Source organism: Nelumbo lutea, chromosome 1, assembly GCF_056320005.1.
Source record: "Nelumbo lutea isolate HS-2025 chromosome 1, American lotus-T2T, whole genome shotgun sequence".
NCBI classification, from domain to species: Eukaryota; Viridiplantae; Streptophyta; class Magnoliopsida; order Proteales; family Nelumbonaceae; genus Nelumbo; species Nelumbo lutea.
In genome coordinates this window covers 3,521,043-3,665,221 of record NC_142684.1, presented here as the reverse complement: position 1 = coordinate 3,665,221, position 144,179 = coordinate 3,521,043, and the positions used below count along the sequence as shown (strand labels likewise).

At 37.0% G+C, this 144,179-nt stretch overlaps 2 protein-coding genes across 8 annotated transcripts; both read left to right on the top strand.

The window, feature by feature from the left end:
- Positions 1–3,433: 3,433 nt before the first annotated feature.
- On the top strand, positions 3,434–11,227 carry LOC148873236 (protein HEADING DATE 3A-like). The gene is made up of 4 exons (XM_088965789.1): positions 3,434–3,651; positions 5,237–5,298; positions 6,357–6,397; positions 10,650–11,227. Exons 1-4 carry the CDS (start codon positions 3,454–3,456, stop codon positions 10,871–10,873), a joined length of 525 nt encoding a protein of 174 aa, XP_088821915.1. The 5' UTR covers positions 3,434–3,453; the 3' UTR covers positions 10,874–11,227.
- A 24,406-nt stretch (positions 11,228–35,633) lies between these two features.
- LOC148873235 (uncharacterized) lies at positions 35,634–135,127 on the top strand. Of its 7 annotated transcripts, none has more exons than XM_088980846.1 (11): positions 35,771–36,045; positions 36,206–36,254; positions 44,438–44,953; positions 52,204–52,354; positions 56,358–56,468; positions 70,187–70,508; positions 102,171–102,422; positions 102,801–102,870; positions 117,713–117,897; positions 133,915–133,981; positions 134,593–135,127. In XM_088980846.1, exons 1-11 carry the CDS (start codon positions 35,908–35,910, stop codon positions 134,739–134,741), a joined length of 2,010 nt encoding a protein of 669 aa, XP_088836972.1. In that variant the 5' UTR covers positions 35,771–35,907; the 3' UTR covers positions 134,742–135,127. The 7 variants fall into 7 exon arrangements, with proteins under 7 accessions (XP_088836983.1, XP_088836996.1, XP_088836972.1 ...); XM_088980878.1 differs by lacking the exon at positions 36,206–36,254 and adding an exon at positions 44,281–44,358 and having other exon boundaries at positions 35,802–36,045; positions 44,452–44,953; XM_088980857.1 differs by lacking the exon at positions 36,206–36,254 and having other exon boundaries at positions 35,634–36,045; positions 44,452–44,953.
- Positions 135,128–144,179: the final 9,052 nt, after the last annotated feature.

The following is a 144,179-nucleotide window of genomic DNA, read 5'->3' as shown; positions in this document are numbered from 1 at the left end:
ATGTGGAAAGTCCATATGGCCCAACCCCTCATTTAATCTCATGTGCCATCTTATGAAATGTGTGGAGAGACCTTCTCCAACTGCTATTAAGAATCTAAAACAGTATCTTTATTGTGTATGACCCTAAATTTTCTACTAACTATAATAAGGGTAAATTCCACTTTATTATCCTAAACTTTGTGAGTAGTATCAATTGTCAAGTTAGTACCCGAACTTTCAAATGTGTCACTACAATATTTAAACTTTCAAACAGTGTCAAGTTGGTCCTTATCGTTAACCGACCATCCGTTATTTGTTGAAAATGTCAAAACTACCCTTCAAAAAAAGACATTGTTCATTGTCTTCTACCTTGAGATTGAATTGGTTATCTTCAAAGAAAAAAGAGAAAAAAAGCATGAAATATGATAGAGTGAAACAATAATTAAAAGCAAAGAAATAATTAGACAATAATGTGTTACAGATCTAAAGGTAGAAGACAATGACTTCATTAGTTTAAAAATCCAAACACCTCAATCGGTTCAGTCAAGGTAAAAGACAATGAACGGTGTCTTCTTTTGAAGGATAGTTTTGACATTTTCAATAGATAACTGGCGGTCAATTAACAATAGGGGCCAACTTGACACTTTTTGAAAGTTTAGGTAATGCAGTGACACATTTGAAAGTTTGCGTACTAACTTGACACTACCCCGAAAGTGAAATTTCCCTTTTAATAATTTATACTACTATTAGAGGCAAGGTTTTCAAAACGCCATTGACCCAGATCATCAAATTGTTTTGCTTGGGAACCATCTAGGCAAACGATTCCGTTTTACCCCAAACCCAGTCCCTAGCCAAAAACCGTTGAATTGGTCAATGACCCATTGACCCGAGTAGTCAAAATGTCGACACATTCAATCCATTCAATGGTTTTGGCCTTTTTTTAAATTTTAATGATTTTTCTATTTTTAAATTTTTTTTTTGTCAGAACGGGCTGTCTGTTCAAAGCAAATAGTCGAACCATTGACCAGAAAACTGGTGGCTAGAATGGTTCTGGTTTCAGATTGGTTTTTAAAACATTGATTAAAAGTGTGAATGAAAGTGTGGAATTTTTGTTTGACTAAAATACCCAAATTTTTTAATTTGGTCCCTTTCTCCTTGTAGGGACAAGAAAGTAATTTGAATAACCATTTTTCTCTCATTTAAATCCCTCTCACTAAGTCTTATATTTAAAGTATTAATTCCCATAGTCCCATTAATATTTTTTGAATCCTATTCTCGACTAAAATACCCTTATCTTTGAATTTGTTCCCTCTCTAAGTGTGAGGGCACAAAATGTAATTAGAACTACTACATTTATCCTCATTAAGTCTTGTATTTAGGGTATTAACTCCTAATCTTTCATTGAAATCTATATTAATTAATCATATTAAAGAAAAATAAGTGTGACAAATAAGAATAATTTTTATAGACATGAAATACAAAAATTATAGAAAAATTTGGAAACATATTATATACTATCATCACCATCATTAAAGATTTTCATAAAAATATAAAAAAATAAGAATTATTGTTGTATATTCATTATATTAAACAAAAATAAAGTGTGATAAGTAACAATTTTGATAGACATATAAATATAAAAAATTATAAAAAATTTGGAAATATATTATTTACTGTCATCATCATTATTATAAAAAATTGCCATGTGCTTTTGCATGTACATACTTACTAGTACCATTGAAAAGTAATCGCTGCCCTCCCAATCAATATCCTTCATGTCTTCAAGCATCCCATTCTTTCCCTTCAACACTTTAGCCAAGTTTTGTTGAACTAGGATGTCCTTCACCCTCCTTTGCCACCAAATGTATCGATCTAGAATTAAAAACTTGTACCTTTTGTTGCTATTATCTTTTAAGCAATTTCACAAATAACTTATAAACACCAACCTAGGAGCTCTAATAAAAAATTGTAATCCTAATGCAAGCCTAGGCCTGAACTAAGCTTGGAATTTTTTGTCTAGGTTGGACTAAAAATGATCACCCCTAGATTCGACTTCATGAAATTAATATGGTGTAAATTGGGACTAGAGAGAGTGTTGGGACCTCACAACAATCACCTGCATCATTTGAAATAGCAACCAATAAAAATCCAATAGTGACGAAAATAACAAAATTCAAGTAAAGACAAATAAAAATAAGTACCATCAGGATTACAAAGAATTTATGTGGTTCAGCCTTAACGTCTACATCTATCAAAGAAACGAAAATTGTTCTTCACTATGAAAAAAATGAGAAGCAATACAAATACCTTATAACTTGTAACCCAAATCAACCCTTAACCTTTGTACGCCTGTTCTCCCTTTCCTCTCTTAACCTGAAGAACAAAATGACAACAAAGACTCCACTCTTACTTCAAGAGCCCCCTCGTTTTCTCTACCTCTTTTTTTTCTCTCCAACAAGAAAAAAAAAATTTCTTTTTCACTTGTATGGGAAAAAAACCTCAACCCTACATACAAAAAAAAACTTTTTATATGTAAACATTTTTAAACTTAAAGAAAGGCCATACCAACCCTTAGATTAAACAAAAAAAGTTCTAGCAATTAAAAAATAAGACACATACCCTAATAGAAAAAAAAAAAACACAAAATTTTAAACTTATTCATATTGATGTTAGATCATAGTTCCTTGTCCTCCTATATGCAATGTGCACACTCGTATTTCCCTTTTCATAGCCCCTGTGAAGCAGCCCCCCACTAGTTATAATCAAAACACATTGGTTGTTAGTGATTGACCTTATGTTAAACTAGGTCAGAGTCTGCTCGACCCATTGACAACCTTATGTTAAACTAGAGGTCCTGACTCCAGAATTCTGGTATCATCCATTGAGGCTGTTGGTGACTGGAAGGAACAAATGACCTAACAGGACCACGCTGAATATCGCAATTAGAACCACCAAGAACTCTGTCGACGTCGTCTCAGGCAGAACCCCACCAAATTAAAGCTTGCTTTTCAAAATGCATGTGTGGATGGGAGACCCTTTCACGCACTGAGTGCAACTATCTCTTCTTTTTTTCCCTTTTTTAATTGTGATCCATTCAATGCATAAGACCTAATTAAACAAGGATTCCCATAACGGATTCTGCCATTGAACACTTGTATTAGAACTAGAACATGCATGCATCAGACTCGAGTTAAACGGATTTCCCTGCCGATATGAAGATGATCACATGACTCACATCATTCTCAATTCCGCATATCAGACTCAAAGAATATTAAAGGTTGCTTCCACTTGGCTTGAAAGTTGTAAAAAAAAGGAAATAATTGTAGCATATTGGTACCTTGGTGCTTAGAAAAGCAGATTCTTCTAATGAAAGATGAGTTAAAAGGAACGACCACCAAATTACTTGTATACATATATATATGCAGGCACCGTCCATGCATATTTCTGTGGGTTGCATTCTTTCTGTTTGTTACAATGTCTGGAAGAAGGGATGCATTGGTGGTTGGTCGTGTTGTAGGGGATGTTTTGGAGCCTTTTGAAAGAAGCGTTTCACTGAAAGTCTCCTACAACAGCAGGAATGTCAATAATAGCTACGAGTTTAAGCCATCAGCTGTGGTCAACCAACCTAGGGTCGAAGTTGGAGGCAATGACCTAACAACTTTTTATACACTGGTGAGTAATTAACTCATGTTTAATTGTTTAATCCCTGCCTCAATCATCAATACATTAATTTTGCTGTCTAAACTTGACGGGACTGGATCTATTAGGCACATCAAATTAAGCATATTAAATGACCACTTGATAACTATTTTGGCAACTGTCAAAAAGTGGGTATTAATCTTTTAAGGTATTTCGTGCTTACCTGGACCCAAATTGGACCACTGGGTTTTAAGACTCCCCACATGACACATTTAGTACTGTGCCCTAAAAATGAAAAAGTTGGTGATAAGCGTTTATTTAGTACTGTTTGACAGTTAGGCATCACATCATTTTTAATGGGTCTCTCCATGTGTTTAATATTTTAGTCCATGCACGGGAAATTATTCACCGTTTTTGCATGGGTATTTTGTATTTTGGACAATTTCATGCCTCCTATTAGAGGATTCTAGTAAAGGCAGTCTACTTGCAACTGTGTTAGAAAATTCAGAGGAAGTGATTGACATTTTGAAACTTCCAAACTTTAGAGGAAGTTATAGTAATGATCAGAATCTTCAGGGGAGGAATCATCATGAGCATAGGTTTAGTCAAAGTGGCAAACATGGATTTGAAGATTCATGGGGCACAACCAGGGTCGCTCATTCTTCTCCCTTAATCCCCTGAATCCAGATCTCCTCCTCGCCCAGTGTGCTTTACACCGACCTCACAGTATGTTCTGGCGACACATTGAGAACATCTCCCATACTTGTATTTATTATTCATGGAGAGATATTACCAATACAGGGTGGGATGTGGTTGTAAGGTTGGTGTGATGTGCTCTCTATAAGAAGCAGATCCCAATTCTAATCCCACAACCCTGGTGGCAGCAAGATTCGATCCTAGGTCTCTACTCCTGCAAGTCAAAGAACCTATCAACTAAATCACGTATTACCATCCACGCTTTTCTAATCGTAGCCCTTCTTCTCTTATTTGGTTCTATTTTATTTTATTTGGTTTCGTTTTCACGTTCCTATGAAATTATTGTGGGCATTGAAATATTGTTTTTTTATTCAAATTGTTTGGAGGTGATACAAGGTTTTTCATTTTAGTTTTATTTATGAAACTAGAGGATGTTGCAGAATATGAGAGGGATGAGTTGACAAGGTTTTGAATGGAGGAACTGATAGCAGGGGTTTTATGTTTGTCTATTCCATTGTTTTTTTCTTGTACATGCGACTTTAGATTATGTTTGGTTCGACGAAAAAAGTAAGAGAGATAGAGAGACAAACGGAAAATTGAGGAAAAGTTCTTTAGCCTTTCTCTTCCTCTGTCTCTTTTCGAAACTTCTAAAGTTGAGAGCATGGAGGGGAAAGAGTTCATTTGTTTTGGATATTATATTATTTTTCCAACTCCTGTATATCTGATTCAACCCCCTACAAACGGTTTAATTTTCTTATATATTTCAGTAATAAAATTTGGAAATTATTGCATGATTGTGTGGCATATATCATCATTTGATTTAGTTATCTTAAAGATAAGTGTGGATCCCGGTGATGATGTATTTGAATATATTCATATATGCCAAATGCATATATCATCAGTTGGTTTAGTTATCTTGCAGATAATGGTCGATCCTGATGCTCCAAATCCAAGTAATCCAAACCAGAAAGAGTATTTGCACTGGTAACGCCCTCTGCCTCTCTCTCTCTCTTATCCCAATCAGTAGTTCTATAATTGATTCCCTTTTGTGTATCATAACTTATTTTATGGATATTTTTTATTACATATTTTACCCACCCCAATAATGATAACACATGAAATCCTATTATAACGTTTTCTTGCCACTCATTTTTCATGTTTTCTTACTCTATACTCTGTTCCCCTTTCAACTAGTATAAACCTTAATTTTGACAATAGGGTCCATCAGGTTAGATTTGATTTTCCCGAGAACCGAGCAGTTTGGTTCTAGGTCTAAAAATTACAGACCCTATCGAGTTCAGTTCCATTCAGTTCCGAGTCCTCAAATACTTTCATGTTGGGTTGGCTCTAGTTTTAGTTGGTCCTGGCCCAAACCCGACCTGTTGACAGCTCTACCTCTAACATGCGGGGCTTAAATAATTTCTTATTATTATATATTGGACAAATTGCTCCTTCATACATAAAATTAGGGATGGTAATTTCCCATTTCCCTCATCCCCGTGGGGACCTGCCCAAATGGGGTAGAGATGGAAATGATTTTTCCATCTTAGGGATGAGGATGGGGAAAATTCCGTCCCATTGGCAGGAATAGGATGAGGATGGGAGAGCAGTGCCCACCTGTGGAGATCCCCCGCTTATATATATTTTTGTATGTTTGTATCGTTTTTGTTTGAATACATTTGAATACATTTGTATCGTTTTAATAAAATTGTAAATTTTAACTATTTTATTTTTAATTTTTTAAATAAAAAATAAAAACAGAACAATTGACATCATAAAAAAATCACGAAGAGTGAAATCTCTGGGGACAACTTGTCCCCGCTGGCAAGGATAGGGATGAGAACAGCGATAGGGATTTCCACAGAGACGGTCCAAACTTATCTTATAATCCGTATGTAATTATCTTATATATATATATATTGTTTTGTTTATGATTGAACCTCTGCTTCTATTTGTAATATGTAATTATGCATGTATGCATTTCAACAAATATGACTTAACTATCATAGTTAGACTAACTGTCTCCATATATGACACTGCAGGCTGGTATGCAATATCCCTGAAGGAACCACAGGAACTATGGGTAAGTAAAACAAAGTCCAACGTTCATATTATGATCGAGATACATACATTCTTTGTGCAATTAAGCTAGAGGTAAATGTGAGTGTTGAGCAAATAAAATATAGTACTACTATAAGAAGATCTTATGAAGATGGTTATTAAATTTAAAACCCAGAATTTTGACAAGCTGAATAGTGAATAGAATTATATTGTCATAAATATAACAATATATTAATCAACCTAAGGAAAACACCCATGTTTAGATAGCTAAGTTTGCATTTTCTTTAGCATGTGAATTATAATGATTGTTTAATGTTTATGCCACCAGCTCTCTCTCTCTCTCCCTTTCTCAGCTTAGAGCTATCAAATGGTTAGGTCAGCTAATAAGGAGAAAAGAATCCATGGTTCGTTTCAATATTTGACTATGAAAAAAAATAGAAACAAAAAAAAAAAGGAATAAAAAAACAGATCTGCATTTGCGGAGAGATGCAAAACGTAGAAAAAGCCATTCCTCTCTTCAGTTCCATGCTTGGCTAGCTTCAGTGTTTTACCATGTAAAACCCATTAATACAAAAAAAAAAAAAGAGTAACTGAAAAATAAAGCTTCATTTATGGAGAAATGCAAAAAAAAAAAAGGAGAGGAGAGAGACAGACAGCTAGGTTTTTAAAACCGATCCGGAGAATGAATCCGTCAGGGGTCCGGTTCCTAGGTCGAACAGTCCAATCGTTCGAACCAAACGGTCAGCCCATTCTGACAAAAAAATAAAAAATGGTCAAAACCGTTCAAACAATTAACCGCCCAGATTAGCAGTTTGCTGACCAAAATCAATGGTTTTTTTGAAAAAATCCAGTTTTGGGGAAAAATGGAACCGGTCACTAGACTGGTTCCCAATTTTCTGGTCTGATCGTCCGATCCGATATGGTTTTGAAAACTATGGATGATCTGCAATATTTGGACTAGCGAAAGACATTAGTCAAATAGCAAAAGAAAAAATCATAGTAGGAAGCAAGGTTTTTAAAAATGACCCAAAAACATAACCAATTAGGGGACCGTTTTCTGGTTTGGCAGTTCAACCGTCCGGGTCAAACAATTTGACCCATGATGACATAAATCAATTAAAAATAAAAAATAACATAAAATTAAATAAAATACAGAAAATAAAACTATCTAAATACAAAAATAATAAAGTACATAACACAGAAAATACAAAAAATACAGAAAAAACACAAAAAAAATATCAAAATACAAAAGTAATAAAATACATAACACGTAGAAAATACAAAAAACACAAATAAAAAATTCTAAAAAATACAGACAAAACACAAAAAAAAATAAAAAAAAAGTACAGAAAAAAATAAGCATAAATTAGGATGTGTTGAGTAATACTCATACATGGGCAGGAAATACAAAAAATCCAAAAAACTACAGAAAACACCAAACTTGTGAAAAAATAGAAAAAAACACAGAAAATTGCAAACAAATACAGAAAAATACAGAAAAAACAGAAAAAAAGAAAGTAGAATGTTTTAGTGATATGTGTCTAGTCATCATTTTCTTTGACATAGCAAATAAGCAAGAAATTAAAAAACAATAATTAAGCAAATGTGAGTATGTGAATCTCTGTAACTAATTAAATAAAGAATTCAGAAAAATTTAAGCAAGACTAATTAAACAAGAAATTAAGCAAAAAGTTCAAAGAATCAATTAAATTCACAAAAAATTCAAAGTAAGCATTTTATACCTTCAGGTCTTCCACGGTTTCACTACCGATAATGGTGGTGTGACGGTGCTAAAAGTACATAAACTGCAACTGAATCGCTTTATCTACGTATATCCAAGTGCACGGATCCTTGAATCCATAGAGCCATAACTCAAGAGCAATGATAATTCCATGATAGAATGACAACAACGCTTCCACTTGAATACAGAACCTTTAGCGAGACCCCTTTTTCCTCTCCCTCGATTCTTGGTGTTCCTACGCAATTGGAATGCAAATACCCTAATGAGGCAAATTTCATTAAGATCGATGAGCTCAAATCACAACCTTAACAGATACAATAAGGAGATAAAAACTGAGGGCAAGTGGCCCAGGTTTGTGGCTTATAAATTCTTAACCCAAATTTAGTAGCTTTATGGGGAGCTACATTAGTAGACTTGGGAACAAAGTGAAGTGAGCTATGAGGGATCCTCAAGAACAAATCTACAGTCCGCCAAGAAAGGATGAATACCCCACAAATAGACCTGTTCATGGGCCGGGTAGCCCGATGGCCCGGCTTGCATTCCGGTTGGACTTGGTCATGTAATTAGGCCTACGGGCTTGACCTCGGACCTAACATAGTAAGCCCGATTGTGTTTCGGGCCGGGCTCGGGATTTGTCAAAAAAGCCCAGCCCGAGCCTGGCCCGACCCGACTCAGCATTATATATTTTATAAATTATATAATATGTATTTTATATATTATATAAAATATATAAATAATATAATATTTATTAAAATATATATATATAATTTAATATATACATTTTTTATTATTTTCTTTATAATTCTCTCTCTCTCTCTCTCTCTCTCTCTCTCTCTCTCTCTCTCTCTCTCTCTATTCAGCCGCTTCAGCAATAGTAGCAATATGGGCTAAATTTCGGGCTCAAGCCCAGGCTTGGGCTTCTGGCTTTTTATGAGGGCCGGGCTTGGGCCCAAGTTGTAGGCCCAATGGTCAGGTTGGGCTCGGGCCCGGGCCTTAAAAAAATCTGTTAATACAGAGTGAAAGCCCGACCCATGAACAGGTCTACCCACAAAGGAGAGAGTCACATCCCTCCCATAGATTTTTAATTACAAACTCACAGTCTCCCTAAAAAATCACAAGATGAAGCTGGAATTCCAAAACAAAATTTGCAGGATTCCAATAAAGCTAGACTTTCTACCTCCACTGAGTCTTCATAGAATGATCATATAGAAGAAATCACCATCAGGGCCCCTAGAGTCACAATACCTACGGCAAAGAATAGCATAAAAGTTGCACCATCAATGAGAATGGAAATTAAAATCAGCAAAAACAAGATTTCATTTCCAAGGGAGAGGCAGGAAATGGTCATTCCCTTAAATGGGAGAATGCCATTCTAACAGGAATGGAAATATGATTCTAATTCCGCCCAACCAAACAGTTAGAATCAGAATAGCCCAGCCCATTCCGCTTCCAATTCCAAACCCCTACTCCTGCGAATCAAACGGAGCCTGAATTTGTGTAGTAGCATGCCATTGGATATGGTGTTGGCCGGAGCTCTACAATCCAAGCTTCTGCTCTGCGGATAGCAGCATAAGGATTGAAAGAAGTATTTTCTATAGCAGCTTTGCACCAAATCTGCCATAGCTCGCAGGAGGATAGAACATTTATCAAAAATGGACAAGATATTATCATAATACATATTTTCCATCTGGGCCCACTAAGTTAACCACGACAACAAATCTCTATCATAATAACCAATCACAACACCGTGAATTTTGATGAAAACCCATGTAATTGGTTATGATGCCAGTTGGTTGATTTTAAGTTTTTCCGGTGTCATTATCATGTCTTTCCAGCATCAAAGTTGGATCTATGGTTTACAAAACCGGATTAGACCGGACGGTCAGATTGGGAAAACTGATAATCAGTCATTTGATCAGTTCTGTTTTATTCTAAAACTGTTTTTTGGCCAAAAACTGTTGATTTGGTGAATAAACTGCTGACCTAAATAGTCGAACAGTCGATCTAGACAACGGTTTTTGGCTTTTTTTATTTTTTATTTTTTATTTTTTCTATCAGAATAGACCATTTATTCAGATCGAATGGTTGGACCGTTCAACTCAAGAACCGGACCTAGAATGTTCCCTATCTGGTACAATTTTAAAAACCTTGATTGAACGAATCCTTCTATGGACCGTCACAAACATGTTAGGATTTCTGAAAGATTTACTTAGGGGTCATTTCATAATAGCGCAGGTTACCGTGAGTGACTAAATGCATTGTGGGTTTAAAAGGTGTGCAAGCTACAATGAACTTATTTTAATATTCCAGTACAAATTGTCCAAACAGGCCCTTTTCAGCAGAAAGCATTGATTTTAATTAGATCCCAACAATCATATTTAGTGTGGGTTAGAAATAGAAAGAAAAGTTTCTGTTGTAACCGTAGTGGTTTGAAAGCCATGAAAATATCTGTGATGCTATGTTCAATATTCATAGGAGAAGGTTTTAGTAAGAATAACCCCCGTCTTTATTATTTCATGCATGTACATTTTAGGCCAGGAGATCGTCAGCTATGAGTGCCCACGTCCAACTCTTGGCATTCATCGAATCGTGTTTGTGTTATTCCGGCAACATGGCGTGCAGACTCTCAACCCTCCAGAGTGGCGTCCAAATTTCTCTACCACTGACTTCGCCAACCGCAACAATCTTGGCTCCCCTGTTGCTGCCGTGTATTTCAACTGCCAGAGAGAGCACGGTTGGGGTGGAAGAAGATTCTGAAATAATATCATATATATACCTATCTACATATATAAAGATTGATAGTGAGTGATTGATGTGTGTGTGGAGAGAGAGAGAGAGCCTCCCTTTGTTTTGGAGGTATGGAATACAAATAAGTATCGATGTATTTTGTGTACCAGAACCCTGATAAAAATGTGTATTATCTACATATATAAAGATTGATAGTGAGTGATTGATGTGTGTGTGTGGAGAGAGAGAGAGAGAGCCTCCCTTTGTTTTGGAGGTATGGAATACAAATAAGTATCCATGTATTTTGTGTACCAGAACCCTGATAAAAATGTGTATCTTGGAAAAGGCCAAATAATATAATGGTAAAATAATGTTGATCGAGAATCAGTAGTATCTTTGAGGTATTACTCTAATAGAAGTAAAAACGCTGTCTTACGGGTTAGAATTCTCTTCCGAACAACTCTACCATAGAAAGAGAAAGCATGAAAATAGTATTATTATATTAAGAGAGAACTAAGAAAACGAGAGAGAGAGAGAGAATAAGAGAATAAGAGAAAGAGCTTGCCAATATCCGTAAACAGCTTTAAGACTGTACAGGATAGAGAATAAGAGAGAAGTATAAAATTCAGGAAAATCTACTTAACAAATTTGACGACATTTCTACAAAACGTTCCCTCAAATTGAAGTTGATGAATGCAGCTTCTTTCTTTGGTGAACATGTATTTAGATAATCTTCAAACCCTTGAAAGAACCGGAATCTCCAGCAAGAAAAAATCCTGTTCACATGGCATCTATTGGAGGCATGGTCCAGCCTCATATTGGAAATATTTTCCATACATGTATGTTAAATTCATGGAGAGAAGTTTCCAATATTAAAATGGATTTCTATGCTCGAAGAGTGTGTAAAGATTTTATGTATAGGGAGTATAAGGCACTATGGAAAAGGTGTCCATAAGTATTTGGTGAAAATATACTTACTTTTCAAATAGGTGTAGTATAAGGCACAATAGCTTTGGAATTCTTCAAGATTTACAAAGCTGAAGTTGAGAATCAAAAACAAAAAAATTAAGACAATGAAATCTAATAGAAGAGAAGGGCACTATGGAAAATTTGATGGATTTTGGGTAATATCTAGGACCTTTTGCCAAACTTTTAAAAAGGTGTGGTATTGTTGCACAATATACCATGTGTGAGACTCCTAAATAAAATGGACTAGAAGAAACAAGGAACCACACCTTGAAGGACATGGTTAGAAGCATTATATGCAATTCTACATTATTGAAGTCCCTTTGGGGAGAAGTCTTAGAAACTGCAACATACATCTTGAATTATGTACCTAGTAAGGCAGTCTGCAAGACACCTCTTGAACTATTGAGTGGAAAAAAAAATAGTTTTAACCATTTGCATGTTTGGGAGTGTAAAGTAGAAACTATATTATATAAACCCTAAGAGAAGAAGTTAGACCCCAAAACAGTGAGTTGCCACTTTATAGGATACCGTGAGAGATCTAAATGGTACAAATTAGTTTTGTTGTCCATCATGCACAACCTACATTGTAGAAACTAGAAATTCAAAACTTATTGAGGAAGAGTTTATCGGTGATGATGTGCCTATTCAACACATTGAGCTTGAGGAAAGACTCACATCAGTTATTGTTCAAGAATTCCAATGTATGTTCTGCATATTCCATTGTAGAAAGAAATGGAAATCACCAAATAGTGATGATGATCAAATAGAAAGAGAAGGTCCACGCTCTCCTATAGAAGTGATAACCCACCAACAAAGAAGTATTGTTAAGGAGATCAGTCATCTCTAGAGATCTTATTTGTTATCTGCAACAGTGTGAATTTGATGTTGGCACTGAAAATTATCTAGCCACATATAAAAAAAGCAACAAATGCCAACAATTGTCCAAATGGATACATGCCATGATTGATGAAATGGAATCAATGAAGAAGAATGATGTTTTCAATCTCGTAGAATTGCCTAATAGAGCCACACCAATTGGTTGTAAATTAGTGTATAAAACAAAACAAGATTCAAATTAATGGCAATATAAAAAGGTATAAAGCTCTCACAGCTCATTTTGATATAAATTTACATCAAATGGATGTCAAAACAACATTTATGAGTGGTGTATTACATAAAGAGGAGTACATGGTTCAACCTAAGGGTTCAAAATGAAAAACAAGGAAGACCTTGTATGTAAATTGAAAAAAATCAATTTATGGCCTGAAGCAAGTATCAAGGAAATGATACATAACGTTTGATGAAGTAGTCACATCTTTTCGTTTCAAAGAAAATGTAATTGATGAATGCATCTATCTCAAGATTAGTTGGAATAGGTTTGTCATATTGGTTCTTTATGATGATGACATTATGGTTGCAAATAGTGACATGAGTCGGCTTTTACAAACTAAGCAGTTTTTAATTAATAATTTTGACATGAAAGACTTGGGAGAAGCATCTTTCGTCATTGAGGTATGACATTGGCCAATTTTTACTTAGAGATGTCTCAATCAATAAAGGCAAGAAACTTAGCAAAAACTAGTGGTCCAAAGACTGAATTAGAGGTTAAAGAGATGAAAAAAGTAATTGATAAATTCTCTTATGACTCAATTGTTAGGAGTCTCATTTACTCTCAAATTTGCACTGGACTAGACATTGCTTTTGTAGTTACTGTACTTAACAAATATCAAAGTGACATGGAAAGGCTCACTATAGAGCAATAAAGAAAATTGTGAGGTATGTTCAAGAACCAAGGATTTCATGCTCATATATGGTAGATTTGATACCCCTAATGGGTATATAGATTCAGACTTTAGTGGTTGTTCAGATGACAGAAGGTCAACACTTGGTTATATTTTCATGTTGGTTGGAGGTGTTATCTCCAAAAAGAGTGCTAAATAGTCACTTGCAACTTCGTTGACTATGAAGGAGGAATTTGTGATTTGCTAGGAGGCAACTAAGCAAGCAATCTGGCTATGAAACTTTATCTCAGCACTTTGGTTCATTGGTATTATTTCCAAGCCGCTGAGAATTTATTGTGGCAAATCTGAAGCTTTACACTCTAAGAACAAGAAAGTTTAGGTGCGCCCAAGCACAAAGACGTAAAGTTTCTTATTGTAACAAGTATGGTTCAGGAACAAGAGATCATTGTGGAGCATATCAGCACTATAGCTATGACCCTTGATCAAAGCTCTCAATATAAAATTGTTCATGGAACATGAATCCCGTATGGGTATTGTAGCATCTTTTGATTCTTTTGGCTAGCGGGAGTGTTTTTTGTTAGCATAATGTTGACACTATTATTGTTCCCATACAATATAGTTTTGATCCATTTATTATGCCTCATTTATCTACTTTTTCGCTATAAGGATTCTTGTAGGTTGTAAATATAAAGAGTATAAGAGACCATAAAGGTTGGAGAGATGAGACTGATCATAACATAATACGGATCTTTCCATATTAAGGTTATGGACCATGGAGATTGAGGATGCTAATACAATGACCATAGAATGGCATTATGTTGTTAGTGAAGATGTAACGACTTTCATGATCTTGTGTCGATAGTCTTATTTGTCTTGGTCTAATTTAATTTTGAAGACCCCATGAGAATGTAAATGGGGTGTGTTTTATTAAAGTATGTTCGCTTGTCAAAACTATATATTAATACTATGTATATTGTATATTTTCAAGATAATATATGGCTATCTAATTAAACAATTATCGTTGCGAGATCAAGTGGGAGATTGTAAGAACAAAACATTCAAATCATTAAGTTGGTTGATTAATGATCTTGCAATTGACCATTTAATCTTCTTGTAACACCCTACCAAACATTTCAAATGCTAGTGAATGCCTTTGTCGAACCATTCCTTGATATGTATGGAAACGTTTGGTGGTTTCCTCTATTTAAAGAGGTCCCCAACCCTGGACTTCATGTATTCTTTGCATAGAGAAAGGCTTCCCCATTGACCCAAGAGAGAGTAGGCATCAAGGCTGTGACTTTACTCATTTCAAGAGAGTTTTACAAGAATGTAATTACTATGGCTCCTTCCAATGCAATTTTAGGTAACAGTGGTGCTCTTTCTCACATATTAGTTGACAAGATCGTAGCTAAGTTTCTTATAATTGAATCACTAAGGTGGGGTTCAATAACACTTTTTACACGTCATATGTCTGAAAACTTTGTTTTAGAGATGCCAATGGCGTTTGAGTTTAGGTATGATTAGAGGATATGAAACACAAATTCATATATGAATTGGTAAGACCTAGTTTCATGTCTTACCAACATTAGACGCATTTCAGACGTGATAAAATTAAATTAAGACCCTCATTATTGTCATCTATTTAGTAACAACAACAACAACAACAATAATAATAATAGTAATAACAATAATGATTATGATGATGGTATGTTTATTTATAATGATAATAATTATTATAATATATTAATAATTCATATTATCATTATTTATTTAAATAATTCTATTAAATAATAATAACATGCTTATCAATAATGATAATAATAACAATAACTTATTTTATATTATTTATTAACAATCATAAATCAGTATAGTTATAAATATTTATTATTACATAATAAATATTATTTCTCTATTTAAATAAATAACAATGTTAGTAATAATAATTATTTCATAGTAGTAGTAGTAACAATATTATTATTATTATTACTAATAATAAATATATTACTATTAAATAATAATATCATTTTAATTTAAATAAATAATAATATTTAGTATTAATATTTATATAGTAATAAGAATATTTCATAATATATTTATTATTAATAATTAAAATACTTTTATTTATTACTACTTAATAATAATAAATAAATATTTTTTTAATTAAATAATTAATAATTATTTATTTCAAAAAATATAATATTTGTTTATTAATAGAATACTGTTTTTATTTAATACTCTCTTTATTATTTATAACATTATCAAACAATATATTTCTAAGAGTAAAATAGTAAACTTCACAATTTTAGATGTTGGAGAATTGCTCCATCTCAAATGATCTTATCTTTTAAGAACTTCTAAAAAACAAAAAATCATTTCTACTTCTTTTTAGATTTTAGAACAGAATAATATCTTTTTAACTTCTCAGATTTATCAAATGCCACCTAAATCTTAGAACTGAAGCCAAATATAAATATGCATCCTTGGAATAGATTCATTTGAGAAGAAACCACCATCATCATCAAACCCTAGATGCTGCCATCATCCCTTGTCCCACTTCATCACCCTCTTCAATACTTTTTTGCTGACATAATGTTAAACTTTAATTTAATTTATATGGTGATTGTTGTTTGCATGCAGCTAGCCGCAGGCCCACAAGACACAACTAGCTTAGGACATTTAATGATTGGATCGGGTCTTAATCGAGCCTGACTCAGACCAGACCCAACCCATTGACAGCAACACCACCCATTGGGTAACGATAAGATGTGATTCTCAGTTTCATTTCTTTGATTTTCTTTTATCTTTACTTTTATTTCACAACTTGGTTCAGATGCTTACCACGGCATCCAGGGTTTTTAAATGTCAATAGCTTTTCGTATTAAGCTTAAAGCGATGTACAAAAGGTCAATGTTCTAATTCACTTGATTATAATATTGTTGAAGGAATTTTTAAATTTTTATCATGGGCCGGTCCCTTGACGAAGACAGCATCAAGGCTCAAAATTTGAATGAAATTTTGTAAGAACTCGAACTTATTAACTCACTTTCCAATGCCATTCTTAGGATTTCTGCTTTTTGAGACCGATGGCAACTCTAGAATCTGATTCAATAATATATCTCTACAGATCCCAGATTCCCAGTACTACATTGTATTCATTTTACTAACAAAAAATAAAATAATAATCATAGTTTTTAAAATTAGATCGGACCGGACTAGATTGTCAGACCGGAAAAATCAGGAACCAGTCAGATGATCGGTTCAAGTTTTCTCCAACACCGGATTTTTGTCAAAAAAAAATGTTGGTTTGGTCAGCAAACTGTTGATCCAAGCAGTTGATTCATTCAAATTGTTCAATGGATTTGACTTTTTTTTTTAATTTAAATATTTTAATTGTTTTGTTAGAGTGGGTCATTCGTTCAATTCGAACAGTCGAACTGTTCAACCTAAAAACAGGACTCCTGACCGGTTTATTGTCTGAATCGATTTTAAAAACCTTGATGATGATCATAATAATAATAATAATAATAATAATAACAATAATAATAATAATAATAATAATAATAATAATAATAATAATGATAATAACTCCAAATTCTGTAATCTACATTTTCCAAAGGAGTTGAAATCACAAGCTAGGAAACAAAGCTTTCAGAGGGTGTTTCAGTGAAATAAGACAGACAAATAAAGTTGAGAGAAAGTTCCTTAAACCAAAAATAGCCTTAATAAATAGTACTGTGGATGGCAGTTTTAACGCTTTTCTTTGATGAGGTATATCAGTTTTTGACACTATAAGGCATAGGAAGATCTGGACCAATGAAAAAGTAATATGGTATAATCATGTAAATTGACGCATAGAAATGTCATAATATTGTTATTTGGTGATTCCAACTGAATTTAGGGCCTTTTTGGATTGATCTTTCACTGAAAGCTGCTTTGGAGAAGCCACTAAAAGAAATGATAAGCATAGGGACTGGTTGTGATAAAAAGAACGAATGTTTTGGGTTCCATTAAGATTGCTTACAGTCATGCTTAGCTTTAGATGGTTTTTGGTGATGGATGTTTTCATGTAGATAAGAATGACTGTGAATAGATTTAGGGGTTGTTTGGCAAGTATTTTTATGTAGATCTTTTAATAGTTTAATAGACTAGAAGACACATCAAGCTTTTGGGGTCTTTTCTTTGAAGACTATGATTATTTGGTTTGTGTCATGGTCTACCAGGCTATTAAAAACAGCTGGGAAGGCTATTTTTAGCACGGAAAAAATGAAATAGGGGTGCAAACTTTGCGGGCTGGGGTTGGGATTTTATCAAATTTTCAATAGGTCCAATCCAAAGCCCGAGCCTGGAACAGCATAAATTATTAGCTTAGGGATACCTGATTTACACCCTTAGATTAAGCTTCATTTGAAGCTTCCCAATTTTCAGCTTTTCAGTCTTTCCATGCACTCATTTTCGGGAGACTACCAGGCAGCACTTTAGGATCAGTTTGAAGAGAGTACAAATACAAATATATACAGTATAAATACATTCAAAATAATACAAAAATATAAAACTTTGCATTCTACATATTTGTATTTGTACTCCTTTCAAACTAAGTACAATTGCAGATGAATTGTTCACGTTATTTCTGCTCAGTTTGAAAGGAGTACAAATGCAAATATGTACAATGTAAATACAAATAAAATAATACAAAATAGAAGGTTTTGCACTCTACATATTTGTATTTGTATTCCTTCCAAACTGAGCCTTTACCTGTGTTTGATTGCAATGCAAATAAATTTGCACTGATACAAAACTATGGCATTGCAAATGGTTTGTTCGTAAATTCTGACCTATTTTTGTTTCAAAATTTAGCTTATTTTATTTTATTGCAGTAAAAATGAAGTAAAATAAGACATGAAGTAGCATAAGGTAAAATCCAAAACAAAATTAAACAGGAATTTGCATTTTCTTGATTTGCACTTCCATTCATTTGTGCTAGTACAGACAAAATTGCATTGCATTGCAACACAGCCTTTAGTACAATTTATAAGGGGCTAATGGTCATTCAAAAGTGCGAGTGTCATCTTTTTGAATCCAAAATATTCACATACTGAGAAAAGGTGTTGTCCTGTCTCCTGTGTAAGAATTTCAGTTTAACAAAAAGCCAGAAATGATAGCTTTCGAACCTCTTTTTTTTTTTCAAGGTGGCAACAAGATCTTATCCCCAGACCCTAGTAATCCGAAGTGCAGCTTGGAGACAATTAACACTTTTGTGTACATTGAATTGTTTCCTGTGTAAAGAATATTTTCTTTCGAATAAAGTTGCAGTTCTCAAGTAGGATACATGAACCTTTATATATACAACATGGCCTGATGAATATGATACTTTGGGTGAATGGCATTTTCATGGAAATGAATATCTTTTCTGTCTTTTTCTTTCTTATTCTTTTTCTTTTTCATCATTTATATTGGATATTGCATGAACCATGTAGAAGGATTATTTAAAAGAATATGAACCTTCCACTACTTGACCTTCACAAGGGCCCTCCCCAGGTGTAAAGGAAGCCTCTGACTTGTTCATTCGAGAGGGCCCAAAATTATTTTGTTGATATGATGAGAAGATTCGGTATGAGGGTTGTGAACAGTATCCGTTAATTCAAACTCGAATCCGGTTAAGAGTAAACCGAACTCTTTTGTAATTGGGTCGAATATGGATCTTGCTCTATCCAATTCAAGCTATGGGCAAAGAAGTGCTCTTAGAATGTCTACAGTCTATCATTGGTGAAAATCTGATCAAGTTGAGATCAAGTTTGTACCGAAAATTAAACCCTATTCTATGGACATCTCACAGCAAGGTTCAGAGTATCAATAAGCTCCTCTGTATCGGCAGGGACGTATCAGTACTAAAAGAGTTTTGCTTAATTTTTTTTTTTTCAAAAATTTATTTTTGAAGATATTCTGTAAGAGGTTTTTTATCGAAATAAATGGGGTGTTAAAACATCTATAAATAGATGTATCGAAATTAAATGATACCATACAATATGTTCAATACGAGGCATATCATATCAATACTTTGAACTTTATCCCACAGAATAAGTTATACCCCTAGCGGTGCACCCCACCTCAGACAATGGCACCTCTATGACTATGATAGCCAAAATGGCAACTCCAAGGAGCATATCACTGATGTTCCTGGTCATTTTGCCTTTGACATAGATATGAAAGTCCAAGGGTTATACGTAGTTCGTCAACTGATGTTAGGTAGTATCAGATCCCTGGGACCAGCTACTAGAATGATTCCTCAACAAGTGGTTCATTATGGAGATAAGAATGGCTATCGCTGATCTAAGAAATGGCAAGCATGAAGAATGGCCTCCATCAAATGGAGCCAGAAGGGAGAATCATGGTTTTGAAAACCGGATCGCACGGGATGATCGAACTGAAAAACCTAGAATCAATCAGTGTATCATCCTAAAACTATTTTTGGTCAAAAACCGTTGATTTGGTCAATGATTCTTTGACCTAGGCAGTTGAATTATCAATGCGGATAATGGTTTTTTTTGTCTTTTCTAATTTTATTTTTTATGTTAGAATGAATTGTTCATTCAAATTGGATGATTGGACTATTTGACACAGGAACCAGTTCCCTACAGTTTTTTATTAGGACAAATTTCTTAAACTACCCCTATTATTTAGCTAATTGATATTACCTTTACTATTTATATATTGTCTTAAATTACTCTACTGTTTATATTAGCTAAGCAGCAGGTGCAATTTAAGAAATTTGCCTTTTTTAAAAACCTTAGACAGAATTATGATTTAAAATTTTTGTAATATGTAAAACTAATTTTAGCATATTGATTTCTATATTTCAACCTGAAATTCACCCAAGATCAGGATCAATTTCGGAGATTTTTCATCACGAATTTCAGACCTAAGAGAGGAAAACCATCATTCTTATACTTAATGGAAGACAACCCACGTACACAAAAGTCCAAGTGGTAGTTAACGCTTTAACACCCAGTCAATTTCACTATATCGATGTTAAAGAAGAAGAAGCGCACCTCCAAGATCGCTCCTTCTTCTCTAATTTACTATCAGAACCTGAATTTCCTGCACTTGCATTGGTGTGGGACGTGGTGCACTTCTAATTAGATTCAACCACGTCACCTTGTACATGATCCTCTGTTTCGCATGTGTGAATTAAACTAAATTGAAAGTTTGGGACGTTTTGTCTATAAAATCCATTTTTTAAAACTTAAAATAATGGAAAAAAATGACCATCAAGTTCGATAGATGGAAGAGGTAAATGGAGGAGACATTTTTCTCAAAACCATTATAATAAAAAAAACTTCAGTCATGAAAATACATCGTTAAAAAACGGATTGTAGGAATAGATTGTTCTTCAATCAAGACCCCATCGCTATTAGAAAATTTTCAGTCACAAGCGTACGCCATTAAAAAATGATTGGTAGGAATAGACTTCTCTTCAGTCAAGGAGTAGAAATCCTTTGCAAATGCAAGGAAAGGGATTTTTTCTATATTGTTTTGTATTCTTCCCTGGGCACCATTAATAAGAGCTTTGCAGATTTCTTTCTTCAACAAATCATTTGATTTCATCAGCGTTTTTCTATTTATTCTTCTTCTTCTTCTCACTTGAGGATCTTGCTTTTTTACAAATGAAGCTATAACAAGAGTATTATGCAACATCAGGCTGCACTTTGCACCAAGTTAAGCAACAGACCAGAACATGTAATTGGAAATCACATCTAAACCATCCATGTGCTTATGTGAATTAGATTCAGTGAATCCTTCGAAGGAGTTAGATTTATAAATTACGGTTATTTTTTTCTAGTAATAATGATTCTGAGAAAAATGTCTTCTAAGTTCTATACTGTAAATGCATTTGAATGCAAAGAAATTTCATGACTAGAAGTTTAATTGAATTCTACGCCTTCACTAAAGAACAATCTACTCCTACAAATCGTTTTTTAATGGTGTATGCTTGTGACTGAAAATTTTTTCATAGCAATGGTTCCCTCTTGATTGAAGAACATCCATTCCTACAAATTGTTTTTTAACGTGTATTTTCATGACCGAAGTTTTTTTTTTATTATATTGGTTTTGAGAAAAATGTCTCATCTGTTTTGTTTATCTCTTCCATCTGTCAAACTTGATAGTCAATTTTTTCCATTATAGTAAGTTTTAAAAAATGAATTTTATAGACAAAACGTGTCAAACTTTTTGCTCAATTTAGTTCACACATTCGAAACAGAGGACCATGTAGAAGGTCACGTGGTTGAATCTAATTAGAAATGCACCACGTCCCACACCAAAGCAAGTGCAGGAAATCCGGGTTCACGCTTGAACACCCCGTCAATTTCGCTATATCGATGTTAAAGAAGAAGATGGCGCATCTCGAAGATCGCTCCTTCTTCTCTAATGTACTATCAATGATTTGCCTGTCTTTTATGGCCAAAACAACCCGTAATCTTCAATTTTTCCTCTCACCATGTCGAATTCTTTTCTCATAATTTTCTCTCAATAGGGTAGTATGCATGAGTAACAAGGTTTGATTGACCCAAGGGTTCTCATAACTATTAGAGTCCATCAAATCTTGCCTAAATCCTCCCCTAAATCAATTAGTAAATTCCCAATCAATTAGAATTTCTAATTCAGCTACGACTTTGACTACTCAAGCTGGTTAGTTATAATTCGAACACAAACTTTTTCTGATTAGAGTTTAACCAGCATTAGGGTACATCTAAATCTTGTCCAAGATGACTAGATTATTGGGGGTGCAAGTTGCATTGGCCTGAGTTAACAGTTTACACTGTTTTAGGCTTGGATTTCAGATTGGGCCTATTGAAAATTTGACAAAATCTCAATCCTAATCCGGAAAATTGCACCCCTACTAGATTAGGATTAATAAGAAAGAGTGTCCATGTTGCACGGTACCGACGATATCTTAGTCCAAATTAATTATAAATTGTGGCCCACACTGAACCTAAGTGTAACCTACACATGTATATGGGCTGAATTCAACTTGTCTATGCAAGTGAATTCACCAAAGTGCATTAAGTGCATCGGGCCCAATAATTAGCCTATTAAAGTTTTATGTTTCAACATGTATGAGCCCAAGACTATTAATGGGCTAAGTTAATGTCCACCAAGTATTAAGGCCTAAGAAGATACTTGCGCATAATCTTTAAATCAATAATATCATAACACAACCGGTAGGGAAGGACCGCTTCCCTAACTAACCAAATACATTGTCATTAGACATGTTTATGGGCCAGGTAGTCTAATGGCCCAGTCAGTTATTGTTTGGGTTTGGACGAAACTTTAGGACTGTGTGCTCGGGCTTGAGTTTTAAATATCAGGCTCGGTCATTTTTTGGGTCGGGTTCAAGCTTTCTCAAATAAGCCCGAATCGGGCCCAAGCCTGGCCCGATATTATTACATATAATAAAAAAACATTTATGTTATATATAATATATATGTTTCTTAAATTATTAATAAATATTAATTTACTATTTGGAAATACAAATTAGTTTATTCATTTATTAAATTTTACTAAATTAATATAATATTAGTTTATAAAAGTACATTGAAAATAAGACATTTTCTGTACAGGTTGGGCTTTGGGCTTTATACAAGGACTAGGCTTGGGCTCAAGATCTAGGACCAATGGTCAAGCCGGGCTTGAGCTCGGTCCTACACATTTTTTTGTTGATAAAAAGGCAAAGCCCAGCTCGAGTCCGACCTGGGTCGACCCATGAACAGGTCTAATTGTCATACCCTCTACTCATGATGGATCCCAAGATTAAAATCATTTTCAAATATTTCATCAAAATAAACTATTTATAATTATAAATACATTTTAAAACATATTTCAAAACAAGTTGAAATCCAATACCAATAGTTTTTTTGGTATCCATCATATAGGGATATTCTCTTTATCTAACAAAGTGGTTGATCCTATCACAATAATCACCCACTCAAGTGTTCTTCCAGTCTGCTCCAACATACCTAGTTATATGATCTCAGATGGATCTCACTAGTTGGCATATCAAAAAAAGACCGATCCAACACTTGGTGCAGTATCATTATCAATGGGAGTATAACTTTTCGATCTTACACCTCTATCTCTATGGTCTAGGGTTTAATTGGAAATGTTCACAATCAATGTTTCTCAAACACTCACTCACTATACCCTAGGTCTATCCTGAGCAATTGAGACAAACTACTCCACCAATTTTGTGGTACAAGACCATGAGCCTTTGCATGATAAACACTACAAGTTTATCAATCAATAGAGAACATTTTAAGCTAATAAATTTCTAGCTTAAGGGGTATTATAATAATGTATTGAACTTATTTAATAACAAATGGTAGTTTACATCACTCTTATTGGAGCTGAGGTCATACACTATTAAACAAGGCAGAAAAGTTTAGAAAGTCTTGTTGACTATGTTATGCATTTTAGGAACATAACTAATTAGGTATATGAAGAATATTTCAATGAAGACTTCTTTGAAGCAGGAAGATGCACCCCAACTATCATTTAGTCTTGGAAAAATAAACAAACTAGTCCAAAAGCCAAACATAAATAGATGGTGGAAGGGGACACCATCCCCACCCAAGCAAGAGTCATTTATTGTAGAAAATAAAGCTAGACACCCTAATGCTAAAAGCAAGAGGAGTACATCTCTTGTTGCTTATTACACACCCCTTATTTCCTCGCAATATGGAAAAAGTGCTTGTCATTATGAAGAAATTGTTAGAGGTTAGAAAGATAAAAAGCCTACTTTCGCCTTGGGGTTTATACCCCGAGCATAATAAAAACAATTCACACTAGTGTGATATTACACGAGTAACACTCATAATATCACACACAATACTCACCTCTAGCGGCAATTCATGAAACTCATGAAGGATGATGATTTTTTCAAGGATACAAGCAGTAGTGTTGACACCAACCCCCTCCCTATCCACTCCCCATAAGCCAATATTCACGTATTTGGGGTTCTTCTACATAGTCAAGCCAGCACAAATGGACTAACATCCATGTACTCCCAAAATGAGCACCTTATATAGTTCCTTAGAGTATGAGTTTATCAAGGATTTGACCTAGCACCTCATGCTAAGCCAAAGTGAGAAAAAAAGAATAGAGAATACATAGGTGTGTTTTCAATCTGGTCTAGAAGGTATGTTGACAAAGATTCAAGAGCATAATACCCCCCCCCCCAATATTAAGCCCAAGTTGAATTGTAACTTTACTCACTAAGCACTCATTGACCTCGACATTTTGAATGTCATTTCAATCTCTACCTTGAATGCCATGGATATTTCCTATAGTAAGGTTGGCAGCCTCCCAATGGAGGTCATAGAATTTAATGCCAATGTTTTTAAAACCAAAGGTTTTATCATGCTTTTCCCTTGAAGTTGAACCATATTGTTCCTAAAAAAAGGTTCAGGTTGTAAGAGCCAAGACAATATACAATTTTTTGCTATGTTGTCCATTTTTTCACCAATTTTAGAATGTACCTTCCCCTTACCATCAATGCCTTAAAGGCATTTACCATGGTAAACAGGTTAGGGTGCCATCTACAAGGGCACCCTCTAAGCACTTATAAGTCTACATGCATGATGTTGTTTACTGTATTGAGAGAGCATCGTATGGTGAAACCCTGTTAGGGATGCATGTATGAATAGATTGTGGTAGGACTTAACACTAATCGTTAAATGAGATTGATAACGTTTAGAGGATGAATAAAATATAGAAAAAGAGCAAAAGGGTTTGTTAAATACTAGATTTATTCATAACACTGGTGCAATACCTTAAACATAGATTCTAACAAAACTAGATACCATAGAAAATCAATCGGATATTGTAGAATAAGTGAGCGAGGCACACCCGACTGCTAAACAATTACAAGAAAAAATGAAGCAATGGAGGAGAAACTGGTAGAAATAGACATCTCAAAAACGATGAAAAAAATAACCTCTATTCATATACATAAACTTAAGCAATGATGAGTACTCAAAACTATTAATGATATGGAGAACTATGTGGACAATTTAGTTATTAAGGTGATGAAAAAATAATATCACACAAAATTACTAAGGAAAGTCCTCACAAGGTGAAGAGAGTACAATTTGAGAATGAATCCCACAAAATGTGATTTTGGAGTCCAAGCAAGAAAGTTTATAGGGTACGGAGTAGATGTTAAGAAGATCCACCAAAATGAGGAAAATGTTAAGTAGTTTGGAGAGGCCCATCCCAGTAAATGAAAAATAGTTGGAAATATTTTTAGGCAAAATGTCCTACTTACAAAGGTTCATACCTAACTTCGTAGTAGCCAAAATTTCCTTATTGAAGTTAATTAAGAAAAACACTTAATTCAAGTGGAATATATAACAAAACATGGCCTTTCAACAAATTAAAAATCTTTAGCTAGTGCAACTACAATGCACCACCAATAGAAGGCAAGGAGTTCAAGTTGTACATAACAATGTGCCCAAAAGTTCTAAGTTGTCTATTAGTCTACAAAAGTGAAGAGGGATAGGAAAGACCATTCTACTATACTAATAGCATATTGAAGTGGTAGAAAAAAATTATTTGCATATGGAGAAATAGTACCTCTCCTTAGTCTTTGTCACTCAAAAGTTCAAACATTACCTCATGGGGCATAATGTAGTGCTAGTAGTAAAGAGTGACTGCATAAAGTATTTATTGACAAACCACCAATTTTGGAAAATTGAGTAGATGGGAGATACAATTGAATGCTATATAATTTGTGTCCAACCAAAAGCAATGAAGAGAAAAACTTTAGCAATGCTCTATAACTTGCACCGCAATGTCAATAAAATCTGTCCCAAGAGACTCTAAATTTCTGACTAATTCACTTGTAGTTGAGCAATCAAGGTCCGTCATATCCTTATAAACTTTCCTCTTAATAGTAAGAGGCTCATTTGTACCAAAAAAATGTTTATCCAACCCATGACCCAGCTTGTAACTCTTTAACCGCATAAGACAAACAATTGTTGCCTTAGATAACCCAACTCTATCAGCAACCTCCTTATCTTCTTCCTCAACATCAACAACACCACCATGGACCAAACTTTTATAAACTCCTCAACATATCTCAATGCTGCATCGTAACAAGGAAAAAAACAACAACAACAAATGAATCTACACCAATTACTTTAAAAGTTTGAGCAACTTCAATAGGGACCTTCTTGATAACCTTGTCGCTATCATTAGGGATAGCCTTGTTAATAGGAGGTGGTAAAGTGTTAGCATTATTAACATTCAAAGCTTACTCTACGGCCTCATTGGCTTGCTTCATATTAACCAACACAACATTCAAAGTCTCATTAGAGACTAAGGATGCCACACTACATAATCATCTGCAACATCATCATTAATGTGCAATTCTATAGAGACCAAGGATGCCACACCATCAATAGAGACGAGGTTATTAAGTCGGTCACTAATATCCTTTATCTTTTCCTCACTCTAATAATAACAAAGACAAAAAAAAATAAAACAAAGTCAATACATCATTAAATTAGTATATAGAAATAAATTCAGTATCTACACTTCTTATATCGCCCTTTGTACAGCCTTTGTTGGGTTTTCAAGTAGGAAACCCATGAAAAAGGATAATTTATCCTCTAGGATTGCATACAAAGACTCTTCCTCCATCACCTACAATGCATAGAATGGAAATACATATCAGACATCTTTCAAAAGTACTAAAATAAACAACAAATGTATACAAGCACAAAGACATATATCTTAGGTCGAGATGAAGTCTCACTACTCTATCTCTTCGAGTTAGGCTCTGTTGCCCAATTTCTTAGATCTATGAGGGGGTGAATTGGGTATAGCCTAAATCTTTACCCAAATCTTAGAAATCTATAATCCTTATTGAGTGGTTGAGACTAAGTGAAGTAGAATCATGGCTTAATTTGTGCATGTGTATGCCTTAGCTGACATAGGTAGTTACCTATTCATTTTGGGGTAGTCGACTACATCTCAAAATTTGGCATTTATTGCCTCAATTGTCCTAAATAGTCAACTACGTCACTTAGTGTGGTATCTGTTACCTCAAATATAAGAATGCGCATTGAATGTACAAAAATTATAATAACTTCAATAGGTAGGTGCAAGTAACAATATATTGCAGCTAACAAAGGTAAATGAACAAGGTATCAAAGTAATAGTTGAAAACATATTCCATGTGCACGTATAATGCAGTTAGTGAAATTCAAGAAAAAATAATTGTAGGAACTTGAAAGCAAAAATAAAGTAGAGTACAAAGAAAGAAGAAAAGACAAGGCATACAGATTTTTCTAGAGGTTTAGGCAACCCTGCCTACATCCTCTACCTCAAACCCTCTCTAAAGATTCCACTAAATCAAGAAGATTGATTTCACACGCACCAACAAATCTCTACAAATAGCTGGATTTATAGTTGACTACAATACCTAAAAAGTTGGACTCATGAATGCCAGCAAGACCAAACTCGTAGAGATTATTGTTGTCTACCAAATGTTATTAGGACTTTTGGGTGCCAATCAAACCTTAAATATACATTATAATCTTAGATATTACATTGTACTCTTGGATAAATAGATATTGCTCTCAATAATCTAATAGAATAAATGCAATTCAAAACTAGCCCAAATGCAAGATGATACTTTAATGAAGTAATGCTCAAATAAGGCAAACCTTTCTCAAAGAATTTAGGGCTTCCACCGTCAATCCAAGGGAAATATAGAAGATCAATATTGTTGATGGCACACAAATCCCTTTTGTTTTATTACAAATAACCCCTTAATATTCACATGGTTGCAACAACGTTCATCTTCTTCTTACACATTTTTATAGGCTCAAGATTGTAGCCATTTTTTTATCATTATTTCAACATACAATCCATTAATCCTTTGTTGTACAATTTCAAAATATTTTGCAACTTGTTTAAACCACCATCCAAGGAGAACAGAGTCATTGGAATTCAAATATTTAGAAATCACATAAGAAGTTTTTCTTTATGTTACGAACAACTGATACGAATTGTCAATCGACTAAAACTCTCCCAAATAACTATTGTCAATGATAGTCAACTATAACATGATTAGTCAACTACACAGCGGTTTGATTCTCTATTATCAAGGGTAATTGACTAAAGATTTTGGGTAGTCAACTAATTTCTTAAAACAGTTCACAATTTTGATAGTTCCAACCTTAGAACAATTAAAGATTTTCATCCCAAAGGCTTGGAAATCAATTTCTTTTGCTTCCAAACATGATTATTTAATTCTTAATTCAATTTTACTATAGGGAAGCCTAATAACCAAATTCAACTTTAGACATTGGTTTATAATGGTAGTTAACCGAGTATTATTTCATTCAAGCCTATGTAATATATCATGCACCTAGTTACAACAACTCCTAAAAAGATGAAAATAAATAAAGTCTTTTATAGCTTGATGTCATTCTTTTTCCTTTTTTCTATTAGTAGCAAATCTTCATTTTTAGATATAGCTGAACGGTGGACTTATTTTTGAAACTAAACCACATCCGATTTTTGGAAAACTGGTAACCGAAACTAAACCGAAGTTGATTTGTTAACTAATTGACTAGTTCAGTTAACCATTGGTTCAGTTCATTGATTTTTTATATTTATACTATATATTATAATTAAATATATAAATATATAATAAAAACTAAATATATGTATATTATATTTTACATAATAGATAATAAATTATATGCTAATTTATAATATATGGATAATATAAAAATATATATATATAATATAATAGAAATATATGTATCCCGGTCGGTTCAATTAACTATCAATTTTTTTTTATTTTGGATAACCGAAACCAAACTAGTACCTTTGGTTTTTAAAAAATATTGAACCGATTGGTTCGATTAACTGGAATTTTTAGTTCGGTTTCGTCAGTTCGATTTTTCTTGGTCACCCCTATTTGTAGATGGTGCTAGATTGCTTACTCTTGTAAGGCAAAACTGTTATGACCTTGTGATGTGACTCGTGAGGTTCTAGTGCGATAGTTTCTCAATGTGCATTAATCGAGTGAGGCAACTCACGAGGTTTAGCTCTTGTGACTTCACAAAGCAACCCACGACGTAACATTGTGACCTTGCCCATGGCTATATAAGCTAAGTCAACTCAGAATGCTTTTATGCTACACTTTTATGCTATTAGGCCTTTATTTTGTTATTTTCTTTGGTTGTTGCAATGTATATTAGTGAGTTTTACTCCTTTATCCATGGATATATATTCACTTTCTTACATTAGCCCCTTATGTTGAATACTAACACATTGAATTAGGGAAGATTTTTGTTGGGTGTGGGGCTTTTCCGGTGCCGTCATATAAGGTGAATTGAGGGGTGATACAGTTGTGGGTGGGGGTGGGGGGGGGGGGAAGGGGAACAGAAGTGATGGATTCGGGGAAGGGTAAAGAGCAGAATTCGTGTAACGAGAGCGTTTGGGAACTAGCTTTATGGTCGTCTAATTGTTTGGCAACGAATTTAGTAACTATGTGCTCAAGGTTATCTTGGGGTATTTGTGCGGTGGTAAAGGTTTGATCGGGGATGGGTCAAGCAATTTAATCCTTGTTACTTGTCATTAGCCCCCAATTTTGGGGGTCCAATTCAATGGGTTGCAACTCCCAAAATTAATGTGCTTGTTAAAGATTTTTTTTTTTAAGATTAGCCCCCATAATTTTGAAAGAACTTGTTTTTGTACGACAATCTATTTGATAGGTTAGCTCCCAGACATTTGAGGAAAATGGTGAAAGGAAGAGATTTGCAAAATATTAGCCCCCAAAATTCTAGCAAAATTTATTTAAAATATCAACCCACAAAATTTGTTACTATAAGGGAATTAATGGGAGCAAGTGTTATTTGTGAAGCGGTGTTATTACTTGTCATTATATTATTAATGAGAGCCTTTATGGGTGTGGAGCGAGGTTGTTTTTTGACTTTGTTCTTGATAAGGATTTTTAAATTCAAAACTCCTACTTACGTGGGATAATTAACATTGGTAACTCTCAAATTGTTTATGTAGAAGGAGAATTAAAATGGTACTCTCAAATGTCTGTCATCATCAAAAAATGGGGAGATTTTTGACCCCATGTCTTTTGATAATAACAAGTTCAATGAGAGTTTCAATGGTGTAACCAAGTATCCAACTATCTTTGCTAAACTTCTGTAAGGCTTAATTATGTAAAAGCAATACTACTATCAAATATGAACAAGTGGAAGTTCTTCCTAATCAAATGCCTAAGCTTCATGATATCATCACCATCATCAAATCTCTTGAGTAAATGTGCTCCAAGAAATATCAAACATGATAAGGCTCTACAACAACTGAATGATTTGGTGTTGCTCAAATGGTTATCTAGTACAAACAATTCATTATGAAGGAATATAACATTAGATTGTATTTAAAATGTGTCATTCTTTTGTGATATTAATGTAATCAATAGTTTAAGATGGACTCTCTATAATGATCAACAAGACTAAACTCGGTTTATGCAACCTTAGAGACCAATGGCTAAATAGGTTTGCTTCCTAATTTTTTTTTAAATTAAAGCAAGTGATTACAATCTTAAAAATCTATTTAGAAAGCAAAGTAAGAAGTTTCAAACCCTTTGATGAATATTTTAAAGGTTTCTAAGTGTTGGGTTATCTGAAAGACATATCTTTCCAATATTGCAAGACATAATTGGCTGCCCCAAAAGGCATAGTTGACTAGTTATGACAGTTGAGGCTTAGAAATGCTATGTATGTGAGAGATAAAAGGAATCGGTCAATTGGAAGAAAAAAAATCCCTTCATTCGTATTATAGCTGATTACAAAAAATCTGAAGTCTTAAACTACAATTGTTATCTTCATAAAGTCTTTTATCATGTTAGAGAAAATATAATTAACTTCTAAGAAAGGAAAATGTATCAAATGACTATAAAATGGTATTAGATAATATATGCCCTTAGCTCTAATTAGATTGATGTACATGAACATCTCGATATGATAAATATTAGTACGTTATCGTTTTATGTCTATATTTGTGTGTTTTTGTGAATTACTTTTTAAACTATAATTTATGAAACTTGTATTAATTTATAATGTTGTCATCCATTAGATAGACTTTGGGATTTATCCTACCAAGGTTGACACTAATGTGATGTCGAATTAGAAGAGTAACTTGTCTCAACTGTTAGGGTTAGGCCCTATGTATAGTCAATGGGTACTTAGAATAAGCATTGAACTGGACCAATTTCCAGTTATGCCCTACACATTGGAGATAGATGGTAAAATTGGAAAGTTGCACTCAACCCTATAATTGATTATGAAACTACAATAGGTCTTAGATTGAGTTGCTTTTAATATACCAATTAGTGAAATCCATGAATGGTCAAATATCCGAGCATATTGGAGTAGTTTAAAAAATTAATTGAGTGCATGATTATAGTGATAAGATCAGTCCATTTGCTAGAAAAAGTGAATATTAGGGTTTACACGTTCTCTAATGGAAACCTAAAACTACCAGTAGTAAATTTCAACTATATTTGAAATCTTATTTGTAAAAGTTTACAAAATGTTTTAATCTTGGGATCCATCTGAGTAGAGAGTGTGATACTACATTTTGTAGTTAAAGGAGATGTCCTTAATTTGTTGTAAGTAATGTTTTGGCAATTCAAAGTTGAGAGGTTAAGGGCAAGAGACCATTAGAGGGCTAATAACTTGATGGACTTTATTTTATATTAGTCCATTTTCCTTTAGTTTTCATACGGTCATTGAATCCAAGCATCTCTTATATTTAAGTGTTGGGCCTAGACTGAGCCCAACTTGTATGGCTTTGGGGTTTATTGACTTAGGTAGTGAATTCGTCCTACTCCTATTCAGGATAGGGCTGAACCTATGTGGACTTGTGTGAAACCTTTGTAGGTCCCACACCACACAATATTCAAGCCTAAGTGTCCATGCATTGTCTAGATAATGAGTTAGTAAAGAAAATGGCCCTTAAGACCATTACTAATAAGATTAGTTTAAGAAGTCATATGACAACTTAAATTGTTATATGACATGGATCAAATAAGGGTACGAAACACCTATTCTCTTACGAAAATAACGACTATCAATTAAAGATAAAGTTCAGATCCAAATCTGATTTGAATCCACTCTCTTGCTCTCTTTCTCTTTTCCCTTTTCACCCAAAAACCCTAGTTTGAACCAGCTATGGTGGGGTCAATATTCATTAGTCATCTATTGTGTTTTTTGAAAAAATGTTAGAGGATACAAAATTCTCATGCTACATTGATCCAAGCAAGTTGGACTCTGTGTCATGAATCCGCTTTGCACATTCAACTGTCATATTCAATTGGAGTTCAATTTAGGTCATAATATTGATAAAGAATCACCAGTCCATGAGTTGCACAATGTGGACTCTGTGTCATGTATGATGTGTTTTAATTTTGGGTTTCAAGTTTGGCTGAGTTTAGTGCAAAATCGATTTGCAAATTCATATTTCAAAATACCAATAAACTAATTATTGAGCTGGGTTAGTTGAAAATTTCTATAAAATTTGGCTAGCAATTGTAAGAACTTTGGTCATGTTTTATCAAACTTCTAGACCATCTAATAATGATACTGGAGCTATGTTCAATTCTTACATTGAACTTCATCAAATTTGAAGCAATGATCAAATCAGCCAAAACAAGTATAGCCAATTTGGTGATTGTGTAAACTGATAACTCGTTATCAATTTTGGACAATGATCTAAATATTCATATGTATATTTTTGATATTTTTTGAAATAATTCTATGTGAATCTTGAATTTTGTGGAATGGAGTGGGGTGGAGATCAAATTCTTTATTGGTTGCATGATTGATGCACACCATGCAATTTCAATATTCATACATAAGTTGCAATTACATTTTTTTTATTTTTCTTAGACAAAATGTAGTAGGACTTTTTTTCATGTACAAAATAGAGAATCAGGGCTTCTTAGTTGATTTTCATTGCACAAACAAGTTCAATGCAATTTGCAAATTATCTGGATTGGTTTTGAACCACTACACTCCCAGGCATATTAGTTTTATTTTGAAATTATTATTGGTGTTTGTTTCTTCTATATTGATTATGAATCATAGCTAAAAGTATTAAGATCTTAAACCTTGAATTTGGTGCGTGTCTTGGACACCAAACATAGGCTGATTTTACCTATTTTTGGTCCAACATTTATGGGCCAAACATAGGGTTCTTTGGAGACTAATAACAACCCTTTAGGTCATTGCTTAAGGGATCATTTATAGACATAAGCCAAGGGATTAATGGGTGATTATATGGATCAATTTGGCCCATGCTTGCAAAGTTATGTTCAAATTAAAGTAAGATAAGCCCATCCAATTTGGACAGCTATGTGAACCAAAACTGCTTTTTGAAGATGGTCTCATATACCAACACATATTTATTTGATAAGTGGGTGTAGTAATGGGTTGATAGTGTATTAATATAAATGGGTTTCGGTTTTACAAATTTTAAGTTGATTTTAATCGAGTACATGTGATGATTTGTGTTATGTGAATGTGATTCGCACATGGGCCATAAGTGCTTAGTCCATGTCAAGACTTTGTGGCTCCTTACACCCATCATGGATGGATGCACGTCATTGCCATATTGTTTTATAGATCATTGAATAATGTCCCACATTATGGGCCATTTTCTTGTTTCATCTCCCATGACGGGAATCCTACAATTAAAAGCCTTATCCCATTTGAGCCCATTTAAACTTGACTTGTGAAAGTCTATGGGTGACACTCTGGTATGACGTAAACCAACGTATGGATTGTTATTATTGTTTCCTCATAAACAACATAAGTGCATAATGATAGGGATTATCATAAAATGACATTTTTAAAGGCTTTTCATTGTTGGCATGAAAACAAGTTTAATTGGTGGGCAGGAATGCACCATTAATTGGGCCATATGCTTTGTTGATACAATCAACTAGATTGTCTCATGTGATAATATGGGTGCCATTTAGTAGTGGGTGGGCATTTCCTAAAATAGAAAACCTTCTCACAATACCTTGGGGCTCTCAATATGTGAGGTCAGTACCTACCAATTAGAAATGTTTAACTATAAAATGGTTATAAAACTTGTCTGAAGCCAAAGGGGAAACTCATGAGACATGAGTTGATTTATGATTTTTAATAAAAAGTGATATGATTATATAGTTGAAACAATTGACCCTATATATGCACTTATGTGATTCTTCATATCTATAGAAATATGAACAATCCCTGAAATTAAGGGAAGTCTTAAAAATGAACAAATAAAAATGCAACTTAAATAAAAGTCAATATGCGGTTAGTGACATAAAATAATAATTAGGTCATTAATCACTTATTCGTGTAGTTTATAAAAAATGACACACATACCATTTGCTAAACTAATAGATAATAACAAGTTCAAAGGACCTAACTATGTGGATTGAATATGCAGTCTTAATAATTTCGTACCCATTTTAAAAAAATTGGATAGAATTGCCAACTAGAAGGCACTAGAATGTCCTTGTGAAAAAAGTTTATATGGTAAGAAGAAAAAAACATTAGGAATGAGAAGATAAAAATTCTCTTGGTCATTGTTAATCATTGCTTTAGTAGACAATTTTATTGAAAGGCAATTTGATAATATAATATATTGTAAAGAAATTGGGTCAACCCTAATTGGAACGTTAATTATTTTATCAAAAGGTTAACATAACATATTGTAAAGAAATTACTTTGGGAAAGGCAATTTTATCAAAGACAATATGAAATTTTAAGGTTAATTATTTTAATATTGGTATTTTTTGTATAATTTTTTGTTATTTTTTTAAATTTCAGTTATTTTTTAAGTGACCCGAATTGGATCAACCCTAACCTGTACATTTAAAGTTAGGGTCTAGACTTTGATAACCCAACCCGAAATGTCTTGACCCAACCCGAACCCGACCCACCCAACCAAATTGCCAGGTCTAAATTTACCGTTTATTTTATTTTTGCTTCAGTAATCCACAGTTCCACGCGAAAATTCAACCAAGGTCAAGGCATGCAAATATTCCTCATGATCATTTGTCTTCTTGTGCTTAGTCACTCATTTCGCGCCTTTATCAGAAATGCAAACTTGAAAAGAGCGTTTTTATACGAACAATGAAGGTTCAACTTCCACTCCTCGCATTTCTTCCAATAATCGCTAAAACCCTAACTTCGATACTCTCTTTTCCTGCACCCGGAGGTGGAGGCCGTGATCAACTCGGGCCTCGAAAAGGCTTCGAATACCATGGATTCATACGAGTTGGTTCATACGGAGGACGCTGTGCAAGCGTTAATGGATTATCTGGTTGAACCTGTTTTACCAGTAAAGTCATCTGGTCGTCATCCTCCATCTATCGCTCTGCAAGAGCAAGTCGCAAAACAGGTATCTTTTCTCTCCCTTTTTCCATTTGTTTTTCGATTTTTTGTTAATTCATTTTTTTCTCATTTGTTTGTTCTTCCTTTTTTGCCCTTGTGTTGAATAAACTTAGAGTTTTTGTTGAACGTTAATGGTTGGGATGATTGATTTTCTATTTTATTTCCAGTTTCATCTTCAAATGCAGAAGAATGCTTTGACTGTAGTTCATGAATCATGTAGGCTCTCTCCTCTCTCTCTCTCTCTCTCTCTCCAATCTATCTCTATTTCTCTAATTCTCTTTGCTTGGAAGTACCCTTTAGTATTGACATTAGATACTATGTCTTCGTCTCTCTTTGTCTCAATTCCTGTTCCTACCACTCACACTCTATCTATCTCTATCTCTATCTCTCTCTGATTGTACATTGTAGGAATTCATTCGTGTTGACATTAGATTTTCTCTCCCTGTCTTCTTTTAGTTGGGACAAGGCTTAGGTGATGATGATAATGGGAGTTTATCTTCAGTAGTGCTTTTTCATGTTATTATCGGTTATGTATGGGCTTGTCATGATGTGTTTTTCTGCATGCTAAGGTGGCATTGTTCCTTATGCATCTTTAGCCTTGACACCTTCCCTCAAGCCTTGAGTAGGGCTGCAAGTAATTGGATCACTTATTAATCTCTTGCCATTTTTGCCAATTGTTTTTGGGAATGGATCTTTTCTTTGTTTGGGTGTAGGTGGACTCCCCTGCCAGATGTGCAAAGTCTGTTTGCCCCTACTTTTTTCAGTTGTCCAATGAAAAGAGCGAGAATTATGTATCATGTGAAGTGCAAGGTCTGTGGCTTATTGGACTATATGGGAAGAAAGGAATTTAAGAATCTTTGCAGATAAGGAAAGAGGGATACAATCTATCTTGGAGGCAATTTACATCGGAGTGGTGCACTGGCTCAAGTCTTTGGAATTGTTTAATGATTTCTCAACTGATAATCTGATAAGGAATTGGAAGGAAGTCACGGGGTCAGCTCCAACTATAGTGTCCTTTCTACATGCTTGGGCCCTTCCCCCAGTGGTTTTATTAAATTGAACTTTGATGGGAGTAGTACGGGGAACCTAGGGCCCTCAAGCATTGGGGGAGTACTAAGGAACGAGGAAGTAAATGTAATTGCTCTTTTTTCTGGTCCAATAGGAGAGGGTGATTCTCTTTGGGCTGAGATCATGGCGGCTTGGTGTACAAAGGGCTAAGGATTTGGACATCAACAAACTGAGTATAGAAGGAGATTCCAAGTTGGTGGTCTGGTTGAAGGAAGAGTTTACTAGATTCTGGAATTACAATAATGAAAAGAGGAAATTTAAGTGGTTGACAAAGGATATTGAAGCCAAGCTGAGTTGGGTAAATAGAAGTGCTAACCCATTTGCTAATGGGTTAGCTAAGCAAGGGGTAAATAGGGATACTTTGTTTTGGGTTTGTGTGTAACTTTTTTTTTTTTTATTGTCTTGGTGGGAGAGTTAAGAAAGTTTATCTCCCCCCATTTTCTTGTACTTAAATTCTTTCTTTTTTTAATGAAAGCTAATTGTTATTGATAAAAAAAGAATATGAGGTTTGTGGATTTAAAAGGCATGCCTCAAACGCGCCTAGGCGCCAAGGCGAGGCGCATTTTAGGTTTGGCGCCTTGCCCAGGTCCTAGGCGCAACCCATTCAAAAGGTGCACGCCAGGTGCTCCTTGCACCTTTTGAAAATTTGCTGCTTATTCCTTTTTTTTGAGTCTGGCCGTTGGGTCGGGGGCTTTGCCCCCGAACCTCCGTGCCACACTCCTTGAGGCCAGCCCAAACAAGTCCATGTTAGGGTCTTAAATTCTTAGTTTTCACACAAAAAATAATAATTTTATAGTTTTAATTACTTTTAAGAAGATATTTTATTAAGATGAATGGATGGGCAACATTACCAAATAGGGGATTCTCGAAGCTCCGGTGAGCGATGGAGGGGCGTGGCACAAAGGTAGATCGTAGAATTAGGAATGTAATATGTCACATTAGCTACTTGATGCAATTGAGAAAAAAAGAGATTGTGGGTTTTATATGCTTGAAAATGTTTTATATGTTTGGTTTCATTTTTAAATTCTCATTTGAATATGCTTTACATGTTATGTTTACGTATTTTAATTTTAGATAATAGGTTTTTTAAAACATTTATTTTAAAACTTGAGTTTATATTTTTATTAATATTATGTTTTATAATTTTTTGAATTTTTTGCAATTTTTTTGAATTTTTAGCTTTTTTTTTTAGTTGTGTGCCTTGCCTTGCGCCTTAGGTGCAAAGTGGCCCTCGCGCCTTGCGCTTTTAAAACATTGGGTGGCGGATTAAACCTTCGAGAAGAATGCAGTCTTAGAGTTAGAGAGGATCAATACTAGCTCTAAGGGGTTAAAGGTTCTTGAGAAGGTTCCTAACATAGTAAGATGTTTAGGGGTTAGAAACATTATTGCACTATTCAAGTTTCAAAAGTTTTAGCTAGATTGAAAGGGGGGTTATTTGGAGTCAGCAACCAATCAAGAAGGTGAAGAAGACAAAGAAAGGTAGTGAAAGAAGTAAGGAGATTCCTGATGAAGCCACTAGAGAAGTTGGGCAATTGAGCAAAGTTTTATGTGGTGTTAAGTTGAAGGCTAGGGACCCTCTTTTGTTAGGGTCCCCTCTCTTCTTCCTCTTCTCCTTAGCTCCTTTCCACCCTCTGATTGAAACCCCTCTCTTCTTAGGACCCTCTTTTGTCTTTCCTATACTACTTCTACTTGCCTCACAGAGACCCTTAATTTTTTCATCTCTTTCACCCGAAAGCGGTCCCCACTTGATTTCCTCTCTATTATCTGCTGATGTCTGTTCCCCTTTCTCAAATAAAGTCTAACCACTCCTTCATCTTCTTCCTTGTATTCTAGTTGTCAACCACATGTCCATCAACTTGGGTCCTCCCCTTTATTTCCCCTTCCACATTTCTTTTTTTGCCCTTTCCCCTTCCACCCCATCATCTTCAACCTCCGTCCACCTCTTCGATTCCCTTCAATTGCTACATTGTTCTGGTTCCCCTTACTATTTTCTTCTCCCTATTTCTCCACTCCAACCGTCTCACCCTTGGCTTCCTCTTCCATCCTCAAAAAGGTTGGATCCTCTCCCTCTAGAACTATTCTTGTAATTTTGCCCAGAAAATTAGCTCCATCGTATTTGGAATACTAGAAACCTCCTCCACTTCCACCAAGGTTCTGTGCCTTGCAATTATAACAAGCTCTATACTTAGTAATTACAACAAGCTCTGTGCCTTGCTACTATAAAGAGGCCTTGTGCCTTGCAAATGCAATGGGCCTGCGCCTTCTGACATAAAAAGGCTATGTGCCTCGTAGAATTAGTTTTTGTATTGCAAAGACACATTTTTACAGTTTGTCTCTTGCTACAGCAAGCATCATCATTAAAAGAGCCCAAAATTCCATGATCATCTTTTCACATATGTGACAAAGCAATGATTTTGCTTGCTCCAGAGCCAATGGTAGAAATTATTGTAGCAAAATGTTCACTACAAAGATCATGCTCACATACAGGGCCTTACTTACAAGTCTTCATTGATTACATATGAGATGAAATCTCATTGTATAATTTGCAAGAAAATGTGGCTTTATTGTTTTGCTTTGGGTATTGTTTGGGTGTTGGTTTGTGCTTGTTTGTTGTTACGTGTCGTTTCTTTCCGCATTGTATGGGATCTGATTTTGTGGGTCTGGTTTGGCATATCTGGGTGTCTTTTTAGTCAGAAGTCTTTTGGTGTTTTTACTTTTTCATTCGGGTGGTTGCTTATCACCTTTTCTTGTATCGTTTTTTCTGTTTTAGTTTAATTTTATTTATCTTTGAAAAAAAGTAAATGTGGCTTTATTATGAAATATTCTCACATCACTATTGTGACCTCATAGCAGGAACCTTGTCATAGAGGACCTACACAGATCTATGGAAATCTCATGAACTTTCTTTTTGGATTTAGCAGATCTATTACATGTTTTCTTTAACTACACTAACGATAAATGTTTTTCATATCGTATACTTAGTGTTTTAAAAGTGCAAGGTGTAGGGGTTAATTTGTGCCTGAGAGCGAAAAATTAAGAAAAAATGCAAAAAAAATAAAAAAATTATAAAACATAATATTAATAAAAATATAAACTTAAATTTTAAAATAAATGTTTTCAAAAACCTATTATCTAAAATTAAAATACATAAACATAACATGTAAAGCATATTCAAATGAGAATTTAAAAATGAAATCAAACATATAAAACATTTTCAAGCATATAAAACCCACAATCTCTTTTTTTCCTCAATTACATTACTTCAAGTAGCTCATGTGACATATTACATTCCTAATTCTACGAGCCGCCTTTGTGCCATGCCCCTCGAGGCAAACCCAAACAAGTCCATGTTAGGGTCTTAAATTCTTAGTTTTCACATAAAAATAATGATTTTATAGTTTTAATTGCTTTTAAGAAGATATTTTATTAGGATGAATGAACGGACAACATTACCAAATAGGGGATTCTTGAAGCGCCTACCCTAAACTGCACTTAGGACCTGGGCGGGGCACCTACCCTAAAATGCGCCTCGCTTGTGCGCCTAGCCGCACCTTTTTAAATCACTGTGTATACCATACCTTATTGAAACCTTGTAAATGCAAGATAGGGCTTACAATTATTAATTTCTACACGTATTGCAATTCATCAAAGAAAACTCTACACATATTGCATAGAAACTGTACTTGGAAATATTTTGATTGAAAGAGTTTATATAGACAAAACATAGAATACATGAAGAAGGAGAGATTATAGTACATTGTCTCAGAGAGAAAGAAGTACATTGAGAAGAAATACACCATCACGGCGAGAAGGGTTTCATTTTTCTCCTGATAACGGTTGATGCCTTTACAATTGTTTAACAGCATCTCGCTTTGAGAAAATCTTGTGTGCAGCCACAAGGATGTTGTTGACCTCTGTTGTCAACCTTGCTCTCTCCGAGGAGATCTCTGTTAGCTCTTTCTTCAACTTTTCTGCCTGCTTGTCTAAGGCTGCACAATGGCTCTGAATCTCACGGCTTGAATCAAACAAAGTGATACATTGCTTGTCAAACTCTGAAATAACCACCATGTAGCCAACTCTCTCGATCAGTCCATCACGCGCAAAGCTTTTGGGTCAAAAGAAGTGCTAACTCCTTTGCTGATGGGTTAGCTAAACAAGGGGTCAATAGGGCTCATTTGTAATTTTTTTCTGGTTTGCTTTTTTTTGGCCTTGTATTTGGGAGAGTTAATAAAATTTACCTCTCCCTTTGTATCTTTCTTCTCTATTAATGAAACTCACCTGTTATTGATCAAAAAAAAAGAAAAAAAAAAAAGAAAAACAGCCAGATGGTAGTGTGGAGAGAAATAATGCATGGTTGGTTGCTAAAGCATACACCACGAACTTATGGTATTGATTATTTTCATACCACACTAGTTGCCAATCTGGGTTCAATGCGGGGTAATTATTTCTTTGTCACACTTTAATTGGCCCTTTTCTAACTTGATGTTAAAAATTCCTTTCTCCATGGTGAGCTTCAATAAGAGGTCTATAGGGAGCAAACTCCTAGGTATGTTTTTTTGGAAGGAGGTTGGCAAGGTGTGTAGACTGAGAAAAGTGGTTTATAGTTTGCAGCAATTCCCACAAGCTTCATTTAGTTGGTTTAGTAGTGTGGTACAGGAGTTTGGCCTATATTAGTGTAGTGTTGATCATTCTGCATTTAGTAGAGATACTTCTTCAGAGAAGATTATTTTGCTAGTCTATGTTGATGTCATAGTTATTACAGGAAGTGATGTAGATGTACAATGAACTAGTGAAATGATGTAGTTTCTGCTGTAGAAATTCCTAACCAAGGACTTGGGATAACTAAAGTACTTCCTAAGAAATGAAGTAGCATGGTCAAAGTGCCCATTTTTTAAAACAGCTAGCAAGTAGGCTCTTGTTGAGCTTTCCACATCTTGTAGAGAAGAAGAATTTTAATAGCTTGATGTATCATAATACTATACTCTGGATGAACATTATCAATTTGCATTTCTTTATTTTTTCCATATTTACCTTTTAGTCCTTAAAGGGACCTCTTTGTTTGTAAATACTTAATCCAATATTAAATGATTACTTTGGTGGTTGGGGTCAATCCTTCTGAACACTCCATATACTGTTTCTCTCTTCTTTTCTCCTGCACACAGTTCATCTCTTTGGGTAAAACATATGCAGATCCTTTTGCCCAGGTTTACATGGTATAAGAGCCATGTTCCTGGATTACTCTGGATACCAGATTCAAGCTTTGTAAGTGAGCAAGCAAAAGGAAACCATATGCCATTCAGAACTTTGGGAAAATTGGGTTTCTCAAATAAGATCTCAAGAATGGGTCTAAACTCTAGTTCTTTTTTTTTTTTTTTTTGGACTGGAACATTATTCTCATGCTTTTCTGTAGTTGACAGAATCTGGAAATTATAGGTGATGGATTTTAATCCACAGCATTGATCATCCCTTTTAATAGACCTTTTGGAGTGATACCACAAGATACCTGGTCACCCAATATAGGTCTAATTGAAGGGAAGTTGCTCAGTGGAGATTGATTTGTTGGTAGGCTTACGGTGCCATCTTGATGGTTCTGTGACTAAACCTATTGAAGATTGGGCTAAGGAACTTTGATAATGGAGTATGTGGGAATTGTGTCTTGGATCTTGAGATTTGTGGAAACCAGTATAAGAATTGCTATGAAATGGCTGAAAACTGCAAGGGAGATGTTTATATCTGGAACTAGTTCACTAGGAAACGAACTTGGAATAAAGGTTTCAGATCGAGTTGAGTATTCTTTCATACACCCATGGAGTGAAATCAGCCTAAGAGTATATGCTGGTTTCATGATGGTCTGGACAGAAGGTGATGCTATTTCTCATTATTGCATCTGGACTATGACAAAACTACTAGATAAGTGCAACATTATGCAGTTTCTCATGAAGTTGTATCTGGACTTTGAAGTGCTTAGAGCTGGAGAGCTAGAATACTTAATGGAGGCTCCTTACGTGACATGGATGCAATTTTTTTTTATCAGTAACAAAATGCTTTATTAAATAATATGATTGGTGAAACTTTAATTTCAAGAAAGGGGAGGTAAACTATCTTAACTCCCCCACAACAAAGGAACAAAGCAAAACATAGATTCCTTAAGTGCCCCTTGCTTGACTAACCCATCAGCCATTGAGTTAGCGCTTCTCTTCACCCAGCTGTATGGGGGGACAAGAATTACCACCAAAGCATCATTGGAAGGGAAGAAAGAAGATGAGACTGTCTTCCTTGCAAGTAGGTTCAAAGGGAAAGCCTCTAAAAGTGTATTGTATTGTTTCTGGTGCAGTACTATGAGTATAAAGAGTTTGGGCATAAGATCTTAGATGACAAGAAGAAAAAAAACTTCTGAAATCACATGGCAGGGGCTTATTTTGTTTAGTCTTCTTATGAACTATACTCTGGTGAAAGACAAATAGTCATTGCCAATGGAGAGAAGTTGAGAGGAAAGAAGGAGTTGGCTAATTTTGCCTAACTTAGTTTTATTATATAAGTAGGTTACAAGATACAAGATAATAATACCCATACACCTTGTTTATACACAAATAACCATTAGTAAAACATCAAGAAAATTATACAAGGAAAATGAAGCTTGTTGGTTATTCCATATATAATATGTGGAAGTATGTATTTTATTATTTTATCTTTATGATTTTTTGGTTTTGTTTTGGTGAAAGAGTGTACTTTGGAAAGCTTAACTTGTTCTCCGTCCTGTTATTTTTGCTGAAAATTTCATCAGCTTCTCAAGTTGTTTCATTTCTTATTATGCTTCTTTGTACAAACATTTCTGATTTTTGACTTCATCTTTTATTCTCTCTCTCTAGAATCAATATGTAAGGGCCATTACCCATGTTGGTCCTACCTATCCAGGTCATGGGAGGGGTGGACTGGATACAAACCTAATTAATGCATTTCTTGCATTACTCCAACCCATTTTCTAACACTTGTTAGCACAGGATTTTACCAGTGAGACCTATCTGAGGAATCAATTACAGTACATACAATGAAAAGTATGATGTCCATATTTCACTGTGTTGATCAATCTGACCCCATTCTTGTACAGATGTTCTACTGACTTAATGATCTGAAACTTCATTTGCCGAGCATCTGTTTGTTTCTTTTCTTCCAGGATGGTGGGGTGCATTGTTCATAATCCATTAAAATCCTCGTATGTATATATGTGCATGTACACATGTGTGTAGCCCTGGTAGGTAGAAGTTTATTTTAATATATTTACATAAACACTATTTCTCTAGCACTTTTACTGCTATTTTGTTTTTAACCAGATGAGTTGCTTCAGATGCATGCAGTGGTATTGCTTTACAACTACTACCACAGGAAACAATTTCCACAGCTTGAGTTTCTAGATTTTGCATCTTTCTGCAAAGTGGCTGTAAATGCCAAACCAAATTTGTTGGCACATATGAAATTCATGCAAGGAGGCAATGCTGACACAGCTAACCTTGATGAACACCTTTCAATCACTGAGAAAGCGATTATGGATGCATGTAATATTTGTCTATGGTTAGATGCATCCAAAGATGTTCCAAGCATAGAGGGATGGCCAATCACTGAGGTCTCTGTTTTACTTATTGATTCTGCAAAGAAGAACTGTTCACTGATGTTTAGTTCCAAAACTCAGGGGACCTGGTCACTGATAGAGAAAGAATATGACAATACAAATCCTAAATCTGAAGGTATGCTTGGTGGAAAAAGTACAAACAAACATAAGACAGTCACTAAGGGCTTTGATGAAGCTAGCTTTCAGCAAATTGCATTCTTGGCGGTTAAGGAAATCACAGGTTTGCATTTTCTAATCCCCCTTCATTTTTGCTCAGTTTCTCTTTCTCTCTCCCCCCTCTTTTGATACAAATACGAAGATTTTTCTATCTTTATAGTAGTTGGCAAAAAATACTATGCCTATCACATGAGTGACAATTACCTGCTACAGCTTCTAGGATACCTTATAACAGTAACCTGTTTTTTTATGTTCTTAACCTTTTTTGCAGTCCTTGCTGATATCTTCTGTTTCTTTTTTTGTCTTTCGGGGCTATAAAAATTTTATATTTTGTTGGTGGCACCTGTGTATGGGCATTTTTTTTTTGTGTTTTTCATGTTTTTATAGTTTATACTAATAGGGGGTATTAATGCAATCTTGTACATAAGTATAAAACCTAATGAAATAAGAAGCCATGACAGTTTTAGAGTGGGCTTCTAACAAAACTATTCTTCTTTTTCTTCTTATTCTCTCTAAACATTGTTTATCATCATCTACACTCACAAGTTGGTCCCAGTGCAATATTTTGATCAAGAACTGGTTATTGCACATTTGTCTGACTGCCGACTGCTGACATTGGTAGCTATACGGTTGGTCATAACCCCAGAACATGGAAACCCTTGAATCTAATCAAGCTTGATTTTAGACACATTTTGGTAGAGGTTTGATCTTGTTTTAAAGCTGTTATGATATTTTAAGTTTTTCTCTTAAAAAAACTTTAAAAAAATATTTGGAAAACACTTTGGATGCATGGCTTTATTTTCTTTTTCCATCCATTTTGTGGGTGGTAAGCCTGTAATCTTTTCAATTATCTAATGGAAGTTACTATTTCCTATAAAAAAAACACTTTGGATGCATGGCTTGAAGTCGTTAAGGACTCTGGTGCAAAAAGTGACACTGAATGTTGTAACATGAAGATTACATAATTGAACTCTTCTCTGGTCCTTCAGGGGTTGGAGATTCACCAAGACTGAAGTGTGGGCAGCTATTATTTGTCTTAGAAGGGCAAAGGCACTTAAGAAACTTGGAAGTCGAAGGTGATTCACAAGTTGTGGTTAGTTGGTTGAGTGGTAATAACAAAGAGGCGCCATAGAAATACAAATATGTTTTGACAGAACTTTGACGACTAATGGAAGATATAAGGGTGCAAGTGAGCTCAGGTGTGACATCTTGGATACTTCTTTCCTCATTACTGTGTTTTTATGATTTGAATTCAGGGAGGATCTAATGTGACCTTTGAGAGCTCTGTTTGAACCCATTGATTCACAAACTGATTGACAAGGATGGAGATGGAGGAGAGAAGTGGACATCGAAGTGAAAAAAGTTCTGCTTTGAAGAAGGGAGAAACAATGGGAGGTGGATTTTAAAAATCAGAGAAGAAAAAAGAGCCACCGTTGTAGTAGTTGAGGAGGTGATTGGGTGACTGAAGGGCTTTTTGGATGGAATGATATTCTCCATTGAAAAACAAGGTTGGAAGAGTGTAGTGGAAGTAGCTGGAAAAGGTTCAAAGTTGAAATGGGGAGGAATGTTAAAGGATGGTTTGTGGTAATCTTGGAAATATTTGGTGATAGCAGAAGACAGATGCTGTGTGTGTCAAGAGGGGAGAAAGAGAACTAGGTGGAGAACGTTTTGCAGACTTATTACAGGAGTTTATGCTGAATGTGGAAGAAAGACAAGTTTCAAAAATTTGTTTTAGCCCAAAGATTTTGACGAGCTGAGTTTTAGGGAGAAACTGAAGGAGGAAAAGCCAAACTATGGAAACCCAAAAGCTATTGTCTGTAGTGTTTCTAGAAGCCAAAGGTTGTTCTTAGAAGAGGAGAAAGGAGCTTGGGAGAAGAATGCGATTCTTTCATCAGAAAAAAATACTGGCTGGGGAAGGATTTTGAAGGCAGTAGTGGAGAGATTTAAGTTAAAGGGTTTGGTGGATATTAAGCCCTTATATGGAGTTGACAAAGAGGTGGTGATTCCCATAGAAGAGGACTGACAAAGGACCGAAGGTCATTGGCCATTCGTTGAAGGATGCCGAAGAGGCCCCACACGGGTCAGAAGGAAAGGATAGGTCTAATAAAGTCTTCATTTCAAAATTTCTTGAAAAAGAAAAAACAGGGATAGGTGCAAAAAGTCATGTGGAGGCCATTATGAGCGGAGCCACGTCAGCCAAAGAAGTTGGATCACAAGATGTTTAAAGTCTAAACAGAGTTGGTCTGATCTGGTTCAAGTCCAAGAGATGGATCCGGTTTTAGGTATGGGTCAGGTTAGCAATAGTAGGACAAGTGATTTATTTTTGTCACATGACTCAAGTATAAAGGTCTTTTAGCGACTCGACTGGAGTTGATTTGCCTCTTCTATGCAATTCACGCCTATCATCACCTATCTCAGAATGGTGTACTCGCCTGAAGATTTCGTCTCATCCAAATGGAGTTTCAAATGAAGGTCAAGCTAGCAATGTTGATGTGTTCAAGGGCAGGAAGAAAAACCAGAGCAAGAAGGAAGGATAGAGTTGTCAAAAATAAGTTGGTAGGTCTTAACAGACCAAATTTTAAAAGGGAGGGGGGGACGTCAAGTAGAAGTGTCTCATCTGGAAGCAGAAAGAGAAAGGGGGAAAAGTGGTTGTGGGTGATCGCCAAGTATGATAAGAATGGTAACGAGGATTTTTGGTGGAACAGGTATGAATCTTGTTGAGTGCCCAATTTCTTTAGCGGTTGGTGATTCTTGACAAAGTTCTCAGGTTGGCAGAGGGTCTGAGGTGATTTGCGCCACCGCTGAACCTGGGGTTTCAGTTGATGTACCTCTTGAGATCAGGCATGATTCTTGGGGACTGGCTCTGTTGATCTCAGAAGCAGATTCCTCTGTTGGTTTAGAGATTCTGGAAAGAAGTGCCATTAATGGTGCTGATGCTGAGATTGATGGTGAGACTGGAGGAAAGGGGGTTACAGGTGATGACGGAGCCACTGGGGATTAGGTTGAGAGTTACGTCAAGGATTATTTTCAGTTCAAGGAGGTGAAGGCTAGAAGGGTGGGTGTTGATTTGGGCTGAAGGAGCAAGTCTGAAGAAGAGGAGGTGGAACAGATTAACGGGGTGATTAGTAAGAAATTGTGTAGTTCAAGAAGTCATAATGTAGTGCACATGACAAAGATCTTCTCCAGGTCAAAACTTGGTCTGGCAGGGCCAGGACCTATAAAAAACTACAAATGGGTTTACAGGAGGAAAGGAGCTAGAGACAATGGAGTGGTAGGTATTGATCATAGAGGGGCAATGACACAAGTTCAGTCATCGGTATTCCATTCGGGGAAGGAGCAACATGATAACAAAATTAGTGGCATTGACTCTGATTCTGGTGCAAGTTGGATGGTGCAAAATAATGATGGTAATGTTGGTAGCTCGGGGTATGCGATTGTCCAGAATGTAGTGGATAGAGTGGTCACAGTTGGTAAGAGCGTAGGCCTGTTTTTCTAGGGTGGTGAGGTGTTTGCTAGAAGGGCTTTTGAGGAGTTTGAAAGGAGGAGATGGCAAGAGAAAGAGAACAAAAAAGCTAATCGGGAGAAGGCAAGGTTTGGGATGAAGATGATTTAAGCCAGGTGGATGAGCTCATAGATGAAGTTTAAGGTCTTGGTCAATGTGGAAGGAGGGCTTGCGTTTCTGATCAGATGTCGGGTTGGCTGTCTTTGCTTCCTGGGGATTTCTCTTGGGTTTTTTCCTTGGTCTTTGCTTGGGGTTGTTTGGGTGATTCTTAAAGTTTTGTCAGCTGGGCAGTTATCTGATTCTATTATGGGGTTATTGAGGTCTATTTGATGGTTTTTCTGGGTGTGCTTTCCCTTTGGGTGATGTCTTATCACCTTTCGGTTGTATTCCTTTTTCCTTTTTAATGAAAATTTATTTTTATCCTTAAAAAAAAAGAGCTAAGGTTTGGCAAAGGAAGGGGCTCCATGGGAGCAAATGTATTGGGGACAGGTTACATAACAGGTGATTCTTTGAACTCTTGAGGAGGTTAGATTGGAAAACTGTCCTCTTTGGGTTATTTGATCATGTTGTAATATGCTTTTTTGATTATTAATAAAAGTTACTTGTTCCTCATAATAAAATATGGGGATTATATGATTCGTTTTACTTGTTTTTCTTCTTGATGATTATATAGTCCCATATTTCTCCATCATGAGCTTTTATAGGAATGAAGGTGATGTGTTAACAAACATAGGAATGTGCAAATGTCTAGTAGGAAAGGCTCTCTGTCTTGGCTTGTTTCGACCTAATATCTCCTATATTAAGTCAACCCAGGCATTAGCCATGACTGCCTCATTTAGTTGTAGTAGAGGGGATACTTTTGTTATTTGTAGGGCACACCTAGTTGGGGTTGTTGTACTCTCATTATGGTTACCTGAAGTTTGAAGCTTATATTGATGCTGATTGAGCTGGATCTATGGATTGTAGACTATCTAGTTCTAGGTATGGCACATTTATTGGTGGTAATATTATTTATTTGAGGAGCAATGGTCCATGGAGTTTTAGAATTATTATGGCTGAGAGTTCTCATGTTAGAGGTGGGAGTTGCTTTTGAAGGACCCATGAAGCTACTTTCTGACAATCGTGCGACCATTAATATTGATAACACAGAAGTTGATAGACAATTTATTTGAGGGTCAGTGGCTGATGGTGAAATATGTTTTCCTTTTGTGGTGGAATCTATCACTTGGCTGATTCTTTAACTAATGGTGCACTTAAGGCTAAAATGGGGGAGTAGAGGACAATTTATGCAAGCTTGGCATGCCTAATAGTTTTTGTGCCTAGTTAGAAGGGACTTAATTTAAGGAAACAAGTGATCATACAAGATATGACTAACATGACCTTGCTGGACCAAGTGAAATTTAGTGTTCTACCAAATGAAGTCTTGCTGCAGTCTTGTGGTAAAGGGTCTTGCGTGAGACCCACATTTAGTAATAAGCATCTGAGAGCGCACCTAAGGCAAGACACATGACCAATGCCAGGGGAATCATGCTCGAGTGTACTTGATGTCTTTATGAACACATGTGGCATCTTGAGTGGATCTCAAGAATGTGGACTAACAACCTCGTGGTCCTTGGGACACATGTTCACAAGAGAGGCAAAAGTGGGATTTTCTCCCTTGCATATTCATTAAAGGGAAGAAGTTTCTGGAATACTAGAAGCCATGTATTGCACGGCACCCTTGCTCTATAAATAGGATTAAGGTCCCTGATAAGGGGATCCATTCTCTTAGTCCTTTTCCCTTTCATTTCCCTTTGATCCTTGGCATTTTCCCCATTCTCACTTTTCTTTCTCTCTTCTATCCTTGGTGTTTTGATCCCAACCTCAGAGCTTCCAGATTATCCTTGTCCTACCAGCTTACAACTTCAGTTTTGTCCATTCACGAAGGGCAATACAGTCCATTCCCTTGTAATCTAAAACCTATAAATAGGTGGCAGCCAATTGGTGGAGAGATCATTCTATTCTTTCCCATCTATTTTCTCTAGTAAACAGCACATAATAACTATATTTACAAAGTTTTAATTATGACTCAGCAATCCAACCATGACCATTATGGCTTTTTCAGTATAGGTAAAGGTTTGAAGGTGTGGATGTTAATAACTGATTAAGGTCATTCCTTCAACTCAACCTCTTGAAACAATGCCAAAATTTCTGTTGTTGTCTCTCTCTCTCTCTCTCTCTCTCTCCCCCTATGTACCACATTCACTGGTTTTGGCAATGTTGGGATTTGGGAAGTTAGGCCTGGTTTTATGTATTATGTTGTACTATACAATATGGCAACAAAGTTTGGTTGGAGTTTTGATCTCACCACTTGATGTTTCTTGAGATGAACTTGATGTTATGAATTTATGGGGACTTGTGAAATTTAGTTCTATGTATTAAATGGTTGGAAGTGGATGGCCTTAATACTTGATTAAGGTCATTCCTTCATCTTGTAATTTTGAAAAAATGTTAAAACTTCTACTGTTCTCTTTCTACCTCTCCCCCCTTGCATCACATTTACCCATTTTGGCAGTATTTTGGTCTGGCACCATGTATTAGATTGTACTCTACATTATACATAATGGAAACAAGGTGTCATTACTTGGTTTAATGGTAAAATCTTGGGCTAACAAGCATGAGAACACGGGTTTGAGTTTGAGAACAACTACTTTCTTTAAAAAAATGCCCAAGGTTAGGACTTTATCCAGTCTACCCCTCCCAAGATCCAAATAGATGGGACCAACATTGGGTAATGATGGATAGGGATGACTGTGGGTGGGGTTGGGCTTGAGCCAGGGTTTGGCCTTTATGACTGCGTATGACCAACCAGGCCCAACCTACATATGGTATATATTGGTAATTGGTATGTATATTGGTATATACACATATATAGTCTATATATGTTTAAATGTACCATATATATGCTATAACTTCTGGGCCAGTCTGGGCTGAGCAGGTTTGGTATTTGCTGGGTTGGGCCGTGCCTGGAAGAAAATCTTCTAACCAGTTCTAGAAATTTTCAGGGCCAAGCTTAGCCAGGCAATTGAGGGCCCGTGCAGAAATGAGTAAATCTAGTAATGGCAACAATGGTTGGTTGAATTTTTGATCTCACTCCTTTGGTATTCCTTAATAAGAAACCTTGTTTAGGGAGACTAACTTGATTCAGTTCCCTTATTGGGTGCAACAAGCGGTAATAGTGGAGAGGATAGATGTCACATTTATATTATCTTTTTTGAAAAATTTAAAAAAATCATTGAATTTTTGAGCTAAGCCGGGAAACTTTGTTTATATGTTATCAGCAGAATTTGGAGAGTTGGGGATAAAGGACAACACCTGCCAGAGTAGATTTGGGGAAAGAGGTTCAATCTGCTGTGAGAAGTTGTGCTTGGTTCTTTCAGTTAATGTTTTTTTCTTTTTTTTTTTTGTTTTTCCTTTATTTGTGTGTGTATGTTTGTGATTTAGTCATTATTTTGACTGTAACAAAGGATGTTGAAGATTGCATTCAATGATGGTGGTGTTCTGTTCACACTCCTGTGTCTTTCTGTAACCTTTTTCATTTTTAACAAAATTTCATTTTATTCTAATGTCAGAAAAGGTACCTAGTGATGGTTGTGGAATTTATATCCCCACTTGTGTCCTAGAAGATAGAATCTTAACCCTGCTTGATATATGCCATATGCTTTGTGGATGGCAATTTTAGAATGGAGAGTTGGAAACCTGTATTATTTGTTCTGTTTTGTTGTTGGTGGAGATTACATTTTTCTGGGATCTGATTTGTGTATTTGGTACAGGAATTAACAGGGAAGATCTTGCAATTTTGGGAAGTTGTGATGTGTATTCCTTAAGCAAAAAGAAGACAGCTACTCGGTTTTATTTAATGCAGTGTACTAAGTTGGTTAATGAGGATGTCATTAAAGTTCCTATAAAAGATGCTATTGACAGGTTTGGCCCTAGTCTTGATAGATTAGTCTATAACTTGTAGATGGATGGAGACATAATTTGTTGTTTGGTGTACCTCTATGTTGTTGGGCTTGTTATCCCAACAATGGTGCTAGACTATCTTGACCTATGCTTAATATGGTAGGTTAATGTATTATATACACAAGTTCAAAGATGGTGCTGTATAAAGGAAAGATGCTTTACTAGATAGGATATGATGGAGTCAGTAGCATTAATGTTCATGTCCATCCAGTACCATCAATCTGCCCATTCAGTTCTCAGGTCACTGGCGTGGTGTGGCATAGCTTTATAGGCAAAAGATATATTGATTGTGTGATCTTGGAAAACTATTACTGATTTGGTCAGTCAACGGTGTGTGAAGGTTTTTTATTTTTTTGAAAATAAGGTTTGAGAACAGTTGACAACAGTAGAAGAGGAAGAACAATGGTTTCCGGGGCAAATAAGAGAGTCACTTTGTCTAACCAACCCCCAAAGTCAGATTATATTATATAGGGCCACATATTTAAAATTACAGCTGACCCTTCAAGGGGTAAAGAATAAAGAAATAGAATATAAAAGTGCTGTACAGAAACAAAGAAAGAAGGTGAAGAAAATAAAATAGTACATTATGCCTTCACGTTTTCTCCTCTCTTCACTCCCCCTCAAACTGAAGCTGTGAAACCAACATCAGTTTGCCTACTAGATGATCATAGTGTCTGCTTCATAGATTTAATTAAGAGATTTGCTAATTGATGTTGAGAAGCTATGTGAGGGAGTGTAAGTGTAATATGATTGGACAAGTACTGCCTTGAATAAAGTGACAATCAACCTTGATGTGCTTGGTCTGCTTATGAAAAATTGGATTAGATGCTATCCTTATAACACTAGTGCTGTACAGAAACAAAGAAAGAAGGTGAAGAAAATAAAATAGTACATTATGCCTTCACGTTTTCTCCTCTCTTCACTCCCCCTCAAACTGAAGCTGTGAAACCAACATCAGTTTGCCTACTAGATGATCATAGTGTCTGCTTCATAGATTTAATTAAGAGATTTGCTAATTGATGTTGAGAAGCTATGTGAGGGAGTGTAAGTGTAATATGATTGGACAAGTACTGCCTTGAATAAAGTGACAATCAACCTTGATGTGCTTGGTCTGCTTATGAAAAATTGGATTAGATGCTATCCTTATAACACTAGTGTTGTCAGCATGCAATAGTGTTGGAGTAACCAAGTCATTAGAGAAGTCCTAGAAGAAACCTCTTAGCAAGATAAGTTCACTGCATGTAGAGGACATAGCTTTATACTCAACTTAGTTGATGCCTTGGAATCAGTAGGTAGTTTGTTTCATGTCCAGGAAATGAGAGAATCACCGAAGATGCACAACCGCTTGTGGTTGATTTACAGTTTCTGAGAATCCTGCCCCATTATCATCTGCATAAGCAATAGCATGTAGCTCAATAGGGAAGGAAGATGAGAAGAACATTCCTTTAGACATGTTGTTTCTGAGATGCCATGTCTAGTCATAATAAGGTAAATAAAACTTACACTTTTTTTTTGGGTTAAGAATAAAACTTCCAACTTGTTGCAGGTAAAGCACGAGGTCTAGGATAAGCTCACTATCACCCTTACTATACTTCATATTAACTCCTTAGGAGTTCGTAGCTGATCTCTGAATACTCCCCCTCAAGCTGTGCATACAAGTTAATTATGCCTAGCTTGCCTTTCATAGGTCTAGCCCCATCTGCTTGACACCTTTAATGAATGTATTTTCTGTCTATCATATATACTCAAATAGGGAAAGGCATACAAACCTTGATGTCACCCACTCTCTAATATTGTTTGTTAAGCTCAATGTGTTTAGTTTTATCATGTTTAGCAGGGTTATGTGCAATGTTGATGGATGCTTAATTGTCAAAATATGAACGCACCAGTTCATCATAAGCAATTTCAATCTGATCCAGCATATATCTAACCTATAGCATCTTTGAAACACCATGTGCCAGCTTTGTACTCAGCTTCTGCACTGGAGAGTGCAACAAAAAACTGCTTCTCTTTTCTCCTAGAAATGAGATTGTCATACGAGAGTACAATGGCTTGAAGTTTACCTCTTGTCATCAAGGTATCCTGCACAGCCTGCATTAGTAAATCCCTTTATCTTTGTGTGTCCATGATTAGAGAAGAGGATTCCTCTACTTGGTTGTCCCTTCAAGTAGGCAAGGACTCTCTTTCAAGCACCAAGGTGAGCATCCTTAGGTGAGTGCTTATATTAAATTATGACACTCACTTCATAAGGAATATTTGGATGTGTCATGCATAATTACACCAATCTACCAACAAGATGTTGAAACCTTGCCTTGCCTTCAAGAAGCTGCCTATCAGTGGCTAACGTGGCTAACATGATTAGTGTCTATAGGAGTATTTACAGGCCTAACTATTAGCTTTTCTGTCTTCTTTAGTAGGTCTCTATTTTGTTTTTCCTTTGACAAATAATGGTATCATGCTTAGACCTTGCCACCTCTATGCCTAGGAAGTTTCTTAACTCCCTTATGACTTTAACTTAGAATTCCTTGCTATGAAATTGCTTCACTTGCTTGATCCCAACATCATTTTACTACATTGTTATCAACATTATACAATAAGGGTAGTAAGCAATAATCCATTTATTCTAATAAATAGAGTGTGTTCTGGCTTGGCTTGTAAGAATCCATCCCTGACCATTGCGCTGCAGAATCTGTTAAACTAACCTTTAGGAGATTGCCTAAGTCCATACAATGATTTTCTAAGTCTAATATTTAATAAATATTTTATTATTTTGTTATTATTTTATATAAAATTCATTATTTTTTATTAATATTTTATTATTGATAACGTTAATCATCATTAACATAAATATCCATTCTCATAATCTACTACAAGGGCAAAATGGTAAAGTTACTATTTTCAAGGTTCAACATTCAGATTTTAGAACAATATTCTATATATTCAGATTTTAGATAAAACAAACAAGCACCAATTTTCAAAGTACTTTCTTTTAGAGCTTTTTTGCTTTTCAGATATCAAACTTCAGACAAACAGAACAAGACCTTACTATATTTCTCAAGTTTGTTACTTTTCTCATTTATCTTCCAGTCTTCCTAGTGTATTTATTTTCTTTTTGCTGATTTGTTTTATATAGATCAAATCAACTTTTCTGTTTTTCTTTCTTCTAAATTGTTGGGTATCCAGAAACCGAATATCAATTATATGGATGATTCATTGAAACAATTTTTATGATGGAGATTTTTGATAATCTAAAACATCATCATCATGATCCATGACCATGAGATCTTGGTAAAAGTTTTGGTCTCAGCTGCTAACCTGATGCAAAGTTGCAAACCCTCTATTTGGGTTTGGATTGGCAGTGTAAATAAAACTCACATTGATGGAGTTTTAAACATTATGATTGGTAGTTTGAATATTTTGAGAACTTTGGATTTTGAAACCTGGAATGTAAAAGGTCTATGCTTGTTAGTTGATTAGTTTTTATTTTGTTGAATGCTAGAAACCTAGAACTTATTACTTATAAACTTATATTTTTTGGATACTTGTACCTTCTATCACTCTAACTTTTAGATCCTATGTTTTTTTTATCATTTATAAACTCTAATTAACTCTTTTCTTAATTTTTGAGGCTTATGCCTCACCTTTTGGGGGCATTGTGCCTCAACTATGTTTCAGCCTATTTAAAACCTTGGTGGTTCAGAAAATGTTAAGTGAATGGTCAGTAAGCATCCAGTTTGATCTGCTCTAGTGTGAGATTTTTTATTTTTTATTTTTTTATTTTTTGTGATAGGGACTCAAAGGTCCAGACCTTGGAAATGGAATTTCTGCTACATACATTCTGTTCAGATAACAATCTCATACTTTACCTACAGAACTAGATATTCTCTTTGTGTTAGCTTCAACAAATTTTAATGCAATGCGTAATATTAAGTGCTGACTGAGCATTTTCTTACTATTTTGGAAGCTTGCAAGGTCCCTTGGTAAAGTGGAGTTTTGGTAATTGTTCAATAACTCCATCTGTTGAATATTTCCATTTACTACCCTCTGCTGCATTTGTATCAGACTGGATTTCCAGGTAATAACTCATTGAAAATGTCAAGTATGATTCAGAGCCTATGCCTTTTTTTTTTTAATCTATGTATATACCTGCTCTTGGAGTCTGTGTTGGACGTTGGATATTGGTGCTTCAGGTTGTCTTATTTTCAAACCTACTTGTGAATAATTAATATTAGAATTATCATTCTGTTGTTTATATATTATTTTCTGGTTCAGTTTAGAATACTTTGTGCTATTTTAAGTACTCTAATATAAAATTTTCTCACTTTTTATTGGTAAGTAAACAAAAATATTAATATAAAAGAGTGAAGAAGTGCAAACTTCCTTCTACAGTGTAGCCAACCAATTTTTTGCAATAGCCTATCATCTACATTCAGAATAACAGATCACGTAAATAAAAATCTTTACCTTTAAAGAGAAAAAAAGTCAAGTGTTAAGGTCCAATCCATAGAGTACTGCCAATTGCCGAACAAAGTCTAAGGAGACTTCGTCTTTCCTGGCAAAAAGATAATTCCTTTCTTTTCACCAGTAAATGGACTTGGAACCATAGCCTGCAAGATGGTGCCTCTAGATCCAAAATCCATTGTAGGCTACAAGAAGAGAACTTCTCTAAGTGGGAGGAAGACCAGGAGAAACCCTATAGAAAGCAGAATTTCCAAAGCAGGGATGTCAGGGGATGTTGGAGAAACAAGTAATTCATCAGTTCCTCCTTCCTTTTGTACATTAAACACCAATTAAAATGGTAAATATTTAACAATAGCCAAATTATGTTACTAGGTGCGAACCAGCTGGTTGGTAAGGTTTGCTGCTGGTTGTAGCAGAGACTTGGAATAGAATCCCACCTGCACCTGGGTTGGGGGATGGGCTACCCCCCGTTGTGTAGCCCTTCAGAATATATCAAAAAAATAGCCAAATTGTATCTGGCAATTATCCCGTTTTCATGCATATTTGATATATATTGGAACTCTATAACTTGAAGAATATTTATAACATGCATATCTATTTTGTTCTTGTGAAAATGTTTCTTGTGTGTGAAAAGCAATCCTATTTGGTACATGTAAAGACTTCTAATTAATTTCTATCCTTCTGGTTAAGCAGAAACTTGATCATACAAGTAAGATTTCTATTAGACTATGTGGGAATGACTTGCGGCCTTTAGAATTTCTTGGTCCTATGAGGTGGTCCTTCATAAAAGTTAACAGAAGGCCATTTTAGGATGTAACATAGGTCGGCTTTCTTGGTGGCCTCACTTGTTTTCCTCGTTTCTGAGGGGGGACCTAATATCTCAAGGATGATGGGAACCATTGGTCTTGTGGATGGTTTGTCTCATGCTATAGGGGGTGTTGAGGAAAGGAAATCCGAGGACACTGGATCTTTAAGGGACTTATGTGAGGGTGCTCCCAGAATGGATGAGAAGGACTATGGGATTGATGTGTGGTGGTGTTCTTGCTTGCGCCATGAATAGGTTACTTGTAGATTATATAGTACTTGGCCAGTTCTGGAATAAAAAGATGGTAAGAGTTGGAAACAGCATCAGATGTGACTCACTGACTACCTAAGTGGATGAATTAAATATAAGGGTAAGGAAGAACTAAGAGTCGGTGAAAGTTGAAACTTAGAACTTTCTGTTTGAAGAACTAAGAGTCAATGGGTAATTGGTCTTGAAGGTCAGGGAAGCAAAGCTATTGATGGTGATGCTGGTTGGTACCAAATTTGGAAGTTTTGTAGAAGAAGTGGTTTCTTCAAGTGGGGAGAAAGATCTGAAAAGAATGCTGGTGGAAGGACAATGAAAGCATGTTGTGGAAACAAGGAGCAACGCAAAAGGAAGATTCATAACTTTACAAAGTATTGTTTACAAGTATTGAAAATATAAAATATAATATAATATAAATTAAAAGAACAATACAAAGTATTGTTTACAATACTAAAATAAAAGTATTGTTTACAAAGTATTTTATATTAAAAATAATTTTTAACTTTGAAACTTTATAAAAATAAAATATTAATAATAGAATAATTATTTTAGTGTTTAAAATTTATGAGTTTTCATTTGATATGCATTTTCAAAATTTTAATAGATTTGATATATTTTAAGTTAAGATTATATATTTTTATAAATTATTAATTAATATTTTAATTTAATTTTTATAATAACATGTTAATTGTTTACAAAAATATAAATACTATTTATCAAACATTTAAGAATTAGTTTTTTAATTGAATTTTTTGTTAATTTTAAAAAATAAAAATTGAAAAATAGGAAAAATAATATAATAGTTACATATGCTTTATGCCTTGCACTTTAATAGATAATAAAATAATATTGGCTTTTTGCGTATATTAATTTATAAAAATCTATATAATATTTGCCTTGGACTCTTGATTGATGCATTATTTATAAAATTTTATAATACCTACATGTCCTGCTATATTAATTATAATATATTTTCTTATTTGTATATATATTATTTATATATATATATATCATTTAAATATACAATTCCTTTGTATTTATATATTATTGATAGTTGTTTTGGCATTAAACTTAATGCCTTTGATATATGGATGGAATTTGTGTGCATTTTCTTAACGTATTCAAGTGTTTCCATATTTTTTCGTTTGTATCCATGCGTTTCCCAAGCGTATTCGTAGCCATATTCAAGTTGTCCGATACGATCCCCGATACTGATACTTTAATCCTTGGAAGTGATACAAATGAAGAAGAAAGAGAAAACGTGAGTAGTGAAAAGAAGAGTATTGATGTGCTTGGTCTGGAGGAAGACTTAGATACTGGGACGAAAGCTACCCTTTAAAAGGATTTGGTGGAGGGTATAGCTGATAGAATGGGACTGAAAGTGGTTCCACTAAAGGAATTGAAATCTTATGCTAAAAAAGGGAAGGTGGTAGGAGGAAAGAAGAAGAGAAGACTAAGTGAGGTTGAGGGGCTTCTAAATGATGTTAAAGGGAACGAAGAATTTAGTGCTAGTGGAGGTAGATGAAGAGGTTTGTAAGGAAGAGGGAAGTTTGGGTTGTAATTCAGTGATTGGCGTGAAATTTATGAGTTATAATGTATTGGGATTAGGTAGTGCAATAGAGAGGAGGGCAATAAAGGAAATACTTAGAAAGGAAACATGTGATATTTTGTTGATTCAGGAATCCAAAGTTTATGATATTGACATGAGATGGGTTAGAAGCTTCTCAAATGAGAGAGGCATTAATTGGAGTTTTCTCCTTCTTGGGGAGCTTTAGGGGGAGTGATAACATTGTGGAAGGATGATACAATACAATGCTTTGAAGAACTAGTAGGGTATTTTACAATGTGAAGTTGAAAGATGCTCATGATGGCTTTGAATGGGCTTTGACTAATATTTAATAGCATTAAACTTGGGAATATGGAAACGCTAAGAAAATGCACACAAATTCCATAAATATATTAATAGCATTAAGTTTAATGTCAAAACAACTATAAATAATATATAAATATATAGGAATTGTATATTTAAATTATATATATACATATGAAGAAATATATTATAATTAATATAGCAGGACATGTAGATATTAAACAATTTTATTAATAATACATCAATCAAGAGTCCAAGGCCAATATTATATTTATTTTTACAAATTAATACATGCAAGAAGACAATATTATTTTATTATCTATTAAAGTGTAAGACAATTTTTTTGACATTAACAAAAAGTTCAACTAAAAATTTAATTCTTAAATGTTTGATAAATAGTATTTATATTTTGTAAACAATAAATGTTTTATTATAAAATTTAAATTAAAATATCAATTAATAATTTATAAAAATATATAATCTTAACGTAAAAAGTATGAAATCTATTAAAATTTTGAAAATGCATATCATATGAAAATTCAGAAATTTGAATTACTAAAATAATTATTCCATTATTAATATTTTATTTTATAAAATTTCGATATTAAAAATTATTTTTATATAAAATGTAGATTAGCGGATTTGATGGATTCAATTTATATTATATTTTCAAATACTTTGTAAACAATACTTTTATTTTTGTAAAAAATAAATACATTGTTATTTAATGCAAATTAAAATATTAATTAATAGTTTATAAAAATTTGAGATATATACCATATGCAAATTTACAAAACTTAAGTATTAAAATATTTATTTTATTATGAATATTTTATTTGTATAAACTTTTGAAATTAAAATTCATTTTGGTATATATATATGCATATATATATGTGTGAATTTTATAAATTATTTATTCCATTGATTTATAAAATACTAATTTTGAATATTGTTCTTTGTAATTTATAATTGAAGTTTTTGAAAATAAAAGAATGTTGTGTTTTGTTTGCATGTAAACATTAAGTTTAATAAAAGTTATTTTATTACTCTTGTTAATATGAAATAACAAATGGCTTTGTGGTTAATGTACATGTGCGCTCGAGCATTGACCAACTTGGGTTCGAGTCACGCTCCTTCTGTTTTTTTATTGAGAAACGCTGCATCATTCGTCGAAACCATGGTCAATATTTTTCTGTATCAACGCGTATTGTCCGCTACTATGCGGTACGCGCCAATACGGTGGTGTATTGGACCGATATGCTTGACTGACAGGATGCACATGCATTTATAGCATATCCTGTATCGGTGTAGTTCAATATTTATATGGTACGCCTAATATAAAGTGTATCGTGTTGATGTTTTAATCCATGCTTATTGCATTGGTGCCAAAAAAGACTAATGCTACTCACTTGAAAGATTTCAAGCCAATTTGTCTGGTACTATCATTTATAAATTAATTGAACGGTGTTGTCCTTGAGGATAAAAAAAGTGCTCCCTTCAATCATTTCCCAATACTAAGGGGCGTTGATTGAGGATGGACAAATTGTGAAAAAAGGTGAAGGAAAAAGGAAGTGGCAGTTATGCTAGACTTGGAGGAAGCTGATGATCTTGTGGAATTGGAGTTCTTGATCAGAATTTTGAGAAGTTGTGGGTTTGGAGTCTTGTGGTGTAAATGGATGTAAGGATGCTTACAAACTTACCACTAAATTATTGCTAATGGATCTTGATCAACAGTTTGGGAAGTTGTGGGTTTGGAGTCTTGTGGTGTAAATGGATCAAAGGATATTTACCAACTTCCCTCAACCCAATTATTGCTAATGGATTTGGATTTTTTTTTTTTGAGCGGGTGGTGGTGGTGTTTGGGGCTATTAGAGGCCTTAGGCATGATGATCCTACCTCACCCTTTCTTTTCACTTTGGTTGCTGATGTGTAGAGTAGATTGATCTCTAGAGTTAATCGACTACAACTTTTCAAAGGTTTGGACTATGGGGAGAGAGAGGGTGATAATAACTCATCTTCAGTATGTAGAATACATCTTGATTTTTTTGGTAAGGAGAATAGACTTGGGTTTGAAAATCTGAATTTGGTGGTGTGCTATTTCAAAGATGTAAGGTCTATGGCAAAATCTATAGGGTATGAATGTGGGGGATGGCCTATGAGATACTTAGGGTTACCTGTAGGTGACAACCCTAGATCTGTTAGTTTTAGGGCTCCAATGATGGAAAGAATAGAGAGGAGACTTGTTGGTTGGGAAAGGAACTATATCTCCCTTGGTTGAAGGTTAACATTAATTAAAGCCACTTTTGCTAATCTTCCTGTCTATTACATGTTTGTGTTTAGGATTCATCAGATAACAATTGTGAGATGGGACAAGATGACTAAGAGGAAGGAGGGTGGGTTGGAAATTGGCAATGTCATCAAGAACATGTCTATCTTGGTTAAGTAGCATTGGCATTTCCCTTTGGAAATCAGAAGCTTGGAGATAGGTCCCAGTCAAAGCTAGAGTCGTAAATTGCTATTCTGCTTGAGGTGAGAATGAACCTTGTAACTTTTGTTGAATTTCCAACTGCCTACTTAAGCTGGCTGCTGGTGCTTAAATACAAGAAGAGCTTAACTAATTACCATAAAATAGCCCCTAATTATGGGATTATCCCCTCTAACTAACTGACCGATCCCTATGCCATAGTCTAACAAGATAACCCTTGGACTGACCTATTCTTATGCAACAGACTAACAAACTAACTCCGTTAACAGACTGATCGATTCTTTTGCAATAGCCTAACAAAAATAACTGACTAAACAACTTAACTGAATTACAAGATCATTCTCCTTTTGACCGAATCCTATGCAACCAACTAACTGCTAATGTAGATCTTCCAACCATACGTCGAAGGTTCAGGCTACGTGATACCTTGCATGTCTCATGCGAGGTGATTCACTACATGTACCTTGGATTTCTGATTGGCACCCGACCTGATCGTCTTGGCTTATCATTGCTCCCCTCGTTGAGTGGAACTTTGTCCCCAAGGTTCAAATTGATATACTTTTGTCGCAACTCTTGCGAATTCTCCCACGTAGCATCTTCTTTTGGAAGTTGCTTCCATTGGACAAGGCTTTCCTCAATAAAACTGGACCCTTTCTTAACCCATCGAGTATCCAAAATGGCGGCAGGTTCCATAATGAGTTTGCCATCATCAGTTATGGGTGGCAACTCAGTGCTAGTGGCCGTATTCTTCCCTACTTGCTTTTTAAGCAGAGAAACATGAAAAACAGGGTGAATTCGAGATCCTGTGGGCAATTTAAGTTTGTAAGCTACTTTTCCAACTCGATCTTCAATTTGGTATGGGCCATAGAAGTGACTGGCCAGCTTTTGGTACGCTCTCTTATGGACAGGTTGCTGTCGATAAGGGTGGAGTTTTAGGAAGACCAAATCGCCCACTTGGAATTCTACATCTCGTCTCTTGGAATTGGCCAATTGTGTCATGCGATTAACTGCCGCTTGTAAACTGATTTTGAGCTGCTGTAGAATGACGTTGCGAGATATCATGGTCTGGTCCACTTCCTCCATAGATGATGTTCTCATTTGATAATTCGGAATACTTGGTGGGGGTCTCCCATAGAGAGCTTGATAGGGTGTCAACCCGATGGAGGAATGTTATGTAGTGTTGTACGAAAATTCAGCCCATGGGAGAAAAGAATTCCATTTGCGAGGTTGTTGAGAAACAAAACATCGAAGATATTGCTCAACATCCCGATTAACCACTTCGGATTGGCCATCGGTTTGGGGGTGATAAGCGGAGCTCATGTGTAGCTTGGTACCTGACATTTTGAAGAATTCTCGCCAAAAGTGACTTATGAAAATGGGATCTTTGTCACTAACAATTGACTGTGGCATGCCATGAAGCTTGACAATTCCTTCCACAAACTTTTCAGCTACCAGTTTTGCCGTGTAAGGATGCGGCAAGGCCAAAAAATGGGCCGACTTACGTAGGCGATCTACCACCACAAAAATACTGGTTTTCCCGTTAGAGGGCGGTAACCCTTCTATAAAGTCCATGGTGATGTCATCCCATACGCGGCACGGGATGGGTAATGATTGGAGAAGACCCGCTGGGGACAAAGTCTCCGCCTTATTTTTTTGATAAACAGTGCAAGAGGCCACATATTGTTGGATGCCTTTATACATTGATGGCCAGTAGAATTGTTGTGCCAAGTGCTTGTATGTTCTCAATACTCTGGAATGTCCACCATACGGTGAGTCATGAAATTCCTACAATAGCTGATGGACGAGTGGGGATTTAGGGGGAATCACTACACGGTTTTTGTAACATACCAAACCATTCCGCCATGTGTAGGGAGCTCCCGGGTTCTCAGTTGCCAGCTTACTGATTCAGATCATGTAGGGATGTTCACTAGCTTCATTTTTGATTGCATTCCACAGAGATGTCTGAGGGACAAAAAGAGTGTTAAGGCTAGGGCTGCCTAATACTCGTGACAAAGCATCAATGGTAGAATTCTCCCGTCCCGGTTTTTAAGTGATCTCATAGTCGTATCCCAGCAATTTGGACACCCACTTCTGTTGTTCTAGCGTCACAATGCGCTGCTCCAATAGATATTTGAGACTGCGTTGGTCGGTTTGGACGTAGAATTTTCGGCCCAACAAGTAGGGGCGCCAGGTCAGAATAGCTTGAACAATGGCAAGCATTTCCTTGGCATAGGTAGACCACGATTGTTTATTGATTCCCAAGGCTCTGCTCATGAATGCTATGGGTCTCCCTTGTTGTGTCAATACTGCTCCAATGCCAGCACCCGAAGCATCGTATTCAATGACGAAGGGTTCATTGAAATTTGGCATAGCAAGTGTGGGAGTAGTAGTCATTGCGTGCTTTAAGGCTATAAATGCATCCTCCGCTTCTGCTGTCCATTGAAACTCCCCATTTTTTAAGAGATTGGTGAGTGGCCGAGCTATGATCCCATAATTGCGAACTTTCTGTATTAACTTGTAAGGCCTAAGAAGCCACACAATTCAGACACATTAGTGGGTCTAGACCAATTAAGCATAGCCGTAATCTTCCCTTGGTCCACCTTGACACCGTGGGGTGTTACAATGTGGCCCAAATATTCGACTTCTTGCTGGCCGAAGGTACACTTGCTAAGCTTGATGAAAAATTTGTGATGCCTTAATATTTCAAAAGTTGTTCGAACATGTTCAAGATGCATGTTCCAATTGGGGCTATAAATGAGAATATCATAAAAAAAGACTAACAAATTTTTGAAGATATGGACGAAATGTGGAATTCATGATGGCCTGAAAGGTTGACGGGACATTACACAAGCCAAAGGGCATAACCAAATATTCATAATGACCATTGCGTGTGCGAAAAGCAGTTTTGTGAATATCTAGTGGGTGTATCCGTACTTGATGATAACCTGATCGTAGATCAAGCTTAGTAAAGAAGGTTGCTCCGTATAGCTCATCTAGCATGTCATCAACGATAGGAATGGGAAACCTATCTTTAATGGTTTCAGCATTAAGAGCCCAGTAATCTGTACAAAAACGCCAAGTTCCATCTTTCTTTTTGACTAGCAAGACAGGAGAAGAGAAAGGACTTGTGCTAGACCTTATTAGCCCCAATCTTAGCATAATCTGAACTTGTTTTTCTATTTCAGCCTTTTGAAAGTAGGCATACCTATATGGACGAACATTAATTGGCTCGGTCCCTTCTTTGAGGTTGATGCGGTGATCGATCTCCCTCCTCGACGGCAATTGCGTTGGGTCCTGATAGATGTCATCGAACTCGGCTAACAATTGCTGCATGTTCGGATGAAGTCTGCGAGGCACTTCCTCCGTGGCTGCTTGGAGACAAACGACAAATATGGAATTCCCTTGCTTCATTTCTTTGGAAATTGCTTTGAATGCTGCAGGTTGAATCGGTTTGTTGTCGATCCCTTTTAACTACCGGTGCTGGTTCTTCCAAGAAAACTCCATTGTCATTTTTTTTCCAATCACAAGCCATCGTGCCCAATTGCTCAAGCCAATGAATTCCTAGCACCATATCCAACCCAATCAGCGGTAAAGAATAAAGTGTTAAGGTAAATGGTATACCTTGCAATAAGACTTGCACATTTTCAAATCCTCCTTGGCACTTAAGGGGATCACCATTGGCCACCTTCACATTAAAGGGTTCGGTTGGCACCACCGGTAATTGCAACAATTCAGCTATCTTGTCATTGATGAAATTATGGGTTGACCCACTGTCAATAAGAACTATCAGTTCGTGGGATCCCACCTTAGCCGAGACTCGCATGGTTTTAGCTGTTGACCACCTTGTGAGAGCGTGGAGTGATATTTCAGGTTCTCCGCGCTGGTTGGTGTGGTTTCCTTATTCGCCATCTTGTTCATCTTCATCACAATCCCCTGCGAGTAGCAGTAGCTGTGGTCTCTTGCATTTGTGCCCCGGTCCAAATTTTTTGTCGCAGTTAAAACAAAGACCTTGAACACGCCTCCTTTGCATCTCAGTGCAAGAGAGTCGCTTCAGTGGTGGAGCAAGATTTCATTTTCGTTGGGAAAAAGTTGCCCGCGGTCCTAGTGACTGGGCGCAAAGTCTTCTCATGGCGGCGCAACTATTCATCTTTCATCCTTGCCAGATTGATGGCTTCCTTCAAGGATTTCGGTTTAAACATCCGAATTCCATTTGCTATTTCAGTTTTGAGGCCTCCCATGAAGGTGCCCACCAATGCCTTCTGGGTCCATCTTCGCACTCTATGCCCCAATCTCTCAAACTCCTTCTGGTACTCACGCAAAGACCCCGTCTGTCGTATTTTTGATAACGACTCGTCAAAGTCTTCGCAATCGGTTGGACGGAAGCGAGACCATAGTTCTTCGACAAAACATCCATACGTATTTATAGACTCATAATAGCCTTAGGCGTCAAACCGTTAGACCCAATAATCCTGATAGGACTCAAACTAAGTGGTCATATCCTATTTCAATCAAAGAAGACTCAATGACTCTAATCCTACTTATGCAATGACTTTGAAATTTTAATCATAAACAAACTATGACTAGACAAATTTAACCCTATCAATGGACCTCACAGAAAATTGCAAAATGACAAAAATATCCCTACTGTCCAAAAATACAAAAATACATAAAATTTCATAAAATTCCAATTTTGACTCTTCAACTCCTGCATCATTCATAGAACTTGTATATGTCAGGGTGGCTCATTGGGTCAAGTGTTTGAAGCTTATTGAAGCCTATTCAGTAGGAGACATCATTAGAAACTAGGAAGAAGTGGCTCGGTCAGCTCTTATGTCTAGTGATATCAGACCTGTTTGGATTCCACCAGACTTGGGTTTCATCAAATTGAATTTTGATGGTAGTAGTGAAGGAAATCCAGGCCCTTCAGGCATAGGTGGTATTTTCAGGAACGAAGAAGGGCGAATTATTGCTATGTTCTCCGGACCTATTGGCTGGGGGGATTCTCTGAGAGCCGAAATCCTAGCAGTTGTAGAAGGAGTCAAAAGGGCTAAGCAGCTGAATATTAGCAAGTTGCTGGTGGAAGGTGACTCCCAATTGACTGTTAGATGGTTGCCGATGGAGGAGTCCAGCATGTGGAGGTTCTCAAATGAAAGAAAGAAAATCAAGCAACTAACTCAGAACATGACTATAAGGTTTCAATGGGCTAAGAGGAGTACCAACTCCATGGCTGACTCCTTAGCTAAACAAGGGGTGGGAAGATCTAGTTTGTTTTGGGCTATTCTGTAATATGTTTTTTTTCGGGTTTGAAAGGGAGGGTTAAGACATTTTACCCATCCTCTCTAGGGCATGGGAATCATTCACCATAATTAGCATAAGCTGAAGAAACTCAATATATTTTATTGCCTTTATGTAAAACGTCCATACATATTTCTTTTGATAAATAACTATGCCTATTTATAGACTCGAAACTCATAATAATCCTAGGAGCCAAACCGTTAGACTCGTAATAGTCTTAGGAGTCAAACTGTTAGAGTCAATAATCTTAGTAGGACTCAAACTAAGCTGTCATATTCTATTTCAATTCAAAGAAGACTCACTAAATCTAATCCTACTTATGCAATGACTGAAATTTTAAAAATAAACAAACTATAACTAGAAAAATTAAATCCTATTAATGGATCCCACAGAAAATTTCAACATGACAAAAATACCCGTACTGTCCAAAAATACAGGAATGCATAAAATTTCATAAAATTCCTATTTTGACTCTTCAGCTCCTGCATCTCCTTTGAAAGAAGTGTTGTGTTCCCCCATCCCCCCAAAAAGTTGGAGCTTTTTGTTGGGAAGTTTTCCACAGATGCATTAGTACTTATGACTTGTTGCAAAAGAAAAGAGCACATTGGGTCTTGTCCCCTAATCAATGTTTCTTGTGTAAGTTAATTGGTGAGACTGCTTAGCATCTTTTAATCTCTTGTCCTTTTGTTTGATGTATTTCGAAATGGTTTTCTTCTCTTTTTGGTTGTAGGTAGAACCCCCCTATCAGTTTGGATATTTTGTTTTCCTGTCTCTTTTGAGGAGCATGGAAAGAAGGGGTATAATTATGTGGAGGTGTGTACAAGGGCGGTGATGGTCTGGAAACAAAAAATATTACCCCAAGTGGTGGTTGCATGAAGTTGAACTTTGATGGTTGTAGTATGGGCAATCTTGGACCTTCAAGAATTGGGAGGGGGTGGAATTGTGTGTGCTTTGTTTTTGGATCCAATTGAAGAAAGTAATTCAATAAGGGCAAACTTCTGGTGGCATTTTTTGGGATACAAAAAGCTAAAGAAATGGGAATTGTAAGGTTCATCATTGAAGGGGAGTCTAATATAGTAGTAGGGTAGAATTCAGATGCTTCAAGTGGCTCCCAAAAGATATGAATATTCAAATAAGATGGGTAAGAAGATCAATTTGTCTGGTGGGTGGCCTAGCCAAACAAGGAGTTCACAAACAGCAAATGTATTGGGCACAATTGTAATAGGGTGGTGGGGTGCATGTGTAATGTAATATTTTCTTTTCATGCATAACCTCTTGTTGTAACATCTTTCTTTTTTAATCAATCAATGAATCTTCTATGTTGCTGATCAAAGAAAAAAATAAAGGATCTTAATGAGCTACTCTATTTTCAGGGTATTGAGGCAGCATGATCCATCTGAAGGTATCTCCATTTCCCAATGCAAGTATGTCTTGGATTTACTCAAGGAGATTGGGAAAGTTGGGGTGGAACCTGTTGATACCCCTTTTGACCATAATCATTGGCTCACTGTCTATCCAGTATTGATGATTAGTTACTTCCTGACATGGGAGTATTTAAAAATTACTGGGCAAATTATTATGTTTATGCTTGACACAATTGAACAATCCCAATGATATTAGTGTTATCAATCAGTTTATGTATGCTCCCAGGGATGTTTACCTAGCAGCTACAAAGTGGATGTTATTCTATTTGAAGGGTTGCCCTAGTTGAGGGATCCTGTTTACTAATTATGGGCACATGAGAGATTGAATCTTGTATAGATGCTGATTGCGTTGATATAGGAGGTCCACTTTTGGGTTTTGTATGCTTAGTGGGGGTACTCTAGTTTCTTAGAGGTGTAAGAAACAGTCGATGGTTGTTTATTCTTGTGCAGAAGCAGAATATAGAGTCATGGCTCATGGTGTGTCAATGATTCTATGGGTTAGATCTCTTCACAGTGAATTGGCAGTTGAGTATGATAAATCCATGATGCTGTATTGTGATAATGAGGCAGCTATTATTATTGCCCATGACTGAATCTAGCATGATATAATTGAACTTAAGAGAGAGTAGCCTTTGGAGAAGTTTGCATTCCATTTATTGCTTCATAAGAGCAGCTAGCAAACATATTCACAAAGGAGTCTCTAAATCCAGGTTGTAGCTCTATATGAGCAAGCTGGGCATAATTAACATCTATGCTCATCTTCAGGGGGTGTGTTGAGAAGTTTAATTTTTCTTCTTACTGTGTTGACATGCCATATTTTTATTTCTGGTTCTTGTATTGAAGTTTTATAGACATTAGTATGTGGCTGGGTATTCCTGTAATTTTACATATCACGAAAATAATAAAGAATAGGGCTGCTTGTACTGCCCTAGACGGATTCTCTTCCAAATCATTCTCTCCTCTCTTGTTCTTCCTCTGTTCTCTTCCTCTTGTACTACAGATTCTCTTCAGTTTCTTCTCTATTTTTTTCCTTGAAAATCTAATCTTATCGGACTTTCAAGTAATTTGAACTTATTGATGGACAAAGGCATACATTTTGCCATGTTTTTGATCCAGGGCTAATGTAAGACTTGATAGTTTCAATGTATATTTTCTCTTGTTTTAAGATATGCTGAATTTTTCTTTGCAGGGAAGTGTTCCCAGATGGCTCACAACCTTTGCAGTTGGGATCACAGAACCTAAATATGAACACAGATGCTCCAAGCAGAAAGGCAATCAAAATATTAACTAAAACTTTGAACCATAAAGAAAATGTTGAGTATTGCAGGAGTGGTTCATCAGATGCTTTCTGCAGGCCCAACAGTGTAGTTGAGGAAGATTCTTCTGCTGTTCATACTCCGAGTGTAGAGAAAAGCAAGAGTGCTGCAGAGGTCCCATTTGCCATAATGGAGAAGAAGTCATCCTCTACTGATAGTGATTTGAATGCCAATGGAAGTAGCTTTCTTAATAATGTTAGTTGACTTCTAAACTGCCTTTATGATAGTTTTGTTTTATTACAAATGTTATTTTTTTTATTGTAGTATACACTTGTGTGAACAAGGTCTCTCCTTTGAAGGAACATAACTAGCCCTCCCCTTTTATACATATAAATGTAATAAAATTACTGTTACTTGTTAGAAAAAAAGGATCTTTTGTTTCTATTAGATATAAGTTGTCATCAAACAAATCTAAATTATTATGGTTAAGAGACTTTAGAATTTGAATCTGCATTGATGGGTGGGGCTGAATCTAATAGATAAATCTATCTGAAATTATGGCAGTTACAAGTTCAAGGAAATGAGGTAATTTTTACAAATATAAGTGGTGAAGTTTTGTTCACATTAGAATTGGTTTACAGAATTGATGAAGAGCTGACACTGGAATTTTGATTGAGAAAACGGGTAAAGGAAAGGTCTTGATATCTTGCAAATAGGTCCTTATATCATGGCTCTACTGAAAACTTTTGAGAGGTTAGGGGTATTTTAGGGGCATTTGAGCTTATTTCAGATTATTGTAATTACATAGCAGTGATAGGGGTGTTTGTGTAATTGCAATCCATCATTATATAGGTCTGTTTTCTTCTCATCTCTCTAATCTCTTAATGTCAAACTTAATTTTTATTTTATTACTTTTAAGTCATAATTTGGTAACAGAGCAGATCAAGGAGGCTACTTGGATCACTGCAACCATGGCTGCCTGCTAATGTCATCTCTTTTGACTGGTTGTGTCAGCAGGCCTTACAGTTAGGACAGCAGATGAAGATGACCACAGACTCTGTTAGATCTTGATTTTAGAAGAATTTTAGTATGCTTGTTGTGAATTTTTAAAGTTGTATTTTTCTGGAATTTTTCAAAGGAATTTCTGTGAAATGACAAAAATACCAGACTCATGGATGGATTTTTGGTGTATTTGGAGTTTTTTCTCTCTACAATCTATAGATACTTGTCTTCCCTGTATTGGTTAAGGATGGGGAGTTAGGTATTAATTTTTCTATACCAACTCTTGGAGATTGTGAGTTGTGCGAGAACAGTGTTGATTCCTTGAATGATGTTGGAAATAGTGTGGAAGCCTGTTTGTGGTGGTATTCGATCTATCTATTGTTTATGTTAGATTGTTAGGGACTGGGTATTGGCTATCCTGGACTGCATGGACCGGATACCTTTGGAAGATGCCTATGTTGTGAGTTTTGTTATCTCACTTAAGGAGGCTTTCTCTATTGATTTATTGTTGATGATGACTACCTTGAAAGAATTGAAAACTGGGAATAATCATATGGAAACTGGTAAGAGTTCCACCACTCAGAGATCATTGTTGGAAGATAGAAGATGTAATGTGTGACTATTGCAAGAAGCCTAAGCATAGTTGAGATCATTGTTGGAACTTGGAAGCTCCATCCGCACTTGATGACTTGGAGCCATATCGTTTCAGGAGTGGGAGGTTGGTTCTGATGCTCAACCATTATCTCATAATTTCACCCATAGGCATCATGGGATCATTGTTGGAAGCTCCATCCACACTTGATGACTTGGAGCCATGTCGTTTCAAGAGAGTGAAGTTGGTTCTGATGCTCAACCATTATCTCCTGATTCCACCGTTAGGCATCATGGACCTGGTAATTTTCGCTTTTTGATAAAGCTTCAAGGACTCCTTGTTCAGCCTATAACTATTGGCGTTTCCACCTCTTCAGGCCCTAGTGCTCCTCTTACTACATTCACCAAGCTACCTAATATTTTTGGATGTCATGCCTCTGTTTATAGACCATGGGTAATTGATTCCGTTGCCTTATACCGAATGCCTAGTATGCCTTTCCATTTTTTTTCTCTTTCTTTTTTTGAAATTAAAATAAATAAAACTCGGTAAAATCAATGCCAATGTACAAGAAAAGGTGATGAGAAATGACCTAACATAAAGGAAAAGACAGAAGAAAAATGAAAAAAAAATGATACAATACGTAAATCACGCCAATCCAAATTCTATGGATGACCAAAAACTGATCCCATATGAATCTCTTCATGCACCCAAAATTACTGGAAGAATCATGACCCATTCCAAAATTCTTTTCCCAATGATTGAACATAGCACACACAATATGTTAGGGTCTTGAAGCTATTGCTAAAGTGGATGGGAGGCTTCGTGGAGAAAGTGGAGGGAGGTTTCGTGGAGAAAGTAAAATTGAGGTCTTTTCTGAGGATAGAGGCCAAAGAGTTTCTCTTCGAAGAGATACGGATCAAAGGAAGAATGGGTTTGAAAGTAAGAGAACAGAAGAGAGCCACGATCCTTTTGGAAGGCTCAGAAATGATTGATTGGGTGAAAGAGTTTGTCTCTGATGCAGCTGCTAAAGGGAAGCAGAGATATCGGAAAGAAAATTTCTCAGGATCGGGTAGGAGGTATGTGCTGGAGAACAAGAGGAATGCAAAAGGTGCATTTATTTCTTTAACTGAATATTTCTCTAAAGGAAGGAAACAAATTATTTGTCTTCCTCAAGGGAAGAATGATCAAGGGTGGAGAAGGATTGCTGGGACACTAACAAATTTTCTATATAGAAGGAGAATGGAGAATAAAGAGAATATGAAAGTTGATGAAAGGGGACAACGACCAGAAACCAGAAGCCAGTTTTTGTGTAAAAAAGAGGAAACAAACAAAAAGTTTGTGGCCATGGCAAATAGTAGGAGGGACCTTCATTGGTAGCATGGGGGACAAAAGGAAATTGGGATAGAATGCTAGTGGTTGAAGCTGGAGGGGTGGTGACAGACTGGTGGAAAGTTGCAGAAATGTTGAAGAGCAAGATGGAGCTAAGAAGCACCTTTATTGTTGTAGAAGATCAAGACTGTAATCAGTCTTGAATCCTAAAAGGTTTTAGGTTTGTAAAATAGAAGAGAAGATGAGAGAAAAGGAGAGAATAGAAGAGAAGCAAGGGAACACAAGTTGCTGAAAGGAGGGACAGATTCTAACACATCTGCCGCCACCACTCTCTTAATATTTATAGGTTTATGTTTAGTACATGATGAAAGGACACATCTGCCCTTGGTACTTACATAGTAAAGAAAGTAAATAAAACTGAAATAAATAACAGATGAATTAGCAAACTGACTCAAACTGACACAACTATAACTGAAACAAATACTGCTGTCCTACGAACACAGTGGGGACCACTGTAGTGGGGCCCACATCAGTGGGGACCTCTTGAGGACAAAGTTATGTTCCAACGGTTGGTTGGAAAACTTCTATATCTTTGTCTCACTCGGCCGGATATCAGCTATGCAGTTAGTGTTGTCAGCCAGTACATGCACTCCCCTAGAACTTCTCATCTTCTTGCGGCAGAACGAATATTAGCATACTTGGAGGAGTAAGAAGCAGAGTGTTGTTTCCCGCTCCAGTGCTGAAGCGGAATACATGTCAATGGCTAATGGAGTGGCTGAAATCTTATGGCTGAGGTCACTACTTGAAGAGTTGGGTATTGACTATGAAAAGCCCTTAATGTTGTATTGTGATAATCAGGCAGCTATTAATATAGCCCACAACCCAGTGTAGCATGACAGAACTAAACATATCGAAGTTGATTGACATTTTGTGCGAGAAAGAGTTATATCACAAGAAGTGTGTCTTCCGTACATCACATCCAATATGCAGCTCGCAGATATCCTCACCAAGGCTATACCGAGGAAGAAGTTAGAGACAGACTTATCCAAGTTGGGCATGATAGATATCTACTCCCAACTTGAGGGGGAGTGTAGAGAACACTGATATGGGCCCCACTGCAGTGGTCCCCACAGTGTTCGTAAGACAACAGTATTTGTTTCAGTTATATTAGTGTCAGTTTGAGTCAGTTTGCTAATTCAGCTATTATTTATTTCAGTTTTATTTACTTTCTTTATTATGTAAGTACCAAGGGCAGATGTGTCCTTTCATCATGTATTAAACATAAACCTATAAATATTAAGAGAGTGGCGGCGGCAGATCTGTTAGAATCTGTCCCTCCTTTCAGCAACTTGTGTTCTCTTGCTTCTCTTCTATTCTCTCCCTTTTCGCTCATCTTCTTTTCTGTTTTACAAACCTAAAACCTTTTAGGATTCAAGACTGATTACAGTCTTGATCTTCTACTATTACTCAATGAATAAGAGTTTCTACAATGTTTAGCAAACTCACAGCTTTCACATTGCAACTGGGACAACTCAACAGACTCAAGCAAAGTAGGAAACAAACTCTTTAAGGATCGAAAAGACAAATGACCCAATCGGTTATGCCAAAGCATAACCGACCTCTCACATTGGGAAATAAGTGACCTCTTACCCATTGACTCTTCCTGACGAGAATTCTCCCCGAGCAGATAGATCCCATTCGTCTCACGGCCAATCCCAATCACCTTTTTCATCTCCAGGTCCTGAAAAACACACCGGTCAGGGAAGAAAGTTACTGAGCAGTTCATGTGTTTGGTATTACTACTGACTGAAAGGAGGTTAGTATCAAGCTTAGGAACATGTAAGACAGAAGACAAGGAGATCGTATCTGACAACTTAATGTCCCCCTTCCCAGAAATAGGAACCAGGGAGCCATCAGCAATAGATACTCTATCCCACTAGATGACAAATGGTAAGAGGTAAACAATGAAGGCAAGCTAGTCATGTGGTCGGATGCACCTGAATCTATTACCCAACAAGGTTCAGTAGTACCTGGAGCTGAGGCATGGTAGGCTGAAGCTAGAGTACCTGAATTTACGGTTGTAAGCTGACAATCCATCTCAGAAACACTACCATAACTGATGCTCCCAAAGCTGCCTTCTGCCTGATTTTTAAACTCCATCTCGGTCAAGTCTTAAAACAGCACTTGGACTACCAATCACAACCAAAAAACAGTATAGGCCTGATTTGTATTCACAGTGTATGTGCACAACTGGGATTGAAACCAACAAACAAACACAACAGTGGCTGTCCGTAGAGCTCTAACCCCTTTAAGAGAGTTCAAAAACCACAAAAAACTCTGAAAAACAGCTTAGAAGGAGGTCTGATTTGCCTTTGCAGAATTAGGGTTTTAATCAGTCCTTAAAGTGATCAATTCAGTTGCATAATCTAATCAGTACTGTATAGATAGACTTGCAGTAGGGTTAATGTGAAACCCTAGAATCTGATCAATGCCAACAATAGACCTGAGGACAGCTCTAGGTAGATCACAAAGTTCAGTCCAGCACTAGGGCTTGCCGCAAGATCACTTCAACCTATCTTTTCTTAGAAAAGTAAATGACTTACAAGAAAAGAATTGATCTGAAAGCTGAATGCTGATCCGGAACTGATCTGATCTGAAAAGACAGTTACTTTTCAAACAGAGTCGAGGAAGTAAGTCTGAAAGCTGATTCAAAACTGATCTGATCTGAAACTGATATGATCCCATCAGAAATACCAACACAAAACCGATGTGATCTGAAACTGGTCTGATCCGATCAGGAATACCAACACAAAACTGATCTGAAATCAATCGCCTATCAATCTGAGATGCTGTTCTCTGAAATCACTACTGTGGGCCCCACTGCTGTGAGAGTAAAATAGGGTTTCAACTATAGGTTTGAGGTTCTGAAATCACTAAAGTGCTCAGCTGCACTCTCCAAGCAGTCCGCACAAGTGGGACTTGTCGTAGGGCACTGTGAAACCCTAAAACTAATCCCCTTTGAAGAGGAGGGTTCAGTCCAAAATCACACCCTAGACACAAACTTAATCACAGTTCGGCCCCTTTTTCTAGATAGGTCCAACCTATCTCGGCTGATTGCAATCTCTAAAAATCAGTAAAGAAATAAACTTACTTACTGATTACCTGCCTTCGGTGTATTGTCTTCTTGGGTTACCTGAACCCTAACCTTCGCTGCCTCTTCCTGATTACCAACTCTCTGCAGGCTGCGGCAAGTCTTCAACTGCTGCGAACCTCTCCTGGTAATCTCCAAGATTCAGCCGCCAAAAAACTTCTTCAAGACTTCCAGCCCTAGCTAGTTCTTATGTGGTCGGCTGGACTAGTTACACATGAGAAGCCCTAGATAGGCTCTGATACCATGTAGAAGATCAAGACTGTAATCAGTCTTGAATCCTAAAAGGTTTTAGGTTTGTAAAATAGAAGAGAAGATGAGAGAAAAGGAGAGAATAGAAGAGAAGCAAGAGAACACAAGTTGCTGAAAGGAGGGACAAATTCTAACACATCTGCCACCGCCACTCTCTTAATATTTATAGGTTTATGTTTAGTACATGATGAAAGGACACATCTGCCTTTGGTGCTTGCATAATAAAGAAAGTAAATAAAACTGAAATAAATAACAGATGAATTAGCAAACTGACTCAAACTGACACAACTATAACTGAAACAAATACTGCTGTCCTACGAACACAGTGGGGACCACTGCAGTGGGGCCCACATCAGTGTTCTCTACAATTGTGACCTCGTTCGACCCTGCTAAGGCAGTGTTGGACCCTCTTGAAAACCAGGTAAATGTTAGAGCCCTAAGTATCCAAGATGATTTGGGAACCTTCTCGGTTTTTAAATGGTCGTTTTCGTCAAATTCAAAAGTGTTCTTAGTGGAAGATAATATAATTGTTCGAGTGCTTGGGTTGCCATTCCATCTCTGGAATCAAAAAACAGCAAACTCCATTGCTTTGTTGTGTGGAGCTTGCCTTGATGGTGTTTTTTGGGGAGACCTGCAAAGTGCAGCCTTTGTACTTGGGAGTGTAAAACCAGAAGATATACCGAGAAAGGTGAATGTAGCTGTGGAGGGTTTGTTCTTCCTAGTGTGGTTACTGTCCTCCATTGATGCTACCTTGTGGAGAGAAGCAAGGCAGGAGGAAGACAAAGTGGTGGAGGAGCTGCAGCTACGTGGCAGTCTGAAAGTGGCTGTAAAAAAGAAACAAGGAGTTTTCACAAGAATGGAAGCACAACCTTTAGGCAGGCCAAAAGACTCAGATTAGGAAACCATTAGAAGTGTTAGACGTGTTACACAAGGCAACGGTGGGAAAGCCAAAGTTTCTTTTGCTCAGGTAGTTGCTTGTGGACGTAAGCAATTTACTCTAGTGGAGAGGAATGGTTCGAGTGCAATACGGGAGGGAGGTAATTCATCGGGTCAGGCAGAGGTATTGGTAACCTTAGGAATATGCACGGGGGTCCAACCAGCAGGCCCATCTCTAATTTGTAATTCTGGACCCATTAGGCCCGAAAAGTTAATTGGGCTATGCTTAAAAGACCCAAGAGTGAGGGGGGCGTCTGACAAATTAAAGGAGCACGTGACAAGGTTTGCTCCTCAGGTAGATAGTAAAATCCGTATACCATCGTCTTCCTCATGCCCTTTCTCTCGTTTGAACAGTTGATCGAAGGTCTCTAGCTTGTTACAGTGGAGGCCCTCGAAGAAGATGCCGCATAAGGAACAGGAATGCCATAACCCCAGGAGTGTGAAGAGCAGTGAGGTTTTCGACTCTGATTCGGAAAGATTGACAGACGATGAAGAACTTTCTGATTCCGATTCAGATTTGGAAGAAACCATTAGCTTGGGAAGTATCGACCTCCAAAAATCAAGAGATATACTGGAAGAGGGTAGCCTAAACACTGAACTGTTAGTCCTAGAGGAGGAGACGGATTCACAAGATTCTGGTAATATCAAAATGCAAAGAAGAGTGAGCCTTAGCAGCGGCATACAAATCTTTCCCAAATTGGGTATGCTATACAAAAGAAAGGTGGAGTTGGGAGGCAGAGTGCATCCTGGCCAATAAATGAGTCCATTCCATATGTGCAGCCTAGTCAGGACATCAGGCCAGAGAGACAGGAATCAGACTTGGAGCCTTACCTAACGATTCACGCAGAGGGAAAGAGAAGTGAAGTTTCTATGACTGTAGAGGGTGAGGAAGTATTGGTTGTACCTAGTCCGCTTCCACGACTGAGTCCGGAAAAGGGGAAGGGCTTAGTCCTTACTCCAAGAATTGATACCCAGCTACCGGTCCACATGCAACCATGTATGCTAATTCCAAGTAAGCCTGCCCATTTGGTTTTAGATACTAACTTGGGTTCTATACCTGTAACAGATGTCCTGGAATTCCAACCAGACTAACCAACTGGTAGCAGGGAAGTGGCGATTGATAATGATGGAGTCCGATCAGAGAAGGGAGTTGGGTTGTTAGAAAGGAAACAAGAGGAGTTAGAATGGATTTGGGAGCAGATTTGTTCCTTACTGGAGGAATGTAAACAGAAGGAGGAAATGATAGAGGTGGCTCCAAAAAACCTTGAATCAGAGGGGAAAGAAAGATGGGCATTGAAGGGGATATCGAGTTCAATGGCAGAGGGGAAAGAAAGAAGGGTTCTAAATGAATGAACACTATATTGGAGGGCTAAATTCTTGAAAGGTAATGAAGATAATAAGCTGGAATGTAAGGGGTTTGGGTAGTTCTAGAAAAAGGAGATCGATTAAGGAGCTACTTAGGAGAGAAAGACCTGATGTTGTGATGTTGCAGGAGACAAAATTCGCTGAACTAGATAGAAGGTAGGTTAGGGAGATTTGGAAAATAAGAGGGGTAAGATGGTGCTTAGCTCCGTCGTGGGGAGCCTCGAGGGGAATAGTAACTTTGTGGAGGGAGGACTTCGTAGAATCAGTAGAGGAGCTAATAGGAAACATCACTGTATCCCTAAAATTCAGAATGGTGGAAGATGGATTTATTTGGGTGCTAACAAATGTGTATGGTCCAAATTATCACAAAGAGAGGAATGAGTTATGGGAGGAGATTCATGGAATTCAAGGTTTGTGGGAAGGTCCTTGGTGTTTGGGGTGGGATTTTAATGCAATAAGATTCACAAATGAGTCAAATAATCCTAGGCAGGCCATTACAATTAGTATGAGGAAGTTCAATGACTTCATAAATTCCTGTGAGTTAAGGGAGCTTCCTTTTACTACAGGCTACCTACACTTGGTCCAACTTCCAAGAAAACCCAACCTGCTCAAAGCTTGATAGATTCCTATTTAATGAGGGTTGGGAGAGCCATTAGATAGGTTTGGTGGCTAAGGCCCTACCTAGGATAACCTCTGATCACTACCTTATAGAAGTAGGACAAGAACCTCTTGGTAATGGACCTAGACCATTCAGGTTTGAAAATATGTAGCTGACACACCCGAACTTTTTGCCTAAGGTTAAGGAATGGTGGAGTGAAGAGAGGAGAGAAGTGAAATGGGATAGGGTTAGATTCCACAAAAAATTAAAAAGGTTGAGAGGCAAAATAAAAGAATGGAATAAGGATCAATTTGGAAGAGTGGAGGAGGTAAACACTAGATTATTGGTTCAGATTGAGGAGTTAGATGCAAAAGAATCCCAAGGGATGATGGATTAGCAAGACAGAGAAATGGGGCGGAAACTGAAAAAGGAGTTAGAGGAGACTTTGTTGAGGGAGATCTCTTGGAGACAAAAATCCATACATAAGTGGATCAAGGAAGGGGATGGGAATACCAAATTCTTTCATGCTTTGGCTAATGGGAGAAGGAGGAAAAATTTGATACTAAAGCTTGAGGTTGATGGTGTGGAGATAACCTCTTAAGAGAAGATTGCCAGTACGATTGTGGATCACTTCAAATCCATCTTTCAAAAACCCTTAGAGAATGGATTAATTGTAGGGGAGGAGAATTGGTCAACTTTGAACCAAACAGATAAGGGATGCCTGGAAAGAATGATTGGGGAAGAGGGCAAGGCATCTGGTCCTGACGGATTTACAATGGCATCTTATCAGGACTGTTGGGACATAGTCAAAGAAGGCTTAGTTGGAGTATTTAGAGAATTTGTGGATAAACATTTTGTGTCCTGGAATCATTGCCACCTTTATAGCCTTAATTCCCAAAAAGAATGAGGCCAGAGACGCCAAAGATTTTCGGCCAATTAGCCTGGTGACAAGCATCTATAAAATTCTGGCAAAAGTGCTCTCTAGGAGGATCAAAGCAGTTCTCCCCTCTCTCGTTAGCCAAGCACAAGGAGCCTTTATACCAGATAGACAAATTACAGATAAGATCCTTATTGCTAACGAGAGTGTGGAAGAGATAAGGAGATCGAGCAGGAAAGGATTTGTTTGCAAACTGGACATGGAGAAAGCCTCTGACGTAGTGGATTGGAGTTTCTTGCTAGAGATGTCAAGAAGACATGGATTTGGGGATAAATGGTGTAATTGTATAAGAGGATGCTTGAACTTTTGTCGTTATTCAGTGTTGGTGAATGGGGTGGTTAAGGACTTTGTTCCAGCCAATAGAGGCTTAAGACAAGGGGATCCACTCTCCCCTTTCCTCTTTACACTTGTTGCTGATGTCTTTAGTAGGATGATCTCCAAAGCATATGAGGAGGGCCAAATAAAGGGATGGAGAATAGGGAGCAGAGGCATTCTAGTAACTCACCTTCAGTTTGCTGATGATATTGTTATTTTCTGTGAAGGGAATGGGTTGAGCAAAAAGAATACCATCCAGCACAACCAGCCAAGAAAATGCCTCAACCCTAGGAGGAATTGTATTCCCCAAACACCTATTTGTGTCCTTCCACCTTTTTTGTCAATATTTATAATAGGATTTTACCATAAATGTATTGGCTCACACTCATTCTCCCAGCTCTGTCCAGCTGTATTATCAACTATTTGTAACTTAGACAACAGCCTTAAGCCCTTCACCTCCCTGTCTAGCAGTGGTCGTCTGAAAATAGGACACCAAACAACAACTCCTTGATTAGCTAGTGATTAAAATATCAATCTTGCTCTGCCTATACATCCTTGGAAAAATATCAGATGACCTCCCATTCCTTGTCCAATCATCCTCCTCTCAAAATTTTATTTTTTCCCCATCCCTAACCCAATAAGAACACAATTTAAGAATGTTGAGTGAAAGCTTATAATCCCCCTTCAAAAGACAAACCCCAAAAGATGATTGCACCTCCTCCAAATCCCACCCAAAACTTATAATTTAAAGCACCATACATACAAGGGATAACTCTTCACAAATACCCCCTGACATAGGACCAGCTCAATTCTAGTCCTTAGAGAATGCTGAATTGTCTTCTTGATCAATGTTTTATGGCTGTTGATGGCTGTAATGGCTTCTTGAAGGAATAAAAGAAAAAATAGGGAAAGAAAGAAGAGAGAAAATACCCGGAATCACTCATAGGGTGCTTAGAATAACTCACCATAGCTAGCATAAGCCGAAGAAAACTCAATATATTTCATTGCCTTTGTGTAAAAGGTCCATACATATTTATAGACTCTAAATTCATAATAATCCTAGGAGTCAAACCGTTAGACTCATAATAGTCTTACGAGTAAAACCGTTAGATTCATAATAGTCTTAGGAGTAAAACTATTAGACTCAATAATCCTAGTTGGATTCAAACTAAGCTGTCATATCCTATTTCAATTCAAACAAGACTCAATAACTCTAATCCTACTTATGCAATGACTCTGAAATTTTAAACATAAACAAGCAATAACTAGACAATTTTAACCCTACCATTGGACCACACAGAAAATGACAAAAATACCCTTGGTATTCAATTCAGTCCAAATCCCAAGTACTATCACTATGCCATTTCCAGACCTGTTGTAAGGCCTTCTTTCTAGAATAAGTCTTCAAGGGTGCTGATCAATTCCTGTCACCCCCTCTTAAATCCAAGCCTCCATAATCACTTACCCAACAATGCTTTATTGAATAATGTCACCCTTTGAATCCTGTAGAGAACACTGATGTGGTCCCCGATGTGTTCGTGTGGCAGTAGTTGACGGTTAGTTATTTCAGTTTCTCAGTTGGTAGTTTTTTTCAGCTTTTTTGTTGTTAGTTTTCTTTTATTATTTTGCCATAAGGGTAATTCAGCCCTTTTACAGTCATTCGAATATTAATATAAATTATAAGAGTGGGGCGGCTATTGCAAGTCAAACACTCTCTCTTTTTTGAATTCTAACTTTGAGTTCTTCTCCTCTTCTCTTCTTTTCTTCTTTTCTTCTTCTTTTCAATCTTTGTTTGTCTTTTTCTCGTTAAAACTAGAACAAATTGTAGTCTTGTTCGAGTACTTGGTGTTAGAGCCAACCTAGGAGTTCTTATGCTAGTCTAATTAGGCCGACTACATGAGAACTTCCTAGGTTTGGAAGTTTTTCAGCAGAAAAGGTGAATCGACTGATTCTTGGAGGTTACTGTCTGTGTGTGGCTGCTACTAAAGAGATTGTAGAGCCTTGGAGAGTTCCAATGATCAAAAAGAATAAGAAGAATGTCCAAATCCTCAAGATTAGGGTTTTGCTGAAGGGATGGGAGATCCATCGTATGGACGCCCAAAACTTGTGGAATAAAGGGGCGAATTTCAAAAATTTTTCTCTCCCTTTCAATTGGGAATCGCATTCCCTATTTAGACAATCATATTTTCAAGGATCAATCTTGAACCATAAACTAAACCAGATCTGAACCAAAAGAAGTAAGAGAGGATTATACCTGATACGGAGAAAAAGTATCTCCCAACGAAGGTGTTCACGCCCAAGGAAGGATCCAAAGACTGCCCCCATCTAAGATGGCGCAGTGTAGGATGGAGCAGAATCAACAATATTCTTCTCCAAGAACTCTGTCCTTCGTAAGAAACAACAGGATGGCACATGAGCACAACTTCCTATCATTTCTTTCTCAAAGAACTGATGTCAATATCGAATCTTGACTTCTCCCACAACTGGAGATCGAACAGGATGTCTGGCGGCTGTAGGAAGGAGGCGGCAAGAAAGATCTTTTGTACGGATTGCAGAAATCTTTCTTCGCTGATTTCAGCTCTAAAGAGAATGCGATTATCTTCTTCCTGTAAAGGCTGCCGCCCCTCTCCTTATTTTGTAAACCCAAAGGATCAACTCCTAATCCAATTAGGAGCTGCTTATCCTAATCATATTTGGATCAGACCTCTCTTTAGGTGATAAGGATAAATCCTTATCTTATCTGTAGATTAGATCAGCATTCTCCTAATCTCATTAGGATGTTTCTAGATCTGAATCATATTCAGATCTGGACTCTTTGAGTGGATAGGGTTAAGACCCTATCCTTTCTGCTGATCCATCTCAAAATTCGCCCATATTTAACTTATTAAATAAGTCCAGTTCGAAATGGGCTTTAGGCCCATTGAGCTTATGTGCTCACTTAACCTTTCTAGCTGCTGCCCATTTGGGCTTCTTTGTATGGCGTGGGACCCAAGCATTGATCTACACATTAGCCACATGGGTTCGGCCCAGCCTTTGTTACAAGGCCTGACCGAATACACTGTTATGGACAGTGCACCCCCCGAAACCCATATAATGGGATCTATGGGCCCAACACTTACCCTAAGTGGTCCCTGGGCCAAGCCACCTTGTAACACCCAGGGACTGTGGGCAGATGCAAGATTAGCCCATCAGGTATTATCCTCAATGGTCTTACACTTAACCTCTCAGTCCATAATGATTATACACTACCCGACAAGAGATGACCTTTCTTTCGGATGCAAGGAACAGTGTTGCACTCTCTACTTATATGGATCACGGGAATTAAAACCTTTTGCAAACATTTTAGAAACCATATATATATATATATATATATATATATATATATACATACTTTTATATCTCATATAAAATATATTTTGCAAAACAAATCTCAACGATTGAAATCGGTTGCCGGCAGTCTTGGTTTCCATCAGCGAGAGTGCATCCCCGATTATTACCTTTGTCCGACAAAGGGGTTGATCCTGTCACTATGATCACCCAGTCAGATGAATTTTCAGACTGTCTCAAAATACCTAGGTTTTGACCCCCGCTAAGGATCTCACTGATTGGTACATCAAACTCATAAAGTACATCATTCTGATTGAAGCTAAGGGCATACAAAACTGTCCAACATTTGCATCAGTTAGAAGGTGGCGGCCAGAATTTTTTCATGAAGTTAGTTTTTTTTCCCTGAGATCGATATTAAAAAAGATTATCTTTGTTTATTCTAAAAGGTGCGGCTGGGAAATCTCCTCTCTTCACCCGAGTTTTTTAGGGTTTTAAGAGAACCCTAAAAATTCAAGACTGTTGTTGATTATGGGGCAATAGTTTGACCTGTTTCCATTCAATTTGCTTTTTTCTTTTGTTCTCTAGAAGATCTAGTAGTGCTGTTTAGTGTTTCTAGGTAGTTGTCGAATCTAATTCATCCTCCTAGGTTGGCCGTTATCATTTTCTGTGTGTAGTTTCTCTTATTACAGTGATTAAAAAGTTGTTTTTCTTTAATTAATTTCTAACCAAGAATAGGGTTGAAGAACCAAGGGGAAGGTGTTTTTGGGGCTGGTGGTTTTGGTAACATGTCTGAGAATACCTTTCAGATTTCAACTGTTAAGTTTGATGGATCAAAGTACTTAGAATGGGCCCAATCAGCCATGATGGCCAATGGGGGTAGAGGAAAACTGAACTATTTGTTGGGGGATGTGAAGGAACCAGCTAAGGATGACCAAACTTATGCCAAATGGGTTCAGCAGAACTATTTGGTTATGACATGGCTGTGGAACTCTCTATGCTGCCACATATCAACCAAAACTATTTGTGAGCAAAAACAACTAAGGAAATTTCGGATGTCATGAAAGAGACCTACTTCCAACCCCTTAATGTTGCTAGGGTTTGTGAGCTGAAATGTGAGGTTAATAATTTTAAGCAAGGAGAGAAACCAGTCTCAATTTACTTCTGAACCTTGAAGTCCTTAAGGCATCAAATTGACCACCTGGAAACAATTGAGTGGGAAAGTTAGAAGGATGCATAGACTTATAGGAAGAAGGTTGAAACTAGTAGGGTTTTTGAGTTCCTAGCTGGTCTGAATTCTGAATATGATATTTTTGAGACAAGAACTACTAACAAGCGATGTTGTGACCCTATCTCAAGCCTATTCCTTGGTGCACGGTGAAGGGACTAGGTGAAAGGTTATGTTGTAACATCAGCCCTTTGAATCAGCCTTGACAACAATTAAACCTAAGTCTAGGGGTGATAAGGAGAGGGATATGAATGAGGACAAGAGGGACCTAGTATGCGAACATTGCAAGTAACCTAAGCAAACTAAAGACACCTGTTGGAAGTTGCATCCTCATCTAGTTCCAACAAAACTCAGGAACAAAAGGGTATTACTAATATATTTGTTAATACTGATTGTGCAACCTCATCGGGCACAAGAGGCACATCACTAGACATTTTATTAAGCATATTGAAGTGGACCGACATTTTATTAGAGAAAAGGGTTGCATCTCAAGAAGTGTGTCTTCTGAATATCACCTCCGACATGTAGTTTTCAAATCTTCTCACTAAAGCTATTTCAAGGAAGAAGTTAGAGGCATACCCATGCAAGTTAGGAATGACATCTATTCCCAACTTGAGGGGGAGTGTAGAGAACATTGATGTGGACCCCAATGTGTTTGTATGGCATTAGTTGACAGTTAGTTATGCTAGTTGTTTCAGTTTGTTAGTTGGTAGTTTATTTCAGCTTTTTTGTTATTAGTTTTCTTTCAGTGTTTTGCCATGTAAGGAATAAGGGTAATTCAGCCCATTTACAGTCATTTGAATATTAATATAAATTTTAAGAGTGCGCCGGCTATTACAAGTCACTCTCTTTCTCTCTCTCTTTTCTGAATTCTCCCTTCGAGTTCTTCTTCTCCTCTTCTCTTCTACTCTTCTTCTCTTGTTCTCTTCTCTATATCTTTTCAATCTTTGTTTGTCTTTTTCTCATTAAAACTATAACAGATTGTAGTCTTGTTCGACTACTAATCCCTAACACCCTTCTTTCTTTGCCTACACACCTACTCTATTAATCAACTGGAATTTCTTCTCCATTACTTTGATTTTCCAAAGGAATTCACTTTGCATCTTTTCAATTGACTCTGCCACTAAAGCTGGAATTTTCATCGAAGTTAGATAGTAAGTAGGTAGATTGGAGAGAACACTTTTAGTAAGAGTGGTTCTTCCTCCTAAAGCAAGGAATTTACCTTTGCAACCATCCATCCTCTAATAAATTCTATCCTGCCATGTTGAAGGTGTTGAGGCCTTTGTACCAATCGGAAGTCCCAAATATGTGAAAGTAATTTCACCTACCAAAAATGCATAACCTCTGCACATTCTTCCAATCAAGGATCAATGTGTCAGTATTGGGTTTCATATTGGAGAACTTGGATACAAATGCAAATACACTTTCAAAATGCATCGATACAGATGAAAATATGAAATCTCTTGGATACTCTAGGGAAATACATACGAATTCCATAAATACGTTAATGGTGTATATGAAAAAATATATTACTATTATTATAGTAAGATGCATAGTTATCATACAATTTTATTGATAATGCATCAATCAAGAGTCCAAGACATAAAACACATGCACCTATTATCTTTTAATTATTATATCAATTATTTTCTATTTAATACTATTTTCACTTTTTTACATAAGCAAAAAACTCTACCAAATATTAAATTATCATATGTAAATGAAAACATCAATTAACAATATCTAAAAATACATATTCTCAACTTAAAATATATCAAATCTATTAAAATTTCTAAGATATATACCATATGCAAATTCATGATTTTTAATTACTAAAATAATTATTACGTTATTAACGTTTTTTGTTTCTTTAATTTTTTTTTTGTAATTAAAATTTATTGTCTTATATAAATGTATATTTGTAGATTTGATAGCTTCAATTTAATATTATATTTCCGAATATTTTGTAAACATTTTTTATTTTTGTAATAATAGCTATTTTGTTATTTAATGTAAATGAAAATATTAATTAATACTATAAAATGTATAAAAATTTTAAGATACATATCATGTGGAAGTTTATAGGTTTTTTAAGTACTGAAATAATTATTCTATCATTAATATTTTATTTGTATGAATTTATTGAGATTAAAATCACCTTTTGATCTTAATGTGGATTTGATAGATTATTTATTCTATTAGTTTATAATATATTAATTTTGAATATTATTCTATTTAATTTTTAGTTGGACCTGTTAAACATAAATATGTGGACACTAAAGTTAATAAAAGTTATTTTATTTCACTTAGTATCATAAGAAGCAAGATAGCTTGGTGGTTTAAGGCTATATTTATGTGTTTGACATTGGGTTCTAGGTGACCTGGGTTTGAATCATGCTATGTTCATTTTTTAATAGAAAGATGTTGCAGTATCTTTGCATCACACTTTTGTTGACCTTCCAACACCTGAAAAGATTTAAGAATAACTCAAAGATTCAAGACAGAATCACCAAAGCATCCAAGAAAACTAATGTAGTATGAAATTATCAACATACGACAAATGGGCAATTGTTTAAACCCTCTGTTCTAACCTTGAATCCTTCTATAAAGCTTGCTTCCGCTCCTCTTTTAAATAATTTAGTAGAAATCTGCTGAATTAAAAAATATGAAAGAAAGTCGCTTCATGAAGAGAGAAGAGAGAAGGAGAAAAGAGAAGTTGAAAGAAAAGAGAGCAATAATCTGGCCGCTCCCTTCACTTATTATTTATACTAAAATAATAGAATAGTACAAAGACAACTATATCCTTATATGGCGTCAATACATAAAACAACATATATAACACTCAAAAAACATAATAAAATTTGGACTTACATAACTATTGTAGTCCCCACCTCCTATATAACAACTAACATAAAACATCTACTCAGAAAAACATCATAAAACTAATTAATCTTCAACAAATTATTTAAGAATACATTCACCAACAAGTCCTCTTTCTCCGTAGAAAGGACTAATCTCTGCTCCTAGTTTCCTTTCTCCCCTGGGAATAAACTTTTATCTTCTAATACTATTAAAGACATCGTTGGTTGATCTTGGCTTTCAACAGGTTCTTCTAGACCCAACCTTTCCAGTCTCTTCCTTTTTCCATCATTTCCTCCTTGCCCAATCCACCATCTATTCTATTTGCCTGTGCCTTTATCGTCCCAGACTCCCTTATGACAAGTCTCCAATGGCGCACGTTAGCCATCACACAGTCCAACATTACAGCTTGTCGTCTTCAGGAATGATAATTGTTTGTTTTTTCCCTTTTTCAATCCTTTCTTCCAGGGATACAATCCAACCTTTGGAATTTCTTCTTCTCTTAGCAAAATATTCCCTCCTTAGATGTCTGAAAGTGTTGTTCCATAATTCATACCAGCTTACATGGATTGCTCCATCTAGAAACCTTTGAAACCACGGTACAACTTCGCCCACAAGCAGTATCGTTCCTCTCCATCCTTCTCTTATCTTAATCAAGAACTCTTTCTAGTAGATGATATCTTCAAACAATAGTTCTTTCCTTTCTATTGTCAAGACATTCCTCCACTTCCTAGCTTGTGAGAAACCTTCGGATTCCATCTCGCTTTTATGCCACAATACTACTTCTCCCAAAATCATGGGCAGATGGCTTGGAGTCTCATTTGGGTCTACAAGAGCTTTTCCTTGGAAGTTTGTCCATGTTATCCTTCCTTCCTCTCATCAAGTATGACCTTTGCTCTGGTAATATTGTGAAAATTTGGGAACATATTTCTGTGGGAGACACACCTTTGAAAAAGCAGTTCCCTTCCTTGTTTTCTCTCTCAAGGTTTAAAAATGAGTCAATAGCTTTCTAACCTTTTCTAATTTTGCTCTTTGTTGGAATTTGGGCTTTAGAAGGGCTTTTAGAGATTCTGAGTTGAACTCCATTTCTAATTTGCTTAAGATCCTGGATGAGGTGGTTATTGACCCCTCTAGTTTGGATAGTTGGATTTGGGTTCCTTCTCCCTCGGGTATCTTCTCTTGTTCTTTTTTCAAAGAATTACCCCAATCCCCTCTAGACCTTGGATACCCTTTCCCAGTCTTGGAAGCTTGGGGTAGACCAATTCCTCCTAGAGTCAATGTTTTAAAACGCGGAGGAGGCGTGACGCGAGGCGTTCCACTACCTAGAGGCGTGAGGCATAGTTCAAAACGTAAGAGGTGGCCTCCCAAACAAAAAGAGGCGTATGCCTACTTAAGAGGAGGGGGGATGAGGAGGAAGGAGGGAGAAGAGGAAGGAGGATCTAATTTTTCTTTATTTTTAACAAAACTCTTTTATATTAAGAAGAATGAAGATGCATATCACTAGTTAAAAGGGGGGCGAAGCCCCCCAGCCGAAGGGGTTTGAGGGCTTAGTCCCTAGCCCACTTTCTTTCCCCTTATCTTTTCTTTCCTTCCCTTTCCTTTTCTTTCTTTTTCTTTCCCTTCCCTTTCTTTCCTTTCCTTTCCATTCCTTTTTTTTTTTCTTTTTTCTTTGATTTTATCTATCTTTTACATGGGGTGTGCATGAGGTGCATTAGGTGTATGCCTCTAGCACACCTCATGAAAAAAGCGTATGAGGCATACGCCTATAGCACGCCTCATGAAAAAAGCGTAGGAGGCATACACCTCAGAGGTGTCGGCACCTCTGGCATACGCCTTCAGGGCGTTTTGGGGGCACCTCGCCTGGAGGCACACCTCCCACGCCTTTTAAAACACTGCCAAGAGTAGGTGCTTTCTGCTAGGAAGCTGTCCTAGAAAAGTGTAACAATTGTGGCGTACTTCAAAAGAGAAGGCCTAATTGGTGTTTACCCCGCACTAGTGCATCCTATGTAAGGAGAATGGCAAGAGCTGCTATCAATTATTAGTATCCTGCTTTTTTGTATTAGAAATCTGGTGTTGATTTTTCTCTCTTTTTGGTTACAAGCGGACCTCCCGTCCAAATGTGCAGAGCTTGTTTAACTCTATTTAAGTGAGGGTTTTAAAAAGGAGAGGTAAAATCTTGTGTATGTGTAAGAGCAGCTGTATGCTGGACAGTGTGGGAGGAAAGAAATCAAATAACCTTCCATGGAAAAGAAAGAACGAAGGAAGCCATCATTGAATTGATTTCTGTTAGGGTGGTTCATTGGGTCAAGACTATGAAGCTCTTTGAAGGTTATTCAGCAGGAGATATCATCGGAAATTGGAAAGAAGTGGCTTGGTCTGCTCCCTTAAATACTTCCTCTATTCCAGTCTGGACTCCTGCAACTATGGGGTTCACTTAATTGAACTTTGATGGCACCAGTGGAGGAATTCCTGGCGCTTCAGGTATAGGTTGAGTGTTCAGGGATAAAGAAGGTCTATTATTGCCATTTTTTAGGTCCTATAGGTTGGGGGGTTTCTCCAAGAGATGAAATTTGGGCACTCTTGGAAGGGATTAAAAGAGCCCAGCAGCTGAATATTAGAAAGCTGCTGGTGGAAGGTGACTCTAGGCTGGCTATTAGTTGGCTGCAGAAGGAAGATTTCAGATTGTGGAAGTTTTTAAATGAGAAAATGAAAATTAACCAGCTGACTCAAAACATGGAAATTCAGATTCAGTGGTCCAAGAGGAGTGCTAATTCTCGGGCAGACTCTTTGGCTAAAGAAGGGGTAGGAGGAGCTAATCTCTTTTCAGCATTGGTGTAATCTGATTTCTACTTTTAGGGAGGGTTAGGAGATTTTACCCCTCCCTTCTTGTTGAATATTTCTCTCTTCTTTTCCTCTTAATAAATGTTTCTGTTTTCGATAAAAAAAATCCAGTCACCAACACAAATAACATATGAGAAATGGGATCCTCTTGCCTCAATCCATGAGAAGACCAAAAAAAACTCTATTGACAATCCATTAACTATGGTTGAAAAGGGAAATCAAAGATATGCAAGCAAAACTCCATCTTGTCCACTTCTCACTGAAACCCATCCTAGACACCACCTTCTCTATGAAAGCCTGCTCTACAGGATGTCCAAAATTTTGAATCCACATACTTGCGTGCTACAAACATCCTGTTCAGAATATATCTACCTTTCACCAACACCATTTAAGTAGGACACAAAATCTCATGTAACACTGAGATTTTCCTTCATAGTAAAATTATCACAATGACTTTTCATGGGCTAGAAATTAAACTAATTGGTCACAATCCTTCACCATGCAAGCTCCGTCCTTCTTGGGAATTAGTGAAATAAAAGTGATATTACATTCTTATCTTTCAATTTATCCTCCTATAGCTCCTTAAACATCCTCATCATATCTTCTTTTACGAATTAAAACCTTTTGGGCCCAGTGTATCTCCCTTCAATGCTTTTATTAGCCCCCCACACTTCTAAAATTCTCTATCCAACCATTCATTATATTTTCAATCTTATTAAATTCCCTATCACCTCACAAGCTCTCCCTTCTTTGAGAGGCTTTATATAAATTTTTATAGAAGCCTCAGATCTTGTCAACAATTTCTTTCTGATCATCCACAATTCTGTCCACCACTTCTAATCTAATGATGTAGCTGCTCCTTCCCCTCACCATTGCATGAAAGAAAGAAGTTCTCTCATTGTGCTCCTTTAACCTCAAAACTATAGATTTTGGTCTCCATGCCACCTCAATGAATTAACCTTTTCCAAATCAATCTTTAAAATTCTCTCTCACTTCTTCCTTGTTTAAGTTATTCTCATCCTCCAACAAGTCATGCTTTTCCATTTCCTCCAATGCCCCTTCCCTAACACTTCCCCATCTTCTTTCTTATTGGTCATGCTTTGGTAGGAACAAAATCACCATTGTTGATGTATCTCATACTCCAATATCTAGCATGGGTGAAGCTAGACTTGTCAACACTCTTGGCCGAATAGAGAAAAGAACAAGAATAATCTTAGAGGTGTTGGAAAACGTGGGGTTACTGGTTCAGACCTGAAAATAGAATTGTATATATTCCTAGGATTGTGGAAGGATTGATTTAGAAAGTTTTTTCTTTCTATTTTTGTACTTTCTATTTTCTCTTCTTTCTATTTTCTTTTCTTTCTATTTTTTTTCTTTCTTTCTATTTATTACAACAACTTACTGTATAAATATGCCCATTGGCAATAGAATGAAACACATCAGTATTCTACCATTCCAAAACATGGTATCAGAGCTCTAGGTTTGTCAACCTTGAGATTTTTTTCGGCCTTCATTGCCAGTTTTTTGTGTTTTTCTCTTCTGGCCTTCAGTGTTGATCTGTAACCAGAAGTGTTCCTTTATTCTCCTTTCCTGTTAGCCTTATTTTTCCTCCATTAAAAATGTCTGACATGACTGCAACAAGTGCTCCCGTCCATACTGATGAAGGAGCAACAAATTCTCATCCTCACTCTGGTGATTTGCAGAATATTCAGGCAACATATAGACTGAATGGCCAGAATTACTTGAAGTGGTTACAACTAGTGCGTACCTATTTGAAGGGAAAAGGAAAAATTAGTCACCTCCTTGGAACAGGACCAAGGTTGGACGAGCCAAATTTTGATGCTTGAGACGAAGAGGACTCCATGATTATGTCATGGTTGTGGAGTTCAATGACACCCGAGATCAGTGATACTTGTATGTTTCTTCCCTCTGCAAAGGCTATTTGGGATAGTTTTCTACAAACATATTCCAAAGCCCATGATGCTGCTCATGTCTATGAGGTCAAAGTGAAGACTATGGCGGCCGAACAAGGGAGCAGGAGTGTTACAGAGTATGCAAATCTGCTGCAAAATTTATGGCATGAGCTTGATCATTATCGAGTTCTTGAGACAAAGTGCACAGATGATGTTGTGATCTTGAAGAATTTTATTGAAAGAGATAGGGTGTATGATTTTTTGGTCAGACTGAATGCTGAATTTGATCAGGTCCGAATACAAATTCTAGGCAAAGAAGAAGTGCCTCCATTGAATGAAGTCATAGCCCTTGTCAGAGCTGAGGAAAGCCATCGTGGAATCATGCTTGAGCCTAAAGATCCCGAAGGCTCAGCCATGGTGGCTAGGGGAGGAAGTTACAGTGGTTCAAAGGGTGAGAACAATCACAACTTGGCTCGTGACACAATCACCCGTGACTCTAATGATAACCTCTGGTGCACCTATTGCAAGAAGCCCAGACACACGAAAGATCGGTGCTGGAAACTTCATGGGAAACCTCCCACATCCAGCAAGGAATGGGGAAATCGAGGAGTTTGAAAAGGAGTTCAATAGGCCCATAATGTCTGCCCAACCCCGCAACAAGAACACTCAAGTCAGGGACCATTTAATGATGAAGAAATTGAAGGGCTAAGGTGCTTCCTGAAATCCTTGAAACCAGGAAGTGGTTCTACCTCTCTTGCTCTCTCAGGTAAGTCTTTATCTCTAAGATTACATGCCTCGACTAGTGTTTTTCCATGGATTCTTGATTTGGGAATATTCAAATTACTCCATCTCTATTACTTAAAAATGTGCTTCATGTTCCTAAGTTATCCACTAGCCTTATCTCTATACATAAACTCACCCAGGATGTGAACTGCAATGTTGTGTTCTTCCCTTCTTACTGTGTATTTCAGGACTAGGTTTTGGGGAAGAGGATTGGACTTGCTAAGGAAAGAGATGGATTCTACTACTTTGAAGCAACCAGCAAATCATCTCACAATGTTATGCATGTCACACACGAGTCATTCTTATCTACCTCCAATAAAGGTTTAATTTGGCGTTATCATTTCCGTTTTGGTCATCCTTCATTTCCTATTTTAAATACAATGCTTCCTTCCTTGTTTAAAGGAATTGATGTTGAAACCTTTCATTGTGATTGTTTGCTGGAATACAGCAGCCGAAGAAGAAGAAGAAGAAATAGAAGAAGAAGAGAAGATTTGAGAAAGGCAACTATTCTCTTCAGTCGGCCCTACACTCTTATATAGATGATTATAAAATAATGTTACATGAACGGACTAGAATGCCCTTGATTAGTGATGGGACACCTAGACAAATAAAACAAATAAAACATTAAACAAGTTTAGGCCCAATAACTAAGTACTTAAGACACAAATATGACTAACATAAACACTAAAAACAACCGAACCAACACTCCCCCTCAACTTAAGCATGGATGACAGTCATGTTTAGCTTGCCAAGTAAGTTTGAGAACTTCGTTGAAGCTAGTCCTTTATTTAACACATCTGCAATCTGCATCTCAGGAGTATAAGGAATGCAAAGTTCTCTTGAGACAATTCTTTTTCTAACGAAGAGTCGGTCAATCTCAATGTGCTTCGTCCTATCATGTTTCATTGGGTTATTTGCAATGTTGATGACAGCCTTGTTGTCACAGTACAGCCTAAGAGGACACTCGACCTTTATCCCGAGTTCACCAAGAAGGATCCTAAGCCACAACAGTTTTGCAACACCATGAGCCATAGCTCGATATTCAGCCTTTGCACTTGATCTAGCACCCATATTCTGCTTTTTACTTCGCCATGTAACCGGATTTCTTCCAACAAACGTGCAATACCCAAAAGTAGACTTCATGTCCCCAACAGAGCCAGCCAATCTACATCAGTATATGCTTCTATTTCAATTTTATTGTGTTTTTTTAACATAATTCCTTTTCTTGGGCAAGTCTTCAAGTACCTAAGAATTCTTTCCACTGTTCTCATAAGAGGAATCTTTGGAGAGTGCATGAACTAGCTGACATGTACATCATAAACAATATTTGGTCGAGTGAGAGACAGATATATTAACTTCCCTACCAGTTTTTGCTATCTTTCTTTATGAAGGTAGCCCTCTCCAACTGATTCTTGTAGACCATGGTTCTGTTCTATTGGAGTATCCACTGGTCTACACCCCATCATACTTGTTTCCCCTAAAAGGTCAAGGACATACTTCCGCTGACATATATAGATGCCCTCTTGTGACCTAGCAACTTCAATTCCAAGGAAGTATCTCAGATGGCCCAAGTCTTTGATCTCAAACTCAAAAGCCAAAAACTCCTTTAATCTTTTTATCTCTTCCAGATCATCCTCTGTAATCACCATATCATCCACATAGACGATTAGTACCGTAAGTCGGCTATTCTGTTTCCTTATGAACAAGGTATGATCTGCACCACTTTGAGTGTATCCCAATCTCTTCCTGGCCCCACAAAGTCTTTCAAACCAAGCCCGAGGAGACTGCTTAAGGCCATATAAGTTGCAACTGTCATAGACATGATGTAAATCAGGGCTGTTCGGCTGGCTGTATTTGAGTGTCAACTTGCATCTCTTTCCTCCTAACCTCTTCATTCCTTACTAGATAATGGACATGATGTAAATCTGGCATTTCATCCCTTCCCAAAATTTGAGACATTATGCTTTCATATATTGGGTCTAAACCAGCCAAGAACTTAAATGCTCTACCCTCTTCAATTTGTTTATCATGCCTCTCCTTGTCTTTTGCATTCTCCCAATCGAGAATAAGATGATGATCAAGTTCTTCCCATAGTCCTTCTAGGGTTGCAAAATACGTTGCAACTGTCATATCTCCTTGTCTCAATGCATTAATGTCTTGGTTCAGCCTATAAATTTTGGCATTGTTCTTTCTCTGTCCATAAGTTTTAGAGACTTTCTCCCAAATCTTAGCAGCAGTAGGAAAGTGTTGAACAGTCCCGGCCACTCTTGAAGTGATCGAAGTAATACGCCATACTGCATACTCCGCACTACCCACTACAGGTTCATTCTTCTGTCTATCTAGATAACCTGTAAGTTCTCGGGAAGTAATAAAGAGCATGGCTGAAACAGACCATTCTCTGAAATTATATTCATCCAACAATACAATGGTGATCTGCAAGCTGTGCAGATTTGGATTTTCCAGATTATGAGACCTCCCACCAGTTCTATTATCCCTAGAAGACACTTCTCCCGATATTGAAGGCATCTCCTTCCTCTTACAGTGATCACAATTGAAAAACTCATTACAAAGAACACTATTTCAGACTTACCGAAGCTGTTGCAGGTCTGAGAACCCCTTGTACCAGGTCTGAAACTAAGAACAATTCACCTCTGTACTGTGCTGAACTCTTCTGGACTAGACTGGGCTTTGACTTCTGCTGTAGTAGACTGTGATCACCCGTACGATCTGTACTAGGACTGTCGAAGTCAGTCCTTCCACCTAGATCTGTTCCACACAGATCTCTCTTAGCAACCGAATGGTACTACCTGCTGCAAGGTGTCTAGTAGGGCATCGATCTCTAGAATTCCCCTTGGGCCCTACAACCAAGGGAAACCCTAGTACAGACCTTGCTGTGTTCTACGGTCAGCCCTATGGTTTTTTCACAGGGCCAAGATAGGAGAGAGAGAGAGAGAGAAAAAAAAAGGGAATAGAGAAGAGCAGAAAAAGTGGCGGCTGTAACCAGACAGACGGATTAGTGCTCTGATACCATGTTTGCTGGAATACAGCAGCCGAGAAGAAGAAGAAGAAGAAGAAGAAGAAGAAGAAGAGAAGAAGATTTGAGAAAGGCAGCTATTCTCTTCAGCCGGCCCTACACTCTTATATAGATGATTATAAATTAATGTTACATGAATGGACTAGAATGCCCCTGATTAGTGATGGGACACTTAGACAAATAAAACAAATAAAACATTAAACAAGTTTAGGCCCAATAACTAAGAACTTAAGACAAATATGACTAACATAAACACTAAAAACAGCCAAACCAACATAGACAGATTGAATGATGTTTGGTCTCAAAACTCTTCAATGTGTTTTACTTGGGTATACCCCTACAGCAAATGGATGTTGGCAATTTGATCCTTGGTCAAGGAGGAATTGTATCTAAAGATGTCACTTTTCTTAAGCTTGTCTCTTTGTTTTCTCTCCATACCTCACTTTTGGGGAGAATTCCAATGAATAGTCTTTTTTGCCTTACTGTTCAAGTCACAGAGGCCCCGTTTGGCATCAATTCTGAACATTCTCATTCTTAGAATCCTTTTAGAAAAGGATGGATTCTAAGAATTTTCATTCAGAGAATTGGTAGGTATGTTTGGCACTATCATCTGATTTCTGTTTATCAGAAGCAAAATCGCGTTTGGCATCATCCCATTTCTTGGAATCAATTCTCTAGCTGGCCAATATATAAAAAGTTGTTAAATAAAGGACAATGTGAATACAATGTAGGATATAGGGTGATGTGCCGATGTGGACTGAATGATTTAACACATGGCCAATCTAGTTGATCCCCCATTTGATGGTTTGTTCAGACCTGTCACATATTTCATCCTTGTAACAGAAAATGGGGGATGCCATGTAGGGAAAAACTCTAGTTGACATGGTTAAAACACCTTTTTCCTAAATGATTTAAATCCTTTTCCCACATACACATGCATGAAGAAAACAATGTAAGATAAAAGTTTACACTAGAGTAAATAAACTGATCTTGGTTTAACATTAGTCGCAGAAGCCGTCCTGTACAGAGCAAGAAAAACATAATTTTGATCATTAAAAAAAGCTCAGCATTAATTCATGAAATTCATTATGTAAATGCTGATGGCTTTATACATGCGTCAGGTTGGTGACGATGCTATCTGAAATTGGATTCCAACAGTTTCAAGAAGCATCATTCTAGTATGGGCATAACAATTGAACTCCTGCTTTCAATAATCCATCACAGTTATGATTTTGAAACTTCCCACTTAATTTACTGAACTGATTAAATGCAGAAGTTACTAACTTCAAAGAAAACAAAACAGTCGGAAATGGAAATTTTAGAAGAAAACAAAATACCTCCAAAAAGAAACTTGGGGTTCTTCTCTTCCCCCCATCATGGAAAGTCTCTGGGTGCTGCTTGTCCTCCAAAGCCATTGTTGGTGAAAAATCAGCTAAAGAGACTGACGAATTTCCAACAGCAGCATCAGCAGAAGACCACAACCAAAATCCTAGACCCTAGCCCACAACGATACCTGAAAGTGACCTCAAGAACAAACTGAGAACAAAGTCCCTTTGTTTATCACTGTTATTGGTTGACTTAGTAAGCAAGCTTGCCGATACAGAAGAAGAAGAAGATTAAGTAGTAGTAGCAGCAGCTGAACCTCCTGCTTGGTTGAAAAATGGATGGAAGTTCAACCGTTGGGTTCCGGCTACTCGACAGATTGACTGTTTAGATCTCATCAAAGATGCATGGGAATACATGGTATGATTTTCCTGAGACACACGGATGGAGCAAGCAAGAAGGACCGTAGCAAGAGTGAGAGAGAGAGGATAAAAACTAGAGTAAAAAAGAAAGCGTGCAAGTGAGGACAGAAAGAGACACTGGACGACAGGAGATTAGAAAATAGAACTAGAAAAAAATAGTTCTGGAGGACTTTGGACCGTTACAGAGACGTTGAGGAATAACCGAACTAAGGGGAAGAAGAAAGAACAAAGGGAATGGGGTAGGGTTTATCGGGTAGGTGCTAGAATAGAAACCAGAATTACATTAATGCCCAATTTTCCGGTTTGACTTTGCCACACGTGTTCACTATTTTCAATTTTAACGTGGCGTGAATTGGTATAGGCAAGAATCGCGTTTCTTAGAAGTCACTTTTTTTTCACTTTACTGAATCGTGTTTTTGGAGGGATTTTTTCATCCCGTTTCGAATGAGAATCACCAACTAGTTTGAACCAAATGTGATTCTCATCTTGAGAATCACCTGAATCGATAGAATCGTTCTCGGGGAGTGATGCCAAACGGGACCAGAGTTTGTCTCTAATTCTACTTCTACTGCTTAACTTATTGATATGCTGGATTTGCATGTATACTTTAGTTAAAAGAAAGGTGACATTGGTGAATGATTAACCACTTCAATTTGAAGTCCTTATTTTTAGGTAATCAGTCCAACCTTGTTGATTTGCTTCCTTTTTCCTTACGACATCTTTTCCTTTTTCTTATGTTGCTTTTCTTAGCTTTTATTCTCGATCACTTTCCTACTATGTCTTTTCTCTCTCTTCTGTATCTTTTTTGTCCATTCTTCGCGGTATCAGTAATCAAGAATTAGACATTGGAGCGTAGTTGTCAAGGTGGTGCCTAGGTGACTAGGAGCCCATGGAGAGTCGACTCACCTAACCATCAAGATTATTTGTACATGGTGCTATGAAATACTTTTTTATATTCTCTACTTTTTTAGATTTATAAATATAAAATAGACATCATTAAACTGAAATATTAATTTTTAGGTTTTTATACTAGTTTCATTTTATTATTTTTCTTATTTGTTAGGATTCAATCAACACATGTTGGTGTATGCTGTCTTGAAGTTTGAACCAATAAACAAGGAAGGTCTTTAGATTTTGTCCAAACAACACCTTCTTCTTCGTCCACCTTTTCTTTTTTTTTTTTTTCTTTTCCAAGGACAAAAACAGGGTCTTAGCCCCCCTATATATATATAATTTTGTTTTCTTTCCTCTTTTTCGTCTCAATAATATGTTGATTCTCTATATTCTAATATGAGGTTTATTGTCGAACCTAGGGAACTGCCCTAGGATTCATGTTTTTTTTTTTTTTGAGGAAACCCATTTCCTAGGTGCATGCCTAAGTGGCTTGGCAACAAGGTCCCCCCGCGCCCTCACACCTAGCCTCACCTTGGTGGCTTGAAAACTATGCGTTGGAATTAGATGAACTTCCCAAAAGCAAGGTTCTAGTTTCTTAGAGCTAAACCCAAATTTATGGTGTTGACTATTAGGTGATCTTTGCACCTATGGTAAGATGAACTCTATTCAGGTAATTCTTTCTTTTGTATCTTATTTTTCATGGTCATCTCGTCAAGTGGATGTTAAATATGCCTTTCTCAATGGTGATTCACAAGAGTAAGTGTATATGGAATTGCCATGAAGTGTGTGTTTTTCAAATAGTCAACAAACATTGTGCAAACTTCAGTAGTGAATTTGTGGATTAAAATAGTTGCCTTTGGCTTGGATTTATAGGTTTAGGGGAGTAGTTCAGAAGATTGACACTATCTCATGCTAATCACACTTATCATTAAGAGAACCACACTTTATACCCATTTTGATTGTATACATTCATGATATTGTAGTTAGTGGTTGTAATACTTCTAAAATTGCTACATTTAAGGTTTTTATGGCTTCAGATTTTGAGATTAAGGACCTTGGACCTCTCAAGTATTTTCTTAGAGTTGAGGTAGCTAGGTTAGTACTTAGTAAAGGGGATTTTATCTTTCAAATAAAGTATGTCATGGATCTACTTATGGAGATAAGAAAACTAGTAGCAAAGCCAGTGGACACTCCTATAGATCCCAACCATAATCTTAGAAATGATAATCACCAATTGTTTCTTGATAGGGAGCAGTATTAGAGGTTGGTGGGTAGGCTGCTATTGTCTCTGCTTGACTCGGATAGATATTTTTTATGTTGTTAATGTGGTCAGACAATATATGCATCAGCCAAGATATTCTTAATTGAAAATAGTGGGATGAATCTTATGTTACGTGAATATTGATCCTAGAAAAGGACTTCTTAAGGTAGAAGCATATACCATTGCCAACTAGGATGGATCTATAGATGACAGACATTCTACTTCCAATTACTGTATTTCTGGAGGAAATATTGTGTCATGGACTAGTAAGAAGCAGTCTATAGTAACTCAATGTAGTGCTGAAGCTAAATTCAAGGCTATGGCCATGGTGTTTCTGAACTGCTATGGCTGAAAAGCTTGTTGATAAAGATAGGCATTATTGTTTAATAGGCTCACAAATATATATTGTGACAACCAAGTTGCCATTAACATAGCTCATGATCCTGTTCAAAATTTCCAAGCAAAACACATAGAAGTAGACAAACATTTTATTAGAGAGTGTTTGTCAGCGGAGATGTGTGCGTACCCTTTGTGTGATCTGAATACCAACTATTTGACACTCGACTATAGGTGTCCCTGTACCCAAGTTAGAACACAACCTAAGTGAGCTGGGCATGTATGATATCGTTGCTCAACTTGAGGAGTATTGGGAGTTTAGATATATCTTAGAGTAATTTGAGTTTATTTCAAATTTATGTAATTACATGGGAGTGTCAGGAGTATTTATGTGATTGTAACACATCATTATATAAGCTCACAGAAAAGTAAAACTGATGTACCCATGTTGCACTAGTTCCTTTCATTTGCTTTCAAGTTATTCTTCTCTTTTCCTTTAAAGTCTTTCTACATGAGAACCCAGTCTATGACAAGGTTTAAAATGTCGATGTTGGTGAAAATATGGTTATCCAAATGTAGGAAACATGTTGAAAATGTGAGAAACATCATATTGTGAAATATGCAAAAATATGTATTGTTATTTTATGTGGTGATAAAAGATGCATAGGTAGACCCATTTAAATTATTATCTTGTTCCAAATCACTAAACAATGTTAAGAAGCTAAGGGCAATACATAATATAATATGGTGTGATGTTGTCCTTTTAAATGGTAGAGTAAGTTTGATTAAAACTTATTCTCATGGAAAGTGCAAATGGCTCTAATAGATCAAGCAAATAATTTATTATACAATAAGAAGTAAGACTGAACCTCATATTTGAAAATTATTTCGAGCTGGTGCAAAGTGGTTATATTGTCCATTAGGCATGCTATAACATTGCTACTCCACATATCTGAAACATTGTCGCCAACTTATGTTATAATGCTTCCGCTTGTACTCCACATAGTGCTGGTAGTTTTCATTGGGGAATATCCTGATTCTAGTATTATTTCATGTAAGTAGCCATGCAAATTCTGTGTAATGGATTAAATGTTTTCTTAAAAACAACTAATTTCTTTTCTTCCAAATTACCCTATATGGTAAGCAAATTGTGTAATTCGACATTGAATTGCTGTTTTCAAACTTACCACAGAATGTGATGTTAAATCCTTTAATACGTTGACAGGAAGGGATGGTTGCTTCACCAATCAACCAATGGGAAAATGAAACCAAATGTATAAAAGATGCTGCTGCAAATGGTATCTGGAACACTGGATCATCAAGTCAAAATGAAACACCCATAGGAGAACATCCTCCTCCTGTCCCTTCAACACTGAATTTTCATAATTCTGACAAAGTACAAGTTATAATGGCATCAAAGGGGGATGAACTGTTACAAACTGCTCTGAAAGTACTTAAGAAGAAACGTGAGGATCTGGTATGCATTTTTCTGGCTATATAAACTCGAAAAGGAACCTTTAGTTGATACACTTGTGGCCATTGCATTCTATAATTGCAATACAGGAGAAGATGCTCATCTAATGGTCCAAGATATACCAACTATTTAATCAGAACATTCCACTCTTCTGACAATAATAGAAATTCTAAATAAGATCACTGCATCTTTATTTACTCATTTCTGGAATTAAAGATCTTCTAAATGAGATACATCTAATGGATGATCTGTAATTCCTTTTGCATTATTTTCTGTTTTGATATCAAACCATATGTAGATCCTTCTTCGTTTGGATGTCTAAAATTTAACCTTTGGTAATTTGTCTCTTTTATGATATCAGTTTGTTTGTTTGTTTTGTAGTCTCATCAGCTGCGTATCCTAGAAGAAGAGATAGCTCGATGTGAGAGAAATATTCATACAATCTCAACAGGTATGTTTCATTTCCTTGATAATATATCCTTGTCTCTGTATTCATTTTTTGTCTTTTTTTAATTTTCATGCTATTTGGTGAATCCATTTTAGTGGTATAACAGAAATATATTGTTTTTCACTTGAACCTATTTACTTTTGATTTTCCAGTTCCTTTGGATTTCCACTGTTTAAAATAATTTCTACTCAATGGTCTAAACTTTTCTTTCCAATAATGCAATGGCTGCAAACAATATAAATCTAACTAGCACATCAATTAAGCATTCTTCTTGGCAGTATCATGATAAGAAATTCAGATCAATATTTCTTGGATACTGCGCTGATCAAATAAAAATTCTTGGACACTGCTAGAGTATACTTTCCATTCTGAAATATTATTCTCTTAACTCCACGCCATTACCTGAGTTAATTTTTGAATATAAATGTAGGATGGTATAATATTTTTCTTTTGTATAAGAAGGTAAATTAATATTAGAATTTTCATTAAATCTGATGGAATACAAATATTGAAGAAAATGTTTGGTGACAAAAGAAAAACTTGAAGTAAAAGATTGGTCACAGCATATTATGATTAGATACTCGTGCATAAATCTATGGCCATGGCTCTTGAGAAATAAGATTTGTATACTGTAACCAGCTATATGTGCCTGTATTAGTATCTGGCATTGCGTATCTCAGAAGTAAAACAGTTGGAGAAATCCATTTTCATTTTGTAGCTAGTGGATGATGTAATGAATTATGGCAATCATTGTTGTTGTTGCCTGTTGAGTATTTTGATGTACTATCTACTATGGTCTTCTCACTTATATTGTGTACTGAAGGGATTCATTGTAATTTGCACTCTATTGGTATATTGATCATTGAAGTAGGAATCTGATCAGTTTTCAAATCACATCCTTTTCATTGCACACAACTCTTTTCTCTTCTTTTTTTTTTCTTCCCTCTTTGAATCCCCCTAACCAGCAATGAATCACCCAAGTTGATATCAGAGAACTGCTGTGATCATCTGCTGATTGTCAGGAAGATGATTGACTGCTTACATCATCTCTAGCAACTGCTCATGTCAGAAGGTCATGTAGTCGGTCTTGTCAGCCAATTATGAAAATCCCAGATTTTCATCAAGATCCATTTTAGAAGAATTTTGGTGCCATTCTTATGGACGTTTGATGTTGTTTTGTATTTTCTGGATTTATTTTCTATGAACAAAAATGGGAAAAATACAGAAACTTTTTTTTTTGTTGCTGTGTTTAATGAACTTATGGTCTGTCTGAATGTAGTTTTTTAAGGTTGGATCACTTGACTTTCAGTGAACTATAGAAATTTTAGTTTGCTTAAATCCATGTTTGAATCTTTCTTGGGCTGTGTGAGAGTTTGATTTGATTCTTCTATGACCTAGAATGATCTATGATCAGATCTAAAGTGGTGTGTTTGGTCTATCTAATTTTAAAAAGAGTCAACTATTTCCTTGGGAAGCATGCACTGATCTTGGGAAGTTTGAACTGTAAGAAGTGGTGTCAAACTGTCAATGTCATCTATAGATCAAAAAGGTACATTTGGAAACTATATTAGGAGTGGTGAGAGCTCTAATCTTCAGATAACAATTGTTAAACTTGATGGGAACGACTTCTTGGAATGGTAACAGTTAACCATGTTTGGGAACTTCTTGGAATGGTAACAGTTAACCATGTTTGGGAACTTCTTGGAATGGTAACAGTTAACCATGTTGGCTATTGGAGGTTGGGGCAAGTTAGGTTATTGTTGAAAAGTCCTGTATCTGTTTATTCTTGTTAGTGTCGAGTATGTAGGGGTATTTCTGTCTTTATACTTATGTTGAGGTTGCTGATCTGTAATATTATATTAGAACTAGTGTCCCTTTCTTAAGTAAGGGCACATGTGTCTTTCCCATTATGTTAGTAATATAAAATCATGTCTGGCCGAATGGGAGAGGTAATTTTCTCTCATTCGAACTAGACTTTTCTTCTCTCCTTTTCTCTTTCTTTCTTTTTTCTTTCTTCTTCTCTCTTCTTGGCTGTTATCAGACTAACAGAACTCAAGGGCAGGCCGAATCATAATATGGTATCAGAGCACAACTAAGCAACTCGGATCTGCCTAGATTTCTGTTTTCTCCGCACTCAGTCTAGGGTTTTCTCTTGATTTTTCTACCATCAATTGGAGATAAGGGAAAGGGCTGAAAAGGAGTGGTCGCCTTCTTCCCTTGGAGGTATCTATGCTTCCAGTTTTGTTGTTCATGGTCGGTTGCTGTGGTTTCTAAGTAGCCCTTCCCTAATCAATGAAGAGAAGAGGGCTGATTCGTGTGGTGCAGTGGGTGTCTTGTATGGTCAGATTTCTTTTTGTGTGGTTTGTTTTTCGGGTGATGAGGTAAGAGATTTCTATGCATATTTTTGTTATGAATCAAATAGGAAGTATGTTTTAGATCGTATGGTGGGATTTCTGACTGTAGTGTGCTAGGGTTTATGCTGTTTTTGTTTTGTGTGATTTGAAGGGGGAGTGGTCCTCATATTGTGTGGTGAGATTTCAGGTAGTCGTGGGGTAGGGTTTGTGGTGTAAAGAGTGCAATCTTCAGCAATAACAAGTGTTGAAACCAGTGTGATCAAGTAGTGTGCAGTGTACCGAATTCAGTAATAACAGAATTCAGCAATGGGAGATAGCAGTGATAGCATATCTAATGTGATTATACCTACTGACTACCTAAATGTTCAAATGACCTCCATTAAACTGAATTGAGAGAATTATGTACCTTGGACTAAATCTGTAGAAGTTTTTCTGAAGGCAAAGAAGAAGGTGAAACACACAAGGGAGGAGAAACCCTCCACTGATTCTCATGAGTATGATGACTGGGAACAAGAGGATGCACAGATTATCACGTGGTTATGGAACAGTATGGAACCCAAGATTAGTGTAAATTTCTTGTTTCTTGACACTGCCAAAGATGTGTGGGACCATGCTAAGAAGTTGTATTCTAGTCAAAACAATACAACCAGTGTATATTAGCTGTATCTAGAATACTTTAATTTGCAACAGGACAATCAGTGTCTAGAGGAGTACTATGCTAGTATGAGAAACATTCGTAATGAGTTGAATGTTTATCACCCCCTCACTTCTTATGTCAAATTTCAGCAACAGCAAAGAGAACAACTTTATGGGCTCGACTTCGGAGGACTTTCATTGGATGTACTGAGAACTCTAATGTTTCTGATAGATCAGCCTTTGTAGTATAAAGGGGTTGTGGTGTTAGAGGTGGAGCTCGGGGAGCTCAGTCTGGCCGTCGTGGTAGCAATGGCCCGGTATATGGTCAGAGTGATGGTGATGGACCTACATATAACCGTGGTGATGGTCGTATTGGAGGTAGAGATCCAGGGGGAGCCCGTGGCTTGGGTCCGAGGAGATGTACTCATTGTGGTATGGATGGACATACATTTAATTATTGCTATGACTTGCATGGTCCACCCTCAACTTGGGCCAATCATGCCATGACTAGTGATACCAGTTTCAGACACGAGAGTCGTTCAGCTGATCAGATGCCTCCTACATCAACAAATGTTCCCAGGAAGGAGATGGTGAGTGTTCCACGTGATGAGTATGAGAGGTTTGTCCGGTCCACATCTCAGCAGAACACGACTACTTTCACAAACTCAGGTATGACTTGTTTGGCATCCACACCTAATCCTTGGATTATTGACTCAGGAGCCTTCGATCACATGATTGGAACTCCAGGTGTGTTTCCTTCCCTCTCTCATTGCTCAACATCACAATTTATTACCCTTGCAAATGGTTCCACATCCTCCATTTGTGGTGTTGGCAATGTTAACATGCCCCACTTATCCTTAGCCTCAGTTTTGTATGTCCCTAAATTTCCGTTTAACCTTATGTTTGTTAGTAAGTTGACCAAGTTACTCAATTGCTCTATTACTTTTTACCCTTTTTCGTGTGTTTTTCAGTATCTCAAGACGGGGATGAAGATTGGTGTAGGGCATGAAGCTGGTGGGTTGTATTATCTTGACGGTGGTGGAAGAACATCAACAAGTCTCCATTCATCTCTCTCTCCTCTCCAGTGGCATTATCGATTTGATCATCCTTCGCTGAAAGTTTTGAAGTCTTTGGTTCCTTCGTTGAGTCAACTTTTTGTTTTAGGTTGTGAGTCGTGTCAGTTGGGGAAACATCATCGTGTTCCCTTTAGTCCTAGGGTTGATAACCGTGTGTCAGGTCATTTTTATTTGGTTCATTCAGATGTTTGGGGTCCATATAAAGTGATGTCATACAATGGATATAGATGTTTTGTCATTTTTGTTGATGATTACTCAAGGATGACGTGGTTCTATTTAATGAAAGGAGTGAATTGCTTACCATCTTCAAAAAATTTTATGCTGAGATTCGCAACCAATTTGGAGTTCACATTAAAATTTTTCGTTCCGATAATGGTCGTGAATGTTTCTCTTCATCATTTCAAGAATACTTGGACCAACATGGCATTATACATCAAACCTCATGTACCTACACACGACAACAAAATGGGGTGGCTGAGAGAAAGAACCGTCATCTTTTGGAAATAGCTCGATCCCTCATGCATCACAAGAATGTTCCCAAACCCTTTTGGAGTGATTCGGTGCTTACTTCTTGCTTCTTGATTAATCGGATGCCCACGTCTATCCTTAATGGTCATTCCCCCTTCACTACCTTGTTTCCCACCTTGTCTCTGTTTCCTCTTTCTCCTCGGGTTTTTTGGTGTGTTTGCTTCGTCCATAATCTGGGCCCCGGGAAGGACAAGTTAGATGCACGATCCATTAAGTGCATCTTCCTTGGCTATTCCCGGACTCAGAAAGGGTATAAGTGTTATCATCCTAGTTCTCGACGTTCCTTTGTGTGTGCTGATGTTACCTTCTTTGAGTCTACTCTGTTTTTCTTAGGGTCCATTGATGCTTCTTCCTCATCATCACCTCCCCTTCCACTTCCAGTTGCGGATTCTGTTCCCCTTGTTCTAGTTGTGACCAAGTCCTTGCCTCCAGTGCCACCACCTGTTGAATGGCCACCTATCCGTCAAGTGTATATACATCGCCCACATGTACCGGTTGCTACTCCTCCAGCTCCATGTACGTCGACAGATCCGGTAGCTGTCTCCACACCAACCCCAAACCCAGTATCTGATCTTGACCTGCCCATTGCCTTGCATAAAGGTAAACGCATATTTACCCTTCATCCTATTTCTAATTATGTTTCACTCACTCACCTTTCCGCTTCCCATCGCCAGTTTATCTCTTTGTTATCCTCAGTTGTTGTCCCTAGGGATGTGTAGGAAGCCCTTGCCTCTCCAAGGTGGTGTCGTGCAATGAAAGAAGAACTCTCAGCTCTAACTCATAATCATACTTGGGACCTCACCACTCTTCCTCCTGGTAAGCAGGCTGTCAGTTGTAAGTGCGTTTATACTATTAAGTACTTACCTGATAGTAGTGTGGAGCAACTGAAAGCAAGATTGGTTGCCAAAGGGTACTCCCAAACCTATGGTATTGACTACATAGAGACCTCCCCGATTGCTAAGATTGGTTCAATTCGTGTTGTGATTTCCCTTGCTGCTATGTATGATTGGCCCCTCTATCAACTTGATATCAAGAATGCTTTCTTGCATGGTGACCTGCTTGAGGGGGTCTATATGGAGCAACCACGGGGTTTGTTGCTCAGGGGGAGGGTGGTAAGGTGTGCCGACTAAAGAAGGCCATTTATGGGCTTAAACAGTCTCCTCGAGCATGGTTTGGTAGGTTTAGTGAGGTGGTAAAGAAGTTTAGTATGAAGTAGTGCCAAGTTGACCATTCAGTCTTCAGTCGTGACTCTCAGACAGAAAAAATCCTATTGGTGGTGTATGTAGATGATATTGTTATTACCGGGAATGATAAAATGGGCATTGATTGACAGGTTGAAGACTTTTCTATAGGAACATTTTCAAACTAAGGACCTTGGTAAATTAAAGGTTGATTTGCTGGAGGAAACAAGTTTGTTAGGTGCTTGATTTGCTGGAGGAAACAAGTTTGTTAGGTGCTAAATCAGCCGAAACACTTGTGGAAACAAATACTAAGCTGAGTAGTGATATGGGTGAAGTGTTTGAAGACCCCGGCAGATATCGACGACTTGTAGGTAAACTGAACTACCTAACCATTACTCGGCCAGATATTTCATTTGTGGTTATTGTGGTAAGTTAGTTCATGCAGAAACCTCGGGTTCCTCATTGGGATGTGGTTCTAAGAATTGTGAGGTATTTAAAAGGGGCTCCTGGTCATGGTTTGATATACAAAAGTGGTGGAAAACTTGAAATAGAAGGATATACTGATGCTGACTGGGCCGGTTCTATGTCTGATAGGAGGTCTACCACAGGCTATTGTACTTTTCTTGGGGGTAATCTGGTGACATGGAAAAGCAAGAAGCTGATAGTCGTGGCGGGAAGCAGTGCAGAGGCAGAATATAGAGTTATGGCACATACTACTTGTAAATTAGTGTGGCTAAGGTACCGTCTACAGGGGATAGAGTACAATGTTAACACTCCAATGAAGCTCTACTGTGACAATTAGGTTGCAGTTCATATTTCTTCTAATCCGGTGTTTCATGAAAGAACCAAGCGCATAGAGGTTGACTGTCACATTTTGCGAGAGGGAACCAGTGGGCAGACTTATTTACTAAAGGGTTGAGTCGGGGAAGAGTTTGAACTACATATGTAACAAGCTGTGATTATATGATATATACTCACGAACTTGAGGGGGAGTGTTAGTGTCGAGTATGTAGGGGTATTTCTGTCTTTATACTTATGTTGAGGTTGTTGATCTGTAATATTATATTAGAACTAGTGTCCCTTACTTAAGTAAGGGCACGTGTCTTTTCCATTATGTTAGTAATATAGAACATGTCTGGCCGAATGGGAGAGGTAATTTTCTCTCATTCGAACCAGATTTTTCTTCTCTCATTTTCTCCTCTTTTCTCTCTCTCTCTTTCTTTCTTCTTTCTTCTTCTCTCTTCTTGGCTGTTATCAGACTAACAGAACTCAAGGGCAGGACAAATCATAATAATTATTTTCTTTAATGTGTCATCATTCTTATGTTCTCTTTGTTATTTTATGAGTTGTGCTCTCAGGCAGGGGCATTTTTGTCATTAAAACTTGATATAAATAATAAAAAGTAGGGCTGCACATGCATCCCTAGGAAGATTTTCTTCTCATTCTTTTTTCTTTCCTTCCTCTTCTTTCTTTTTTCCTTCTGCTGCCAGTGTTCATCGATTATTTACAGAATACAGATTTTATTTATATTAAAACTCTTATCTGATTGAGGTTTTCTTGTTGGTTTCAGAGGAGAATTTTTCTCCTCTTTCTTTCTCGCATTTTGCACATACATTTCTCAGATCATCAGGGTGTATGGGCTGTTATTTTCTGATATTTATAGCTTGGAGAACTTTAGATTCAAATTTGAAGCCCAGAAGATTCTCTAGGGTTTTCTGCCCAAAACACCAAGAAAGCCAGAGATTTTCTGATCGTGAGGACTGAGAGTAGTGACCTTACTTTGCTCAGATCATCAGTGGTGACCTTTTCTTATCGTGAAGACTGCAGTTTTCTGCTTTGTTTTCTGGGGTGCCTGCAGATTGTGGATCCTACTTTTCTTTTTCTCCAACCTTGATTCAGGTGAGGTTTACTCTGTAGAGCCCTAGAAATTAACTGTAGATCACTTCTACTGGTGTGGCAGCATGTCTTTGGTATCAGTTACCACAGTGAGCTTAGATGGAAACAACTACATGGAATGGTCTCAATCTATCCATATCTATATTGAATTCAATGCACCCACAGATCAGTCACAACTTTGTGTGGATGAAAACAGCAAGAGAGATACGGGAAGGCATACCTGAAACCTATTCTCAATCTATGAATATTGCTAGAGCTTATGAAGTACAGAGAAAAATCAGTAATTTAAAGCATGGGAGATGCCTTTAGCAGTTTATTTCTCCATCATGAAATGCTATAGGAGAACTTGGAGTTGGAGAGCCCTAAAGATGTTGCACTGTTCAAGAAACTTGTTGAAAGAAAGATTGTTCAAGTTACTCATAGAGCTAAGTTCTGAATATGATATAATATGACAACACATACTCGTCCGGGATGACATAAGTCAATCTTGAGCTGGTCTTGTTCCGCTCAGGTCAAAAACTCGCTAATTAAGGCAAATCATACAGAGGCTGGTAGTTGATAACTAACTACTCAGGTTAACAGGAAATAATCACTTAACAGGTGGAAGATTCTAGAATAATTGCTATTAGTAGAAATCTGCAGAAACAAAAACTGTAGAGAAAGACTAATATGTACAAGGACCAATATGCCCTTATAGGGTGGCTAACACTAAAATGCTCAATAAAAGACTTAAAAACACCACTATAAAGGGTCCCAACAGGTGTGCTGTGGTCCCCACTCGGCCACTCCCTAACTAAACTAATAATAACCAAATTAACCAACAAATCTGCACAAAACATATAAAGGGGGTATCTATTTTGACAGGGGCATCCATGACCCAAATCCTCATCTTCTCTCACTTAGAATCTATCACTTCTTCCTCTTTCCCTCTGTTAGTCTCTCCCTCAGGCCATCAACCTTCTAGAACTACGATGGCTTGATCCCTCTCCGGAGGGTACATAGTGTAATCCCTTGGGGGGTTTGACCACCTCCCTTCTACTACCATCATGTTTGTCCATTTCCCTTTGACCTTTAGAGAGCCATGGGCACCTCCTCCACCAAGTCATTTGACTTACACGTGGAAATAAGTGAATCACTGAGGAATATACACCCTCGACTAATAAATCACCCAATTTCAGGACATCCTGCCCAATTGGCATCAACACATGCCAAAAGATGATGTTGGAGGGAAGATGAGAAAAAAATAGTCCACAAGGAATGACCTGAATGTACCTAATAATCTGGTGGATAGCAAATAAATGAGGTTGTCTAGGGGAGGAAATCTGAATTGAAATTGGTAGAAAGGGTAAGTCAGGAAATCTGAATTGAAATTGGTTGAGAGTTGCACCTGCAAGCACAAATAGATGTCAAAGGCCTTGGGGTGTGGTCCCTGGGGTAGAGACTCCAACAATTAAGTAAGTCGAGTGGTTGGAGATCCGAGTTGCCAAGATGAGAGCATGAGCAAGAGTAATAGAGTCTATGCAACATTACGTTTATGTCTATTAGGATTCAGCCTGCCCTTGAATCCTGTTGGACTGATAACAGTTGAAGTAAAAGAAAGAGAGAGAAGAGAGAGAAGAGAAGAGGAGAGAAAGTTCTGGTTTAAACAAGAGAGAAAAGTCATCTCTCCCATTCGGCCAGATTTGTTTTTATATTACTATTAATCTGGCAATGACACATGTGCCCCTACTTAAGTGAGGGACATAAGATCTAACATAACATTACACATCAGCAGTTTAAACATAAGCATAAAGACGAAAATACCCCTACATATTCGACATTAACAATGTCATTAATGTTCAAGACAACAATTGTCTCTAAATCTTCTATCAATGCTAAATATCAAGATCTATCTTCTTATCATAACGAAATTATTTGGTAATGATAACTCTTGAATGATTTTTGTATATCTTTCTCTTCATTTCACCTCTTTGCTAATATGAGTTTGATCCGTGTGGTGTTTCCATGAAGATACATATCAAATGCATTGGACTGGATTGTTATTTCATGAACATAGTTGTCAAGGTGATAGCTAGGCGCCCATGGAGGGCCACCTTGCTTAAATACCAAGCTGATTTGTACATGGTGCTATGAAATACTTTTATATTTAATTTTTTTATTATAATGATAAAATGGACATTATTAAGTAAATGTTTATTTTCTACATCCATATACTAGTTTGTTTTTACTATTTTCTTAATTGTTAGGGTTCAATCAACACACATTTTGGTGTATGCTGTCTTGAACCCTCGAAGCCTTTAAAACCTGAAGCAATAAACAAGTAAGAATTTAAAATTTTATCCAATCAACATATTCTTTTCCTTATTTTCCTTGGACAAAAACAAGGGCTCAGGTGCTCAGCCACTATATTTTCTGAATTTTCTTTTCTTTCTTTTTCTTTTAATGAATATGTTGATATTTTATATTTTAATATGAGGTTTATAATTTTTTATGAAGATTCTAGATAGTTATTAATGAAAGTTGATTGGTAGCCTCTATAGAACCAATGGAATTGCCCTAGGATTCCTGTTTTTTATTTAAAAAAAAAAACACTGCTTAGGCGACATCTAGGTGCTCAACTAAGCAGGTAGGCAACAGAGTGCCGCCTTGTGGTCTAGCCTCATCTTGCCTCCTTGAAAATTATGTTCATAATTCATTAGAAGTCAGTATTCAGTAGGGGAATTACTACACTATTCCGCATTGCTTCTCTTCTACAGAGTGTTAATATCTTTATCGAAGCCATGATAGATATTTTCGTGATTTTTTTTAGTTGGCAAGCCGACATTGTCACCACTTCATTTTGAGGGGGAACAGGAAGGGAAAAGCTAAATTGTTATTTATTTGTGTAATGTTATGATAGGGTGTATATCATTGATTCTTATTTTGTAAAATCCTGTAATTTATTTGTGCTATAGAGGCAGCTATGGCTTTGTAGACCTTCTGGTTTTCAGCATTTACCCTGATTTAATCTATCACTAATGCGTAATCTGCTTTATACTAATAAACCTCCCTTTAGCAAGACCCAAGTTGGTGATCCTTGATGGTGAGCCTGATGATCTGTTCTTTTGGAAGGGTGCTGAACTGTATGCTTTTTTAACATGTCTGTAGAGAACACTGATGTGGGCCCAACTGCAGTGGTCCCCACTGTGTTCGTAGGACAGCAGTATTTGTTTCAGTTATAGTTGTGTCAGTTTAAGTCAGTTTGCTAATTCAGCTATTATTTATTTCAGTTTTATTTACTTTCTTTATTATATAAGTACCAAGGGCAGATGTGTCCTTTCATCATGTACTAAACATAAACCTATAAATATTAAGAGAGTGGCGGCGGCAGATCTGTTAAGAATCTGTCCCTCCTTTCAGCAACTTGTGTTATCTTGCTTCTCTTCTATTCTATCCCTTTTTCTCTCATCTTCTTTTCTATTTTACAAACCTAAAACCTTTTAGGATTCAAGACTGATTACAGTCTTGATCTTCTACTTGGTATCAGAGCCTATCTAAGGCTTCTCATGTGTATTTAGTCCAGCTGATCACATGAGAACTAGCTAGGGCTGGAAGCCTTGAAGAAGTATTTGGGCGGCTGAATCTTGGAGATTACCAGGAGAGGTTCGCAGCAGTTGAAGACTTGCCGCAGCCTGCAGAGAGTTGGTAATCAGGAAGAGGCAGCGAAGGTGAGGTTTAGGTAACCCTAGAAGACAGTACACCGAAGGCAAGTAATCAGTAAGTAAGTTTGTTTCTTTACTGATTTTTAGGGATTGCAATCAGCCGAGATAGGTTGGACCTATCTAGAAAGAGGGGCCGAACTGTGTTCAAGTTTGCTCTAGGGTTTGGCTTGCCGAACTGTGATTAAGTTTGTGTCTAGGGTTTGATTGTTGGGCCGAACCCTCCTCTTCAAAGGGGATTAGTTTTTTAGGGTTTCACAGTGCCCTATGACAAGTCCTACTGGTGCGGACTGCTTGGAGAATGCAGTTGAGCATTTTAGTGATTTCAGATCACTAATTTTCTTCAAACCAACAATTGAAACCCTATTTTTGCTCTCACAGTAGTGGTTTCAGAGAACAGCATCTCAGATTGATAGGCGATTGATTTCAGATCAGTTTTGTGTTGGTATTCCTGATCGGATCAGACTAGTTTCAGATCGGTTTTGTGTTGGTATTTCTGATCGGATCAGATCAGTTTCACATCATATCAGTTTCGGATCAGCTTTCAGACTTACTTCCTTGACTTTGTCTTCTGGTATAATTGCTCTAACAGTTTGTAGCCACTGAATCTTGATCAAAGATGGAGTTCAAGGGTCAGGGTGAAAGTAGTTTTGGAAACCACAGTTATGGTAATGTATCTGAAACCGGGTTTCAGATTACAACTTTGAGATTTGATGGGTCAAATTATTTGGAGTGGGCACAATCAGCCATGATGGCTATTGGAGGAAGGGGAAAACTGGGTTACCTCTTGGGAGATGTGAAAGAACCTTCCAAGGAGGACCCAATATACACCAAGTGGGTTCAAGAGAACTATTTAGTTATGGCATGGTTGTGTAATTCCATGTAGCCACATATCAGCCGAAATTATTTGTGGGCAAAGATAGCCAAAGAAATATGGGATGTTGTGAAAGAAACTTATTCCCAACCCCTCAATGTTGCCAAAGCCTATGAATTGAAGTGTGAGGTGAACAGCCTTAAACAAGGAGAGAAGCCAGTTTCTGTCTACTTTACCTTGAAATCCTTGTGGTATGAGATTGAGCATCTGGAGACCCTTGAGTGGGAGAGTCCCAAAGATGCACATACTCACAGAATAAAAGTTGAGACGAATAGGGTATTTGAGTTTCTGGCTGGTTTGAATTCAGAATATGACATTATGCGACAACAGATATTGACAAGAGATAATGTGACCCTTTCTCAAGCATACTCTTTGGTGCATAGTGAAGAGACCAGGAGGAAAGTTATGATGCAGCCTCAGCCTTCTTTCCCAGCCTTGACAACTATTAAACCCAAGCCAAGGGGTGACTCAGAAAGAGACCGGAAGAAGGAAGATAAACGGGATCTGGTATGTAAACATTGCAAGAAACCCAAGCACACAAAAGATACTTGTTGGAAACTACATCCTCACTTGGTCCCTGCAAAACTGAGAAATAAGAAGGGTAATGCTCATATGGCAGTGAACACTGATTCAACATCCTCATCAGGTACATCCCTGGAGACTTTAGTTGCTGTTCGGGCTGCCCTCATACAGTTGGAAAAGGAAGTTGGAAGTTCAGCTCAGCCATCCCAGTCCCCATCAGCTCCTGCTACATCTGCATTTGCACATTCAGGTACTCGAGCCTCAGCTTACCATGCTTTAGCTCCAGGTAATACTGATTACTGCTGGGTAATAGATTCAGGTGCATCTGACCATATGACTAGCTTGCCATCTTTGTTTACTTCTTATCACTTGTCCTCTGGCCGAGATAGAGTATCCATTGCTGATGTCTCTCTTGTTCCCATTTCGGGCAAGGGGGACATCAAGTTATCGGACACTATCTCTTTATTTTCTGTTTTGCATGTTCCTAAGCTTGATACCAACCTCCTTTCAGTTAGTAGTATTACAAAACACATGAACTGTTCAGTAACCTTTTTCCCTGACCGATGTGTTTTTCAGGATTTGGAGACGAGGAAGGTGATTGGAACTGGTCGTGAGACGAACAGGATCTATCTGCTTGGAGAGAGTACCCGACGGGAAGAGTCAGTGGATAAGAAGTCTTTTGTTTCCCAGTTTGTGAGTTCGGTTATGCCAAAGCATAACCGATTAGGTCATTTGTCTTTTAAGTCCTTGAAGAGTTGGGTATTGACTATGAAAAGCCCTTAATGTTGTACTGTGATAATCAGGCAGTTATTAATATAGCCCACAACCCAGTGCAGCATGACAGAACTAAACATATCGAAGTTGATCGACATTTTGTGCGAGAAAGACTTGTATCACAAGAAGTGTGTCTTCCGTACATCACATCCAATATGCAGCTCGCGGATATCCTCACCAAGGCTGTACCGAGGAAGAAGTTAGAGACAGACCTATCCAAGTTGGGCATGATAGATATCTACTCCCAACTTGAGGGGGAGTGTAGAGAACACTGATGTGGGCCCCACTGCAGTGGTTCCCACTGTGTTCGTAGAACAACAGTTTTTGTTTCAGTTATAGTTGTGTCAGTTTGAGTCAGTTTGCTAATTCAACTGTTATTTATTTCAGTTTTATTTACTTTCTTTACTATATAAGTACCAAGGGCAGATGTGTCCTTTCATAGTGTACTAAACATAAACCTATAAATATTAAGAGAATGGCGGCGGCGGATCTGTTAAGAATCTGTCCCTCCTTTCTGCAACTTGTGTTATCTTGCCTCTCTTCTATTCTCTCCCTTTTTCTCTCATCTTCTTTTCTGTTTTACAAACCTAAAACCTTTTCGGATTCAAGACTAATTACAGTCTTGATCTTCTACTATGTCCTTTATGACAGAATTGCAATCAATAGCCACATTTATAGACACTATAGGGATGAGCTATTTTACTAGTATAAGAAAATTATAAATTATAGAATTGCCACTGCCATATGCTTCAACTCAAATAAAACCAATAACTCATAAACTATGTAACCAATAGTGAAATTTTAAACACAAACTATGACTAATTTTAAGCAATAATGTAATATTATGCAATGACTACTTAAGTTGAGCATATACGCTAGTTAATAGGAACAAGTTAGTGGCAAAATTGAAATAAATAATGAAAGAATTGTTTGTTTTCAAAGTGAACTAGGGGAAGAGATTGGAAAATCTTTAAATAATGGAAAGTGGAATCAACATATTTGTCATTATTTTCTTTCCTTTGAATGTAGTTTATCATTTCTATTATTAATTGTAACAATTACTTTTCTCATATATTTACATCTCCATATTTTTTAGTAGATCATATCTCTATAATTTGAAATGTGGTAATTCATTTATTTTTTATTGACTTTTGACCAAGTCAAAAGCTGAAAATGAGATTTTTATTATTGACATCCATTCATGACCTCTGATATTAATATAACATGGTATTGTTTACGAATTGGTGTCTTCTATCCCAAGTGATTCTCACTCTTTTCATTTTTTTTTTAATTTCTTTTTCTGTAGGTGGTGAAGATGATTTACTATTAAAGATAGAATCCATAATAGAAGCTTGTAATGTTGCATGCTCAAGTGCAGCTATCCACAGTTACCATTGGACACATCTATGTTCAGAGGAACAATGCAGACCTCGATCTATTAAGAGGAAGAAATTATCAGAGGCCATTCTCAGCATACAAGATCCATGTCAGGCAAGTTGCATCATCGTGTTGTTTTGCATTGTATATGCCATTTGGTGACATTTTCAGAAATTCATGGCAAAGATTTATAATTTTATGATGCTCTAGTCTTCATTTTATTTGTATATATGAATATTTATTGTATAAAAAATCAATATTGTGTTCATTTGGCATTTACTAAGCATGTAGTTCATTTCACAAGATAGGTTTTTGATCAATTTGCATTTATTATACTTTGGAGTTATTTAAGAATTGTGTTTTTCTTGGGTGCTCACAACCAAAAGGGGTATTGCTATTATGACCCAATGTCGAGGAGCAGATTTGTCACTATGGATGTTACTTTTTTTGAATCCACCTTCTCAAGTAGCTCTCTCCAAACCTTAGTGGAAAACAGCCATGCAAGAAGAGATTGAAGCTTTGGTTAAAAACCAAATTTGGGAAATAGTTGATCTCCCCCCAGACAAGGAGACAGTCAGATGTAGATGGGTATTCATAGTGAAGTATAGGGCCGATGGCAAGATAGAGAGGTACAAGGCAAGATTGGTAGCAAAAGGGTATAGTCATACTTATAGTTTTGATTATCTGGAAACCTTTGCACCGATATCTAAGATGAGTTCAGTTTGTATCCTTTTATCTTTAACAGCCACTTATTCATGGCCCTTGTTCCAGTTTGATGTCAAAAATGCTTTCTTCAATGGTGATTTACTGGAGGAGGTATATATGGACATTCCAGTAGGCATTTATGGAAATGTTGGTAAAGGAAAGGTGTGCAAACTCAGGAAATCTCTATATGGCCTAAAACAGTCACCTAGGGCTTGGTTCAACAAGTTTAGAGGGCCACTTATCCGTTTTGGATACACTCAAACCCAGTCTGATCACACCCTCTTTGTAAAGAAGAGAGATGCTCTGGTGTCAATTCTAATTGTGTATGTGGATGATATAGTGGTTACAGGAAATTATCTAGAGGAGATTGATGATCTCAAAAAATCATTGCAACAATAATTTGAGAATAAAGATCTTGGTGATCTCAAATACTTCTTGGGGATTGAAGTTGCAACATCCAAGCATGGGATCTTTATCTCATAGAGAAAGTATGTACTTGACCTACTGTAGGAGACTGGGAAGCTGGGGACCAAACCAGTAGACATTCCTATTGATCCAAATCACAGAATTAATGTTATGGATGGTGAGTTGGTAAGAGATGTAGGGAGATATCAAAGAATGGTGAGCCGACTGCTATATTTGTGTATGACACGACCAAATATTTTTTATGTTGTCATTATTGTGAGCCAGTACATGCATGCACTTCGGTTCAGCATTGGGAAGCTATTGAGAGAATACTTGCATATCTGAAAAAGCACCCTGGCAGAGGCATTATTTTCTCAAATCATGAGAATCTGAAGCTAAAATCCTATACAAATGCAAACTGTGCAGGATGCTTAGAAGACAGGAGGTCTACATCAGGAGTGTACCTTTGTAGGTGGAAACTTGATCTCCTGGAAGAGTAAGAAGCAAGTGGTTGTGGCAAGGTCAAGTGCAGAGATAGATCCATGGCTCATGGTGTCTTAGAACTTCTTTAGGTTAGATCTCTTTTGAGTGAGATTGGGGTGAAAGCAGAGGAACCTATGATGTTGTACTATGACAATTAGGTTGCAATCAACATTGCCCACAATCCAATTCAACATGACAGGACAAACCACATTGAAGTTGATAGACACTTTATAAGAGAAAGGGTAACAGGCGAAAAAGTCTGTTTGCTTTATGTCTCTTCAGAGTTGCAGTTGACTGATGTTCTTAGTAAAGGGGTGGCAAAGAACAAGCTTGAACATGATCTACACAAGTTGGGAATGTGTGACATTTACTCCCAACTTGAGGGTGAGTGTTGAAGATTAATCAGTTTTGTGTTGTTTTTCTGAGTAGATGTTTTATGCTAGTTGTTAAATAGGAGGTGGGGACTAAAGTAGTTATGTGAGTCCAAATTTTATTATGTTTTTGGGTCTTATATAGGTTGTTTTATGTTATGTCGCCCTATAAGGGCATAGTTGTCTTTGTATTGCTCTATTATTTTTAGTATAAATAATAAGATGGCGTTGCACAATTCAGGCATTTGAAGTCTGAATTAGTTGCTTTTCAGATGCTTGTTTCGTTTGGGTTGGGTTTGATTTTCAGATCTGAAACCCAATTTCATATCTAAATAGAAAAGAGCCTCCTTAGGTGCTTAATCCACTAAGAGGTATTTCAGATGTGGGCAAAAGACAAAAGAGCCCCCATAAAAATTTTAAAATGACTCATAATGCCCTTCATATAAGCCAAAATTAGGTCATTCGGCTCCTCCCCTCGTTCGAGAAAGGAGATTTGTCGCTGGGAAGTTCATCGTCTCCTTCGTCTTTCTTCATCTTAGTTGAAAAATAGTCCTAGAAGTGGGGACCGTGTTTGAAACAAAGGAGACTAGCAAGAGAGATTAGAGAAGAAGAGAGAACTGCGGCAAGGAGAGTTAGAGGATGATCGTTTCGAACATAACCTCCCTCTAACTCTCTAATACACTTTTATTAAGTTAATCTTTTAGTAATTACAAAAGAGGTCCTTAGTTGGACAAGAAATTACAAAAAAAATGAACATAAAAGAGTATGGGCTCAGAATAATGCCCATTACAGAGAAGAACATAGAGATAACATACAGTAACAGCTTATGGGCCATTCGGCTCATCTTCTCTACACTCCCCCTCAAGCTGAGCATAGATGTCAATCATGCCCAGCTTGCCAGTGTCATGATGAAGTTTTGCCTTGGAGATGCCTTTGGTGAGAAAGTTTGCCAATTGGCCTTCAGAGGTAACGAATGGAAGGCACACTTCTCCGGAGGAGACTCTTTCTCGGATAAAATGTCTATCAACTTCAATATGTTTGGTTCGATCATGTTGTACCGGGTTGTGAGCAATGTTGATGGCAGCCTGATTATCACAGTACAACATCATGGGTTTGTCATGATCAATCCCAAGTTCTTCCATTAAGGACCTTAGCCACAACAATTCCGAGACCCCATGTTCCATGGCCCTATACTCTGCTTCTGCAGAAGATCTGGCCACAACAGATTGTTTCTTACTCCTCCAAGAGACAACATTATCAGCCACCAGACTGCAATATCCTAAAGTAGATCTTCTGTCATCCATATTTTCAGCCCAATCAGCATCAGTATAGGCTTCAAGTTTCAAGTGGTCATGCTTGGTAAATAGGATTCCTTTCCCTGGAGAGCCTTTCAGATAGCACAAAATCCGTTTTGTTGCTGCCATATGAGTATCCCCAGGAGCATGCATGAATTGGCTAATGCAACTGACAGCATACGCAATGTCTGGTCTAGTCATACACAGGTACAGGAGCTTCCCAAGAAGTCTCTGAAATACCCCTTTGTCTTCCCACAGAGTTCCATCTGTAGCTGAAAGTTTGTTACTCATATCAATGGGAGTTGCAGTTGGTCTTGCACCCAGTTTTCCAGTTTCAGGCAATAAATCAAGAACATATTTCCTTTGGGAAATAAGGATCCCATCCTTGGATCTGGCAACTTTTATGCCAAGGAAGTATCTCAACTCCCCCAGATCCTTAATCTCAAATTCTGCACGGAGGAAAGACTTAAGAGCCAAAATGCCTGAGGCATCATCACCAGTCACCATAATGTCATCAACATACACAATGAGATACACTGCCAATGATCTACTTCTCTTCACAAACAGAGTATGATCCGGCTGTGTCTGAACATAGCCGAATCTAACAAGTGCAGCTCTAAATCTCTCAAACCAGGCTCTAGGAGATTGTTTGAGACCATAAAGAGATTTTTTCAATCTGCATACCTTTCCTTGCATATCTTTCCCATACATCCCTGGGGGAAGGTACATGTAGACTTCCTCATGTAAGTCACCATTCAAGAATGCATTCTTTACATCCAACTGATAGAGAGGCCAATCAAAGTGAGCTGCCAGAGATAAAAGAACCCTCACAGATGTCATCTTGGCAACAGGGGAAAAAGTCTCCAGGTAGTCAATTCCATATGTCTGTGTATACCCTTTTGCAACAAACCTAGCCTTGTACCTCTCAATAGTTCCATCAGCCCTGTATTTAATGGTGAAAACCCACTTTCACCCAACCGGATCCTTCCCTTCAGGCAAATCCACCACCTCCCAAATACCATTTGCATGTAGAGCATCCATTTCGGTTTCCATAGCATCTTTCCATTCTGGAATCCCAAGAGCTTCTGAGACAGACCTAGGAATGGGGTTAGAAGCAACAGAAGAGAGATAGGCAAAGTATGAAGGAGAAAGCAGGTCATAAGAAATGTGTTTGGAAATGCAGTGTGCAGTACATTTCCGCTTCCCTTTCCTAACAGCAATGGGGACATCAAGGTCTGGAAAAGATGATTCTAAAGGAGTTGAAGCAGTACCTGTTATCTCATCTGTGATTGGGAATGTATGAGCTTCATCTGTTGTAAGGGAAACCACTTGCTCATTCCTGGATCTCTGTTTTTGATACACTTTGGGATTATGGATAGGGCGAGGGGGTAAAGAAATAGGGCCCCCTAGACAAGAGGTATGAAGTGATTGATCCTCCTTTGACTCATTTGGTGAGGATACAGGTTTGTCAAGAGGCTCAACTGGGACAGGAAGAGGAAGAGCAAAAACTTGTGACAGACTCTCCCCCTGTGGACAAAGTCCATCCTGAGAGGAACTATAAAAAGGAGAAAGTTCATTAAAGGTAACATCCATAGAGACATGTCGGGTGCCAGTCTTTGGATCAAAACAGCAATAACCCTTTTATGTGGGGGAGTAACCAAGGAAGATACATTTGTGGGCTTTCGGTTCAAACTTGTGTCTTTGCACACTTGGAATGTAAACATAGCAGGTACAGCCAAACACACGAAGAGGAATCGGAAAGAGATCCTTGTCTGGATGAAGAAGACTGAAGGGGGATTTAAACCCTAGAACCCTGGAAGGAATACGGCTTATGAGATAGGTAGCAGTAAGTACAGCATCACCCCAAAATCTTGTGGGAACATGTGAGGCAAAAAAAAGGCTCATTGCAACTTCAACAATATGTCTATTTTTCCTCTCAACAACTCCATTTTGTTCAGGGGTTCTAACACAGGAGCTTTGATGAATAACCCCCATGTCCGAAAGATACAAGGATAAACTCTTCTCAATGTACTCTTTTGCATTGCCAGATCTGAAAACCTTAATTCTGGTACCAAATTGAGTTAGAACAAGCTCATGAAATTGCCTCACAAGTCTTGGGACTTCATCCCGGGATTTCATTAAGTATATCCAGGTGAATCTAGAGAAGTCATCAATGAACAAGATAAAATATCTGTAACCCCCCATAGAGGATAAATGGTATGGCCCCCACACATCAGAGTGCACAATATGAAAAAGAAAAGAGGATCTTTTATTGCTCACAGGGTAATTTTTTCTACAATGCATTGACAACTGATGGGACTCACAATTGAGACTGGACACACTGACTTCCTTAAACCGTTTTGGAAACAAATGGCTTGAAGCAGAAAAAGGTAAATGACCCAACCAACAATGACTCAACATAATTTGACTAACAGACTCTGAAAAGGTAGAACCAAAAGCAACATTCTTGGGATGATCACAGCATTGGCCAGGGGTGTCGAGCAAGTATATTCCATTCGCTTCATGGCCTCTCCCAATCACCTTCTGAGACTTCAGGTCCTGAAACACACAGTGAGAAGGGAAAAATGTTACACAACAATTCAATGATTTGGTCAGGCTACTTACAGATAACAAATTGGTATTTAATTTAGGCACATGAAGAGTGGAAGGTAAGAGTAAGGAGTCTGTAGCCTTGACAGTTCCCTTGCCGGAAATAGGGGCAAGAGAACCATCAGCTAAGGTGATTTTGTCACGGCCAGGAAGTAAGTCATATGAAACAAATAAAGTGGAAAGGTTGGTCATGTGATCAGAAGCACCTGAGTCTATGATCCAAGGGGTTTTGTGTTTACCTGAGGTGGATGCATGGTTAGCGGAAGCCCTTATACCTGAGTGAGCAAAGGCAATGGTGGCTGAACTTCCAAAAGGGATGGATGATGAAGATGCACCTTCAAGCTGGCTGATCATCTTTCCAAACTTCTCATATTCAGCTTTCATGGCTGCCAACTGTGCACTGGTAGATTCAACCTCTGTATCTGTGCCTGTGGCTGAATGTGCACTTCCTGTCTTTCTACTATTATTCTTCTTCTGGAATCTGATAGGTACAAGATTGGGATGCAACTTCCAGCACTTGTCCTTTGAATGTTTCGGTTTTTTACAATATTCACACACCACTTCTTTCCTTCCTGAGCCACTGTGAGATTCTGTAACCCCTTCGGGTTTAATTCCCATATTTGCAAAATGATCATTAATACCAACTCCTTGAACCTGCACTTGCCTTCTACTCTTTTCACTGCTGACCAGAGTATAGGCTTGTGATAATGAAACATCTTCTTTGGACAAGATGTTTTGCTTTGAAATATCATATTCAGAATTCAGCCCTGTCAAGAAATCAAACACCCCATTCCGTTCAACCAATTTCCTGTATGTTTCAGCATCCTTAGGGGTATCCCAAGTCACGGCCTCTATCAAATCAATCTCTTGCCATATAGATTTTAAGATTGAGAAGTATGCTGCAAGTGACTTCTCCCACTGTCTTAGATTTTTCACATCACTTCTCAGTTTGTAAGCTCTAGCAACATTCAACTTCTGGGAATAAGTCTCTGCAACACTATCCTAGATCTCTTTAGCCGAATTCATCCGCAGATAATGTTGACTGATCTGTGGCTGCATTGAGTTCACAAGCCACCCATCACAGTGTAGTTTTCTTGTACCCATTTCTCATAAGATGGATCATCATCTGAAGGAGCTTTCTTGCTCCCAGAAATAAAACCCCATTTTCCCTTGCTACAAATATGGATTTTCACTGATTGTGACCAAGCTAAGTAATTGGTCCCATCAAGCTTGACTGTAGTTACAGCTAGCATAGAATCGGTTGGGGTTCCCAACATCTGCCCATATTCAGCAGTATTCTTGTTTTCAAAGTTTGAGAAATCCATCATGCAAAGATCTGTGATAATTCTTTTCTTTTCTGTTTCAGCCTCCAAAAGACACCCAGCAACCTCCAAACACAAGATATTTCTGATTCTAACAGTCGATGTCCCAAGAGGAAGGCAAAAGAAATACAGTCCTTAAGAGACCTTTTGTCAAACACTCAGTGTGCAATACTTGACAGCACACTGTTTACTGTTTCATCCTTCAAAGTATAGGGTACTGTTTACTATTTCAGCCTTCAAGAAGGTGCTGGAATGAAGATGAGACTAGTACCTCTTAGTTTTAACAGTCTCAGCAACTTCCCAACCCAATAATCAGCCGAATAGGACCTCCAAAAACAACCCAGAGATTTCTGGGTAGGAGCAGTCCAGCAACAGTGGCCGAATGATGTAGTCTCAGTAGCAATGATTCCAGCGGTATTTCGGCTACTTGACAATCCAGAAAAGAGATAAAAACAACCCAGAAATCTCGGGATTAAGTCAGACCAGAGGAAAGCCGAATAGTAGCACTGTTTTCAAGGAAACTTCGGCCCCTTTTAACAGTCCAGAACAGTGAAAAGTTAACCCAGAAACAACTGAGCAAAGACTTACAGTAAGAGAGTCTCTGAAGAGAGTCTCTGGTTTGTACAATAAACCAGGCCGAACACTTGTCCTCTAGGATGACTTCGAAAAAAAACCTTTTCTCTGATTTTAAATCAGGCAAAGCAACTTGTTCTCTGATTCTTCCTGGCCACCGAACCCTTCTCCAAGTGTGTAGAAGCTTGGGAACCCTCCAATGACCTCCAATAATCAGGCGGATGACTATAAACTCTCAGCCCTAGAACCTCCTCATGTAGTTGGCTGGACTAGAACCACATGAGGGACATGCCAAGCAGTGGCCTGCTCTGATACCAAGTTGAAAAACAGTCCTAGAAGTGGGGACTGTGTTTGAAACAAAGGAGACTAGCAAGAGAGATTAGAGAAGAAGAGAGAGCTGCGGCAAGGAGAGTTAGAGGATGAATGTTTCGAACATAACCTCCCTCTAACTCTCTAATACACTTTTATTAAGTTAATCTTTTAGTAATTACAAGAGAGGTCCTTAGTTGGACAAGAAATTTCAAAATAAAGGAACATAAAAGAGTATGGGCCCAGAATAAGGCCCATTACAGAGAAGAACATAGAGATAACATACAGTAACAGCCTATGGGCCATTTGGCCCATCTTCTCTACGATCTTCTTCTTCTCCACTTGGCAGCACGAAGCAAGCTTCTACAGATCTTTCCAAAGAGAATGTCTTCAGATCTTCTTCTTCCTTCCCGCTACTACCGCTGCTGAGACTGGGAGGCTCTGTAGGTTTTAATGAGAGGTGAATCTGTTGAGGGCGGATCGGCGAAGTCAGATTCCGGCGAGATTGGTTTTGCAAACTAATGGGAAAAGGAAGGCAGATCGATTGACATGTGAATAGGCAGATCAAAACAGGGAATCCCTGAATTTTTATACTTTAAAGGCCCAAAAATTCCACTCATTAAAACACAGGATCATCCCCCTCCCTATACTCCCCTTGTATATAAAGATTTGTAGCCATTGAAGGTTATTGGAGTTATCAGAGACTAAAAATTCATCTCATTAAAACACAGATTTTGACAGATTCACCTCCATCGGAGACTTTGATAGAACCTCCATCTCAACATTAGTTTTGTTTGTTTGCTTTGTAGTATATATCTCTTCTCCCTGTCAAATCTTTCCCCCTTCAAGACCGTTCGTCGTTGTCGTGCTGCTCTCCAAATCTTATTTTGATCTGGTCTCTCTCTCTCTCTCAGTCAATTGAAGAGAAGTATATAAATCACGTTCTCTTCTCTCATCAACTTTTTTGTTTTATTTATTTAATTTGGTTTTCTTTTCGCCTCTGGTCTACTTGTTGCAGAGTTGGCCGGTTGATTGGTCTCAGAGGACTGAATTTTTCAAAGTTGAAGCCCTATTTTGATTGTTTCTGGTTTGGTAGGGATTGTTGTCCAAGTTTGTGTTTAGTTAAAGTGGATCGATCTAATACTTCAGTTCCTCGAAGGGGAGAAATGCAAGGAAATCGTTCACAAGTATGGGGATATATATCTTCTCTTCTCTTATTTTGGTTGTTTATGTGGTTTTGGAAGCTTGAATTTATTAATTTAATAATTATTAATTTTTTATTGCTTCATGGTCTTCGCTACTATTTTCATTATTGTTTTAACTCTTAAAATTTATTTTTAATTTACAAATTTATATGTATTTTTTAATTTTTTTCTCATTTTAATATTTTTTTATTTTTTATAATTTACTCATATTTTTCAATATTATTTTGAATTTAATAAATTATTTTTATGAAATCTTGCAAATTGAACTCAAAACTACCAAAATTGACTATTTTGGGGGTAAAATAGTGAAATCAATGAATTTCAGATACTAAAGGTTTGATCCAACACAAACAACCTTCTTTATTCAGAGACTCTAAAAAGTCAAAAAGCAACTATGGCTCTTTTAAGATTTCAGACACTTTTAATATCTTTTTAACTTTTCAGATTTCAGATTTATCAAACGCCACCCAAGTGAAGGTGGTGGCCACATTATTGCTCTCTTTTCTTTTAGGATCTCTTCTTCTCCTTCTCTCCTCCTCTCTTCAAGAAACCACTTTTCTGTTCATATTTTTTAAGTTCAGCAGATTTCTACTAGAATCAAGAAGAAATATCTTGTCTTTGGCATTTCCGTGTATCTCAATCTTTTTGGTATATTAACAAATTTGGTGCTTATTAATTGATGTTTAGTGAGATAAAATTACATTTCCATTTCTTTAGAGATGGTGGGCTGAATGGGCCTTAGTTGTGGGCCTGTTTTAGTTTATTTCTTATTGTTATTAGTTCACTCTTATTAGAATAAACTGCCCAAGTTTATCCACTAACAGAGAGCATTTAGTGTACATACTAACTATGAATGTCTCTAATCATGATTCTATTATGTAGAACAAGGGCTATTACATTCAAGCATACCCAATAACACATCTCATAAACCAATAAACTGAACTTTTATTCATAATAAGGATAGTCTATATCATGCATTGGACCCTGAGGGCATACATTGTCTAACATATACAACAAGAATGATATATCCAAATGCAAATTTTTGACAAATAACAAAGTAACCTGATTGGCATTGTTGCATTCCAAACTCTAGAACAACCTTACTAAACTTTCCAAACCAAGCACAAGGAAATTGATCAAGCCCGTACAAGGATTTCTTAAGGTGAAATACCAATCGGCACTTCCCTTGAGCAAATGATCATGCAAAAAGGCATTCTTTACATTCAATTGATAAAGTGGTCGGTGGAAAGTAGTAAGAAAAATTATAACTCTAATAGTAGATATTTTTGCAGTAGTAGAAAAATTTATAGTAAAATCAATTCCGTAGATTTGTGTAAACCCCATTTATAGTGAGGCAACCCTTAAGCCTCTCAATAGAACAATTTAGTAAGTCTTTAATAGTATAGACCTACCTAAATCTATAAGTGCAAGAAAACAAAATTACTACATTACAAGATACCACCCAGTCCTAGACAGCCCCAATCCAAGTGAAGTTTCTCAACATCGGCCCTAGCTAGAGAATTGGCCAGAGCATTAGCACTCCTAGGCATCCAATTGAGTGAGACATTCAATAAGGAACCTAAGAGTTGTGTCTATCTTACCAAAGGCCTAAACCTCCACATGATCAAGGACTTGCTTTGATATTGTTTTCCTAGAGAAATGGAAGAAGAGGGAAGAGAGGATGAGAGAAAACAATTGTTTGGGGTCAAAAGAATGGGCTGGTGGTGCTAGCACTTCTATTTATATTAGAGCGCCCCAACAACTTAAAAATAGAAGATACAAAGACAAAAAAGCCCTTGCGGCTTAAGTACAAGAACTGTTAACACTCTCCCTCAAGTTGGGACATAGATGTCAATCATCCCCAACTTGTCACATAAGTCATTGTGCCATAAGTGATGTAAGCCCTTTGTGAAGATATCTTCACATTTTTTTCTCTAATAAAGTGTTTGTCTACTTTAATGTGTTTAGTCCTATCATGAAGAACTAGATTGGCAACAATGTTGATAGCTGCCTTGTTGTCAAAATACAATGACATAAGACTATCAATAGTGAATCCCAACCCATTTAACAATTTTTTTTTGTCCACAACACTTCAGCAACACATTGGGACATAGCTCTGTATTCTGCCTTTGCACTGGACCTAGCCACGACACTTTGTTTCTTGCTCTTCCAAATGACAAGATTTCCTCCCACAAAAGTGCAATATCCACTAGTAGATTTTCTATCGTCTACAAATCCAGCCCATTCATCATTTGTATATACTTCCACCTTTAAATGCCCATGCTTCTAGAATAACAAACCAGCCTCTAGATACTTTCTTGAGATACTTAAGAATCCTCTCAATAGACTCCATGTGGGTAGTCTTAGGGGTGTGCATGAATTGACTGAGGACACCCACAACATATGCAATGTCGGGCCTAGTCATAAATAGATACAGAAGCCCCCCACAAGTTTCTGGAACTACTTCACATCCTTAATTGTCTCACCATCACAATCACCCCACTTGTGATTAAGGTATGGGAGAATCAGCTAGCTTTGCTCCCAGTTTACTTGTGTCTTGTAAAAGATCTAGGATGTATTTCCTTTGAGAAATGGAAACCCCTCTTTTTGAGCAAGCAACTTCAAATCCAAGAAAACTTCTTGAGCTTTAAAATATCACTTGTCCAATCCCTAGTGACAACTATGTCATCAATATACACTATTATTGCTAAACCAAGCCTTTAGTAATTGTTTTAGTCCATACAAGGATCTCTTCAGTTTGTACATATTCTGCTTATTGCCTTTTAGCCCAAAAACTATTATGTTGAATCATATATACTTCTTCTAAATCACCATTCAAGAAGGCATTCTTGATATCTAGTTGATGAAGATCCCAGTCAAAATTTGCTACCAAGGAGTGGAGGACTCTAATAGAGTTCATCTTGGCAATCGAGGCAAAGGTCTTGGCATATTCTACTCCATACACTTGTTGAACCCCTTTGCTACCAACCTGATCTTATATCTTTCCACTATGCCATCAGCCCTATGTTTCACCCTACTGGTTCTTTTCCATTAGGAAGGTCCACCAACTCCCATGTACCATTTTTATGTAGAGCATTTATTTCCTCTTTCATTGCATCTGTCCATTCAGGGACCAGCAAAGCCTCTACCACATTCTTAGGGATGGGAACACTACCATTGGAAAGGAAAGCACGGAAGGGAGGTGAGATGTTCTCATAGGAAACAAAATGTGAAATGCAGTACTTGGTAGAACAAAACCTGACACCCTTTCTTTAAGCAATAGGTATGTCAAGATCACCAGCAATAGAAGTATCTATATCAATTCCAAGCATATCAATAGGGATAATGATACCTAGTAGAGAAGGATCTGCCCCCGAAAATTCCGATGACGTCAGTGGTACAACTTCAAGTTGCTTTATGGCTTTTGAACTTGGTTGGCCCTTTCGCCAACGAAGAAACACACAAAATGGAGGATCAGGAAGAGGAGGTAGTTGAACTTGTATGTGTTTCTCCTCAACTCTACCCTCCCCCTGAGGAGGAGGAGGAGGATCGGGGGGATTGCTCCTTAACTATCTATGGTGGAGAATGAATCATCAGCTAGTCTCAACTTATCTCTCCCAAAAAGCAAGTTATAGGACTGAAATAAATGGGACTTACCCGTCATATGATTCAAGGCTCTAGAATCAATGACCCAAGGATACTCTAAAGCATGAGAAGATACATGGAAGGTTATGGCAAAGTTACCTGATGTAGATACAAAAGCGCTGAAGGGAGTAGTGCCAAAATCCATCTGACGAAGTGTCCTACCATACAGTTCAAGGTGGTCAAGGAATGAGTTGATGATATCTTCCTTTGGATTAGAACCAGAACGACGATCTTGATTCATAGTAGAACCTAAAGTCTGATGTTCCTGAGACCATGTTTGCTAAGTAGTACTTCTTCTAACCTTGTTGACTAGGCTTCTTGTTTTGTTCTTGAGCTTATTTCTGAACCCTTGAGCCCACTTAGGTTTTCCATGGTGATCCCAACAAGTGTCCCTAGTATGCCTGGACTGCTAGCAATGAGTACACCAAAGTTTATCTTTGTCATCCACCCTTTTCTAAGGATCACCCTTCTTAAAGGAACTTCCACCACTTGCACTTGCACCTCCCCTAATTGCCAAAGCAATTGGCTCCCCCTCTGAACTGTTCATCACATTCCTCCTATTCTCTTCGGACTATACTTAGGCATATACCTCCTGGACTGAAGCAAGATCTTTGCTTCCCAAAATTTGCACCTTGATAGACTCATAAATAGGATTCAGCCTCAAAATTTGCACCTTGATAGACTCATCGCACTTCCAGTCCATATTTAGATAATGATCCAACTCCCTCCAGATAGAGGTCAAATCAGAGTAATAGATTGGGAGATTCCTCTCCCCCTATCTACATGTAGAGGATTCAGCTTGCAATTAATAGATTTTTGCATAGTGTCTTTGCTCAGAATACATAGGTTTAGCTTGCTCCCAGATTTCATAGGTTGTCTCTGGCCACAATTTTTTTTCCTCACTTATGGCAGCATAGAAACTAAAAGCCATGACATTACCATACTGTTTTCTCATGTTTTGTACTACCAGTCCTTGGCTCCTTATTTTTCCTCATTTAATGCATCCTAACTTCCCTCTTGTGGTTATGTAAAGTTTAATCCCTTTGGACTATTCTAGGTAGTTAGGTCCATCTAGCAGGATAACAGCCATAGGAAAATTCAGATCAAACCCCCCGCTCATTCCACCATGAGTGGCAGACACACCAGAAGTGGCTGAATCCTCAGATGACATAGTGTTACTATTCAGCCACATAGGAACCAATAACAAAAGAGGTAGCAAGCATCAAACTTCTTAATCACACAAACAACACAATATGGTATTCCTTGCAGTCCACAAATAACTCCAAGTACTAGAACACTACTGGAGTAAATGGAGAGTCAAAGCATACTACGAAACAAATCAGGTTGGGTCTGGAAAGGTCCTATAATCATCAAGCACTTTTCCTCTGGGACATACGATCACAACTAATGCAGAAAAAATACATATACTACCTGTTACTGCTGGTACAGGCCATTCCAGACCTACAGAAGCACTCACCCGAATGCACAAGGATCACATGATCCACACAGAAGGTAAAAACACACTTCCAACACCTTCGCAGTATGCTGTCACAACTTTTCAGGCTCTATCTTGGCACACGAACAAGAAAGAAAAGGGAAAAAAATATTCCCATCCCCTCAGAACCAGTTGATTGTATTTAATCTGGAAGAGAATAGACAAAAGGCAAGGATTTCTTGATCGAACTGCTTTTATACCAAAGACTCCACTCCGATACCATGTTTTCCTAGAATTGAATTCTTTTATTCATAAAGTAATGAGTTTACAACTATCTATTGAGCCTAAGGTAAAGCCACTAAGGATAGACCTGGGACACTCTCAACCCATATCTCTTTCAAAATCTCTTTAATTTCATCTTCTTCCTCCTTATCTTCATCATTTAATTTTCCTCTATACTTTTCTATTCCGAATGTTTCAGGCACGAAAATATAAGACATAATGCTTGTTAAATATAAATCATAAAAAATAAGGGTAAAAATATAGACCTACCCTGTACTTTGGGGGTAATGACACTTGGGCCCCAACAAAGAGCTACCGTGTACTTTCAGATTCCAACACTCTACTCCTACCATTAGCATTTTGTCAATTTTAAACTTTTATGAGAACATTTTGCCCTCTCCTTTATTGTATCTCCAAAACCCAAGTCTTGAACCTTTCCTATCTTCTTTCTTATTTTCATTTCATTTGTTTGAGAGACGAAAAAGAGTTGAAAGAAGTAGTGCATCCATCATAAAGTTCAAAAAATAGGTTTTGGAGATGCAATAAAGGTGAGGAAAAACATGGTCTCATAAAATTTCAAAACTGATGGAATACTAATGGTGGGAGCAGAGTGTTGGAATCTGGAAGTACAGGGTAGCTCTGTGTTGCAAATGGAAGTTTTAGGACCTTAATGTCACTATCCCAAAGTACAAAGTAGTTCTATGTTTTGACCCAAATAATAAACATGTTAAACCTAAAAATGGGAAAGATGGCACAAAAGAACAGATATTCTATCATATTGCTGTCTAGGAATAAATTAAATAATGAGTAGCCTTTAAGCTGTAAAGGAATAGAAGACGAAAATCTACCCAGTAGAAAACAAAAGAGAACTTTGTTTAGTATATGTATCCATGGAATTTGAAATTTAAGGTGCCATCTCTTTTTATCAGTTTGAATTATGTTTCAATACATGAAATTAGTGTCCCCCAAAAAGGATCCATGGATAGTTGGATTTATCCTGGTAACAAATTGGAGCTGTTTGACTGAATGCAATCTGCAGAACTTCTCATCAAAATCTAATAATTTTGAAGAAGTGGATCACATTTTCTTTGTCCTCCAGATTTCATTTACCACGGAGTATGTGCAAAATGTAGAAGTGGTAAGAAATGATTTAAGAACTAATAATTTAACAGTGAATATGGCTTTAAATAGAACGGATTGGCAAAACAGGATTCATCTAGCTGACTCCAAATAGTTAGAATAAGGCATGGATGATGATGGTGATAATGATGATGATGGTGATGATGATGATGTTGATGTTGATTATGATGATGATGATGATGATGATGATGATGACGACGATGGAGTGTGTCCAAAATCCGCATCATTTGTGATAGTATCCCTGTTATCAGCCTTTTCTCTTGTGCACTCATTTGGTAGTTCCATTGATATAATTTCTTGTTACCCATTACTTTATGGTTGCTCATACAGGAATAGTTCCTTATTGAACAGGAATTGGATGATATATGCTGCAAGAACAACTGGATATTACCAAGATTTAATATATTTCCATCAAACGGTAAGATATGTTCATCCTTAGAAGGTAACAATTAGCCTATTTGGTAGCCCAAGACAGATTCTATTGGTTCATATTAAGAGAGATGGTCTCTTCTAGGATGACTTTTGTCATTTATTCAATGACCTTTTGCTCAACAACTTGCTATGTTTTATTTTATGAGGCAATTCACGTTGCTATTTTCCTTTGATGGAGTTTGGATCTGCCTTGGTACTAACCACATTGAGCTCAATGTGCCACCATTGGATGCACCAAATTCTAACAAGGGGAACTTTAGGTAAAAGTTGGCTTTCCAATTATTAATAAAACACCATCCCTTGCCCCTTCGTATCAATCAAAATACTGCTTTCGAGGGCCTTCTCTGCCCTGAAAATTTCTGTAGTCAGTTCAATGTGCCAATGGCAACTAAAACACCAAGCATTTCTATCCTGGATTTCCTTAAATCATCTCTTTTGTATTGCATTCAGTCTGAGATTTGCTTTTCACTTGCACTATACACAGCAGTAACTGATAACCATTTGATTTTTTTTAATTGATCAACTGTGTTCAATTTTCAGTATAGTGAAAAAGACTGAATGAATCAAACTGATGTAATATATTGATCCCTTCTGTAGGAGGATTCTGTGCCAATGTAACAGTACAAGGAATGGACTTTGAGTGCTCTAGTGGTGGGGATGTAAGTGCTGATCCTCGTGAAGCTAGGGAATCAGCTGCAGCACAAGCATTGAACAAATTGCGAACTATGGCACGCAACACCAAATAGTTGGAACAACTAACAACTCAGCCTGCACTATTCTTCTCACAGTTACCTGATACTTACTATCCAGGAGAATCACATGTTAAAGGACTCCTGGAAAAAATATACTCCTATTACTCTAACCTACCTTGTCCAGCCATTCACACCTAGAGGCCATATGCGGTTCAAATACCTACTAATAACCTATGAGGATAAATGACAAATAAAATGATAGAATGTATTATGAATTGTCCCACAAGTTTTGGGAGCGTAGTCCATGGCCTGTAACCCTTTGGATTATAGAACTATGAGGTACCCAAATTGCTTCAACCATGCAGGTTCTCTTTAAAGACATTAGACATTATTAACGTAATTATAAGTAGATATCTCTAATTATTTGCCAAGTTTATTAATTGATGAGCCTACCAGTACCTGCCTAATCTTGTGCGTTAATTCACAATTTGGAATAATATGGTCATTACACAATATTAGTTCCAGCTATTTGGAGTCATGTGAGGGGTTGATTAGATATGGGCCTAACCTTCAGTATTTTATTAACAAAGTGGTTGGTCTCAAAATGAACCACATTCTCAGGCTTGTCGGTCCAAGATTTTACAATTATACCAAGCAATGGTCCAATCCCAAATAATATGAACTGAGCACTTCCCCCTACTCCTGAAGAACCTGGATTCCCCATACTACTTCAATCAAAGTTGAATTTGATGAATCACTCATCCATCTGATCCCACTAAAAAATCTTTTTGTAGATACATACTTGTACCTGCAACTTACCTCAACCTCTTAACAATATCAACCAAAGAATAGAGGGAGAAAACGTCATGTGATTTTACACAATGCACCACTTTAACAGTAACACACTCTAACACAGCCTCAAAGACCTTTCCATCTCTTTGAAAATTCTAGCATTTCTTTCCCCTCATGGTCCCAACAACTATTGCTCTTGTCATCCTCAACATCTTCCCTCTCTTCTTTGGACTCCTAAATTTCATAGGATCAATAACTCTCTTTATTTGTTGGCTTATTGCACCCAAACAAGGAGAAAAACCTCTACCAAACATGAGACAAATGAACAAGGTGATGAGTAAATATTGGCAAGTCCCTTGCTAGATTGGCATAGGATACACTTTTAGGAGATGGGCACCAAGGGTGCCTCCATTTTTGTAAAACATCCGAAGTATTAATCTTTTCATGATAAACTTCCTAGCAAAATGTCTTAACTTTTGGAGCAACAAGTTTGTGCCAAATCTCCATAACAAGGAAAGAGAACAAGAGGAAGTGGAGTTAAAGATCTACAAAAGAATAGGGCTGTCAATGGGTTGGGTCTACCTGATGGACCCGAACAAACCAAACTGATTATAAAGGTTCTGGTTCCAAGATTTTGTCCCAATTAATAAATTGGTTAGTTCCAATTCTTTCCTGTCCCAAATTGATTCAGACCCACAACCAATTATTTTATTAAATATATAATATTTTCTTAATTTTCTTATAATTTTATCATATTTTAAAATGATAAATTTGATAGATAAAATGTATAAGATAATATTACTTAAAATGCTTAATTTATTAACATATAAATAATTTAGTATTTTTATTAATTAGGTTATATTATAAATTATAAATTTTAAATTATTATTTAAATAAAAAATAAAGTTTTTAGTATAATCAGGTCTATCAAGTCTGGATTCAATAGACCCAACTATTAACTAGGGTGGTTCTAGGTCTACAATTTTCTCCCTATTAATAATCGGCTTGGAACTGGTTCTACCTAAACCCAACCCATTGACAGCCCTACAAAAGGATGTATATGAGAAGAAACCTAAGAGGTTATGAATCCAAAGATGGCAGTCAAGAGATGATGGGTCCAAAAAAACCACCAAAAACATTCAGCAAATTAATGGCATCTAAAAGTTCTAACTCCTCACCCCTCTTCTAAAACCCAAATTCAAGTCTCAACCAATAAAAAAAGTAGAAATAGTTGCAGATGGTTTTTCCTCTTTAAGGTTGATACTTGAAAACAACTATGAAGCCATTATTTCAAAGGAGAATCTCTCACCCAAGCACCAAAGTAAACTTCATGTTTTTTGCAATTAAGGAAGTCTGGTAGGATCTTATGAATTGCCTTCCAAGGTGTTGCCCTCATACACCTTTGTGGAAAGTCTAGCATCCTGCTACCCAGTTTACAAGCCAAGAGGGGGGTGATTTTGAAAGTTTTCTTTTTAAGGGTTGCTTTGTATCTTCCTGGTTAAATGCTTAAATTAATTATGAGAGATGAATCACAAATTCACAATATTCCTAAGAGGAATGGTTGCAGTAAATACTCAATTAGTTAATTAACTTCAATTATTAGAACATTTAAAGTATGTGTAAGATTGAACGTTTAATTGCATAATTAGGAGTTAATTTCAAATATCATAGTCAAACATGAATCATATTTGAAGGATTGAATTGCAATGGTGATGAAGTTGAGTGGAGAGAAAAGAAGAAGACACCAAAATCTATACAAGTTCATCCTCCATTTGTTTTGTTTTACAACAAATGGATAGGCTTCACAGTGCTACCAAAACCTCTCTCTCCAACCAGACTTCATGGGTGTTGGTCCAACCATTACTAAATGTTCTTGCAAAAACACTCCCACAACACAGCTAGATGATTCCCAACTAGCCAAGACATAAGAAATAATCTCATTCTTATTTCAACCAGGCAATTCTCTCAAAGATTGAACAAAACAATGTGGTATGAGAATTCCTTTTATTGGATTTGAATATGCCAATTATAACTCAACACCATTCACCCAAAGAAGATGGAACTTGATTGTTTGAAGATAGGATGTCTATCAGCACCTAATTTTTGCTCACTCCCCTTATCCTACCAATTTGTACTCCTTTAAGACCCCAAAAACATGAAAATACAACCAAATCCAAAAAAACCCAAAATCCTCATTTTTGGCATTGTCCACATGTTAAAACACCTGATCAAACCACACCAACAAACTTTGAACACCTAAAAACCTTACAACAAAACAAAATTCACATCTAATTTCCACAAAGCCACCATCACTTTCAACAATCTCAATCAACAAAAACAATGAAATCGACATTTGACACTACAAGGGCATTAATATCCAAATTAGGCACAACCCTTAAAATTAGGATACTAAAACTTAGTTACAAGTCAAATTTCACAATCAAACTTCAAAGATGGACTATTCATCATACTAGATTTCCTTTTGACAATCCCAATCAATGCATATTCAAACCTTGATTTAACTGAAATCAAATCAAATGTACCCATCACCTCAAAAACTTTTGAGATATAATCATCCACCAAATGGCATTTTAAAACTTTGATGATCAACTACAGAAACTACCAATTTCAACAACACTAAATGAAGAAAGTCAAGACAACCAAGACCAACATATCCTATATCAAATCTAAGCTCCTACATGATATAGCACCTTGATTTATACTCGCACATTAAATTTCAAGTCAAAATTCCATTATTTGATCATTTTAATCATTAAAGACTCCAATCCAATACTTCCGATTAAAATGCACTAAAATTCATAGGCTTTGTGATTAAAAACATATCAATCCCCCCTATTGAGTTTAAAACCCCTCAAAATGAACTATCCATCTAATCTCAACCATAAATTATTTCTTTTCCCTTTAAAATAAACAAGATTCCAGTTTTAACCCTCTTATTAGTGAACAAGCTATAAGCCAAAACCCTAATTTGAACCAAATCTCTTTATCCATATCTCAAATTGCAAATCCATCTCCTCCATTAGATTATAGATGTCCGTGTAAGTTGATTGGATGAGGATGGTCTATAGGTCCTGAAATTTTGGGATTGAGAATGCCAAGGGCCAAAGAGAGTGAAAGGCAAAAGGTTAGAGAAAATTTTTGAGTAACATAATGGAATTAAGGTGAAAATGGCTAAGGAAAGGATCCCTTTATCACGGTCCTCATTCCCCATTTATAGAATCAGAAAACCAAGCTATGTGCATAGCCCTAGATACTCTTGAATCTTTCTCTTCTTAACAAGCATGCGAGATGTAGATCCCACCTTTTTCTCCCCAAAAGACATGTGTCCTAGGGATTACAAAGTCGTTAGACCACATTCTTGGAAGCCACTATGGGAATAGTGCATATCCATACAGATTTCAGGTACACCTAGTCAGAGCTTCCCTGTCGCTAGTTACGTGTTTCCCTCTAAGCAGGCTCTCAGACACCGATTCCTCAATATGAATCTCGCGCAAGACCCCCTTTAGCACAAGCTATGGCGATGCTAACCCCATGTGTCTTGATGCTAACATACTCATTGACAATAATAATGTTGTGAAAAGTTAAGTGTGCAATTGTATCATATATTTCCTCAAATTAAGCTTAAAAAACTTGATGACAACTTCATAATGATCACTGATGATCCAAGGCAAAGAGGAGCAGTTGTATTAATTAGTACCATAGCACCTCAAGGATCTTAGGAAGGCTCTCTCTTCTAATCGTCGTACCTAGGAAGGCCTGTTGATGTCAGACCACCACCGGATGATATCAAGAGTTTGTACAGTCAATGGCAACAACTCTTGAAACTTATATTGCCCGATGTGCCCTAAAATTAGGTTTTTTTTCCTTATATGATTCTTACATCCTTTTGAAGCCCCTAAAATTTTCCTTGGTATTTTAATCCAAAATTTGTAGAAAATGCAAATTTAATGTTTAGGTTTTTCTACACATTTAAAATATTTTATTTGCATGGAAATAGATGCTCTTTAGTAATTTCAAAGGTCTAGAATGTTAGGAAGTTGTTTCACATTTTTATGAGCCCTAGATATTTTTTGGGAGTTTTTTTTCTCTTCCTATTTTGTTGTCATCCAAATTTTAGCATCCTGTTGGGTTATGGAGAAATTAGATTGTAAGACATGGAGTTGTCTAAGGAAGTCCAAATTGTTTCCGGAGTGTTTCCTTGAAACATAGACACAGCTAGTGGCATGATAACCACCGTAAAGCTTAACGAAACCAAAGTTTCCTAAGTGGGAGTAGGAAAATTCATTGGTAATGTCTTGGCCACTTTGCTCTATGCAACCTCATATAGGTCGTAACTAAATGTTCCTCTCTACTACCAAGGATATTTAGGGCAGAGTTATTGCTACCTATTCCCAAATTGGAATGGCAATGGGGCGGGGTAGAGCCGTGTTTTTCCTGCCCCATCCCCAACACCGAATTTAAATGCCCCACCCAAAACCTTAGTGGGGCTAAAAATTCTAACCCCATCTCCATCCCCATGAGGTACGAGGATCCCCGAATTTTCCCCACCTAGAACTATTTCATATTATGTAATATAATGTAGTAATATATAAATATGGTTGAGGCGGGGTCATGGAAGGGTGGATAAATAGCATCCCCACCCTGTCCCCAATCCCCAAAGTTTTAGCTTTCCTCAAACTTCGGCCAATGGCCAAAATGCCCACCCCAATCGAGGTGGGGCCCCATAGGGATGGGTCAAATTGCCATCCCTATTCCCAAATTAGAAATAAAACTAAAGGATATCAACTTCGTAGAGAGGTTTGCAGTATGCGTCAAGGAGAGAGGATAGTGGCCATGTATTTCTCTTCTCAACAGGAAAAAATGGATCACTTAGAGGCTCTGGAATAGGACACTGAAGATGGTGAACAACATAGGAAGTATATTGAGAAGAACAAAGTCTTTGAATTCCTGGTTGGATTGAATCCTGAATTTGACTTTACTAGGCATCATATTCTTAGTGTTGACATTGTATCCCTTGCAACCGCTTACTCCCTAATGCAAGAAAAGGAAAGTAGGAGGACTGCTATGATGTAACTCTTATAAAAGGGCTGAAATAGGAGTACAAGTAAGTACATAATCTACGAAAGGGCTGAAGTAGTTTGTGAGTATTGTAAAAGACCCAAACATACAAAGAATGGATTTTGAAAATTGAATCCACACTTAAAGCTAAAAAGTTTAATTATGGGAAAAAGGGTAATGCCATTTGGCCACTACTGGTGGTTATGTTCAACCCTTTGGAAGTCTGCCCTCTCCTCATGACTCCTCTGATGTAATAGATAAACTTAGGAGTCTCTTGATGCATTTGGAAAAGAGTGGGGCATCCACTTCTACCAAGTCTAGTAATCCCTCCATTGCCTTTGCTAAAGCAGGTACTACGCTCGCTTGCTCTCCATCCTTGGATAGCTCCTGGATTGTTGACTCTAGGGCTAGTCCTCATATGACTGGTATTCCTCTATGTTTCACTTCATATAAGTTAGTTCTAGGGAATGGTAAGATTATAGTTGTTGATGGATCTCATACTCCAATTCTAGTCTAGGTAAAGTCAAGATTACCCACAATCTTTCCCTAGGATATGTTATTCAATTCATGTACCTTGATTACATAAAAAGTTGATTTTCAATAGTTTTCTTACAAAATCCCTTAATTGTTCTATGACCTTCTTTCCTATTCATTGTGTTTTTTAAGGACCTAAGGATAGGGAGGATGATTGGAAGTGGGCATGAAGCTAATGGAGTCTATCTTTTTGACAAAGCTACTAAGTAGGGATTTCTATGCTAGATTGAGTCATGTTAAAATGATAAATTAAGTATTTTGAAATTGTGGCACTTTTGCCTTGGCCATATGTCTTTTGGCTCTAAAACTTTTGTTTCCTATTTTGTTTGATTCGTTATAAAATTTGAGTCCTTAATGTGAAATTTGTCACTTGTCAAAGTAAAGTAAAATCACATATTTTCTAGTAATAGAAGAAGTAATGATGAAGACTCTAGACGAAATTCCTACAATTGTTCAAAACTTCCTTAATATGGTGGAAATACAATTTGAAAAGAGGATTAAAACAATAAGATCAAATAGTGTCAAAGAATATTTTGAATGCATGTAAAGATTTTCCTTAAAGATAATGGAGTACTTCATCATAGCTCATGTACTTGTACTCCACAACATAATGGAGTTGTAGAGAGGAAGAATAGGCATGTGACAGAAGTTGCTAGATGGTTATTGTGTAGATGCATGTTCCCACTCATTTTTAGAGAGATGTTGTTGAAATAGTTCTTTAACTCATTAATAGGATCCCATCTAGAACTCATAATCTTTGGTCCCCTCATCCGCTTCTTTCCCCTAAGACTGAGTTTGGAAGGAGTACAAATGCAAATATGTAGAATGCAAAACCTTATATTTTGTATGTATTTACGTTGTACATATTTGCATTTGTATTCTTTCCAAACCAAGCCTAATGTACCAACTTTCAATTTAGCTCTTAAGATCTTTGGTTGTGTTTTATTTGTTCAATATATGAGTCATTTACAGGCATAAGTTTGATCCTAAGTTTATAAAGTACGCATTTCTTGATTTTTCTTTATCCAAAAGGGATATATATGCTTTGATTCTTATTCTGGAAGAAGATGTGTATCTAAAGATTTCATTTGTTTTTAGTCTTTTTCTTCTTTTAATTACCCATTCCTTCTTTTTAGAGGGAGCATGTTAGTGAAGATCGAACTCCCTCTTGTCTACCTTTCCTATTCTTGTAACCCCTTGCCCATCTTCTTCTCTTACATGTAATATTCCTTCACGTCGTCATCCTCCTCTTATGTATTAACCTCAATCTTGGCAACAATTCTTCATCAAGAAAATTAAAAAGATGGCTCCTATAGCTGAATGTTCACCACAATCTAATCACCTAGACTAAGGTAACCTCAAACCTACAACCTTTGTTCATTCTGAACCTGTTAGTACCTATGATGTACCAACCACCCCATTATTAATTATATTTCTTATAATGCTCTCTCAAGGGCCCATGCTTACAACAATACTCTCTTTACTTAGCTAAATTTCATAATTGAAGTTATTGGGTTTTTTTAGTCCACAAAACATCATTTTATAAATGTTAAAAGCATGTGGCCATTAGAAAGACGTTGGGGAAGAATCAAACCTATCTTAGCCTATCACTTATTTGAATTAGTACTTAAGATAAGTGGTGAGACCACACAATAAGTGGAATATAAGCACTTATTCACATTTTGGCAAAAGATTAGCAAATAAGTGCTTATTTTCAAAATAAGTACTCAAAAAAGTAACCATTGGGCTACTTGTTTTAAGCAATTATTCAATAAGTACTTATTTCAATTTATGGGACAAAGTTATCCCCTTTTTTCTTCAAATCCCATCGAGTATCTTCTCCATTTGAGCTCCGACATGAACTGGCAGTGGCGAAAAGCGACTCCAATATGAAAAATAAATGAATTTCCTCTCTTTTTCTCTATTTTAGACAACTCCTCATGGCTATAATTGTCATTTCCACAAGTATAAGTACTTATTAGTTAAGAGGCTCATCAAACACTGTAGCCCAATTAAGTACTTAAAATAAGTTTATGTTGTATGAGAAAGGACCTCTCAAACACTAATAAGTACTTGTTCAAATAAGTACTTAAAATAAGCACTTATGAAACAAGTACTTATTTCTCAAACTTGTTATTTGCTAAACATAGCCTTAGTAATGTTTCAAATGAATTTCCCAATGAATATAAGGCATACCAAAACTAGAAATAATAGTTATGCCTTCTAGTGATCAATTTTTTACTACAAATAGTCAACTGGTAACTTCTAATGGTCGACTATCACTATAGGTGGGAATCTAATTTCTTTAGTACTTGACCAACCCCACATATTAGTCACTAACAACTTAGGCCAACTCTTGCTTATCAAAGGTGGCCAACTCATCAAGAACCTATAGTTAACTTATGAACAATGGCAACATATTTCATGCCTCAATTGTCAAAGGTATGTGACTTATGATATACCTGTAGTTGACTCATGAACAATATTCTCATAGAGCATGCCTCAGCTATCAAGGGTATTTGATTCATGAATATGAGCAATCAACTACTCACTATCTTTTACCTCTGACCCGTGTACAATTTTGTTCCAAATGTTGTATTTGGTTGCAATGCAAATAAATTTGCATTGGTGTAAAATCATGGAAATGCAAATGATTTGATTGCAGTAGAAATGAAGTAAATTAAGACATGAACTATTAAAGTGAAATCCAGAAAATTTTAAATAAGAATTTGCATTTTTTACATTTGCACTCCCATGCATTTTTTACTAGGCCTAATCCGACTAGTGGTCTAAGTTTTAGGTTACTCGAGTTTGATCATGATTAATCTCTTAGTGTGCATCTCAAGCTTGTCATTTACATCAAGTCCTAGACATGATATGGCACAATATAGACTTTTGGACTTAATGCCTCTTTTTCTTTCAACTCATGCTAGTTAATGTCTTCTTTTAAAGAGATTCATCAATGATTGGTAGTTGCCTGATATTTTCATTTAATCATCTTTAGCTCAATGGAAACAACTGAACACCTAGCACAAATCATAAGTACTCTCTCTTGTTAGCTTATTGTTAATGCCTTGTGTAGTTACA

Excerpts from the sequence above, each read along its gene's own strand:
- LOC148873236 (XM_088965789.1), top strand. The coding sequence starts at position 3,454 with ATGTCTGGAAGAAGGGATGCATTGGTGGTTGGTCGTGTTGTAGGGGAT. Across the intron at positions 3,652-5,236 it reads TAACAACTTTTTATACACTG|ATAATGGTCGATCCTGATGC; the intron begins GTGAGTAATTAA and ends GTTATCTTGCAG. Across the intron at positions 6,398-10,649 it reads AGGAACCACAGGAACTATGG|GCCAGGAGATCGTCAGCTAT; the intron begins GTAAGTAAAACA and ends TGTACATTTTAG.
- LOC148873235 (XM_088980846.1), top strand. The coding sequence starts at position 35,908 with ATGGATTCATACGAGTTGGTTCATACGGAGGACGCTGTGCAAGCGTTA. Across the intron at positions 36,255-44,437 it reads GACTGTAGTTCATGAATCAT|ATGAGTTGCTTCAGATGCAT; the intron begins GTAGGCTCTCTC and ends GTTTTTAACCAG. Across the intron at positions 102,871-117,712 it reads TATTCATACAATCTCAACAG|GTGGTGAAGATGATTTACTA; the intron begins GTATGTTTCATT and ends CTTTTTCTGTAG.